Here is a 141,065-nt window from a genome sequence, read left to right as displayed (position 1 = left end):
TTGGCATGGGCAGGCTCTGGGAATTGAACCTGGGTCTCCGATATGGCAGGGGAGAATTCTGCCACTGAGCCACTGTTGCATTCCCCCCACCCCCTTATTTTTAAAGGACAGTTTTACTGGCTATAGAATTCTTGGTTGGCAGCTTTTCTCTTTCAGAATCTCAAATATATCATACCACCTGCCTTCTTTCCTCCATAGTTTCTGTTGAGAAATACACAAATAATCTTATCAAGCTTCTCTTGGATGTGATGGTTTGCTTTTCTCCTCCTGCTTTCAAGACTCTCTTTTTGTCTTTGACATTTGACAATCTGATTAGTAAGTGTCTTAGGTAGGTCTATTTTAATCTATTCTGTTTGGGGTATGTTCCACTTCTTGGATCTGTAGTTTTATGTCTTTCATAAGAGATGGGAAATTTTCAGTGATTATTCCCTCCATTTGTCTTTCTGCTCCTTTTCCCTTCTCTTCTCCTTCTGGGACACACAATACATTTATATTCATGCACTTCACGTTGGCAGTAAGTTCCCGGAGACCCTGCTCATATTTTTCCATTCTTTTTCCTAACCTTCTTTTGTGTGTCCAATTTCAGATGCCTTGCCCTCTAGTTTACTAATCCTTTCTTCTCTCTCTTCAAATCTACTCCTTTAGGCCTCCATTTTTTTTCATCTCTTCTGTTGTGCCTTTCATTCCCATAAGTTCTTTAATTTGTTTTTTCCAACTTTCAAGTTCTTCTTTATGTTTGCCTAATGTCTTCTTATATCCTCCCTCAACTCGTTGATTTTTGTTGAGATTTTGCATGTCTGTTCAAACATCCTGAATTAGTTGTTTAAACTCCTTTATCTCATTTGAAGCGTAGGCTTGTTCCTTTGACTGGGTCGTATCTTCAATTTTCCTAGTATGACATTATTTTGTTCTGGCCTCCAGGCATTTGATTTCCTTAATTGGTTTATTCTGAAGGTTGTTTTCAATTTTTTACCTAGGGTTGTCTTGTTGGATGGCTTTGTTCTCTATCTGTCTTTGGAATTAAGTTTAACTTATTCTGAACTCTAACATATGTTCTGTTTAACTAATCAGAATTTTTCAGTTCTTTTCTGTTTCTTCCCCTGCCTATATGGGTATGTTTTTTTTCTGAGAATGGTCAGATTTTCTCAGAGCAGACAGGCCCACATCTCAGGTGGAAAGAGTAACCAGAATCAATTTTCCTTCAGGGTGAAATCCAGAAGGTTGTCAGACTTTTCCTTTAGACTTTGTGCTTTTCCTATCCTGCCCAGCATGTGGCACTTGTCTGCCTACAGCTTCCTACCAGTGTTAAGTGATGCAGTGCCTTTAATTTTGGCAGTCTTTACCTGCCAGGGATACAGTTAAGACTGAAGCTGAGGTAGTAGGCAGACTTTGATTCTTTCTGTTTTCCAGCCCCTGAGGCTGGAATTCCCTAAAGAAGGGCCTCCACCTAAGCGTGTCTGGCCCCCTTTTCTCCTGGAATTCCCTAAAGAAGGGCCTCCACCTAAGCGTGTCTGGCCCCCTTTTCTCCTGGAGAATACATCCTTTATGCAATAGTCCACCTGACTATGTTTTTGTGTCTCAGACATGCCTCAATTACACCCTTGCCTGGGTGAGAGTGCTCTCAGTTCTATCTAATGAGCTGTTAAGAAGTTTTAAAAGATGGTAGCTCTAGGAAGATGGTGGAATAGAATAGATCAAGTTCAGCCCTGCTTCAAGGAACAGTTAGAGAGGGAATGTGAGGGCATCTGAGATGGTGATTCCAGGGTGTAAGTGACCTGGGAGAGTTTTCTGCACCACATAGGGTGATCCTATTTGCAAAAGCTGAAGAACAGAGATGCAGAGAACTGGAGACCATCTGGCTAGTGGAAACAGTCTAATGCAGAAGCCAGGAGCCCTCAGGAGTGCACAGATAGAGAGACAGGGACTAGGAAGTAAGACAAGCCATCTTCCCTGAATGCACTACCCTCACCAGCACAGCACCACAACCTGCAACTCACCCCCCACCCCACACACATGAACCTCTTCACCCACCCCTACTCCCCACACTCCAAGTGCCCCCACCCCATCAACCCCTCGTGTGCATACCCACCCCATATCTCCACCCTAACTGCAGCCCAGCCTACCTCTCCTGCACCTTTCCTGAGCACAACCTCTCCCTCCCTGCTCCTTGCAGGCTGTTGCTAATGCATAAAGTCTGTGGGTGCTTACCTCCATACCCAGCTATACCCACCTCCAGCCCATATAGTCGCAAAGCCCCACCCTGCTCCTCCTGAGCTCTGTGCATAGGTACACCAGTTTATGGCACTCCTAGACCTGCACATGCACGTGGCCCTCAGTCACACCCCTCAGGTCTGTGAAAGTGCTGACCTGCCCAGTCAGGTCACATCTGCCCCCAGCCCATTCAAGCATACCAACCACTGCCGTAGTTCTGTGCATGCACACAAGGGCCCCATGCCGTAGACCAATGCACACCAGGGCTATGACCCCAGACCCATCACCTGCACAGCCACATCCTCCCCTACAGCTGGGTGCCCCAACTGCACCTATACTTGCGCTGTAACATCACTGCAATGTTGTACCCTGCCCCATGCCCTGCATACTGCTACACATCCCATGCCACAAACAGAAGGAAAGTAGTCCTTAGACTACTGAAGGAAATCAACTTCCAAAGTAAAGTAGCAAAGATATTTACACGTGGTGAAAACAACAGAAGATCACTAAGTATATCACAATGAAGATAGATATAGCCCAGCTTAATGACCAAATTAAAACACTAGAGGAGACACAGACGTTGGAACAACTGATCAAAGATGTTCATATAACTCTACTAAATAAAATAAATGTGATGGCTAATGAGATAAAGATCAAGAAGACACTAGAAGAGCATAAAGAGAAATTTGAAAGAATAAATAGAAAAATAGCAGATATCACAGAAGTTAAAGATTCTGTAGATCAAATAAAAAACATACTAGAGACACTTGCTAAACCTCAACCAAAACAATTCCAGCTAATCTTAAAGAATACCTAGGGCAATATATAAGATTCTACAACGATTCCATACACTAGAGTAACTTTCCAGAAGCCTACAACATTCAGATGGGTCCCTGGACCAGCTTAATCTTGAATCCTAGAGGGCCCAGCCTCTCCAGAATATCAGCTAGTTCCATCTCCCTACCCCATTTTAATGACAGGCCCTTCCAATATGAAAAAGCTAGAATGGCCATAGCCCAAATACCCCTAAAGAGAGGGATAGATGGTGGCGTTATACAGAGAATATAGGATTTGACAAATGAATATGGTATCTATTTTAGTCTCCAGTATCTTAAACCAGCTAGAAGTAAAAACCTAAAATTGTGGAATTGTAACCCATGCCAAACTCTGAAATCTGTTATACAACTAATTGTGGTGCTATGCTTTGAAACTTATTGCTTTTTTGTATATACGTTACTTTTCACAACAAAGAAAAGAATCAATTGTGATGATAAAAAATATTTTTTCCTTCTAGCCGCCTATATTCTGGAGCAGCTAGATGGAAAAATCTGAGAGGATCATATGGCAGCCCATGACAAACTCTGGGATCTGTCCTGTAACTACTTGTGGAAGAATGCTTTGAAAACCATTGCTTTTTTCTTTCTTTGCCTTTTATATATATTATACTATTTTTAAAAAGTTTTTTGAAAAAGCATAGCCGTGGACATGTGATAAATTGTTCATGTTTACATCACAGAGCAAAGTGTACTGACACTATATTACAAAATGTCTTTAGCTGATCCCAAATACTACTTCTGTTTCATTTTTCATGCTCCTCTCCTGTCTTGGATATTCAAATGTTATTTCTGACATGACAGGGAAATGTTTAAATTCCATCTCCCTTAGCCCACCCTTATATTCTGATGCTCTATTATTGTTGCATTAACAGTGAACAGCAATATAGAAAAATATTTTGTGCATCTCACTTAACTATCCCTCAGAAACATGTCTTATTTTTACCTGAATTATTCAGTTTTTAACAAATACTTTTCCTATATATACATAAACAATGTAGAGAAAGGAATCAGCAGAATTTGATAAGATCAGACAATGCACACTAAACATCTATTTATGCCAGAATTGACCAAATGATTACTAAACCTCTGCTTCATAATCTGATCTTTGCTTAAGAATTATCCTGGGTGTTTTGCATGTACATGCCAATTACTACAAGGAGTTTCAAAGATGAACTATATATAAAATACATGTAAATCCTGTCTTATTTAATTTAATTAAAACATTCATAGTATATATATATATAAAAAGAAGTTGAGAATAAAACCCTTCCAGAGATGGACTCTCACTCCCAGGTTTGCCAATCAAGAGCTGGCATTGGTATGTGGCTCCATTTGTCCCAGGCTTTATCTGTCCACTTTTCTTATGGTCCAGCCCTTTTCCAGTATGTTTTTTTCTTGTATGCTGTATGGTGGGAGCCATATTTCATTCTTTTTCCATGGTATTATCCCATTATTTCAGCACCATTTGTTGAATTTTTGGGGGTGTGTGTGGGGGGATTGCACAGGCCAGGAGTTGATCCTGGGTCTCCCACATGGCAGGTGAGAATTTTACCACTGAACTACACTTGCACTCCCTCCTTTTCCAGTATTTTCTGTTGTCTAATCCAAAAAGCCACTTTTGTCTTTTTCCATCAGCCCCACCCCCTCTCTGCCGGGGAAAAAACTCCAGGTTTTTCTGTGCCTGGGCCTGTTTTCAATATTCATATTTGCTAATTAGTTCCACAATTGGAGCTTGATTTAGCTAACTCCTTGTTACCAGTAAATTCTGTTTTCTTTCCACTCAGGGAATCAGCCTGATGTGCCCATGGGGGAGGGGCGCTAGACTCTGCAGTTTGGTAGACTTACAGTTCTGTGTGGAATTTCAGCCATTTCACCAGTTCCAGGCTGGTGCATGATGTGTGGACAGCAGCTGTTCCATACAGTTCCTGTACATTACTAGCTTCTCTGGAGGATGAACTAAATTCCACATTCACTATGCAACCATCTTGCCCCTGCCCCTCCTACAACAGTACACTCTTTATGATATTCTAATTTAGTCTGGTCACCTGCTTCATTTGGATTCCACTCAGGATCCCTTATAGAAACTGCTAAGTTTGCTCCAGCATACACTGAGTTGCCAGGATTTTCTCCCTGTTTCCTATTGGCTTCCTGCTTTGCCTTTTCTATTACCATCCTCTGTCTTTCTTCCATTACCAGGGTATTTAACAAGGACTGAATATCCACCTGTGCTGGTTTGAAAGGATGTATGCCCCCTAGAAGAGCCATGTTTTAATCAAAATCCCATTTCATAAAAGAATAATCCCTGTTCAATACTGTATGTTTGAAACTGTAATCAGATCATCTCCCTGGATGAGGTGATTTAGTAAAGATTGGTTGTTAAACTGGATTAGGTGACGACATGTCTCCACCCATTTGGGTGAATCTTGATTGGTTTACTGGAGTCCTATAAAAAAGGAAACATTTTGGAGAATGAGACATTCAGAGAGAGCAGAGAATGCTGCAGCACCATGAAGCAGAGAGTCCACGAGCCAGTGACCTTTGGAGATGAAGAAGGAAAACACCTCTAGGGAGCTTCATGAAACCAGAAACCAGGAGAGAAAGCTATCAGATGACGCTATGTTTGCCGTGTGCCCTTTGAGCTGAGAGAAAAGCCCTGACTGTGTCCACCATGTGCCTTCTGACTTGAGAGAGAAACTCTGAACTTCATTGGTCTTCTTGAATCAAGGTATCTTTCCCTGGATGCCTTAGATTGGACATTTCTATAGACTTGTTTTAATTGGGATATTTTCTTGGCCTTAGAAGTATAAACTAGCAGCTCATTAAATTCCCCTTTTTAAAAGCCATTCCGTTTCTGGTATATTGCATTCTGGCAGCTAGCAAACTAGAACACCACCCAACTTGGGCTATAGTCTGCAAATATTGAAGCATTTAAGCTCTCCATTTTCTCTGGATCCTCTCTAGAGAGTAGGGTGTTATTTTTCCTGTTACATAAATCTGACATGGAGAATGGGGTATGCACATACATGAACCCTCTTTGGTTTCCCTGTTTGTCTACTCCTACAGGCACTCACTGGAGGGATAGAAGTTTTTCTGGTGTACCTTGTCAGATATGGGAGGGGGAGACCATTCCTATCCCAGGCTCTTTTCCCTATGATAAAAGGGAATTCTGAAACAGATGAGTAAGAGTTAGGAGATCTTCCTCTTTTCCTCATCTAATATATATCAACCTCTTTGTTATAGGGTGGAGGAGGAACAGATGGAGATAATAAAGATTCTATTGAATCCTCTGGATTTGAATCGGGGGGACATTTTTCTTTTCTCCACCTATATTTACAGGCAAAATGTCACATTTTCTCAACAACGTCGATTTCTGGGAGTTACAAATAAAGGATTGAACATACATCATCTCATCCCATTTCTGCTCCTTTTTGCAGAAGATCTCTAAGTGCAATATGATGCTCTAATCTATAAAGCCATTTAGGCCATCTCTCTCCTAATTTCTAAATTATATTGTGTTCAGAATGTGTTACAGAAATGAACTAAATTTGGTTTTTTCAGAGGCTCATTAACCAAAATTTCTCCAATTATTCAAGATTTGGCCCAGAGGCCTATATTCAGGAGTGCCATTAGAATTATAACGTCCCATTTTAAAGAACTTCTATAGTAAACAACCAGTTAAAACGCTTGGACAGTATAAATGTGGTAACACACCACCTTACTAATCTAAACAGACATGTAACATCTGCTATATTTATGTAACACACGCTGAACACATCAATTAACAAATTAGACATTAAACACTTAGCACACCGATTACCGATTAAACAATACCTAGGTAACACACTGGCTAGCACTTAAACAGGCCTACTTAATTTCATTAAGCACCAATTAATTGTAGGATTAAGTCAGGGCTTCAAACACCCTATAGTGCAGTACCCAAAAACAGAAAGTGTAGAGGTCGGAGTAAAGACATCATTCTGGAAGCAGACGCAGGGCCTAAAGTCGGGACCTGTGCTGCCCTATTAACAACCAGATCTACTTTTGCCCATCCAGTCAGATGTCCGGACATAGAACTCCAGTGGTTTCTCTCTTTGAAGCTTTCTAGTGTGCCAAAAGTCTCTGGAGGGCCAGCAGAACAGAAAACCCGAGTTGCTAAGCCTCTAGCCTAAATTAAGTCCAGTGGCTATAAAGGTTCGGTCACCTGGCTTACCTGCTCTGCTGGGGCTCCAGAGCCTCAGGCATCTGTCTCATCTGGGTCACCAAATTGTTAGGCTGTGGATTCCTTTCACCTGACACAACTCCTGAGACACCGGGGTTTCAAAGAGAGAGAGAGGTGCTTAGTAGGAAAGCAGACGGGCTAAGAGCTCAAAATGCAGTTTTATTAGAGAAAAAGATGAGCAGGGTTTAGGATAATAAGTAGTGGCCCGAGATGATGTAGTTAGAGGTGGTCTAATTATAGAGCATGCACAAATTGATTACATGCTTACTCACAGGTGAGAAAATGGCAGAGTATTATAATGAGGTATAGGTGACTTACAGGGTGTAGGTTAAAATCTGAGCTGCTGCACATGTCAGGCGGGCCCACTTTGGTTAGATCCAGCCTTGGGTATCAAAATAACTTTGGACTTGGGATGGGTTAGTTCTGGGCTGATCCAAAACCCTTCTTTAATAAACATTAGGGACTGTCTTTAATGATTACAAGACCCTAAAACTGAACAACTGGATAAATGTTACAAATGAAGGTTAGTCACAAGGTTTTTACAATCACAGGGCACAAGATAGAGGCTATATAATCATTGTCAGAAATCAAGGCAGCTGGATTTCAGGTATTTCCCTCTGTCTCTTCTAATACACTTAAAAAGTTAAAAGGAAATATTTGTATACTGATTTAAAAACCATAATCATTTGTTAATCCCTAACTTCACAGTTACAGGATTTTTAACCAGTAATTCAATTTATTTCATTTACTTGTTATGTGACCATTTATGTTTTGTATTTCTTCTTGAATCCATTTTGGTATATTTTCCTAAGAATTGGTCCATTGCATCTATATTCTCAAATATATTAGCAAAAATTGATCATAATATACTCTAATGATCATTTTAATATCTGTAATATCTGTACCATTTCCCTTTTTCATTTCTAAAACGGTTTATCCTATCTTTTCTTTTTTTCTTGATCAATCTTTCCAAGTTTTGTCACTTAATCTTTTCAAAGAAGCATCTTATGACTTTTCCAATCTCCTTTTTTTATCTTTGTTTTCTATTTCATTACTTTCTGTTTTATCTCTATTATTTTCTTTCTCATATATCCTTAGCATTTATTTTCCTATGCTTCTTTTTTTTATGTTTTAAATTTTTATTAACATTGTTAATAAATATATACTTATTTCATGGACAAATGATGATATTTTCTGAAAACAGTCAGATTAACTTTTGCATTTGTTCCTGAATTCACATAAACAACATTGTATTAAATGTGTCTGGAGAATTACATTTATTTAATCTTTAAATTAATCATATTGATTAAGGCAGATTTACCTATTTTTTTATTAATTAAAAAAAGAATTAACAAAACAATTAGAAATCATTCCATTCTACATGTACAATCAGTAATTCTTAATAACATCACATAGTTGCATATTCATCATTTCTTAGTACATTTACATCGATTTAGAAAAAGAAATAAAAAGACAACAGAATAAGAATTAAAACATTAATAGAAAGAAAAAAAAAAACCTATACCTCACATGCAGCTTCATTCAGTGTTTTAACATAATTGCATTACAACTGGGTAGTATTGTGCTGTCCATTTCTGAATTTTTATATCCAGTCCTGTTGTACAGTCTGTATCCCTTCAGCTCCAATTACTCCTTCTCTTTTTTTTTTTAATTAATGGAAAAAAAGAAATTAACCCAACATTTAGAAATCATACCATTCTACATATGCAATCAGTAATTCTTAACATCATCATATAGATGCATGATCATCATTTCTTAGTACATTTGCATCGGTTTAGAAAAACTAGCAACATAACCGAAAAAGATATAGAATGTTAATATAGAGAAAAAAATAAAAGTAATAATAGTAAAATCAAAACAAAACAAAACAAAAACCTATAGCTCAGATGCAGCTTCATTCAGTGTTTTAACAAGATTACTTTACAATTAGGTATTATTGTGTTGTCCATTTTTGAGTTTTTGTATCTAGTCCTGTTGCACAGTCTGTATCCCTTCAACTCCAATTGCCCATTATCTTACCCTGTTTCTACCTCCTGCTGGACTCTGTTACCAATGACATATTCCAAACTTATTCTTGAATGTCTGTTCACATCAGTGGAACCATACAGTATTTGTCCTTTAGTTTTTGGCTAGACTCACTCAGCATAATGTTCTCTAGGTCCATCCATGTTATTACATGCTTCATAAGTTTATCCTGTCTTAAAGCTGCATAGTATTCCATCATATGTACATACCACAGTTTGTTTAGCCACTCTTCTGTTGATGGAGATTTCGGCTGTTTCCATCTCTTTGCAATTGTAAATAACGCTGCTATAAACATTGGTGTGCAAATGTCCGTTTGTGTCTTTGCCTTTAAGTCCTTTGAGTATATTCCCAGCAATGGTATTGCTGGGTCGTATGGCAATTCTATATTCAGCTTTTTGAGGAACCACCAAACTGCCTTCCACAGTGGTTGCACCATTTGACATTCCCACCAACAGTGGATAAGTGTGCCTCTTTCTCCGCATCCTCTCCAGCACTTGTCATTTTCTGGTTTGTTGATAATGGCGATTCTGGTGGGTGTGAGATGATATCTCATTGTGGTTTTGATTTGCATTTCTCTAATGGCCAGGGACATTGAGCATCTCTTCATGTGCCTTTTGTCCATTTGTATTTCCTCTTCTGATAGGTGTCTGTTCAAGTCTTTTTCCCATTTTGTAATTGGGTTGCTGTCTTTTTGTTGTTGAGATGAACAATCTCTTTATAAATTCTGGATACTAGAACTTTATCTGATATATCATTTCCAAATATTGTCTCCCATTGTGAAGGCTGTCTTTCTACTTTCTTGATGAAGTTCTTTGATGCACAAAAGTGTTTAATTTTGAGGAGTTCCCATTTATTTATTTCCTTCTTCAGTGTTCTTGCTTTAGGTTTAAGGTCCATAAAACCGCCTCCAGTTGTAAGATCCATAAGATATCTCCCAACATTTTCCTCTAACTGTTTTATGGTCTTAGACCTAATGTTTAGATCTTTGATCCATTTTGAGTTAACTTTTGTATAGGGTGTGAGAGATGGGTCTTCTTTCATTCTTTTGCATATGGATATCCAGTTCTCTAGGCACCATTTATTGAAGAGACTGTTCTGTCCCAGGTGAGTTGGTTTGACTGCCTTATCAAAGATCAAATGTCCATAGATGAGAGGGTCTATATCTGAGCACTCTATTCGATTCCATTGGTCGATATATCTATCTTTATGTCAATACCATGCTGTTTTGACCACTGTGGCTTCATAATATGCCTTAAAGTCAGGCAGCGTGAGACCTCCAGCTTCGTTTTTTTTCCTCAAGATATTTTTAGCAATTCGGGGCACCCTGCCCTTCCAGATAAATTTGCTTATTGGTTTTTCTATTTCTGAAAAATAAGTTTTTGGGATTTTGATTGGTATTGCATTGAATCTGTAAATCAATTTAGGTAGGATTGACATCTTAACTATATTTAGTCTTCCAATCCATGAACACGGTATGCCCTTCCATCTATTTAGGTCTTCTGTGATTTCTTTTAACAGTTTTTTTGTAGTTTTCTTTGTATAGGTCTTTTGTCTCTTTAGTTAAATTTATTCCTAGGCATTTTATTCTTTTAGTTGCAATTGTAAATGGGATTCGTTTCTTGATTTCCCCCTCAGCTTGTTCATTACTAGTGTATAGAAATGCTACAGATTTTTGAATGTTGATCTTGTAACCTGCTACTTTGCTGTACTCATTTATTAGCTCTAGTAGTTTAGTTGTGGATTTTTCCGGGTTTTCGACGTATAGTATCATATCGTCTGCAAACAGTGATAGTTTTACTTCTTCCTTTCCAATTTTGATGCCTTGTATTTCTTTTTCTTGTCTAATTGCTCTGGCTAGAACCTCCAACACAATGTTGAATAATAGTGGTGATAGTGGACATCCTTGTCTTGTTCCTGATCTTAGGGGGAAAGTTTTCAATTTTTCCCCATTGAGGATGATATTAGCTGTGGGTTTTTCATATATTCCCTCTATCATTTTAAGGAAGTTCCCTTGTATTCCTATCTTTTGAAGTGTTTTCAACAGGAAAGGATGTTGAATCTTGTCGAATGCCTTCTCTGCATCAATTGAGATGATCATGTGATTTTTCTGCTTTGATTTGTTGATATGGTGTATTACATTAATTGATTTTCTTATGTTGAACCATCCTTGCATACCTGGGATGAATCCTACTTGGTCATGATGTATAATTCTTTTAATGTGTTGTTGGATACGATTTGCTAGAATTTTATTGAGGATTTTTGCATCTGTACTCATTAGAGAGATTGGTCTGTAGTTTTCTTTTTTTGTAATATCTTTGCCTGGTTTTGGTATGAGGGTGATGTTGGCTTCATAGAATGAATTAGGTAGTTTTCCCTCCACTTCGATTTTTTTGAAGAGTTTGAGGAGAATTGGTACTAATTCATTCTGGAGCGTTTGGTAGAATTCACATGTGAAGCCATCTGGTCCTGGACTTTTCTTTTTAGGAAGCTTTTGAATGACTAATTCAATTTCTTTACTTGTGATTGGTTTGTTGAGGTCATCTATGTCTTCTTGAGTCAAAGTTGGTTGTTCATGTCTTTCCAGGAACCCGTCCATTTCATCTAAATTGTTGTATTTATTAGCGTAGAGTTGTTCATAGTATCCTGTTATTACCTCCTTTATTTCTGTGAGGTCAGTAGTTATGTCTCCTCTTCCATTTATGATCTTATTTATTTGCATCCTCTCTCTTCTTCTTTTTGTCAATCTTGATAAGGGCCCATCAATCTTACTGATTTTCTCATAGAACCAACTTCTGGCCCTATTGATTTTCTCTATTGTTTTCATGTTTTCGATTTCATTTATTTCTGCTCTGATCTTTGTTATTTCTTTCCTTTTGCTTGCTTTGGGATTAGTTTGCTGTTCTTTCTCCAGTTCTTCCAAGTGAACAGTTAATTCCTGCATTTTTGCCTTTTCTTCTTTTCTGATGTAGGCATTTAGGGCAATAAATTTCCCTCTTAGCACTGCCTTTCCTGCATCCCATAAGTTTTGATATGTTGTGTTTTCATTTTCATTTGCCTCGAGGTATTTACTAATTTCTCTTGCAATTTCTTCTTTGACCCACTCGTTGTTTAAGAGTGTGTTGTTGAGCCTCCAGGTATTTGTGAATTTTCTGGCATTCCGCCTATTATTGATTTCCAACTTCATTCCTTTATGATCCGAGAAAGTGTTGTGTATGATTTCAATCTTTTTAAATTTGTTGAGACTTGCTTTGTGAACCAGCATATGGTCTATCTTTGAGAATGATCCATGAGCACTTGAGAAAAAGGTGTATCCTGCTGTTGTGGGATTTAATGTCCTATAAATGTCTGTTAAGTCTAGCTCCTTTATAGTAATATTCAGATTCTCTATTTCTTTATTGATCCTCTGTCTAGATGTTCTGTCCATTGATGAGAGTGGGGAATTGAAGTCTCCAGCTATTATGGTATTTGTGTCTATTTCCCTTTTCAGTGTTTGCAGTGTATTCCTCACGTATTTTGGGGCATTCTGGTTCGGTGTGTAAATATTTATGATTGTTATGTCTTCTTGTTTAATTGTTCCTTTTATTAGTATATAGTGTCCTTCTTTGTCTCTTTTAACTGTTTTACATTTGAAGTCTAACTTGTTGGATATTAGTATAGCTACTCCTGCTCTTTTCTGGTTGTTATTTGCATGAAATATCTTTTCCCAACCTTTCACTTTCAACCTATGTTTATCTTTGGGTCTAAGATGTGTTTCCTGTAGACAGCATATAGAAGGATCCTGTTTTTTAATCCATTCTGCCAATCTATGTCTTTTGATTGGGGAATTCAGTCCAGTGACATTTAGTGTTATTACTGTTTGGATAATATTTTCCTCTACCATTTTGCCTTTTGTATTATATATATCATATCTGATTTTCCTTCTTTCTACACTGTTCTCCATACCTCTCTCTTCTGTCTTTTTGTATCTGACTCTAGTGCTCCCTTTAGTATTTCTTGCAGAGCTGGTCTCTTGGTCACAAATTCTCTCAGTGACTTTTTGTCTATAAATGTTTTAATTTCTCCCTCATTTTTGAAGGAGAATTTTGCTGGATATAGGAGTCTTGGTTGGCAGTTTTTCTCTTTTAGTAATTTAAATATATCGTCCCACTGTCTACTAGCTTCCATGGTTTCTGCTGAGAAATCTACACGTAGTCTTATTGGGTTTCCCTTGTATGTGATGGATTGTTTTTCTCTTGCTGCTTTCAAGATCCTCTCTTTCTCTTTGACCTCTGACATTCTAACTAGTAAGTGTCTTGGAGAACGCCTATTTGGGTCTAATCTCTTTGGGGTACGCTACACTTCTTGGATCTGTAATTTTAGGTCTTTCATAAGAGTTGGGAAATTTTCAGTGAAAATTTCTTCCATTAGTTTTTCTCCTCCTTTTCCCTTCTCTTCTCCTTCTGGGACACCCACAACACGTATATTTTGCGGTTCATATTGTCCTTGAGTTCCCTGATACCCTGTTCAAATTTTTCCATTCTTTTCCCAATAGTTTCTGTTTCTTTTTGGAATTCAGATGTTCCATCCTCCAAATCACTAATTTTATCTTCTGTCTCTTTGAATCTATCATTGTAGGTATCCATTGTTTTTTCTATCTTTTCTACTTTGTCCTTCACTCCCATAAGTTCTGTGATTTGTTTTTTCAGTTTTTCTATTTCTTCTTTATGTTTGGCCCATGTCTTCTTCATGTCCTCCCTCAATTTATCGATTTCATTTTTGAAGAGGTTTTCCATTTCTGTGCGTATATTCAGCATTAGTTGTCTCAGCTCCTGTATCTCATTTGAACTATTGGTTTGTTCCTTTGACTGGGCCATATTTTCAATTATTTGAGCGTGATCCGTTATCTTCTGTTGGCGTCTGCGCATTTAGACAGATTTCCCTGGGTATTGGATCCAAAAGTTTGGAAGATTTTTCTGTGAAATCTCTGGGTTCTGTTTTTCTTTTCCTGCCCAGTAGGTGGCACTCGTGGCACACGTTTGTCTGCGGGTCCCACTAGTAAAAGGTTCTGTGGGACCTTTAACTTTGGAAAACACTCGCCGTCCGGGAGGTTCGCTAGCCGAAGCGGCTTGGAAGGGTTCGAGCCGGCCCGGGGTCCGAATGCGGGGAGGGTTGCTGGCCGCCGCAGCCCGGGAAAGCGCCCGTCCGAATTTCCTAGTCGCCCGGGCGACAAGCGTGGCGGGAGGGCGCCAGCGGCAGCGGCCCGCCCGGGAGAGTGCACGTTCCCAGGGAGTCACGGGTTTGGAAGGGGCCTCCCCCACCCGTCACCGTTCTCCGCGGCCTGGGGATTTCCAATCCAATTCTCTCAGTTGGTCCGGGGGGCTGCGCGTGGTGTGGGCGCCAGCCGCAGCGGTTTCAGGGGACCGCCTCTCCAATTCTCCCAGCCAGCTCGGGAAGGGGGAAGGGAGTGACTCCGGCCGCTTGCCGCCCCTCTGGGTGAAGCCCGTGTGCCTCGGCGATCTCACCCGAGCGGCTTCTCTCAGCCAGCCAGCCGTTCCAGGATGGGGTACGCTGTCTTTTTTATCTCTGTTGTGGCTTTGGGCACTGTTCTGTATCGTTTCTACTCCCCTAGTAGCTGTCCTGGAGAAGAAACTAAGATCCGCGCGTCTTACTAAGCTGCCATCTTCTCCAGAAGTCCCCAGATTTACTGATAATGCTTTCATCAAATTGCACACTCAGAGGTTCTTTATCAATCTAGAAAAGGTAACATTTTCATGGAGGACTCTCCTTTAATGCAGCTGAAAGTGTGATCAGTCTCAGTCTCAGGCATGAACAAGAAGCAATTTATCCCCATGCACGTGGCCCAAGTACTCCACGAACTATTCCCTATGCTACTTTACTTTTCTGATTTGGTGGCTTTCCTCATTAATTTTCACTCTTTTTTTCCCCTTAACATAAACATATAAGGCTACAATTTCCTCTTAAGTTTTTATATGTGGCATTTTAATTATTGTTAGTTCCATATATTTTCTAATATCTAGTACAGTTTCTTCTTTGACCCATGATTTATTTGGAAGTGATTCTTAATTTCCAAACATACACGTTTTTCTGGTAATCTTTTTTTATTGCTTGCTGACAGTTTTATTGTGACCAAAGAATGCATTTGTTTGCCATGAAAACCATTTAACAATTCATTGATACTTCCTTTGTTGTATTTTTGTTGCAAACAACAAGCATACAAACATACCTAACATACATTCTTATGGCTATTTTTTTTTCGCATAGGCAGGCACTGGGAATTGAACCCAGGTCGCAGGCATGGCAGGCCAGAACTCTGCCTGCTGAGCCACCATGGCCCACCCATTTCATTGATACTTTCTTAATGACCTAATCTGAGATCCATATGCTGTAAATATTCCGTATGTATTCCTTCCTTATTGAGGATGATTTTTTCATTAGTGCTCTCAAGCTGAGAACTGGTATATTTCCCTGGTGAATTGAAATTTTATATTGATATATCATGGTTGTCTCTATCTTTAATGTTTTTTGCTTTAACGTCTTTTTGGTCTGATATTATACCTGTACCACCTTTCTTTTAGTTAGTAGTTTCCTGACAAATGTTTTCCATCTTTTTACATTCAACCTTTCTTTATCCTTATACAGTTATTTGTTTTGTAAACAGCATGTAGCTAGATTTTTTTCTTCTGTAGTTTGACAATGTTTGTCTTTTAACATAACAGTGAGCCCATTTGTATATATTAGAATTGTTGATATAGTTCATATGTTTCAGCCATCTTATTTTGTGTACTTTCCCTTTATCCCATTTCCCGCATATTATCCATCTTACATTTTTTGCATTATTTTGGGTGAAGTGCTGTTGTTGTTGTTTTCCATTTTTCACCCTCCTCTAGTTTGGATGTTATATATTCTCCTTCTATTCTTTTAGATTCATGTTTAATGTATCAAACTTTATTATCAGAATCTTTATTCTCCTTAAACAATAATAAAGATTCTAGAACACTTTAATTCCAATCATCTATCTTGAGCTAAGGGTAATATTAATCATGCATTTTAGTTCTCTCTTGTTTTTTCTTTTTCCTGAATTTTTTCAGGAAAAAAAATTTTTTTATTTCTTTTTCTATTGTCTTTTTATTTCTTTTTCTGAATTAATGCAAATGTTTTAAGAAATGATGAATATGCAACTAAGTGATGATATTGTGAATTAGTGATTATGTATGCTGTTTTATTTTGTTTCTTATTTTTTTAATTAATAAATAAATTTAAAAAAAGAAAGAAGTCATTATTTTGTGCAATCACTGTCCATTTAGATTTATCCACAGATTTATCACATTTATTGCTTATCATCCCATCTTACAGCTCATAATTTCCTTACAATATCACTTTTCTTTCCCCTGAATGCATTCTTTTGAATTTCTTCTCACGAAGCTCTGTTGGTAGCAAAATCTTTCCCATTTTTATCTGTAAGTGTATTTATTTCATCTTCATCCTTGGAAGATTTTTGGGAATATGGTTCTAAGTTGATAATTGTTTTCTTCCAGCGTATTGGAAGTATCATTCCACTGTCTTCTTATTCCCATTATTGCTACTGAGAAGTCATCAATTAGTTTAATTTTGCTCCCTTGTTGGTAATATGTCTTTTATTTCCAGCTACTTTTAAAGATTATACAATTGTATTTGGTGTTCTGTGGTTTCTAGGTATGCTTTTCTTTTCATTTTATTCTTTGTATTTATTTACTTATTTTCTATTTTATTCTTTTTATTCGTTTATTTTATTTATTCTAGTTCTTTATTCTTTGGATTAGCTGGGCTTCATAGACCACCAGCATTTTTCAGTTGAGTACTCTACATCAGCAATTTTTTTTCTTTTTTCCTATTTCTTTTCACCTTCTAAATTTTGATATCTTTGATCCTGTGTGTAACCTTCCTTCTCCAACTTTTTAATGAAAATCCTCAAACATACAGAAGAGTAGAAAGAACTGTATGGTGAACACCTGTATACACACGCCTACATTCTGGCATTAACATTTCACTGTACTAGCTTCGTCTTCTTTATTCATTTTAAGTAAGTTGTGGACTCAGGACGCTCACTCTTAAATACATCAAGTATGCATTCTTTTCTAAATACCTCTGACCCATGAATGAAGTGAGCTCTTATGTGCCAACTAATCGTAGAGATTTGTAAGGGGAGACGGGGAGTGTTATTCCTGCTTAGCAGGAAATCTCCCTGGTTTCCAGTAATGTTCCTAATTCAGAGGGCTGAACCTATGTATGAGTTATTTAACTTTCCTCTGCTCAGCCAGCCAGTAGTGGTATCAGGAAAACCATTTAGGACACACCATCTCTCCCCAGCCTCCTCTTCTACCGGCAGCTTCCTGTCCCGACAAGTGTCTGTGGATTCTTTCTCCAGCACCACCTCCCTGGCCCCAGTTCCAAGAAAGTTGCAGCTCCCAGACTGTAGATCCCATTCTTTGTGTTCCAAACAAGTGACTACTGGTTTGCCCATGAGGATGAACCTCCTAATCTCTACAGGCTTAGAATGAGATCATCACCATAAGCACTGGCTTTTTCCAATATTCATTTGATAATCATTGTATTGGCAGCTCTTCCTCTTCCACAGTTATTTGGTCTTTCAAATATCCCTTTCTTCTCCTGCTGCCCCCAGTTATGTTCAGAAAGAGGGAGACTTCTATGTCTAAGTTCTTTTGTTACTTTGGTGAAATCTCTGAAAGAAAGAGTACAGCAGTAATTTTATTTGAAGAAAAAAAGATTAACATAAACATTGTAATATCTTAAGGATGGGGAAGTATAGGGAGAGACAAGAGGAATCTTTTAGGGGTGATAGATATATAGATTATCCTAATGTGGTGATGTTTCATGGATGTCTACATATGTCAATATCAGTTTATTTGCAGCAACTATGCTTCAATTGCAACTTGTTAAATTTTTATTCTCTTCGTTTTTAATTATTGCCATATAGCATACATACAGTAAAGTACACAAATCTCAACATGTATAAAATAATTTTTCATATGTATAGAACTGTGTCACCACCACTCAGATTAAAATACAGAATATTTCCCACACCACAGAAGGTCCCTTGTGCCCTTCCAGTCAGTACTCCTTGCAGGGAACCACTATTCTAACCTGTAGCACCATGAGTTAGTCTCTCCTGTTCTTGAACTCCATGTTAATCAAAATACATCCAAGAAGATGTTTGTGGCAATAGTTCATTCATTTTCATTACCTATAGTATTCCAGTCTATGAATATATCACAATCTACTTAATCATTCTATTGTTGATGGACACTTAAGTTGTTTCAAGATTTCAGCTATTATGAATAAAGCTCCTGTGATCATTTTGTAACCTGTCTTTTGTGGACATTTTCACTCTTTTTTCTTGAATGTTTTGGTGGGTTGAATGGTGGCCCCCCAAAAGAATGTCTGTGTTACAAGTGCCAGAATCTGTGAACGTGACTTTATTTGGAAAGTGTTTCTTTGCAGACATAATTAAGTGAAAAATCTAGAGATATGGTCATCCTGGATTATCTGGTAGGCCCTAAATCCAATGAAAAGTGTCTTTCTGTGAAAAATAAGCACCTGGAGCCACCAAAAGATGGAAGAGGCAAGGAAGGATTCTCCTCCTGGAAACTTCTGAGGGATAAGAAGCCCTGCTTACACCTTGATTTCAAACTTCTGGACTCCAGAACTCCGAGAGAATGCGTTTCTGTGGTTTTCAGTCACAAAGTTTGTGGGTATTTATTATGGCAGTCCTAGGAAATGAAGACAGGTGTCATGTAAAATGTAAATTTATCAGTACTCATTTAAATGTGTCTGTAATGTGCACAACACTTTAACTGAAATTGTAAAAAAGTGTTTTGAGTACAGACTTCCCCAAGCCAAACGTTTTCTTCTATGTCTGGGAACAGGTGATGTTCTGCTCAATGTATAAAGTGTTAAGAGACTCTCCGTTGTCACTGTGGGTCTGCAATCCTTGCTGGTCATCAGGAGGGCTGCTCTGAGAGCCATATTCCACAGAAGTGTCCACTCCTTCAGTTATCTGAGCCTCACTGCTGGTACGGCCATGTTCCCCTCCCTTCCTGTTTTCAGGCTTGCAGGGGCAAGTCCAGTTGTTTCCTATAAAAAATAGCCATTCTTATATTTTAGTATATAATATATCATTCTTATATTTTAAAATTGTTTTTTTTTTAAAAAAAAAAAAAGCAGACCCCATTATGCAAAACAGAAAAAAAATGTAGCCATACTAATACTGCCTGTCTTTGGAGGACTCGTCTCCTCACAGGCCTGACTGTGGAATGAAATGGAATCTTTCCAGTTCTCTGCGTCTTTGTTCTCATTGCAAATGAGCATGAATCACCTTTCCATTTTCATAGTTTTCCTAATAAGTGGTGCAGATAGCCTCTAGAACTAAAAAATAACCAACATAGGAAAGTGACAAGCATTCTAGAATGATTATATTTCTCCTAGCTTTATTTCCCCCAGCATCTTATATAGCATGGTTTATTGAAATCATGTGCCATAAATGATCATCCAAACACCCTCTAGGGATCATATTATAGCAGCTAACATAGTGATTGGGCACTCAATCTGTGCTTGAGCCCAGGCTTAATTTTCACTTATATCATCTCATTAGGCTTTCTCAAAACCCCTTGAGGGGTGTATTTTGGCTTGCTAAATCTTCCAGAATGCAATAAACCAGAAATGGAATGGCTATTTTTTTTTAAGATTTCTTTGCAGTTCTTTTTTTAATTTTTTTTAAACATAACAACATACAAACACAAACATTCTTACCACATGATCATGGAATGGTTTTTTAAAAAGGAACTTTATTAAGTTACAAGTTTATAGTTCTACGGCCATAAAAATGTCCAAACTAAGGAATCCAGGAAAAGATACCTTGACTCAAGAAAGGCCAGTGGGTCCAGGACACCTCTGTCATCTGAAAAGTGTGTGGCTGGCACCTGCTGGTCCTTTGGCTTCCAGTTTCCAGGAGTTCCCCCTGGGGCATTTTCTTTCTGCATCTCCAAATGTCTCTGTCTGTGTCTGCTCTGAGCTTTCTCCAAAATGGTTCCCCTTTTAAAGGACTCTAGTAAATTACTCAAGACCCACCTTGGATGGGAGGAATCACACCTCCATCTAATCAGAAGGCCACACCCACAATTGGATGTGTCATATCTCCACATCTCCATGGAAGAATCTAATCAAAAGGCCATGCACACAATTATGTGGATTAGTCTCCATGGAAAAATCTATTCAAAGGTTTCTACCCTATAATATTGAATCAGGATTAAAGAACATGGCTTTTTCTGGGACACACAACACTTTCAAACCAACACAGGATATAATAACATGCTTTACAGCCGAGGGTTGTAAGCTCATTGACGATAGGGACCTGTCTCTACACAGGTGAGGTCCCCTCTTCTAGAACAGCAGCTAACAATGTACATGTTGGTGGGAGAAGAGAGAGCCTAGAAAATCATTGCTTTTCATCAAAGGGTTCCCCACAACTACTGCTGAAAGGGAGACTCCATTCTCTTGGAGTTGATTTGATGAGCTTCCAGTCTGCATGAAATATGGAAGTTCCACCAGGCATTACAGATCCCACCAAAACAATTTATTTTCTGCAGAAAATATGGTACTTGGTCCTGACAACTTCTTGCAAGAATGAACCCAGATGGTCAGGAACATGCTTTTTATTTAAGATTTCAAAGCAGAACAGGCCATTTTTTCTTGGACTATGTCTTGGGCCCTCCATTAGAGTTTTCAGAGTGGGAATGAAATAAATGAGAAGGCAAAACATCAAAGTAGGTATTGAGAAAGAAGCTGGGAAGAAGGAAGAAATCTTTGGGAGGCAGTACCTATGATAATCTAGTGCTCAAAATTCAAAATAAAAAATCCACCTTCATCCCTCGTGCCCTGTTCTGGTGCTAATTCCTTGGACAACTTCATGTACCTCAAGCTTCCTCCTCAAATTATCCCCAAGTTTAAAGGCAGGAAACAGTCTTGGACCCAACTGATGTCTTTGCTCAGAGAGCAGCAGCAGCAGCAGCACTTCAATTTAAGATGCCATGGAGACAAAGTAGAAGTTTACAAGAAATAGAAGTCCTTCCTCACTTGTCTGGGAGGTTAGGGTAGATAGTGGCTGGGAGGCAACTGTCCAGCCTCCCCAAGGACACCTGGTTAGCACCTTTTTTTGTTGAAATGGAGCTCAGTATAGCTCAAAGGGAGAACTCTCTGACACAAACAAAGACTTGAAGGAGGATGACATCAAAGGATTTGGGATTTTCCAGAGTGGAGAGCCTGGAATGGTTTGGCCAAAGTTAGACACAATTGAGGAAGAAACCTTAAGTGTGTAGAGAATGGGTGAAATTGGTAAGAAGTCAAAACTTACCAGACCCAGGTGGGACACACTCGGGGAAGAGATCAGAAGTCACAGATAAGTGGAAACAGACAGATACAGCCAGCAAAGTCTTGATGTGGCTGCAGAGTGCAAATATCACATTGTTGCTTATTACTTGTCAGCTCTGTTAAAAGTCTGCATGGAAGCAGAAAACAGTACAGTCTGCATACCCCTATCTGTGCATCAACTTTCATGTGGAAAATGCTATAAAAACCTCACAAAATCTGGACATATCAACCCTCCATTCTGCTTATTAGGCAAGGAACTTTTTTTGCCCCACTGGTGTCCATGGGTTTTCAGGGTTCATTTAATTTTCATCTTTCCAGGTTTTTTTCTTGACATTTCTCCCTCTTTTCTTTTTGAAACTGAAGGGTATACTTAATTTTTTGGCATTTTAAGTAAAATATAATCATCGTAAAGCCTGTGTTTGTACAGTAAATTTCATAAACCAATTTAAAATTAAGGAAAAAATTTAAAGATATCAGCCTTTTAAAATTTCTAAACATTAAACATTAACTTAAATACCATTTGATTAGCTATCAGAATCATATACATTATCAAAACATCAAGTAGAAAGTTATCGGAAACATCAGCTTTGCTATAGTAATGGCCCATGTTACTAAACATTTTCAAGTTTTTGGTTTCAAGAAAATATAAAGATACAAATGAGTTTACAATTAACATATGAAAATCTTATCTCTTATGATACCATAACATTTAAAATCTATTTTACTTGATATTGCCATAGTTGTTTGTGCTTTTCTTGGTTACAGCTTGCATAAAACATCTATTTCCATCTTTTCACTTTCAACCTATTTGTACCCTTAGGTGTAAATTAAGTCTCTTATGAGCAGCATATAAATAGAGCATATTATTTAATCCATTCTGTTAATCTGTGTCTTTTAATTAGTGAGTTTAGTCCATTAATATTCAAATTTACTACTGTGAAAGCAGTTCTTGGGCCTAGCATCCTATCCTATAGTTTTTTGTTTTGTTTTGGGTGGGGAGGGTCATGGTCCAGGAATAGAACCAGAGTCTCCCTCATGAATGGGGGAAGAATTCTACCACTGAACCACCTGTGCACCCTTATCCCATAGTTTTTATTTGTAGATTTATATATTCTTTCCCCCTCTCACGTTTTATTCTTTAAGTTGCCCTTGCTAATACTCTATGATTCTGTACCCTCTTCCAGACCTCCCTCTCTGTTCTGTTATCTTCACTTGACAGAGCTCCCATTAATATTTATTGTAGGGCTGGTGTCTTGTTGGAAAATTCTTGCAGCCATTTTTTATCTGTGAAGATTTTAATCTCTCCCTCAATTTTGCAGGACAACTTGGCAGAATAAAGACCTCTTGGCTGGAAGTCTTTCTTGTTCAGAATCTTAAATATATGATATCACTGCCTTCTCACCTCCATGGTGCCTGCTAAGTAGTCTAAGCTCAGTCTTATATAGTTGCCCTTGTTTGTAATAAATGTCTTTTCTTTGCTGCTTTCATGATGTTTTGCTTCTCTTCAAGATTTGACATTCTGATGAGTGTATGTTTGGAGTAAGCCTATTTGGATTTATTCCATTTGGGATTTGTTGGGCTTTTTTCATTTGAGTATTCATGTTTTTCATAAGGGTTAGGAAATTTTCCCCTATTATATCTTCCTATATTATATCTTTCTCTAGCTTTCCTATCCCTATACTCTACTATTCTCCCTCTGGGACACCAATAATTCTTATGTTTGTATGTTTCATGTTGTTTATCAGTTCTCCGAAATCAAGTGGTGTTTTTTCCATCTTTTTTGCCACTTGTTCTTTTGAGCATTGAAGTCCGTTTGTCCTGTCTTCTAATTTACTTATCGTTTCTTCTGTCTCTTGAAATCTACTGTTATGAGTCTCTAATATGTTTTTAATTTAGTCTACAGTATCTTTCATCTCTGTGATATCTGATATTTTCTGTTTATTCTTTCGAATTGTTCTTAATGCTTCTCCAGTGACTCCTTGATATCTTTTATATCATTATGAACAACCTTAAATTGGTTGTTCTAAATTTTGAGTCCCCTCAGATTATTTAATTTGGTCATTTGGCTGAGCCATGTTTGCCTGGTCCTTCAAATGCTTTATAATCTTCTGTTGTGAATGGGGCATCTTAATGTTTTAATAATATTATTTTGCAGATTTATTTTCTTCCCATGTCTAAGATTTGAAATCAGGACTCCAGCCTGGGCTGCCGACCATGGCACACACTGAAATCTACCAAATCTGGGGCTGGGGGATGAGTGGCATGCACCCCAACAGAGACTTCTCCTGCGTGGCCGATAGATCTAGTGGCCCCCAGACCACCCCCTGGGATGACACCAGGCTGTACCACTAGGTATTTCAGCTTCACCTACCCACAACCAGTCCAGAAATGTTTGAAGGCCAGTCACAGTACTGAGCTCAGCCAGCTTCCTCAGCCTCACCTCTCTGTGCACACATTCCTGTGGTCTTCAGGCCCCTGCTGGAGGAGGGAAATGGCACCAGGACCCACACAGATCTCTTTCACTAGTTGGATGTTATGTTGGGCCAGCACACTCCATGTCTCCCTGTCCTCCCCAGGGAAGTCTCCCCCCACCACCAGTCCTTGCCAAAAAAATAAAAAGCAAAGCACCCACAGCAGCCCATCACAACATGGGCAGGGAGGGGCATTTACCTTGACTAAGTAGAGTCCATGCACAGGGGACGCAAGTCTGTTGTCTTTCAAGTTTAGCACAGGCACTTCCAGTTATGAAGCTGAAAGGAGGATCATTTCAGGCCAGCTACAGGGATAAGTGGATTTGTGACTGAGCACATTCACCCCATGTTCTCCATCCCAATTTCTCAGTTTTTTACCCAGGGCCTCCCTATGCAAGATAGAAGACCCTCCACGATCACTTACACCCTGAAACCACCGTCCCGGTCATTTTTCTATCATGTTTCGTTGCATGGAGCCAGGGCAACCTCAGTCTCTGCCATCTTACTGGAAGTCCTCAGGAAGGAATTTTGATGAGAAGTCTCCCCACCCTGTGACTCCACTGAATGTGGGAAGGCAGAGATAATGGAATAGGAAGCAGATGGTTTTCAATCCAGAGTTTTCAGGATGGTGAAACATGGGGCCTTCAAGAGATCTTCAATAGCGCTGCTCTGTTTGAGGTTTCATTTCCACCCACCATCCCTTTCCCATGTTTCCAATCACCTTTGCTTCTAATGAGTTTTTTTCTCTCCACAGCCCTAATGCTGCCATGAACTTTGCTCAGAAACCTGCCTGCAGAGAAGAGCTGAAGAAAGGTAATGAGAACACTAACCATAAGCCCAGTTCCCCAAAATAATTCAACCCCTAAGGAAAAAATCTTGAGTCAACCTCAATGCTTCCTAAAGACCATCATCCTGTGCAAGAAGAGAAGGGTGGATCCTGGGAAAAGATGTACCAGGTGAGGGGAAGGACATCCTGATATCAAAACATCTTGGAGGTGTTGGTCACCATCTACACGCTGAGGACTCCCAGGCCAGGCCTGACCTCTGTAGGACCAGCTGCCCACTTGACATCTCCATCTGGATGGATGACCCAAAGGCATAACCAGCATTTTTCCCTTGATGTTTTTCTGTAAAAAAAGGACTCTTGATGTTTTTCTGTAACATTTTCTTTCTCCAGTCTCCCACTGTCCCCTCAGTGTTAAACCACAGATCTGAGCCTTGGGCTTGTCTCTATTCTTAAATATGAACTGACAGCCAAAGATCATGCGTGTTTGATGAATGCCTTTAACATGAAAAGCCAAGAAGAAGAAGAGCAAGATGGGAAGACTTTCCATTCCAGCTATTACTACCAATTATAAAATTATATATAGAATTAGTATAGTGTGGTGTTTGCTCAGGGATAGACAAATAGACCAATGAAGCTCCAAACCATCCATGGACAGATGGGAAGATGAATAAATAGATAAAGAGACTGATTGAAAGACAGATAATTACTTGATGTGGTTTTTTCCATCATCCAAACCGGAACCCCACCCCCCCACACACACACACAATGTCTACCAGCACTAAATTGTTAACAAATGTATTTATCCACCATGTATTTCATCAGTGAAATATTACATAAAATTTCAGAAACATACGGTAGATGATTCACAAACAAAAGGTTAAATAAAGAAGCCAAATACAAAAGAACCCAGTGTCATTCTATGCATGTGAAATATAAAAGCAGGCAAAGATAAACCAGTTTGTTTAGACAAATGTCCTCAAGTAGTAAAACTCTTAGCAAGGAAGTGATTATTGTAGCAGTCGGGTAGCACCTGCCCTTAAAGGGGAGGTGGAGTTTGGATGGTGTGCTGGTCCGAAAGTATTATGTACCCCAAAAAATCCATGTGTTAATACTGATTTAATCTTGTGGAGGCAGCCTTTTCTTTAATCTTGATTCAATATTGTAGGTTGTAATCTTTTGATTAGATTGTCTCTACACAGATGTGACACACCCAATTGTGAGTGTGAATTTTTGATTAGATAGAGATGTGACTCCACCTATTCATATTGATCAGTTTACTGGAAACCTTTAAAAGAGGAAACATTTTGGAGAGAGTAAGAAACAACAGAAGCCTCAGAACTGACAGAAGTTCACAACAGAGCTGACATAGATGTGGACACGTGGAGAACAAAGACCCGGATGTTTGAAGATGCTTGGAGCCCAGCAGACATTGCCATGAGATGTTAAGCAAGCCAGAACCTGGAGAGAGCCAAGAGAAGCCAAGAGATGAAAGCTAGCCCTAGAGAAGCAAAGTGAGGTACCCTGACAGAAACAGAGGGTGAAAGCATCGGAACCTAGCAGCAAGGGACCAGCAGATGCAGCCACGTGACTACACAGCTGACAGAGGTGATCTTGACCCATCAGCCTTCTTTAAATTAAGGTGTATTTCCCTGGATGCCTTACTTTGGACATTTTTATAGGTTTAGAACTAGTAAAATTGTAACTTATTAAATCCCCCCTTTTAAAAGCCATTCCAGTTTTGGTATATTGCCTTCTAGCAACTTGCAAATTAACACAGCTGGAAAGGACACTTGTAGCTTCTGGAGGTGCTGAAAACATGAGTTTTCTTGACCTGTGTGGTGGATCCATGTGTGTTTCTGTATAATTACATGTTAAGTTGCACATTTATGCTCTATGTACTATCCATCACAAAAAGGTTTTTAAAAACATGAAGCTCCAAAAGAAAAAAAAAAATCAAACAAATGATATGTAAGAACTTTAGGAGAAAATTTGTTAAAATCAAACCAAACCTAAATACATGAAGAGTGACCCCATGTGGACATTTAGGAAAACTCAGTGTTGTAAAGATCAATTGCTGGTGGAAGCATAATAATCACATCCCCGTCACTGATTTTCCCCCTTGGAACTTGACAAACTGACTCCTGTGGAAGACAAACCATATGGGAAGACTTACTTTACCGCATATCAAGATTTACTGTAAAGCTAAAGTCATTGAGGCGCTGTCTCATAGACCCAGGTGGATAGTAGGTCAAAAGAACCAACTTGAGAACTCAGACTCTGACCCATGTAAATGAGGGGGAAGCCTGCAATCCGTTGAACTCATGAAGTTACCCAAGAGACTCATCCAGGAACATTCAGGGAAGTTCTGTTCATCATAGCAGAAAACCCAGGGATAACCCAAGTGTCCATGGATAGGAAAATGGATAAATAATTTATAGTATATTCCCACAACAGATTATTATGCTGCAGCAAAAATGGATGAAGTATAACCACCTGCAACCATAAGGATGAATCTTAGAAATAATGCTGAGAAAAACAAATTGCGAAACAGGACACACGGTGTGATTCCATTTTCTAAAGCTCAAAAGCAAACCAAACTAAAATGTATATTGTTTAGGGATGCATACCAATGTAGTAAGAACTACTAAAAATTTAGGGGAATGATAACCATCAAAAGAAGGGTGGTGGAGACTTCTGGAGAGGAGGCAGGGGTGACAGAGGGCCCTAAGGCCATCCTAGGGGTACTCATTGGTGATGTGCTGGTTTTCAAGCTGGGTGGGGGGTTCATGTTATTGTTATACTTTATAACTCCCATCTATGTCACAGACATCCTTTAGTATGTCAGTTATTGTATGATAAAAGTAGAATATAAGAGTGCCCAGACCTGAGCCCTGGGGAAAACCAGCTTTTACAGACCAGGTAGAGAAGGAGGAGTAGTGCACAAACAATAAAGATGGAGCATTCAGTGAGGAGAAAGGAGAGCCAGCCATCAGAGCATCACAGAGGCCAAGAGAGCCTACTGCAAGGAGGAGTCTTCCGGTTCAGCGTTGCTGAGTGCTGTGGGGAGATGAGGAACAGAAAATGTAATGTCCTGGATTTGGCCACCTGGGGGTGATCTCTGATCTTGGAGTAGCAGTTCTAGGGGAGCTACGTTGTGGCTGGCTGCAGGCCAGTGTGAATGACGGGCCAGTAGAGATGCAAGGTGAGGAGACCCTATTCCACAATTGAGGAGGCAAAGAAGGCAAGGGTGAGATGGCCCCACCATGGCCTCCTCCCTAGTGTGAGCACACCTCCCACCCCTACTCTGTCCTTTCTCCCCGGAACAGCTGGCTTTAGAGTAACATGACTCCAGCCGGACATGCTATTCCGGCTTGCAAGGTCATGGTTCTGCAACCCAGCCAGGACTCCCAGGGGGCAGCCTCAGCCTGCTCTTCTGTCCCTACTCTGAAACTCTGAACCTGTGAAGACAGAAGGAAGAGGAATCTGTAAGGTAGGAGCACTGGGGTGCCTGGGAAGGGTGCTGGATCCAGGTCTGAACTACAAGAGTCGGGGTCTATCCCAAACCAGGACAGACCCTCTTTGGGACCCAGAGGTCCTCTTTCCCTATTCCCTGGGCAGCGGGATGCCAAGAAGGCCTTGTTGTGTTCTGCTATATGAGCAGGCAGACTCTAGTCTGGGCTCCCCAGACCCAGGGGCCCCCAACACTAAAACTACAAACACAGGAACTAGCCTGGCTTCCTCCCAGGCCAAGAGGCCACAGCCAGCCACCCTCCCTTTGTTTGTCTTGGGAGGGGCAATTGCTGAGCAAACAGGGAAGGGAAATCCTGGATTCTGACTCTCATCCCCACTTGACTAGCCATTATCCAGGCTTGAAGCCTCTGGGGTCCACTCAGGGCTGGCCCCTTCCTGGCTCTGTGTGGGGAAGGAACATGGGGTGGGAGGTGGATGGAAGACCCAGGGAATGGCCTTGGTGACCACTAGGAAAAAATTAACCTCAGCCTAGGGCAAGAACAGATGTTTCCTGAGCACTTAAGTGAGTATTGACCCTGGGCTCTGCGTTCTGCATGTTGAAGCGACTGGGCACTGCCCCGCCGCCTTAGGAGGTCGTTATCTTCAGATATCTTAAGGAGCTCTTGTTTCCAGAAGAGGAAGCGGAGGCTCCGGTTGCAGAAGGAGGACGTTGGCAGAGGTGGGAATCCCACCCAGAGCTCTTTAATCCCCAAACTGTACTTTTGACACATGACATGGCATGTCCCTGTTCTTCTGGGGAGCAGGGGGGAGGTGATGAGGGGCAGTGTTTAGACAAGGACTCTCCCCTTCACCTCTCTTTTCTCGCTCCTAGAGACCACACCACTGCCCAAAGCTTCCCACCAGGTGGGCAGAGCTTTCCCCATGGCCGAGCTCCTGCCCCTGCTGCCTTGGGCACCGCCACTAGGTCACAGTGGTGCCCAGGGCTCGCCTGTCCCCCCAACCAAGCAGCAGAAGCAGCAGCTACAGGACGGCAGTGCCCAGGGCCTGGCCCCTGAGCCCTGGAGGCTCCTGGGAGTGCCCTCCATTTACATAACGCCATCCAGTGATGGGGAGTCACCCCCCTGCACCCCGGCTCCCAGGCGACTGCAGCAGCTAAGAACCCCAGACCTCAAGAGCGTGTCCCAGGACAGGTCAGTTCTGAGCAGTGGGATGGAAAAAAATCTCTCTTTCTGGGGAGGCATGCCCAAGGGTGGGTTCTCTGTGACTGTCATTATCTGGGTGGGGGTTGCAGGTGAATTACAGTTTGCCTGGATGTCATGAAATTGACGTACAAATAAAAACAGGCAATTGGGAGCGTGCATTTGGAAAGGACTGTGAGCTCATCAGAATATTGTCTACTAAGACTGGAGGTGGCCACCCACTTTGACTCACCCAGTGTTTTTCAAACTGGGGGTTGTGACCCATTTGTGGCCATGGAACCAACGTAGTAGATTTGCGATCAGCACTCTTCTTCAAAACTGAAATAGAATAGAACTGAACTGAACAGAGTATAGGAAGTGTGGTGAGGACAGTGTGGTTTCCTGCAAACTTTGTGGCATCATACCTATTTGTAAGTGTGCACTGGGGGCTGATGTAAAAGGTATTTCCTGTTTCAGCTAATGGTCCAAAAAAAAAAAAAAATGATGTTGAAACACAACTTGGGTAAAGAAATACTCCTTCCAGCTTAAAAAGACAGAAACTAGGAGGTCCAAGCCTACAGGGAGAAAGGAAAGAATTGCTCTGGCCCTGAATAGAAAAATCTAACATGATTTCTTCCAATAATGGGCATACACAGGAGTTAAGATTTATGAAGCAGAGCTCTGTGAATCCAAGCGGAGAAATCTCAGAAACAATGAGGATGAAAAAAGCAAGCTGCAAAATGATACAGTATGAGTCTTATTGTATATCTTTTTCAAAAGACACTGGACGATAGGATATATTGGGGGTGGGTACATCTTGATGTAGAGAACAGATAGAAACATGCACATATGAGCTTCAGGGCACTGAGTTCCCAGGGGGATGGGTGCAGAGAAAGGAGGGAGCTGGGGCTTTGATTGTTACTGTAATAGTTTATTTATTAAAAAAAAAATAATCTGAAACAAAAATGGCAAATTATCCATATCTACTATATATGGGTGGTGGGGATGTAGATGACCATTATATTTTTTGCCTGTTTGAAAGAAATATTCCCTAATTAAAAGAGAAATAGCATCTCACAAGAAGAAACAGTCTGAAAGAAATAGAGAGAAAGAAAGCAGAAATAGAGAAAAAGAGAGGGAGATCATGGAAGGAGGGTCTCTCTGAGTTCTGAAGTTGAGAGGCAGCCCAGGGAAGATCCAGGGAAGGGCACCACAGACAGGGGAATAGCAGGTGCAAAGGCCAGGAGGCAGGTCTGTGTCCAAGGAGTTAGAGGAACAGTAGGGAGGCTGGGGGGCTGGACAGCAGTGAAGGGGAGATGGAGGTCAAGGAGATGGTGGGGTCAGATTACCGGGCCTTGGTGCTGTGGTGAGGACTTTGACTCTTTCCTGGAGTGAGGGGCAGAGTTCAGGCAGGAGGTCCCTTATCTGACCCAGGTGTTCACAGGCTCCCTCTGGGGAGCAGGGAGCCCAGGGAGGAGGCTGCTACAATGGTCCAGGCAGGAGATGATGAGGCTGGACCAGAGTGAGGTAGTGGACAGGAGAGGAGAAGAGCTTCTGGATATGGGCCTGGCAGGTTTTGGCCCTGAGCAGCAGGAAAGACGGAGCTGCCATTGACCAAAATGGAGAAGTGGGCAGTTTGGTTTTTTGTTTTGTTTTTGGCATGGGATGGGGGGTGTGTGTGTGTGTGATGGGAACCTGCAGCAGGTGTGGGGATCAAGTCCCTGTGCTGGGGCCTGGGCTCTCCCTGCCTCTGCTGGCCCAGAAGCTGTGAGGTGGGACTCTGGTCTCAGGAGTGCAGGGAGCAGGCTGGGCTCTAGCTCGGTCTGGGGAGGAAGCACAAATCTACACAGCTCTCTTCTTGCCAGTAGGGTAGGTACCTCTCATCCCTTATCAATCCTCCACCCCCCATTCCGCAACACTTCTGTGTCCTCTTGTCCCATCATCTCCGTTGCAACCCCTAGTCAGGGGGATATTTGGTGCTGGGGACCCCTTTCCCGTTATCTGGTACTCCCAACTTGGGCCAAGGCAGTCGCCATCATGGTGAGTTTAGTTCTTGTTAGTATGTTTTTAAAATAAAATCGGCCCTTCCTTCTCTCTCTCCATCTCTTTCTTTCTCCCCTGCTCCTTTCTTTGTCTCTCCTTTGATTCTTTGTCTCTGTCTCTTTTTCCCTTCCTCTCCCTGCTCTCCCCGGCTTCTCCCTCCAGGCGCCCCTGCGCCTTCTCTCTGGCTCTCTCTTCAAACCCCCATCCACGACCCCCCCACCGTGTCCCTCTATCTGTCCCTTACACTTTGCCCGCTCCCTCTGGTCTCCCTTCTTCTCACTCTCTCTCCCCCCGCCCGCCCTTCTCGTTCCTCGCTCTCTCCTCTCTCCCTCTCTGTGTTTCTCCCCATTTAGGCCTCGACAGCGTCCCCAGCCGCCGTCCCCAGCCCCGGCGGGTCCCTCCCCCTCCTTCCCTCCCGGGCTGGGGGCGGCGCCGTGACGCCACGGGGCGGGGGCAGGAACGGGGTGTCTGACGCTGCGGCGGCCTGGGGAGGCTCCGGCCTTTTGTGCGGGCGGCGGGTCGGCTGGGGGCGGCGGCCGAGGCAGGCGAAGCCGGGGCCCTGCGGGGACGCCCTGCTCAGCCCAGCCCCGCGCAGCCGGACCCTGCCCTGCCCTCTGGCTGGGTGCGCCCGCCGCGCCGCATCCATGTTCGAGTAAGGACCGAAGCGGTCGGGGTGGCGAGGGCCGGCGAGACGGCCGGTCTGGGGGGTCCGCGGGCACCGGCGCCGGCCTCCGAGCCGAGCTCTGCGAGTTTGTGCGCATGGGGCCCGGCCGGGGGAAACAGTGGGATGGAGGCGGGAGTGATGGGGCGCGGGGGCTTAGGGGTTCTAGGGCTGCAGCTCGAAGGGCGAGCGCGGCCGGCGGAAGAGCCCCCGGGGCTGGCTCAGGGGCGCCATTGGCGTGGTTTGCGGGGATTCGGCTGGGGATCGGGAGCACATCTCTCCGGGAACGCGGCCTGCGGACCCTCCCAGGCCTGAGAGGCCCGCCTCTCCTGGGAGGCGAGGGGTGGGTGCGACACGGGCCCGGGTTTCTGGTCCGGAGATCGAAGTGGGGGCCGGCGGCTGCGCCGACACAAGCCCCGGCAGGTCCAGAGCCGATAGGCCGCGGAGACCTGTCCAGGCCCGAGAGCAGCCCCTCTGCGTCTATTCGTGTCTGTCGCGAGTCTCCGAGCTGCCGAGGGGGAGGAGGAAGGATGTCGTCTGCGTGCTTGAGACCCTCAGGAGTCGTGTGGGCGCGAAATTGACCTCCTCCCCGCCTACCGGTGTGCGCTGGTGTTTCTGATTATGAATACGTGTCTTTCAAGCGTGGGTACGTGTGTCTGGGGCTCCTGGTGTTCCGGCAGCTGTGATCCTCCTTCTCAGTGTTTGTGTGTGTGATCTTCCTCTAATTCCATCTGTGGCTCCGTGTGGCACTCCTAAGTGACCTGTATGTGTCCGGTTGTGATTGTGTGGTGTGCGTCTGGGGCCCTGCGTGTGTGGCTGTGATCCTTGGTGGTTGTGCTTGTAGTTTACCTCTTCCATCTGGATGTGAGTGTTAAGTTCCTGTTTCTTGTTGTTATTTGGTAGTATATACACACCTTCTGATATTGCACATTCATCTGTGGCTCCATGTGTAAATATAAATGACCTAATTGTGTCTGATTGTGACTTTTTTAGTGTATACCTGTGTAAGTCTGAGGCTCTGTTTGTATAGCTATGGAGCCTCTGTACCTGTGTGTGCCTGTAATTTGCCTCTGAATCTATTTGCTGTTGTGCCAATGGATCTGTGAGTCCATTATTAACATTGTTGTGTGTCTTGGGCTCTGCCTGTGTGGTTGTGATCCTCTGTGGTTGTGCCTGTAATTTACCTCTGATCCATCTACGTATGGGTGAAGTTCTTGTGTGTATCCATTATGACATTGTTGTACCTGCCTGGGGCTCCAAGTGTTCAGCTGTGTGTGTAAAGAGCATGAGAGAAGCCCCTGGTAGCTTTCTGTGGCCTGGGACCCTCTTTCCCGAGGCCCTGAGTGTTGCCCCACACTCTGGAAGCAATGATGGTAGCTGACCTTTATTTCCTTGGGACAGTTTACAAAACCTGCCTCATGCATTTGTGCCCATCCTGGCCACTGCGCTAGTGAAGTTTGTCCATGCCCCTGGAACTGTTATTCTCAAGTCCTTCATGGTTGTGTGGATGTCAAGTTTCTCTCTATCATAGTGACAACAGCTGGCATCTTCATCCTTTGCCCCTTTAAAGTAACTCCTTGCTTTGTCTGCCCCCTTCCTACTCACCCCCCCCCCCAACGGTGAACATCGTGAGGGCAGAGGGGCGTTCAACCAACACGTGTTGGCTGAATGCAGGATTTAACTCTGCTGGGATTGTGCATGTGTTAGTTGGGGACTTTGAAAATTATGTGGCTCTCCTTTACTGAGAATCTGTGTTCATGAAATATAGCTGGGACTTTCCGTGGTTCTCTATATGTTTCCGTGACCCACCTCAGTTCCGTGTGAATGTGTATATGTGTGTGTAGCTCTTCCGGGACTTTGGATGACTATAATGTATCTGTAGTGCTGTGGCTGTGTGTGTGTGTGTGTGTGTGTGTGTGTATAATTATTCTGGAATTTTCTCTGTGTGTCTGGCACTGTCATTAGATCTGTGTGTGACAGTTACATGTCTGTGACTCAGTTTGTGTGTGTGTGTGTGTGTGAGAGAGACTTCTTGCAACTGTAGGGGAATGCAGTTTGCTGCGACTATCTCCAAACTTCCCTCTTTTGTACCTTGTATGTACCCCTCTCTAGCCAGCAGTGGCCCTGGGCCTGTTTAGGCCCATGGAAGTCTGGGATAGAATGCTGTGGCAGGAACCCTGTTCTCTTCTGAGTCTCCGCCCCTACCCCAATAACGGTTCTCCTGCCCCTTTAGGCTCCTCCCTCCTCCTGCTGCAGACTGCCAGCCTGTGGGTACTTCCTCTTTGCCCTGTTAAGGAAGGAGAGCTCGTGGTGCAGCCGCTGCCCCCAGACCTGTGGCTGCAGGAGGATAGGGTGGAGGAAAGGTCTGCATTTAAGCCTAGAGAGGTGAGATGAGGCAGGGAGAGGTGTGGTCACCACTTCTTTAGAACCCTCCATAGCTCCCTAGTGCCCTCAGGGTGAAACCTAGACTACTGACCAAGGCCCATGAGGCCCACAAAATGGGCCTGGGCCCTCCTTCCCTCCCTCCCCAGCTCCACCCTTTGCCCAATCAGTTCTTTTTCCTTTGGGGTCCAGCCCAAGTGCTCCCTGCTCCAGGAGACCTTGGCTAACACTCCCACTAAAGAAGTCATCCCCATGCCCAGTTATCCCCTCCTTGGTTTGTGTGGTCCTCACATTGAGTGTACATGGGAATTTCCCAGGCCACACCCCCAATTTCTGATTCAGCAGGTCTGGGGCCGGTCCCGGAAACTGCATATCTAACAACCCTGTCCCAAGACCACGACAAGCAGCGCTGCTTCATTGCACTGACCAGTATCTGAAATCTTCCTGCTCATTTCTCTCTTCTCATTGATTGTCTGTTTGCCCCAGTAGGCAGGGAATTGCATCTGTTTTGCTCACTTCCATGTCCCCACTGCCTGGCACAGGGGATGCTCAGCTTGTACTTGTAGGGCTAATGCCTGGAAGCATGGGGGCAGTTAGTGGGGGTTGCCAAGGTCATGTCAAGGTGGTTTGCTGTACCTGTCAGAGTCAGCATAGCATCTCAGACAGGTGTCCTGGGATAGTGCCAGGATCATAGGCCCACTGGAAGTTTGACAGCAGAGGCCGCCGAAGGGAAAAACATCCTCAATAAAACAAACACGCCTTCTGTGTGCTGGATTTCCCATAGATGGCCAATAACCCTGCAAGGCAGTATATGGTGCTATTATAATTCCCATTACACACAAGAGGAACAGAGGCACAGACAGGTTAAGATACTTTCCCGAGGTCACATAGGGAGGAAGCAGCAGAGCTGAGATGGGAACACGCTGCCCTCTGGGACCTCCAAGCTGCTGCACTGTGGTCTGCAGCAGTTCCACCCACTGGGGGCCCACGGTGTACACGCCTGTGGGGAGGGCAATTGCTACTCAGCCCACCCCAGCAAGTGTTCACGGAGAGTCTGTAGTGTGCCAGGCCCATCCTAGGCTATGGGGCTGGGAGTACAGACAGACAAAAATGCCTGCAGCTGTGGTGCTCACAGCCCAGTGTGGGGAGAAGGATAATATATGGGGCACGGAGAGTATTTGGGACTCAGGAACAGTGACCAGGGTGGGAGACAGATGAGAGTGAGCCAGGAGGTGATGAGAGCAGAAAGGAACCATCCTTGAGTGAGGGGCAGTCAGGAGGGTTATGGTCTGACCTGGGTGTTCCCAGGCTCTCTCTGGCTATGTGCAGTAGCAGGGCAGGGACAGGAGCAGGGGACCAGGGAGGGGGCTGCCGCCATGGTCTCAGAAGAAATGGTATTGGCCTGGGGCACTGTCTTTTTCATTTATTAATTCATTTATTGTATTCCAAAAGTTCATTTTATAAGTATTATATGATTGCCTGCCCTAGGCCCTGTCCTGTATAATGCTGGGAACGGGGCAGTGACCAAGACCACACTAAGGCTTACCATCAGGAAGTTCATGGACCTGTGAGGAAGATGACCTGTCATTAGACAGTGACAGCCTGGAGGGATTGAGGCTGGGCTGGGGAAGCCCAGGCGGAGGGGTTGGGCCAGAATGGGGGACCCAGACAGAGTGGAAGCAGAGTGGAATGGGATCTGATGGGACCTTCCCAAGGATATCTTGGTACCCAAAGGGAGGTAATGTATGAGTCTGGAAGGATGGATTAGAATTTGCCAGGTAAAGAAGAGAACATGATGGTTTGGACAGGGAACAGCATGTGCAAAGCCTTGGAGGCAAGAGAGACCAGTTTGGGGAGCCCCAAGTGGTTGAGGTAATCCCACCCCCACCCTAGAATAGATTAAGACACCTGAGTTCAAATCCTGCCCCAAAACATACCCAGCCCCGCACCTTTGGGCAAGCAGCTTTACTTCCTCCAGCCTCCGGCTCCTCTTCTACCAAGTGGATAGATGTACCTCAAGCACACAGGGTTATTTGAGGATTAATGAAATTACTTGAATGGAGAGCTTGCCATAGTTTCAGCACAGAATCAACCATGCAACTAACTCCACGGCCCTGGTTGTAGTTTGTGTTCATACAGTCACTTGTGCGGCTTTGTTTAGTGTCTGCTCCCGACAAGATGGTTAATTTTCCGAAGGCAAGAACCACATCTGACGGTCTCTGCTCAACCCCGGCTCCAGCCAGCACCCAGATTATTAAATTAGTTACCAATGTGTACTGAACGCTCGCTGTGTGCTGGGAAGACAGTGGCCACCAAGACCTCTTGAAGCTCACGGTCTGGGACAGACAGTAAACAAACTGAATAAGTGAAAAGGATGAGTTTAGAGGGCGTGGGGGTGACCGGGGTGGAGCATTTGAGTCGAGTGATAGGACGGAGCTGGCTATGCTGGAGATTCAGAAGGGTCTACCAGGCAGAGGTAACAGCAAGTGCAGAAGCAAGTGCAAAAGCTGGTGAGCTAAAGAGACAGAAGGAGGCTAGGATGGCTGGAGAGGAGGGGGTAGGAAAAAGTCAAGGAGGTGGCAGGACCAGATCATTAGGGAGTTGTTGGTTGTGGTGAGGACCTTGACTCTTACCTGGAGTGAGGGGCAGCCAGGGGAGGGCTTAACCAGGAGGAACCTGATCTGACACAGGGGTTCCCAGGCTCCCTCTGGCTGACTGCAGGAGTAGACTATGGGGCGACAGGGACAGGAGCAGGGAGACCAGGGAGGAGGCTGTGTCCAGGTGGGAGAGGATGGAGGCTGGGCCTCCGTGGGAGAAATGGGTATGATGGAAACCGATTTTTAAGATGGTGTTGATGGGACTTGCTAATAGATTAGAAATGAGACATGAAGAAAATTTGAAAAAAAAATTAAGATGTCTAAGTTTTTGGCTCAAGCAACTGAATGGGTAGTAGCTGCTCAGTAAATCTTTTTTGTATGAATGAATTAAAAGAAACTGTGGGCATTATTGAGAGCTTGCTATGTGTCAGGTATGGTCAGAGGCACTTTATAGGGATTGATTCATTTAACCCTCAAAACAAGCAGGAAACAGCTACAGAAGACAGACTCATCCCTCAGCAACCCTTAAGATTAAGGGGCGAGAATTTTCTGAAGGGGAAGTTGAGGCAGGCTATAATAGGGAGAGAGAAAAAAAAATGAGAAGAAGCCCTTGAGCAAAGACCGTTAATCTAGGTCAAGAGGGCCTGTGTGCTGCATAGACACCCCGCCTGATAGCTACCCACTTACATGGAACACCCCCATATGACCCCACATGGCTGAGTCATCAATGGAGAAGTGTGGCGCCAACTTACCCACGCAAATGCACTATCTACCTTAGGCACAACCCTGGAGAAGGGAGGGTAAGAGAAAGAGCCGCAAGGAGGAAGGGGGAGGGGGAGTAAATAAAGCTAATCTTCAAAAGCATATGGCCCCACATTGCTGGGGCTCTCTCCCTATTCTAGCCTGCTTCAACTTCCCCCTCAGAAAATTCTCGCCCCTTAATCTTAAGCCTTTCTCACCTGTCTTTGCCTGCATGTCCTCTCATTTTCCTGCTTACTCTAAAAAAAACAACCAAGCAAACAAAAAATCCAACACAATGAGACTGTGTTTTATCATTCCTGGATTACAGATGAGATAACTGAGACAGAGAGATTAGGGAACCTGCTGGATGTTACACTGGTAAAGAGTAGGACAGGTGGATGGATGGAGAATGGATTGGTGTGCTTGTGGAGGGGTGGATGAGTGGGCGGATGGATGGACGGACGGATGGATGAGTTGTGGATAGGGATCAATTGGCTGCTAAGTGGTCTTCTTTGCCCCATTATGCTCTTCTTCCTCCTCCTCCACCCCCAGCACCACGCCCCACTCCGGCAGGAGCACACCCAGCAGCTCCCCATTCCTCCGTAAGCGGCTACAGCTCCTGCCCCCAAGCCGGCCCCCACCTGAGCCTGAACTGGGCACCATGGTGGAGAAGGGGTCAGACAGCTCCTCAGAGAAGGGTGGGGTTCCAGGGACGCCCAGCACCCAGAGCCTAGGCAGCCGGAACTTCATCCGCAACAGCAAGGTGGGTGTAAGCGCAGGTGGGGTGGGTGCAGGGGCAGGAGGGGGAATCGGGGCTCATTCTGACTCCTCTCCTTTCTCTTGCAGAAGATGCAGAGCTGGTACAGTGTAAGTGTCCAGACGAGGAGGCTGGGGGTGGGGGCACTGGGTGCTGGGCCAGGAGCCCCCAGGCTGCATCAGTCAAAGCGAGGTACTGGGGTCAGCACTTACATGTTATGTGACTTTGAGTTGCTTAGCCTCTCCGGACCTCTTTCCTCTCTCTGAGAAACAGTCCCTACCTTGCAAGGGTGAAGGGACCCTCCAGGGGGAGCTGCTGGTGCTGGAGGGTTCCTGGCTCAGGTTCTGGCTTAGATAAGAAAGCAGTAACTGGCAGCTGTCCTAACGGCCACCGTGGCTGCCGTTATTGTTGGTCTCAGGAACCAGAAACCCAGAGAGTCTGTTGGGGACTGAGGAGACTGGGGGGTTCTGGGGCAGAATTGGGGATCTGAGCCTCTATCCCAATCCTTACCTCCCCAACTTCTTCCAGATGCTGAGCCCCACCTACAAACAGCGCAACGAAGACTTCCGAAAACTGTTCAGCAAACTCCCTGAAGCTGAGCGCCTCATCGTGGGTGAGCCCTCCTGCCCCTTTCCCCTGGCCTGGCTTGGCCCAGGACAGCGGGTGACTCAGGTGTCTGCCTGCCTCTCCCCTCGGTGTTCTCAGATTACTCCTGTGCCCTGCAGCGTGAGATCCTCCTTCAAGGCCGCCTCTATCTCTCTGAGAACTGGATCTGCTTCTATAGCAATATCTTCCGCTGGGAGACAACGGTGAGCTGGAGCTTGGGGATGGGGAGCCCTGGACTGGGCAGGGTCCATGCCCCCTCTGACCCTCCTTTCGTCCCCAGATTTCCATCCAGCTGAAGGAGGTGACGTGTTTGAAGAAGGAAAAGACGGCCAAACTGATCCCCAATGCCATCCAGATCTGCACAGAAAGCGAGAAGGTAAGCTGGGGCACCTGACGGATGATGGGGGACCATGTGGTCTCTGATCTTCGCAACTCCTTCTTCCCCCCCAGAAGCCGGTCAGGGCAAAACCCTGTTTATTCTGTACCCCAAGCTTCTCAATTCTGTCACTTGCTGTTTATTCCCCCAGCCCCCGCCCAGCCCTGCCTGGCCCCCGTCATCTCTGACCTGGGTCCTCACACTAGACCCCGTCTCGATCCTTGCAATTCATTCCCTCACACAGCTGCCCGGGGACCATATTTTTAGGTGTTCTAGTTTGCTAGCTGCCGAAATGCAATATACCAGAAATGGAATGGCTTTTAAAAAGGGGAATTTAATAAGTTGCTAGTTTACAGTTCTAAGGCCGAGAAAATGTCCCAATTAAAACAAGTCCATAGAAATGTCCAATCAGAGGCATCCAGGGAAAGATACCTTGGTTCAAGAAGGCCGATGAAGTTCAGGGTTTCTCTCTCAAGTGGAAGGGCACATGGTGAACAGAGTCAGGGTTTGTCTCTCATCTGGAAGGGCATATGGCGGACACGGCATCATCTGCTACCTTCTTCTCCTGGCTTCCGGTTTTATGAAGCTCCCTGGGAGGCGTTTTCCTTCTTCATTTCCAAAGGTCGCTGGCTGGTAGACTCTGCTTCGTGGTGCTGCAGCATTCTATGCTCTCTCTGAATCTCCTTTCTCCAAAATGTTTCCTCTTTTATAGGACTCCAGAAAATTATCAAGATGGGTGGAGACATGTCGCTACCTAATCCAGCTTAACAACCACTTGTGATTAAATCACATCTCCAGGGAGATGATTTGATTACAGTTTCAAACATACAGTATTGAATAGGGATTATTCTGCCTTTATGAAATGGGATTTAGTTTAAAACATGGCTTTTCTAGTGGACATACATCCTTTCAAACCAGTGCAATAGGAAAATTGTTCCCTCTTACATATTCATCAACTCAGATAACCCCTCCCCATAGAAGCCTTCCCTGACTTCATTTGGTCCTCAGGATAATTGCCTCATGCTTACAAGATGGCTGCCTCACACCAGCGGCTCCCACAGGAAGGAGAAAGAGAGGGCAATGGTGGTGGGGATTCACAGCAGTCTTCCCTTTGTGTTTTTTGGCCAAAACTGGGCCAGCCGACCTCCCCTAGTGGCAAGGAGGCTGGAAAAGTGCCCCTGTCACAGCTCTAGACCCCCTCGGCCCTCTGTCTGGAAATGGTGAGCTCTGAGGACAGGGCCAAGGGCTGCTCCTTGCCACAGTGACCCCATCGTCACCCAGCACAGGGTTGGGCATGGGATCCACCTTCTGTGGAATGACTAAATGCATGAGCACATCAGGGTGGAGATCAGGGGACAGTATGGATGAGGGCAGAGATGCCCCTGCCTCTGTCTTTGTCTCTCCCTCCACCCCACTCACACCCCTCTCTGCCCCACAGCATTTCTTCACCTCCTTTGGGGCCCGTGACCGCTGTTTCCTCCTCATCTTCCGCCTCTGGCAGAATGCGCTCCTTGAAAAGGTGAGCCTGGGCTGGGAAGGGAGAGCCGGCCAGGGTGGGCCGTGGAGCCAGGACTGCCAAACTTGGGTTGCTGGTGGAACTCCAGCTCTTCATGTGGCCCAGAGTAGTTGCATTGGCTGCTTTCTCCTTAGACCCACCAGGGGGCAGCCAAGTGTTCCCCCTTATCCTCCTTGGGGTCCCCCAAAGCGGACAGGTTCAGTCAAGGGCCCCTTATTCACCACCAGCAAACCAAAGACACTTTGGAAACGAGGAGGCTCTTTTTGTATGTTTGGCAGAGAAATACCTAGTTATATATTGGATATTCTAATAGAGCATTTCCCACCTGCACTGTCCAGAACGGGAGCTGCTAGCCACATGGACCTGTTGGGCACTTGAAATGTAGCTGGTGTGGCTGAAGGTCTGAATTTTTCATTTCATTTTGATTCATTTTAATTTTAACAGCTACACATGGCTAGTGGCTACCTTCTTTACACAGACTGGTCTATTTGCTTCAATTAATGTGACTATTTAAATGTTTTACAGCCTAAAATACTAATGTGTATGAATGGGGTGCAAGTATATATACAATTGTAATTAAATAAAAAGTTATAGTATAATACCTAGTGTAGATTATACCAGTGATTCTCAAAACATTATTTCAGGAACCTTTTACACTCTTTAAAATTATTGTAGACACCAAATAACTTTTGCTTAAGTGGATTATAAATCTGTTGATATTTACTATATTAGCAACTGAAAGTGGGTAAGTGTTAAAGCACAAGAATACACAAGTACACAATGCATTAGCCATCGAGCAGTGACATCATCACATGTCATGTAGCTCTGGAAAACTCTATTCTCTATGCAGTCATGAGAGAATGGGAGTGAAAAAAACAAATAGCATCTTATAATAACCTCTCCCCAAAGGGTCTAAGAGTACCCCAGGAATCCTTAGGCCACACTTTGAAAACCTCTGGTGTACAGTATACTAGGTACTATAATAGTTATTATTGTAGATGCTAATTAAAACATACAGTATTAAACTTATAGGGACCACAATATCTTTCTTAAAGCTTATTGATTTGGAATTATATCCGGACCCAAAGGTTTTGAGTAAAGGGTTTTAGACTTTGTCCTGTTGCATTCTGACAGTCTGACAGTGTACCAGCCCTGAGCTGGTATTCCTCTTGGAATACCCACTGTGGTTGTGCATGAAATGCATTCAGCTGCAAATAACTGAACCCAACCAAACCATGGTTTAAGGAAACAGACACTCGTTTATTTGATAAGGTAATCATAATTACAAATACTTATGGTGCTCCTGTGTTCTGTTGCATGAATTAATTCATTTGATTTTCATAGCCATGCAAGGAAGCAGCCTGGTTATCTGTCTTTTACCAGTGAGGGCCAGAGAGGTAAACTTGCTCACAGTTGTATCAGTTCTTATGTGGCAGAGCTGGAGGTCTGGCCCAGGTGTCAGGTTCTGGACCACACTGTCATAAAACAAGAGGTCTGAAGGGGGATGACCCAGGGTAGACTTGGTGGCTCCCCTCTGTCATCAAGGATCCAATTTCTCATCCATGCTTCCACACTGTCACCCTCTACATGTTGGTGTGTGGTCCATGTTCTTGTCTCCTAGTGGTTGCAAGATGGTTGCTACAGCTCCAGGCATCATAGCTTAATAGAGGTGTCCCAAACATGAAAGAAGAAAGGGGTAGGTGGAAAGCTGCTGTCCTTTTATCAGAGAGGGAAAATAGCAAACTTCTATTTGCATTTCCTTGGCTAGAATTGAGTCTTATCACCACCCTCAGTTGCAAAGGAAGCTGAGTATCTGGCAAAAGGAAGACGAACTGGTATAGACCCATCAACATTCATTCCTGGAGCTGAAGAAGATTTTCACTCCCCCGACTTGAGTTGTGCTGGCAAGGAGGGAGGGAGGGTGGGTAGCTGTAGACATCATACAATGCCTGCTACTGGCAGCTGATAGTACTATAAAAGTCCCAAAGCAGCTCCTCCAGCTGTACAGAGTTCAATGTTCTGCCTTCTCAATGACTCTTTTCTCCCTGGAGCAGCTCCAGCAGTGTCCATCCTCAGAGACAAGAGTGTTGGACAAGAATGCTGAGGGAGGGACAGCGTAGAGCCAGAGTAGATGAAAGCAGAGTAAGGGCAGAGGAGGCTTCAAAACTCAAGCCCTGGAGCCGGACTGCTGGGGTTCAAATGGCATCCTGATTGCTGAGCTGCTCAGTGACCTGGGACAAGTCAAATGGGACCTGGTCAAATGGGAATGATGACTGTCTCTACTTTCACAACACCCAGGGCAGATCCCAGAATGAGTGCCCTGAGATGTCAGCCCATATGGGGTTGGGTCTTGCAGTGGATAATCCCAGGGCTCCTAAGATCATGTCCTAGCACTGTCACTTGCTAGTTGGATGACCTTAGCATTGTCATTACACTTCTGTGCCTCAGCACCATTTTCTTAAAATGATATTACCACCAACTTTAGAGTTGTTTTGAAGACTGAGTTAGCATAGGTGAGAAGAGTGCCTGGCACATAGTAACCACTCATCAAATATCAGCTGCTGCTACTATTATCATCATCATCATCATCATCATCACCGTCACCACCCTGTGGTGTCAACCCAGAAATAACAAATTAAGCTGCAAGTCAAGAAAGGCATCTATTTAGGATCTTAGAATTGCAATTCAGGGAGCACAGATTCAGGTAGCAACCCAAGTCATGTCCTGTTGTGGCATTTCCAGGCAGGAGTTTTAAAGGAAAAGAAGAAGACTAAACAAGTTGTGATTGGTGGATATTTGGGGTAATCCAGTTTTCCTTCAGATTAGATAGTTAGCCGAGTTCTTTATCCTGTGGCTTGTTCTATGGTCCAGATGTTGTTAGGGTTTTGAGAAACACTGTTGCTTGAGACTTTGCAGATTTATTTTATTTCTTTTAATGCTGGCTCTGGGTGGCTGAAATCCCAGGGCCTCCAAGGACACTTGGGAAAATAATCGCGGGGTAGGGGGAGTTCAGCATAGGGAGTCTGGCTGGGGTTGAGTCTAAGAGTTGCCTCTGGTCACCCGTGTGTGCCTGAACACCTGACTTCCACTTTCTGGTCCTCTGTGCTCTCTGAAAAATGGAAACGTTAACTAGCTAGATCTCATGGGAGTATGATGAGGGCTTGGAAGGTCTAGCACATGAGATGCTCAGAACTGGGCCAGGCATGTAGAGGGGCTGTAGCTGGGAGGTTCTGGTGGAGGGGTAAGGAGAGTAGTGGGCACCATATGGCCCCAGGCATCATGGCTGCCCCCTTGTGGGAACCAGGGGAACTGAGGGCAGGTGGGAAAGGTCACTGGCCCCCTGGGTGAAGGCCTGCCTGACGCCCTGCCCAGACGCTGAGTCCCCGCGAACTCTGGCACCTGGTGCATCAGTGCTACGGCTCCGAGTTGGGTCTCACCAGCGAGGATGAAGACTATGTCTGCCCCTTGCAGTTGAATGGTCTGGGGTGAGTCGGAGGTGGGGAGGGAAGAGGTGCCTGGGGGATTCCTGGGGTTGAGGGTGGGGCAGGAGGGGCTGTATGCAGAGTTCCTGGAGTCCAGGGTGGAGAGAGGTGGCTGTCCATGGGCTGGGAGAACCAGGAGGGGATGTGGGGTCTCAAGGATGTGGCGGTCCCACCTTCTCCCTTTCCCAGCAGGAGCCCCAAGGAGGTGGGAGATGTGATTGCCCTGAGCGACATCACCCCCTCGGGGGCAGCTGACCACAGCCAGGAGCCGAGCCCAGTGGGTTCTCGCCGCGGCCGCATCACCCCTAACCTTTCCCGGGCCAGCAGCGATGCAGACCCTGGGGTGAGGGGGCTGCTGACAGGGAGAGGCAGAGGAAGGCTGGGAGCTGGGTGGGGGAGAGGGACAGACCAACACATTGCCGGGGGGGGGGCAGGGCAGGAAAGGAACAGAGGGACAGGGATGGAGATGGATGGAAGGGTGAGGGAGGGGACAGATGGAGGGACAGAGAGGGGATGGATGGAGGGACAGGGTGGAGATGGAAAGATAGGCAGGGAAAATAGGGACAGACAAGGAAAGAGTAACAGGTAAAAGGGGGAACAAAACAGACAGAAAGGGTGAGAAAGGGGCAAGAGATGGACAGATGGGGCATGGGATGAATAGAGGACTAGTAAGAAAGCTCATGGCCCAAGAGACTGAGACAAACCTGGGTGGGGCTTACAGCTCAGCTATTAGCCCTCGTTACATACCAGCCTTGGTTATTCTGCTGAGGTCTAGATGGTCTCAAATCCATTGTGGCTGGTGTAGACACACGGAGGGTCTCCAGGCTGGGCTGGGGGTGGGGCGAGGCTAGATTAAGGCCTTGTCTGCAGGCAGAGGAGGACAAGGATGAGCAGACAGACAGGCAGCTGGATGCCTCCTCCAGTCAGACGGTGACCCCGGTGGCTGAACCTCCGAGCACAGAGCCCACCCAGCCTGATGGTCCCACCTCCCTGGGCCCCTTGGACCTGCTGCCCAGCGAGGAGCTGTTGACAGACACGAGTAACTCCTCTTCGTCCACAGGGGAGGAAGGTGAGACACGTGGGCCCCATGATTCATTCACATGAGCAACCTAACTCGAGATTTATTGGCTCATGGGACTGAAAACCTGGAGGGTAAGCGGGTATGGCCTGATCCAGACATTCAAATGGTACGGTGAGAAATATGTCCATCTCTTGACTTTGCTTCGAAGGTAGCATGGCAGGATGGATAACAGTACAGACTTTGATGCCAGATTGCCGGGTTTCAAATCCTGACTCTATCTCTTTCTAGCTGTGTCACTTGGGCAAATCATTTAACTTCTCAGAGCCTCCTTTTCCTCATCTGAAAAATGGGAGTGGTAATAACAGAACCCACCTCAAAGGGTTGTCGTTAAGAGAATTAAATGAGTTAATATGTGTAAAGCCCTTGAACCAGTCAATAAGTATTGGCCATTATTATTATCTTCACTGTTGTTGTTATTCCCATTTCTTCTGTGGCAGCTTCATTTCCAGGTTGGCTCTTCTCTCGGGGCCAAGATAGCCCCAGCCCTGTACCAGGCAATCCCAGCAGAGGGCAAGCATGTTTTTTCCAGTGGCTGCAGCAAAAGCCCTGAGGTTATTTTTTATTGGTCCAGCTTGGAGCATGGAGCCCACTCTTAAACCAGTCACTGTGACTGACTGGCCCAGCCTGGTGCACATGCCCAGCCCTATACCCCTGTACCTCTGTACCCCTGTACTATAATCAATGCAATTACAATTGGCCGACCCTAGGTGGGTGCTCCACCCTGAATTAATCAAGGTGGCTCTGATTGGCTGGGCCTGGGGCACGTGCCCACCTTGCACCAATCCCTATGGCCACAGGGATGGATTTACACTCTGCATCAGTGTCCACTCTGGTCGGGAAGATGGGTCTGCCCACATACACCACAAGTCCCGGGAGGAGCAGTCACCCAGGGGAAAACTGGGGGGGCTGCCTGAGGAGGGAAGTATGGATGCCGACATTGTCTGTCCCCCAGCTGACCTGGCCGCCCTGCTTCCTGACCTCTCTGGCCGTCTCCTCATCAACTCCGTCTTTCACATGGGCGCTGAGCGGCTCCAGCAGATGCTCTTCTCAGACTCGCCTTTTCTTCAGGGCTTCCTGCAGCAGTGCAAGTTCACAGGTCAGGAGGCGGGGCACCCCAGCAGCTCCCAGTTAGGTGGCTACTGTGAGGATTAGGGCTGGCAGGGCCAAGGGAGTTAAAAGCTGGGTGTTTGAGGACAGAGTGGTTCTGCTTCTTACTGGCCAAGTGACCGTAGGCAGGTTCTGGGCTTCTCTGTGCCTTAATTTCCTCTTCAGTCAAGTGGAGGTATGATAATAGCACTGCCTCGTTGGGCTCTCAAGAGAACTGAATGAGCTCATAGTAAAAAAGTGTCTCAGGCGGGCCACGGTGGCTCAGCAGGCAGAGTTCTCGCCTGCCATGCTGGAGACCCGGGTTCGATTCCCGGTGCCTACCCGTGCAAAAAAAAAAAAGTATCTTGAACACTAAGTGCTTAATAAATGCAGGCTAAAGACCATCCATTTAGTCCCAACTGTCTCAGAGCCATGTAAGGCTCAGAGGCCCAGGAGGGAAAGGGACAGATGAGTGCCTGCCCTCAGCACTGAGAATCCTGTGAAATGGCAGGTGGGATATGAGCTTAAAAAGCCTGAGGCTATGAATACAGAGGTTATCTGTGATCTTGGAGGGCTACAGGGAAGTCTGCTGGGAGGATGTGATCTAAACCCTGAGCTGAAGGAGGCACTGAGGTTGGCCAGGTAAAGGGGAGGGGGTGAGAGTAGAGTAATCCAGGGGCAGGGGCAACACCTGCAAAGGCTCTGAGGCCAGAGGCAGGTGCCGAGGGAAATCCCTTGAAGTTCAGCTCCTGAGACCAGGTGTGGGGAGAGAAGCCAGAACTCCTGGTGAGAGTGAAGGGTTGATGGTGGGACCAGCTGAGGACTTGGGAGGCTATAGGAGAGAGTCAGGTAGGAGAGGGGATGGTGAGGTGGCAGTTTTTCTTTGTCACATTTTTTCTATAGTGATGAAAATGAGCCATATAGAATCCTCTTCAGAGTCAGGAAGACCGTGCCTTGTGTTGGAAGGATACAAGTTCCCCAACACTCAAAATTATGCTTATATTCTGGAGCGACTGGCACATTCTTGGTTCACAACGGAGCCATGGAGTGTTCTAAGCAGGAAAGGAGCAGGGTCAGATTTCGCTTTAGGAAGATAACCCTGGACCAGATCGGGAGACTAAGGTCAGAAGCCTGGAGAGAGGCTGGGGAGGAGACCTGGCTGACAAGGGTGGACTCAACCAGGAGTGATGTCCATGAGGCTGAGTGAACAGTCAGTGGTGCTGACAGGCTAGGAGAGGTGGGTGCCCAGGGTGAGCCCCGGGCTCTGGTGGGAGACTAGAAGATGGTGGGGCTACCCCTGATGTGGGGACCTGAGGAGGGGCAGGCCTGTGGGAGATGCTGAGGCCACTGTGGGGAGCTCCAAGAATGTCCAGGAGGAGGTGTTTAGGAGTTTGCAGGACCCCCGGTCTGGAGCTCAGGGGAAAAGTCCAGGCCGGGAGAGAGGGAAAACCGAGGCTGCAGAAGTGAATGAGATGGTCTCCACAAGGGGTGAGAACTGTGGGGGGGAAAGGGGTCCAGCTCTGATCATCACCAGCATCTAAAGTTCTAGAATCCCAGAAGGAAGAGGGGCCAGACACTAAGGCAGAGACACAGAGAAGAAACTGGTTTGGGCAAGAGTATTAGAACGGGCCCAAAAGCCTGTGGGTAAAGGACTGGAAAAGGGTCTACTCGTTCCGCTTCTCCCTCCCTCCCCCAGATGTGACCTTGAGCCCCTGGAGTGGGGACAGCAAGTGCCACCAACGCCGAGTGCTGACCTACACCATTCCCATCAGCAACCCGCTGGGCCCCAAGAGCGCCTCCGTGGTGGAGACTCAGGTGGGTGGGTGGGGGCGGGGGGGGGGGGGGAGGGCGTGCGGTGGGGGGCTGGGGGCGGGGCCGTGCGGCCGCAGGGCGGAGCCTGACTTTCCTCCTCCGGTTTCATGCAGACGCTTTTCCGGCGCAGCCCTCAGGCAGGCGGGTGCGTGGTGGACTCGGAGGTGCTGACACAGGGCATCCCCTACCAGGACTACTTCTACACTGCCCATCGCTACTGCATCCTGGGCCTCGCCCGCAACAAGGCCCGACTCCGGTGAGCAGCCGCTCACTCCCGACCTGAGCCCTGCCAGTTCCAGGGGCCATCCCATCCACCTCACCCCAAGTCAGCAGCAGAACGGTGGTTCCCACCCTGGCAGAGGAGCAAAAAGGCTGGCTCTAGGGTGAAGGAAGTCCCTTTGGGTCCCTGAACCCTCACTAGTACTAGGAGGTCTAGGGAACTCCTGTGAAATGGGTCCTGTCTGCTGTGGATGTTTGAGCCATCAGGAGGGAGTGATCCATTGCCCAAGGGAACAACTCACTGCCCAGCTCTGCTGCAGGATCTGGGGAGACAGGAAGACTAAACAGAATCTCTCAGGGGACTCATATTCTAATGCAGAATCAGACAATAAATATGTAAATCTGCAGAATGTTGGCAGGCTGAGTGTGATGGCTGGTTCAGAGGTGGGTTCTCCTTTGAATAAGGAAGGACCCTATGAGAAGGGGATATTTCGCCAAGAACTTGTAGGAGATGGAGGAGCAATTCACATGGAAAAGCCAGTGCAAAGGCCCTGAGGCAGGAGTGTAGGAAGGAAACAAGAGTGGAGTGGAACAAGGAAGAATAGGAGGTGAATTTGAGGAGGTAGCAGAGCCAGATGGTGCTGGGTTTTGTGGGCCATGCTGAGAAGTGAGGGGCAGCCAGGGAGGGCTCTAAGCTGAGGATCCTAATCTGACCCAGGGCTTCCCAGGCTCCCTCTGTCTGCATATGGGGAGCAGGCTGTGGAGGGCAAGGATGGGAGAAGGGGACCAGTGAGGAAGCTGCTGCAATGGTCCTGGCGGGAGAGGATGGAAGCTACCAGGGTGGAGCAGTGGAAGGGTAGAGGAGTTTATGTCCTGGATGGAGTTTGTAGGTGGTGCCCACTGGGTGTGAATGTGAGGGAAAGAAAGGGGTCAAGGATGACATCAAGGTGTTTAGCCTGAGTCTCTGGAAGGACAGCGCTAACACTGATGGAGATGGGAAAGTGGGGGAGTAGGTTTGTGGAAAGATCAGGGTCTCGGTTTTTGACATATTGAGATGTTCCTTGGACCCCCACATAGAGTTGGGGTGCAACATCAGGATGGAAGAGGTTTAGGGATTAGGTCTGGGCCAAGACCTCAGTTTGTGAGGGGACAGTGCTAAGGCAGCAATTAAATCTATGTGGATAAAGGGACTGAGGGCTGAGGTGGCTGCATTTTGGAAGAGTGGGGTGATGAGTTGGGGGTGCAGTGCAGGATGGTAAGTGTGTCTGAGTGAATTAGGGAAAAGGAAGAACACACCTGGGCAGCAAGGGCTGGGGTCTGACCCTGATCCCCATCCTTTGTCCCCCAACCCCAGAGTGTCCTCTGAGATCCGTTACCGAAAGCAGCCATGGAGCCTGGTGAAGTCTCTGATTGAGAAGAACTCATGGAATGGCATTGAGGATTATTTCCACCACCTGGGTAAGGGGCAGGTGAGGGTTGGGGGTCTGAGCCAGGGTGGGGAGGTGGCCAGGGGCAGACCTCCAGAACCCTACCTCTTCTGCAGAGCGAGAGCTTGCCAAGGCCGAGAAGCTGTCTCTGGAGGAAAGCGGGAAGGATACCCGAGGCTTGCTGTCAGGCCTGCGGCGGCGGAAGCGGCCCCTAAGCTGGAGGGCTCACAGCGACGGGCCCCAGCACCCAGACCCCGACCCCTGCACCCGAGCTGGCATGCACACCTCAGGTGCAGGCCATCAGAGTCTGGGAGGGGCAGGCGGAGGAGTCTGAAACCTGGGTGGGGTGGCCTAGGACTTGCCTGTCTGACCTGAATTGCTTTCTCGCAGGCTCCCTCAGCTCCCGCTTCTCTGAACCATCAATGGACCAGGGCCCCGGGGTAGGCGTCCCCAGTGCCCTGGTTCTCATCAGCATTGTGTGAGTAAGACCCAGGTGGGGCCTAGGCCTGCTATCTAACCTGGGGCCAGTGCTTGGCCTCTCCAGGCTTCTGTTTAGGTGGGAGCATGGGTTAAAACGAGAGTACATTTAGGATGTGCTAGGCAGCGCTCCTTGCACAATTTAGGCGCTCAGTTTATTGTGAAGAAGTCTCCCCTGCTGGGAGAGCAGAAGCTCAGTGTCTGGGAATTCAGAGGGGCCTGGCATAGCCTCAGAGTCAAGGGAGGGCTTCGGGGGGATGGGGGGCAGGTACCCAAAGAATGAGAAATTCAGAGGTGAGTAGGGAGAAGCATACAGAGGAAGTAATGACATTTGTACATATTTTCTGTGATCACCCCTAAGCTAGGTGATGCTGGGATACAGTGGTGACCCATAGTCCTGGGGGGTGGGGGTGGGGGGGCAGCTGACACTAAACCAGAGTGATCAGGGCTGTGATGGGGTAGCACAGGAAGAGGGGCTCAGGCCTGGGAGGTGTTAAACTGTGGGAGCCAGTGAAGGCTTCCACCCAGGTGGGCAGCTGGAATAATCAGGAAAGGTTCCTGGGCAAGGAGATGACTCCTCACCTGAGACTCGGAGAGTGCATGGTCAGGTCAGCTGCACACCCAGCCTCTCTGGGCCTCAGTGTCCCAATACACAAGTCCAGAGAGACCTTGTGGCAGGCTCAGCTCAGAGTGGCCCAGGAGGGAGAAAGGACGGGGTAGTTAGGACAGGCTGGGAAGGTCTCATCTTTTTGTCCCCCCACTTGCTGCCTCCTCAGGATATGTGTGAGGTAGGGTTCTGCCTCCCACGCCTCCCCTCCCCTCCCCTCCCTTCCCCTTCCCTCCTCTCCCCTTCCATCTCTCCCCCATGTCTCCCTACCTGCTGCAGCTTCTTCTCCCCCCTTCATGTCCCTACCAGGTTTTCCCAGGGAGGTGGCTTGGCATGGCAGTAGAGGGCATGGGGATGGGGCAGGCCTGGGTTTGAGCCGTAGCTGCTGCTTACTGGCTGTGTGGACCTGGCACGTTGTCTCCCTCTGAGTCTCAGTTTCCTCCTCTGACAAGGCGGGTGATCGTGGGCGCCCCTCAGTGTGTGTGGTCGGGTGAGCGGTACACAGGTCAGGGCCCCAGTTGGGCATGTGCATATCCCAGGGCTCCTGACCTCTGCCGTCTGCCCCCAGCCTCATTGTCCTCATCGCCCTCAACGTCCTCCTCTTTTACCGTCTGTGGTCCCTGGAGAGGACGGCCCACACCTTTGAGTCCTGGCACAGTCTGGCCCTAGCCAAGGGGTGAGTGGGGAGCTGGGGGTGGGGGGGACGCAGTGGGGAGTTGGGAGGAAGATTGGGCAGGTCAAGAGAGGCCAAGGCCCCACTGAGGCCCTGTATCCCCTGCAGTAAGTTCCCCCAGACAGCTACAGAGTGGGCTGAGATCCTCGCCCTGCAGAAGCAGTTCCACAGCGTTGAGGTACACAGATGGAGGCAGATCCTGCGGGCTTCCGTGGAGCTCCTGGATGAGGTGAGTGTGCCACCTTGGCCAGGGCAGGGTGTGGGGAAGAGGCGTATGGTACTTTGGAGCTGTAGGATCCTGGGTTCAAATCCTGGGATGTAGCAGATGCCTTCTCCTCTCTGGGCCCTAGTTTCATTTTTGGCAAAATGGGGAAGCTATTCATAGTCCCTACCTCACAGGGTTACTGGAAAATCGATGGGCTGGAAGAAAGAGAAGTTATTGCCTCACATACTGCAAAAACATTTAGGGATGTTTCAGGCATGAGTGGATCCAGCCACTTAGTTTAGTAAGAATCCCATTCTTTACGCCATCTCTTGGTACCTAGGATTGGCTTTGTTTTAAGGGTTCCCTCTTCTCCAAAGTGATACCTGCAATGGAATGACCTACTGTCATTGGCCCTGCTGGGGGTGGGGTCACATGCCCATCCCTAACCTAATCGCTGTAGCCAAGGGTAGGCTAGATTGGTTCTTATACCCTTCCCTGTTTTGAAGAGGCTAAGGGGTCACATGGACCATGGGTGATGGAGGGGTTCCCCAAAGGGCATTGGGGTTGCCAGAAGGGGTTTGCTCTAGACACCCCCATAATTCAGGGGCAGCCAGATCCACATTCTGGTGTATGACCTCGTGCAAGTAACTTCATTCTGGCCTAAGTTCCCTCCTCTGCAAAGGAAGTAATGATCAATATGAGAATTAAATAGGTGAGTTCATGTTTTGAATAATTCCTGGCACATGAGGGACACTTTATATGTTGCTTGCTGTTATTAGCATGAGCCTAGTCCAGGCACACAGTAAGTGCTCTCAGTAAAAGTGGCATCACCACGTGACAATGCCCACAGGCCCCAGTAGGTTCCTGGCAGCAGCTGGGATAGCACTGAGATAGGCCCCTGTAGGCGCCCGATGGCAAAGATGGGTCACTGAGCTAGGTGCCTCAGGTGGGGATGGGAGGCGGGAAGCTGAAGCGTGTCTGGAATTGGTGGATTCCCTTGGGAATCAGAACCCAAGTTGGGGCTGATGGTGAAATCACTGCTGGTCCGGACCTTCCTTAACCACTGAATACCATTGTGAGCCTGTGTTCAGGGGCCCCATTGCACCCTAAAATCAGGCCAGGAGGGAGACACCATACTGTAAGCAGTGCTGGGCCAGACAGGATGGGAGGGGATGCAGACCAGGGCCCCCTCGCTCATAGAAAGAAAAGGCAGGACCTCCCATCCTGAGTTAAATTCTGATGAATTTCCTTTCTGTCAAATTGCCAAGGTCATAGCACTGACTTCATGAATTCTAACAGACATGAAGTGAGCACTTAGGTTGAGCACTAAGTGCTGCATGGGACTAACTTACTTGACCCCCACCCTCTGAGGACAGTGTTCTCCCTAACCTCATCTTGCACTAGGGACACTAAAGCCCATGGTGAGGAACTTGCCCAAGGTCAAACAGTAGATATTAACCATAACTAACATGCATCGAGCACTTACTGTCTGCCAGGCTCTAGGTGTTGACCTACCAGGTCCCCAAAATAATGCTTGTGAAGCAGGCATGTGTTACTGGCCCATTTTTCAGATGTGGGAACTGAAACCTGGGGCAGTTGAGGGCCTTGCCCTTAGATCACCCAGTAAGTAGCATCTGATTGGGTAAGTCTAGCGTAGGGCTGAGGGATTTTGCATTTCTGACGAGTTCCCCAGTGAGGCTGACAGTGCTTGTCTGGGGACCACCCTTTGGGGATGGCTGCCATAAGGATTCAGGGAGTCAAAAAAAGGTGGTTGATTTGAACCCAGGCCAGCTGGGTCCTGGACAAACATTAAGTCCCTTCTCTCTGCTGCCTCCGGGAAGTTAAAGTGGGCATAGCATGGCTCTGCTTTCTCACGGGGTGAGCTTGGTGGGAAGCGAGGTCTCTCTGGGCCTCCCGCAGGTGTCCCCCCTGAAGATGGGATTGGGGCAGCAGCATCCCCCACCAATGCTCACCCCACCCTGCCCACCTCCTCCACCAGATGAAATTCTCCCTGGAGAAGCTGCACCAAGGCATCGCCGTCTCAGATCCTCCCTTTGACTCCCAGCCACGGCCTGATGACAGCTTCTCCTGAGGATGTCCAGTACATGGCCATCCCCCCAAATGGACAGATGGACGCACAGAGCCTCGGCGACCACTGCTGGCACAGTGGGAGCACCAGGAGCCTCCTGCCCACTCCTCTCGGTGGCCTGACTAGGGACATGCAGATGTGGGGACCACAGATGTGAGATGCACTTTAGGCCAGTGTGTGCACGTCCAGCCACCACTACCTGCCCAGCCAGAGAGCTGGCCTGGCCCTCAGCAGGCCCACCACTAACTTATTTTGCCCAGAAGGGGTTGTGGGGGGTGCCTCCTGGGGTACATGATTCCCTCAGCTCTGAGTTTAATGTATTATATTTATTGGGGGCTGACAGAGCCCCAATAAAGTGTTGAAAATGGCTGTAGCTGTGCCTGCAGGGCCCTGGGAGGGGGAGGGGACTTTCTGTTGCACTGTGGCAAGGAAGGGACCATCTGCCTAGTTTGGGAGGGGGTCCATGTCGCAGACATGATCTGGAATTCCCCATTTACATAGGCTTTGCATCATCAGAGTCCAATGTGGAGGTTCCAAGTTCAGACTCATGCCAGGTGTCCCAGGTTCAAATCCTATCTCTGCTACTTGGCAGTCATGTCACCCAGAGCAGGTCATTCAACCTCTATGAGCTTCAGGTTCCTCCTCTATACAAACAGCATAATGATAGCATCTGCCTCACTGGGTTGTTATAAACAGGCAGTTCCTAAATCTTAGTTTATATTGGAGTCTCCTAGAGGGTTACCAGAAAGCAGACTGGGGTCCCACCATCCGAGTTTCTGATTCTCTAGGTCTGAGTCAAGGCAGAGAGTTTGTATTTCTAACAAGTCCTCACTGATGCTGATAATGTAGTTCAGGGACCCCACTTTGAGAACTGCTGTTGTAAGGACTTAGGGGGTTGATGTGACTACTTATGCACAAAATAAGTATCAATGAGTATTACTCTTATTGCAGAAAAATGAAGGGGAAAAAAAGAAGAACTCATGTAGCAAGTACCAAGTAGGTGCCAAGTTCAGCGCCAGGGCCTGAGGTTCATTTCATTCTCATAGTGACTCCATGAGAGGGGGCATTCTTTAATCCCACGTTACTAGGTGAGACGAATGGTTGCAGGCCTGAGGCCCTGGTCCCTGGTGTCTCCACACTTGAAGGCAAGGTCCTAACCTGTATGACCGCACAATGGCCCACCTAGGTTGGGGTTGTCTGATGAGAAAACTGGGGCTTTAGAATCAAGTCCCTGACCCCAGTAGAACCCAGATCTGTCTCACTCAAATCCTGTGCTGGTTCCAGAGTGAGCAAGAGGGAAAGAGAGGCTGAGATCATCTTAGCTGATGACTTGGGCAGGGGACTGGGGTTGTAGAGAGGCAGAAAGGACCACAGGTGATGAAGGGCAAAGCCAGCCTCTTATCCTCTTGTGTGATTGTGGCAAGCAAGTTACCCATTTGAGCCTCAATTTCCCTCATCTGTAAATTGGGCATAATAAGACCTACTGTGTAGGAAGAACTAAGTGGGTTGATATTAGTACAGAACAGCACTAGGCCCACAGAAGCACTTGACAAACATCGCTTGTAGGTCTGTTAGTAGGCGCCTCCTGCCTGATGGTCGTATCCTGTCCTCACCGTGCCTCAGCCTGCCACCCCACTGGAGGAGGGACCGGAAGAGTAAGAGGGTTATTTTCTGCATGGGAATTTCATAGTCCAGGAGGTGCTGGCACAGAGACCCAGACCACAGAGGTGTCCAGTGTCCCTGGCTCCCTGCCCCCTCTCCCTTGGTCCTGCTGCACATTCTGGTTCCTCTTGCCTGGCAGGACTGGGCATTCTAGAACTTGACCCTATCCCGAATTGGAGACCAGGATCTGGGCAGCAACCCCCTGCCAACAGACACACTCCCACCTTGGTCCTGACAGTCTGGAGCCCTTGCCTCATCCTCTGTACTTGGCAGAACCTATGGGTAGGATAGGCTGCCCACAATTGCCAGGCAAGATCCCAGATCCACCTCAGCCAGCTACCTGACCTTGGGCAAGGAGATGCTCCCAGCCTAAATGTCCTCATCTGTAAAATGGGGATAATAATAGAACTTGCTGCAAATGGGTTTAGGGAGGTTGAAGTGAGTTCAGTGAATAGGCTTAAGCATTAGCTCTCATTTATTTATTTAACAAATACTTATAAAGCACCTACGATGTGCCAGGCACAATTCTATGTGCTAGAAACAAGATAATGCCCTTATTCGGAGGGAGTGTATATTTCAGGGTGGGGTGACAGGCAGTGAACAGATCACCTCAAGTGAAGGAAGCATATAATGCCAAGTAGTGACAAATGCTAAGAAAAGTAAAGGAGGTCACATAAGGGGAGGGGGGGCGGGCAGTTTATCCTGTCTGGACACACAATCCCTCACAAAGGTGACACTGGAGCCAAGAGCTACAGGAAGTGCGGCAGCAGGCCAAGTGGACATCTGAGGGAAGAGCAAGGGCAAAGGCCCTGAGGCAGGAATGAGCTTGGTGCCTGGAAAACAGCAGAGGGGTCTGGATAGAGTACAGTAGTGGCAGTGGTGAGGGAGCAGTGGGGGAAGGAGATGCTGTCAGAGACATAAAGAGGTGGGGGTGGGACCAGGCAGGGCCGGCTCCTGAAACTTGGTTCCCCCAAACCCCCAGGGAAGCCTCTTTGGTTTGGACTCCAGAGTGGCCCTCCTGCTCGGGTGGGTACCGAGTGTTATCGGTGGCCCTAGCTTGAAAGATCCCCATATGCCCACTTTGAACTCTAAACGGTGACCTCAGACCCCAGATGCCAGGGCTGCCAGCGTGAACTCACCTGGAGGTCCCAGCGAACTGCCCCTTGATGACCTGTGAGACTGACCTCCAAAATCAGGAGTCGGCAATTCGACCGCTAAACTGCCATCTAAGCTCTCTTGTGACTCTAGGGTGACTTTTCCCAGGTTCTGAAGCTGAAGATCTTCGCGATCAGGAAGGGTCGGGGATACCCGGGCTTCCCAACCCAGGCCCAGAAGTCGTGGTCCCGGTGCCACCCTGGGAGCCGGGTGCCGCGGGCGCCTACCCGGCCGCTGCGGCAAAGGCTGGGCGGCCGCGCCCTCCCCCCGCGGTGATTCATCCCGCCCCCTCCTTCTCGCTCCCTCCTCCCTCCTCAGGCCGCCGCTGCCGCCGCTGCAGTGCGCAGGAGACCGCGGCCCGCGCCCGAGAGCGCGGGAGCCGGAGCCGGAGCCGGAGCCGGGTCGGGGTCTGTGCACCTGGCGGATGCGCCCGGCTGCGCGCGCTAGCGCAGCAGCCCGAGTAGCAGCCGCCGCCCGTGCGGCGGGGATGCCCGGACGCCGGGCCCCGGGGCTGGGCCCCCGGCGGTAACCGGAGCGGGGGGGGCCGCGCCCCCCCTCACCCCCTCCCCCGCCGTCCCAGAGCCGCAGCTGCTGCGCCCGCGCGCTCCCGGGGACACTCTAACCGCCGCCGGGTCCCGCCGCCTCGCGCCCGGCTATTAATACCGGCGGCCCGGGAGGGGGGCGCAGCGTGCGCAGCGCAGCCATGGGGACGCTGCTGGCCTTCGTGGTCGGCGCGGCGCTGGGTGAGTGCACGGGGGCCGCGCGAGGCCGCGGACACAGCGGGCCACTGGCTGGGCGGCAGGGTTTGCGTTCCCGCTCCCGAGCAGTGGCGCCCGGGCCCACCCCCCGACCTAGCTAAGTCCGCTTCAGAAGTTGTGCGCGCGAGGAGCCGGGCTAGGGAGGGCGGTGGGTTGCGGGTGGGCAAGAACGGGCGGAGGCCCGGCTGGCGGTGACCCGCGGCTGCGGCGCCCAGCCGGGAGCTAGGAAACGCGGAGTCAGCTGTTTCGGGAGCCCCGCAGGGTGCAATGTGACACCCACAGCCGCGGGAGGGGCTAGGGGAGGGCGGCGCCCGGAGACTGGGTCGAGGGAGACGGAGAGACCCGGAGAGATTGAGCTGGGGAGGGGTGGGGGACAGAGAAGGACTCAGAGCGCGCCTGAGTATGCCGCTGGGATCTTAAGGGGATGGGGGTAAAGGGAATCGGAGGACGACTCTGAGGCTGGAGAGGCACGGAGGACCGAGGTGGGAGAAAGAGAGTCAGAAGGAGAGAGATTGCGGACAGAGTTTGTGGTTGGGGGGAGGGGGGCGGGAGAAACTTGAGAAAGAGGAGAAGATGAGATGAAGGAGAGAGACAGAGACGTCAATAGACACAGGGAGAGAATCTGGTAAAGCATTTAAAAAGGGAGAGGCAGGAAGAAGGAGTCTGAGTTTGGACGGAGGAAACAAAGTGGTGGGACATTTCAGAGAGACCAGGATGAGAGAGAGAGATGAGAGTCGCCACAGAGAACGGGAAGAGATAAACAGCCACAGAGAGCCTAAAAGGGAGCAGAGGAGGGGGCACAGAGCTCTGAAGATGAAAATAGGAAGAGATTCAGAGACAGAGAAGACCCAGAGCTGGAGCTGGAGTGCATTAGTTAGAGTGTTGTGTGGAAGGCTGGAAGGTGGTGGAAAAGGTACCAAGTTTGGAGACCAAGGGAATGCAAAAGCCCTGAGGCAGGAAAGAGCTGGGTGAGTTTGAGGAAGTGGAGTGGGAGTCTGGAGGTGAGGGGACCTGGAGGAGGAGGGGTCAAGGGAGGAGAAGTTGGGGTGTGGGTCACACCCAGTCTGGTGGGTCAGGAAGCAGGACTGGAGGGTAGTACAGCTTTTGCAGAATAGTAATGGTGGTAATGGCTCTGCCGCTTTGAACTTCTAACACAGCTGGGATTCTAGGGTTCTGCCTATATGCTGTGATACCTTGGGCAGGTGACACTGTGAGAAAGACTTTGCTACTTGGGTAGCAAGTTATTGGCGGCCTTCCATGTGCCAAGCCCCATACCATGGCCTTACCTAACGGAGTCTGCTCAATAGCTGCTGAGAACAAAGATGACCAACTCCCTCACCTAAAAGAGAGGGAAACTGAGGCTCAGAGAGGAAGAATGGCTTGGCCACGGTCACTCAGTGAGGGGCAGGACCAGTTGGCACCCAGGTCTGCCCATTTGTTAGTCATCAGGAAAGGAAAACGGGTGGTTTCTCAGGTGCCCAAGAGCCCCCAGCCAGGGAGTCTGGCATTGCCCAGGGGAAAAGGTGCCTCTGCTTGCCCTGAGCCTGCTGTCCCCGCAGTGTCCTCAGCCTGGGGGGGCTGTGTGGAAGTGGACTCAGAGACCGAGGCTGTATACGGGATGACCTTCAAAATTCTGTGCATCTCCTGCAAGCGCCGCAGTGAGACCACCGCCGAGACCTTCACGGAGTGGACCTTCCGCCAGAAGGGCACAGAGGAGTTCGTCAAGGTGTGTAGGTGCCAGGCACGGACATGGGAGGGTGAGTGTCTCTGGAAGAGGGAGGGTTGGCGGGGCAGGATCCCAGAGGCTGGGTTTTTTGTTTTTCAATAATTTGCTATTGCTGATGACCTGGATTAAAATTCCAGCTCCACCATTGACCAACTGGTGATTTTGGGCTAATCACTGAGGCTCTGAGCCTCAGTTTCCTCCTTTGTGAGATGGGAATGACAGGTCTGTTACTCATAGTTTAGTGTGAGAATTGATTGAATTGATGCACTTGGCACATGGTTGGTACAGAGTGTCACTGGAATGATTTGGTACCAGCAAAAATGTCTCAGAAAGTCATCATGGATAAAAAGCAAAACTTTTTTGACCTTCGTTATACTGTTTGCATATTCTGAGTTATATAGTGTGTGAGGAGCACCATAAACTTTTTAGGGCCAGCCTGGGAATTAGGGTTCACAGCAGGTAGAATCAGGCTTCCCCAATCCCTGTCTGAACAGTATGTCTTGGGGGCTGGGGAAGGTGAGAGGAGGACAATTAGAGAGTGAGGACCAGAAAAGCCAAGCAGTTAGCTTGGAAGAGGGTGCAAGGGGCATTTCAGGGCTGGAGGCAAAATCAGTCTGGGATAGGCCCAAGCAAGATCCTACTCCCCTGCCCGCTCCTTGCTTGAGGTCAGGGTGCCTGAGCCCATGGGTGTATCCGTCTGTCTCTCTCTCTGTGTGTGTGTCAGGGTTGAGGACAGAATCGGGGCCTAGGCAGGGGGGTAGGGGGAGGCCCAGGCAGTGACCCCGGCCCCCCGGCCGCCCCCAGATCCTGCGCTATGAGAATGAGGTGCTACAGCTGGAAGAGGACGAGCGCTTTGAGGGCCGCGTGGTGTGGAACGGCAGTCGGGGTACCAGGGACCTCCAGGACCTGTCCATCTTCATCACCAATGTCACCTACAACCACTCGGGAGACTACGAGTGCCACGTCTACCGCCTGCTCTTCTTTGAGAACTACGCATACAACACCAGCGTCGTCAAAAAGATCCACCTTGAGGTGGTGGACAAAGGTAAGCCTGGCCCGCCCACCCCCTCACCCGTGCTGCCTGCCTGTGGCCAGATGGACAGGCAGATGGCAGGAGGGGGCCAGGTTGGCTCCATGCCTGGGGCAGCCATCCACCCTCGGCAGCAGGGGAAGCAACCCTTCCCGATTTCCCTCCAGCCCGCAGAGGGGCACAGTGAGTCTCTTCCCGGTGGAAGTTCTGGGTGCGAAACCCGGCTCTACCGCCTGTTCTGGGTCACCTCCAGCAGGGCATGCCCATCTTGAATAATACTAATATCTACCTCCTGGGATGTCGTTTGAGCCGTTCTTATGTCGCAGTGATGTTGTGCTCCGTAGCTGCCAGCCCACATGCCAGCTCCTGGCAGGGCTTCGCAATGTGGGGGCGATAGTGGTGGTCCTGACTGTGGAGTTGCTGCAGCCCTGCCTCCCTCTTCAGTGGGGGTGGGGGGGGAGAGAGATGAATGTGTCATCTCGAGTGGGGCTTCCTCAAACACCACAGTGCGCACAGCTCACAGGCAGTTGGGCTAACACGCTGCTTCTGACTCAGCAGCTCTGGGGTGGGCCTAGTATTCTTTTCTAACAAGCTCTCAAGTGAAGCCAAGTTACCGCTCTGGGGTCATGCTGTGAGCTACAAGAGTCAAAAGTGTTTGTGAACGGCTCATTGTTTTGGTTTTGACTGCTCTGGAGGGTGACAGAGTTCAACTTTTGGTCACAACCACCTTCTGATTGGCATAAACTGGAATTTTCCAGGGTCCCATGGCCCCTTGGCTTAGAGGGCCAGGAAGACAGCCCAGGCCTTGGACTAGCAAGAGTTTGTGGCAAGTGTCCAGTGGGACTCACGTCATCATGCGCAGCACACTCACCTTCCTTTCCACGGGCAGCCAGTGTCCTCAGTGCTTTACATGGAGTCCCTCATTGACTCTTCCCAGCCACCTCTGGGGCTGGGGCTTTTGTTATCCCCATTTCACAGATGAGGAAACTGAGGCTCAGGGAAGTCAGATTCTGTGGTCAAGGCCACACAGCTGGGACCTGGATTTGAATCCAGCCAAACCTGTGCAATTGCTACTTCTGTTCTGGGCATGATTCCCTGTACACTGTGGTTGGCCAGAGCCTGTAGGTTTCTTTCTGTAATTAGAATTTTGACATTTACTCTCAGGATGCTACATCTGAATTCAGTTCAGGGTAGGTCACTGTCCTAAGGTGGTGGTCAACCACAGACATAGGTGATGAGGCTGGCCTGCACGAGTGGGGCAAAGAGGAGTTGCTATAACAAAGACGCCCCCAATACTGGGGCTTAGTGAATCTGAGTTATTCCCAAATCAGGACCAAGGGGAGGGATCAAGAGGCAGAAAGAAGGAACATGATGTATTCAGCCACCCAGGTTCTTTCCATCTTGTTGCTCGATGCTTTCGTCCACATTGGTGGGTGGAGAGTAGAGCTAAGGGCCTGTGACCGAGTTGAGTCTTTTCTTTTTGAACTATCTACCATATTCTACTATCCCCCAGAATTTATGTTGTTAATGGTGTTTACCCTAATGTAGAGCTATTAACATCGTCTACCATTCCCTATTGCCAACCGGAACTTGTGTATTTAACATTTTTCACCCTACTCTAGCATTGTTTCTCCACCGTATTGCAATGTTGCCTTTTTAGCTTTACCTTTTGTATATAGTATTTTATTATGTGCCATATACTATACTATAGTATTTCATTATATACTATATACCATACTATATTTCAACCAACCTGCCAAAGTATTTACCAAACATACAACAGTATTTTTTATTATATTCCATCATTTTAGAGTATTTTTAAATGTTACTTGCCATGCTATCATATTTTTATCATTACTCACCATGCTATGGCATTTTAAAATATTACCCACCATATTGTGGTATTTTTACTATTACCTGCCGTGCTATAATATTTTCATTATTACCTACTACATTATAGTATTTTTAACATTAGTCATCACACTGCGGTATTTTTTTCATTATCCACGATACTGCTCTTTGTTAGCATTGGCCGCCATACCATAGTATTTTTTTAAATTGTCATCCACTCTCTTACCCCACTTCCAACATTGCCAAAACCTATATCACCTCCTGGTAATAATCCCAAAGGCATGAACCGAGCCATTTCCAAAGGAGGGGCAGATGGGTCTTGGTGAGAGCTTGCCTGGCCTGGGAGGGGTGTAAAAGGAGGTAGGAAGCAGCTGGGGATAGGGAGTACGGACGGGAAGACTAGGGTTAATTCTGTTTTGGAAATGCTCAGTATGAGGAGAAAACTCCTTGAGGTGAAGCAGTGTCTAAGGCTGGTGAGAAATCCCATGAGAGAGGCAGGCTGCGGCTTCATATCTGATGGCTGCCTGCCTGGACAGGGCCGGTGAAGCCCAGGGAAGGTGCCCAGAGAGGCTTCCCATCTGCCAGTGGTCCGCATCTGGACAGAGGATGTAATGACAGTCCCACCTCCTAATTTTCTCTGCAGGTTGATGGGGGTTGCACTCACCACACAGAAGCAATGACCAAGTCTTTCTGGGCTGTGGAAGGTTTATAGAGCAGATAAGAACACAGATAAGTCACACTTGGGGTTGAATCCTGGCTTGAATCCACCGGGTGTCCTTTGCCCAGCACCTTCTCCTCTCTGGGCCTCCTGTGCTCATCTGTAAAATGGGGTGCTGACCCACACCCATGCCTGTCAACACCCTGATCTGATTGGGAGAGTGGAAGTCAGAGGGCAAGGAGGGAGAGCCGGAGATGAACCTTTTGGGTGTGGAGTTCTGGGAGCAGGGGTGAAAATTGATGTGAGCTTTATCCAACATGTCTCCAACTTAGTGTGGTTCCTGAGGTCAGTTGACAAGGGACAATCTCGATCCCTTGGGGCTGATTTGAGGAGTCAGGAAGACACTCTGCATAGGGCCTCACGGCATGAGAAGCATTAAGAACATTTGATGGATGAATGAATGAGGTACAGAACCTTGTTCCCAGCTCCTCCTGCAGGGAAGCAGGGGAGAAGGACGCAGCCCTGCACCTCCCTCTGGCCCAGATAGCATCAGTACCATCTGCACAGGCTAGAAAGTGCCCCGCTGATGGGGAAGGAAGACCACGTGAAGACAGCAGAGAAGCCAGCTCCTGGCCACCCAGAAGGAGAGGGCCAGGGACTCAGGATGGAAGGACACCTGCGAGATCCAGCTGAGAATGCCAAGGTGGCCTTCGACTCTGGTTTCCTGGAGGAATGCATTCCCGTTACAGTTTAAATTTAGGCTCAATTGAAAGGAAGCTGGCAAGGATCAGTGCACTGAAAGAATGGAGGGTTTCCGGAAAGCATCAGGGAATGGCCAACACTTAGGTAGTGCCAACGGCACACATATCTAATTTCATTCCAGATGTTAACTCATTTCGTCTTTCTAGCAACCCAGGACATCTGAGTTTTATCCCCACCTCGCCTACCCCATCCCCCATTTTATAGAGGGGGAAACTGAGGCTCAGAGAGGTGGAGCAATTTGCCCAAAGTCACACAGCTAGTAAGTGGAAAAGTCAGGAATCAAACACTAGCAATCTGGCCCCAGAGCCCCTGTTCTTAACTACTATATTGTATTGTCCCAATAATGGTAATAATAGTAGAAAACAGTTGTTGAGTACTAATTCTATGTCAAGCACTGTTCTGAAGGATTCTTAAAGTTTATTTAATCCTTGCAACAATCCCATTAAGGAGGTATTATGATTATCAGAATTTTACACATAAGGAAACCGAGGCCCAGAGTGATCAAGTCACTTGCCCAAGGTCACATAGCTGGCAAGTGACAGAGCCAGGATTTAGCCTGGCCCTTCTGGTTGTAGAGCTGCCGCTTCTAAGCACTGTAACCTACAGCCGCCTGATGACACAACTGTTCCCAACCCCAGGTTACACGGGGAGACAGTTTGAGGGGGAAATCCCAAACCTGATTTTGAGGCTGGTTGTTAATAATCACAAGTAACCCGCCTGCCTCCCCTGCTGACCAAACACCTACCCTGTGCTGGACCCCAGAGCTACCCATCCCTTCTGCACCCTTTCCCAGCTCCCTCCCAGGCCTGAGAGGAAGGTAGCACTTACACGGCAGGTCCAGGGAGGTCAAGCCACTGGTCACAGCTCATAACGCCAGCCCATGGCACGCTCAGGCCATCGGACCTCCTGAGCCTGGACCCTGGCCGCCCCCTTAACCCTGCCCGGCCCTGCAGCCAACAGGGACATGGCGTCCATTGTGTCGGAGATCATGATGTACGTGCTTATCGTGGTGTTGACCATCTGGCTTGTGGCAGAGATGGTGTACTGCTATAAGAAGATCGCTGCCGCCACGGAAGCTGCTGCGCAGGAGAATGCGTGAGTGGGGGAAGAGGGAGAGGCACCCAGAGGCCAGCCAAGCTGGGGTGGGAGCGGGTGAGGTGTGGGGCAGACCCTGGGCGCTGTCAGGCCTCCCCAGTGGGGAATTTTCGTTGTCAGAGATGGGGTAAGGCTGTTGTCTGGCCCCTGCTGCCTCCTCCCTCCCTCGGACTCAGGAGTCCCCCCCCCCCCCCCCGCAGCCCCCTCCTCCCCCAGACCCTGGAGCCCTGAGTGCACCTGTGACAGGAGAACTCATCCCTCCTTGGTCCCCTGGGGGTTGGACCCAACTGATGGTGGGTCTCTGTACACCTGGTCTTTGCCCTCCAGCTCGGAATACCTGGCCATCACCTCAGAAAGCAAAGAGAACTGTACGGGCATCCAGGTGGCTGAATAGCCCTGGTAAGGTGGATGGGCCAACGAGGGGAGGGTTTTGGCCCAAACAACTCCCTAATTCCCTGGCTCCCTAATTCCCTTTCTCTGCCTGTCTTCAGGCCCCGGGCTCCACCTCAAGGAAGAGCCAGCCGTAAGGGGGAACATCCAGGTGCAGCCGGCCCCCAGTGGGGATCGTCCATTCCTGGGCCTCTCCATGCCTCAGAGTCCTGCCAATGGAGCCACCGGCGGGGGAGGGGCAGGGGGCCTGGCTCGCACCCCAGTCCCAGCCTTCGCCTCCGGCCCTCATCACCCACCCACCGCCATGCATGATGGGTAAAGCAATACTGCCGCTGCCCCCACCCCTGCTTCTGCTGCCTGTCTGGGGGGAGGGGCGGTGGTGAGGCGGGGGCAGCGGCCCCGTACCCCTCCTCCTTGCTGATTTGCACACATTGGCCGCTTCAGACGCGCACCACTGGGCCCAGCCACTCCCTGCCCTGTCCCTGCCCGGTGGGGGTCGCGACGGGCTGGCACAATCCCCCCTCCCGCTTCCTCCGGCTGGACCTGGGGTCCCCGCCCCCTGCGATGCACTCTTGCCCGGCCCGACCCCACCCTCTCTCACCAGCCTTGGATCGTGGCCACCTAGAAGGGCCCTTTCAGCCTCGTCTCTCTTTACAGAAGTAGTTTTGTTCATGAAATAAAGATTCTTGGACTTGATTCAGAGTCTTTCTCGTGAGCCCAGTTTCCCTGTCCCTACCACCCTAAATCCAAGAGCCTCAGTTTCCCCAGAGACCCTCCCTTCTTGCCACCAGCAGCCTCTACAGGACACAGAGAGATAAAACAGGGGCAGGGAGAGGGGAAGCAGCTCCTCAGGCCCAGCTCCTGCCTACTGTGGTGAGGCCACTTTGAACTCAGTTAATGTTGGGGCTGGGGGTGGGATACCTGGGGGGCTAAGGGTAGGGAGCCAGGACCAGAGCCAAGAGAGGCAGAAGCAGGGAGAGGCAAGGCTGCTGCTGGGTGCAGGGGTTTTGTGGGGTTTGCTGTGTTCCTAGCATCACCAGTCTCACTAGGAGATGGGAGTGGGGGAAAGAGAGGGCAACAGCGTGTCAGGGAAAGAAAGACTAAGAAAAAGGAGGTAGAGAGAGACAAAGAGAGAGGGAGGAAGATGGTTGGGGCTAACGCAGTGTGTCCATATGCAAGAGGCTGCCGGGATGCCCGAGGGGAGAGTCTATGGGCTGAGCACAAGGGGTGAGGGGTGGGTGGGCCAGATGCAGGGGGCATTGTGGTGTAGGCGCTGGATGCGGATGGGCGCAGATGGCCTATCTCGGGGAGCAGCTGTGGTCTGACTGTGTGCAGGCACGTGGCTGACCACGAGCAGTGTGTGGTGGTGACTCGTGTGTGTCCGGCTGTTTATTTGGCCCTGGTCTGACGTGAGTTACTCCTGTCTGCTGGCGGGACAGTGTGTATCTGACTCTGGACACTTCCGGCCACTTGGCCTAGGCCTCAGCACTCAGTGCTGCCTTTTCCAGGCCAAGCCCCCATCCCCCCTATGTAGGACTTTCCTGGCTCCAGAGGTCATTGCTGCAGGCAGCACAAAGGCTGCCAAAGCAAACCAGCCCCCGTGACTTGTAGGAAAGCAGCTGGGGTGAGGGGGGTGAGGGGATGAGCTGGGCAGTGTGGGCAGGCATTGGGCCTGGGGCTGGGCTGGGGGCATGGGAAGGGCAGGGACTGGGGCAAGAGCAGGGAAAGTGGCAGAGGCCGAAGTGGACTTAGGGCAGCCAGGGCCATCCCTCTGATTCACTCCAATCTGTTCCCCACATCCTTCAGTTCTTCTGAGCACACCTTCTGTCTCCCTAAACCCCAAGCCAGCCAAGCCTGTCCCTGGTCCCAGCTCCCCTCAGACTGGCACACCTGGGCCCCCAGGGGCCCAGAGGCGGGTGGCTGGGTCCACCCTGGTCCAACCCCTGCCAGCCCTGCCCCACCGACCAGGTGGCCTCCAGCACTGCCAATCCCATTGTCCGGCCCCTCCCCGCCCCTTCCCCCGCCTCTGGCCCAGCCCCCTCTTCCTCAGGTGAGGCAGCCAGGCCTAGCAGGCTCCACGCCGCCTCTGCCTCCCAGGCCGCCCGCTGCCGCCGGGCCACCATGCTTCTGCCCAGGCCAGGAGACTGACCCCACGCCAGCGCCAGCTCGTGGCTCCACCCCACCTACGGACCCCAGGGTAAGGACCAGGGCCCCAGATCTTCAGTTTCCTTCCTGAGGATGTAGGTCCCCTCAACCCCACCCAATGGATATATCCTCGGGGACTCCAAGGGTAGGCTCTCTGACTTCTCCCCCAGGACCCAGGTGTACTGTCCACTCCTCCTTCAGGCTCAGGAATTAGGGTCCCAGTGTTCTCTACTCTCAGATCCAGGAGGGAGTTCTGGCCCTCTGCTCCCTCTTCCCTTGTACCCAAGAGACCTGGCCCCAGCCCCCTCCTCCCTTAGGTCGAGGCAGGGGAACCCCAGCCCAGCAAATCCTGATCCCCCAGCTGCTAGTCAGACACTGACCCCATCCTTGAACCCAGTCAGTCTGCGTCCATGATCACGGCATGCTCTGGCCAGGGCCCAGTCCCCTTAGCCTCCCTGGATGGGCGCCTGGGACTGGGGGCGCTCTACTGGGCTGGGCCCCCCAGGCCCTGCCTCCCCGTCTATCTCCCCACAGGTCCCGCCCCGGCCCAAGAGGTCAGCCGGGGAATCATTAACAAGAGGCCGTGACATGGCGGAGAAGGAGGGTGAGTGCCCCTTTCCCCGTACCCCCACTTCAGCTCTGCTTGGCGCCCTCCTTCTGTGCCCTCTTCTCAACCCTATACCCCCTTAGAGACCCCACTCTCTGGGCACCCCTCCGGGCCCATCCCCACCCCCTTCTGAGGTCTCTTCTACCTGATTAACAATTAACCAAACTTTCCATGAAGCTATGCCACCACCTCCCTCCCTGCCACCCCATATGACCTTCCCGGCTCTGTGCCTCAGTTTCCCCTCTCCCCCCAGTCATTTCTCAGCCAATCTTGGAGCTGCCATCCGCTTGGGACTAAGTGGGGGGACTGCAGCTATCACGGTGGAGAGCATAGACTTTGAAGTCAAGCCACAGGCATCCATTTGAATTTACTTCTGCCACTTTTTTGCTGTGTAATCTTGGGCAAGTGACATCATGTCCGTGGGCTTCACACTTTCTTCCTGGGTCAAGTTTACATCCTGATACCACTTCCATGAAGTTGTTGGGAGCATGGAACCCACAAAAGGCACCAGCATGGAGCTCAACCCATAAGAGGCATGTGACAAACTGGTCCTGCCATGACAGAGCCCAGCAGACGCGGAGCCAGGGACCCAGAAGCTGCTTCCAGCTGTTCCTGCCGCCGCCTGGCTCTGCGGGCAAAAGAGCAGAGGGAGGACTTTGGACTCAGTCCAGATGGATGGAGAGGAGAAAGATGGCAGAGAAGATACCCGACGGAATGCCTGGCACAGGGGGGCTCCTGGTAGCCCCGGAAGTGGGCCCCAGCTGACCTGGCCCCCTCTCCACCTTGAGTACCTGCTGGAGAGGCCAGATGAAGTGTGGCCTGAAATTACAGATTGTTGGCCTCTTTGGGTCTCCACCGTTAGTGACTCAGATCCCAAACTGCATGGTTTTGTCCAGAGCAGACTTAGGCTCCCAGCTGCTCAAGAGAAGGACCTACACCCTGGCTGAGCAGATAGATACCAGAGATTCCCATCTTTGAAATAATCTCCCTCCTGAAGCTGACCGACCTGGGCCACCAGGGCTGGGGCCTGTGGGTGAAGGAACCAAGAAATGGAGAAAGCTCCCAGAGAGATGGAGATGAGTCTGGATGTAAGAAGGGCTCCAGTGCATTCCCAGATGACTCAGGCCTGAAGGGAGTCCTGTCAGGGCGTTGGCAATTGTCACACCTGGACACAAGTGCTGAAAGGTTCTGATGCTGCTCTTACCTGCCAGGTGATGTGGAGCAGATGTCAGGGTGTCTTTGAGCCTCCCTTCCTCATCTGTAATGAGGGGATGGTAAATAGTAGCCCCCCTCCCTGCCCTGTATGGTTATGAAGTTCAAGGAGACCACAGGACATGGCTGTGAGTTGACGTGTGATTCTGGGAGCCACTGTCGCTGCTGGTGGTGTTTGTGGTACTGTCACTACACCCAAGGGGAGGGTCTTGGTGCAACCTCAGGACTTGAAACTGGAGGAGATGATATCTGAGTTGGCACCCAAAGGATGAGTAAGGAGTAGGTAGGGTGTCGGGCAGAGGGAACAGTGTGACTAAAAGCTGCAGGATGACAAACTGCCAGATGTGCAGTGACACCTTGAGAATTCTGGTTGTTTCTGGAGGTAGAGTAGGAAATGGAGCTAGGAAGGAGCTGAGCTGTGCACACTGGACCAAGGTCTGTTAGGACTGTTTTTGAAAAGGGCGACCGACTGCCTGGCAGTGCTGAGTCTCTCCACAAGATGGTGCTGGTGGTGAGTCTTTGTTTCTCTTTTCTAGCTTGTATTTTCACAAGCTCTGTAGTTTTAGCTGCTTTTGGGGTGCCCTTTCATATGTCTGATAATGACCCATATGCCCAGGAATTTGGGAAAACATATGTTCAACCTGCAGCTTTCTAAACACCATGCCTGTATCCTAGAAGGGCTGGAAACTGAGCTGAGGGCCTTGGACGCAGTCCTAGGGCCACTTTGGAAGCACAGAGGGTTCTAGGCAGAGAAGGGACAGGGTTGGATTTGGGCTTTAGGAAGATGCCCCTGACTTCTCTGTGGAGGATAGGGCCAGAGGGGAAGATTGAGGCCAGTGGGAGGGTCAACACAGCTGAATGGTGGGGACTGAAAAACTGTCCTGTGAGACATCGCCAGGAAGCCAGGAGGTGCCTGCAGAAACCGGGAGCAGAGAGCCTTGGGAGAAGTGGGCAGGGGGATGCTGGCCTCCTGAGGAAAAAGGCCCTGTTGCTCCCAAGGAATGAGGATGCTTCCTGTGCCAGCGGAGATCTGCAATAAGAACACATCTCACCCCACGGGACCCAGGGGGAGGACACTTTCTGTCCCACCAGAAACACCTATTCTGGAGTTGGCCAAAGTTTCTCAATACTAGAGAGCATGGAAAGAGTGTCTTCCTCTCACCCTAAGAGATGCAGAGTGCAGTGCTGCCTGTCTCACAAAATGTATCAGAACCCCTGGCTAGGGCCTGGATAGCCCAAAGCCCTAGCAGGCATATCCGAGAACAAAGGAGCCGGGACTGGCCTGGTGGCCTCTGGGAGTAAAGACTGTCAGCCTGGGCCAGGAGGATGGTTGAGGGGGCAGAGTCAGTGGTGGGGGGAGGGGCGCAGGCCTGAGAGCCCCCCAAGGCAGGCAGGAGCCAACCAGCAGGGGCTGGACTGGCCCACTGGGTCCTCTTTGGCCTTCCCATGCTTTGGCAGGAGCCACTGAGTTCTTAAATTCTTTAAACATCAGACACTGGTGGTCCCAGAAAGTCCTGGACCACTCCCCTCTTACTTCTAGCCACATGACTGTGGACACAAATGGGAGAGCTGGGAGCTCCTGCAGGCCCAGTGAGCTCTCCAGAAACCAAAGTTTCTCTTTGGTCCTTCCAACGGTCTCCAGTGAAAGGGGCAGCTTTTAATCCCCAGGACATCCATTGCATTGAGAATAAAATCCCTCCTCCCCCTGAACCATGTACCTCCCTAGCTGGCCCCAGCCTTGGCTTCCCCTTTCTCAAGCTCCAGTCATTCTGGCTACCCAGTGACCTCTCTAACCCTCTAACATGTCTCAAGGCCTCTGCCTGTGCTGTTCACTCTGTCTGCAACACTCTTCACCTTTTGAGGTTCCAGTTCAAAAGTCATTTCTTCCAAGAGGCCCTCACTAATACCCCCACTGAAGCCCCACCTGTTGCCCTCTCACCTGCATTATTTTCTTCATAGGCTTTATCACACTCTGGAAATTATCAGGCTCATTTACTTATTTACTTGTTTATGCTCTGTGTCCCATCTCCTGCCCGTGCACCCGAGACGGTGAGCCCTGTGAGGGCCAGAATCTCATCTGTCTTGTTTGGAGTATGTCCCCAGAACCTGAAACGGTGCCAAGTGCATCAGGTGCTCAATAGGACAATGGATAAATAAAGCTCTATTTTACTGATGAGAAGACTTAGGCTCAGAGAGGTGAAGGGAATTGCCATACAGCTCTGATGATTTTTAAAACATTTGTTGAGCACTTACTATATATGCCAGACTCACAAGTCCCAGCACCAAATCCGCCCAGGGTTCAGGACTCAGCTCTGCCCCTTCCTGGCTGGGTCACCTTTGGTACATAACTGCACCTCTCTGAGCCTCAGTTTTCCCCATCAGAAAACTGGGAATCATAATGGGGGTTGAGATAAAGACTGACTGATTTAATACATTTGGAGTATTGCCTGACCCAAAATAAGAATCTGGTAAGAATTTGGCTATTATTATCATTTGACAGAAATTTTAAGTATTATTATCTTTAAATGTGAGTGCTAAAAGATTAAAAGATACCCATTTAACAAATAGGGAAGCTAAGGTTCAAAGAGATGAAGCTGCTTTCCCAAGGTCCCAGCTGGAAAAAGGTAAAGCCAGTATTTTAAACAAGACTGGCAAATTTCCAAACTTGGGTTCTCAACTTCCAGGGACAAATTTGATTTTGGAGCTGATCTCAACAAGGAGGCTGTACGGACAGAGGGTCTAAAACAGCAGAAAGAAACAAGGCAGTGGGCAAATGCCAAATAGCAGGGAAAAGAAGCCCTCCAGAGGGTAAAGGTCAAGGGTCACAACCCCCAGGAAGTTCCAAGAACCCCTGGGAAAATGAACAGAAATGACAGGTTCAAGAAAAGACAGCATGAAATGATAAAGGAGCGTGACACACACCAAAAAGCTCTGTGCCATTGGGGAGGAAAAGTTCCCAAAGTGCCAAGAGTGGGGGCAGGGGCAAGGAGGGTGGCAGCTGTCCCAACCATACCTTCTTCTTAGCTGGGCGACCCCTGGGGATCCAGGCACTTGGTTGTCTGCATGGTAGGAGAGGGACATCCCTGCCAACTGCTTGGCCCCAAGGAGCTGGGACCAGGGCATGGCAGGCTCAGGCATGAGTTTTCCCTGGGGGCGGGGTGGAGCTGGCCCAGGGCCCGTAGCCTGCAACGAGAAGACGGGCCTGGCAGTGGCCCCAGCATGGTGTCTGTTGCAGGTGGCCGGGCTGTGCCATGCTGCTCTGGACCCAAAGTGGCAGCTCTCTCTGTGGGGACCCTGCTGTTCCTGGCAGGCATCGGGGCAGCATCCTGGGCCATTGGTGAGAGTGGTCCCTGTGCCTGTCCCCTCCCCTGCCCACTGCAGCCCTCAGCCTGCCTGTTCTCACCTCTGCCTTCTCCACAGTGACTGTTCTATTAAGGAGTGATCAAAAACTGCTGTATCCAGGTGAGTAGAGCCATCTGGTGACTCCTGAATTTGGGGAGCACAGACCCTCATCTGGGTGGGGGTGGGGGGGTGACTGGGGAAATCAGTGCTGAGGAGTAGCTCAGTAAAACTGTTCATAGAATGAATGCAAGAATGCAGAAGTGTGAATAATAACTGCACATTCACTGAAAGCTTCTGTTCTAGTTTGCAAGCTGCTGGAATGTGATATATCAGAAATGGAACGGCTTTTAAAAAGGGGAATTTAAAAGTTGCAAGTTTATAGTCCTAAGGCCATGAAGATGTCCCAATTAAAGCAAGTCTATAATAATGTCCAAATTAAGGCACCAGCAAGAGGTTACCTTTGCTCAAGAAAGGCTGATGGAGTTCAGGGTTTCTCTCTCAACTGGAAAGGCACATGACGAACATGGTGACATCTGCTTGCTTTGTCTCCAGGCTTCTTGTTTCGTGAAGCTCCCCCAGGGGCATTTTCCTTCTTCATCTCCAAAGGTCTCTGGCTACGTAGGCTCTCGTGAGTCTCATGGCTCTGTTGCTCTCTCCAAAATGCTTCCTCTTTTAAAGGATTCCGGTAAACTAATCAAGACCCACATAGCATGGGTGGAGTCACATCTCCCTCTCATCGAAGGTTAATACCCACAATTGAGTGTGTCACATTTCCATGGAAATAATCTAATCAAGTTTCCAACCTATAGTGCTGAATAGGGATTAGAAGAAATAGCTGCCACAAGGTTGGATTACGATTGAAACATGGCTTCTCCAGGGTACATAAATCCTTTTATACTAGCATAGCCTCCTATGCTAAGTCACCCTCTGGGCACATCTCATGTCTTAACTTAGGGTTTTGTAACATCCAAACTGTTACCCATTAAGTGTATCTTGAAATAAAATTAGCAAGTTGCCAGCAACATTTTTAAAAGTATGAGATAGAAGAGATTAGAAAATATCAGAGGGCCGCTCTCTGCACTCTGAAGAAAAAGGGTCTGTTAATCTTTATGTTTTTGTTTTATGTGTTCATATATAAGCAATCTCACAGTGCCACCACAGGCCTATGAGGGTGTGTTATTTTCCCCCATTTAACAGGTGGGGAAACTGAGGCTCAAAGCAATGCCCCAGATGGCGAGCTTATTTGGGCTACATAATGGTGTTAAAATATATTTCTTATTCTGGAGTATGGTCAAAACATGATTTGAGAGGCCGTGTCTGAATTCAGTGAAACCTTCTAGCTCTTCTAGGAAGTGGGGCTATTATTGTCCTCATTTTACAGAAGTGGAAAGTGAGGCACAGAGAGGACACATGGCTGGTAGACATTGGAACCAGGAATGGCTCTGGGTTGCCTGGCATGGGTGTGCAGCATATGGGAATGAATAGCCGCTTGAATAAATAGATGCAGAAACAAATTATGGAATGAATGAGTGACTCTTCCCAAATGCTGGCCAGCCCAAGCTACCATTCTGTGGCCCAGGCCAACAGAAAGAAAGGGGAAATTGGGTGGTAGAATGTGTTATTCATGCCCATCTAATTCCATGAAGGATTTAACCCTCAGGAAGAGAAGAAATGAAAATTCGGACAGGAGAGCCAATGCCAGTGTTAGTTTTCACAGCCAGTGCTTAAAGCATGTTTGTGTATGTCGGGAACAGGCTCCAGGCTTCATAGGTATCAAATCATTAAATCCTTACAACAGCCCATTTTTATATGGGGAAACTGAAGCACAGAAAGGCCCAGTGATTTACCCCAGGTCCCAGAGCTGGTAAGTGGCAGGGCTGGGATTCAAATCCAGACCTGGCTATAGGCTTTACATAATAACCCTGTGAAGCTGGGTTATTGTAGGCCCAGTGAAATGTACTGGTGCCAGAGACCACACACTGATTAGTGGCAGAGCAGAGGGTTAGGACTCCTGCCGGAAGCCCCTTTGCCATCAGGAAAAATCCTGACTCCTCACCAAATCCCCAAGGCCCCTCGGTTGAGGACCTGTCTTTACCCTCCCCTCACACCTGGCTCCAGACCCCAGACCCCAGGCCGGCTCTCACTGCCCCTCCATCCCCCAATGCCCTGGACTTCCCGGTGACAAAACTCTTGCTCGCCTGCTTCTTTCCAGCTCCCACAAGGAGACAGGTTCACTCCTGCACTGTCACTTCTGAGCTATGGGGCCTCCCACCAGCCCTGACGCTCTCTGAGCCTCACTTTCCTCATCTGTAAGATGGGGGTGAGAATAATCAAGTGAGAGTTGGAGGTGATTGTTATCTGTGCAATGCTTGACTCTTCAACTCAAGAAATGTTGGCCCTTGTTGCTTGCACTCCAGACCTTAATCTTCCTGAGCAAGGCCTGCCTGGACCCCCTCCAGCCCCAGGCTCCCTCAGCCCCTAGTTGTCCTTGGTAAAGCGTCCTCTACCCACTTGCAGTTAATCCCTCCCTCCTAGTGAGTTCCTGCCCCAGGCGGTGCCTGGCACAAGAGTGGGTGCTCAGAATATCTTTGCTTAATGAACATGCCCAAGGACAAGTCCCGGAGCCGAGGGACAAGTCCCCGAGCTCACTGGTTTTGGGGTGTCCAGTTGAGAACCACTGGGCCGTGACTCAGGCCCAGCTCTGGCCAGTGCTGATGCCCTTCCTTTGAACTTGGGGTTTTCAGAAAAGTTTGAAAATTACAAAACAAACAAACAAAAGCAACTCCAAAACTATCCCCACCTCACTTTTCTGAGATTTTCACACCTCTAAATATATCAAGCAATCTGGTAAGCATACCGGGTGACCCAGAACATGATTTTTGTGTTGCTTAAAATAATCAAAGCAAGAATAAAGAATTTCAAAGTGAGAAAGAGTGGCATAGAATGTGGCCTTAAAAATCAGTGCAGTTTCCTGGACCATACACCCCGCCCCCCCAAAAAAAAAATCAGTGCAGGGGGCATTTGATGTGCTCCCCCTTCTCGCCCCCTCCCTCAACCCACTTTTTTCCCTGAAACCTCACACTTTCTATCAATCCGGTTTTTGGAGCTGTTAGACGTCACCTTTAAGAATCTCCCCTCCCCCACCGGTGGTGTTTCAAATCACCAGGTGTTGGATTGCAGTGAAGAAGTCGGTGGGTACCTGGCAGAGGAGCCAGGTGTCCCCTGCCCTATGCCTGGAGCAGGAGGCATGATTAAGATAAACTGGCTGAACGTCTCTTGGCCCTGGCAGAGAATGAATGCATTCAGGGTGGACCCAGGTAAAGGTCCCCGGAAGACCCCCCAGGAGAAGCAGGGATTATGCAGGTCAGTAGGCTTGGGTGTAAATCCTGGCTCTGCCAGTTCAGCCCTGTGACCCCTCCTCTCTCAGCCTCCGTTTCCCTGTCTGTAAGATGGGAATAGAAATGGTCTCTATCTCCCCGGGTGGTAGGATTCAAAGAACCACCGGATGTGACCCATGGCCTGGGGCCAGCCCCTGCCCTGGCCAGTCAATGCCGCCGGTGTTATTCCTGGGTGTTGCTTAACCCTCGGGAGGAAGTCGTTTGAGGGGCCGCTTAGGGCACTGGTAGAAGCTTGGTGTTTGGAGTCACTCAGACCTGAGACCAAATCCTTTCTCCACCTGTCTTGTTGAGTGGTGTTGGGCAGGTCACCCCACCTATCTGAGCTTTAGCTTTTCCATCTTGCATTTCTGGGGCAGGTGTTGGCTGATGGTGGGGCAGGGACCCAGTAGGTCCCCAGTGGAGCAGGGCTCTCCCCAGAAGTCCTGCCTCCCCTTGTCCAGACCTGTGGGTCTGTGGAAAGACTGCTCAGTTCGTGCGTGACCTGGTTGGATTCTTCCTAAGAGGATGCAAAAGAGAATTTGCACCAGATTCAGTTTCCCAGAATATGCTCCTGGGACAAAGAGGTCTGATCTTGCCCTGTACATGCTCTCTCCCCACTTTCTCCATTTCTGTCCGTGTCAGCTCCGTCCTTCCAGGGGCTCATGCCACACCTCCGGGTCATCGTCGACCCCTCTTTCTCTCACTCTCACACCCAGTCATCCAACAGACCCTGTGGGCTCCATCTACGAACTCCAGGCAGGACCTTAACTCCTCTCCCATCCAATACCCCCATACTGGCCCAGCCTCCATCCTCTCCCACCGGGACAGCAGCCTCCTCCCTGGTCCCCCCTCTCCCATCCCTGTCCCTCCATTCCTCCCCTCTGGTCTGCTCCCCACATGCAGCCAGAGGGAGCTTGAGAGGCCCTGGGTCAGCTCAGAGCCCTCCCCTGGCTGCCCCTTCTCACTCCAGTGGAAACCAGAGTCTACAAGTGATCCGTTGTGTCTCCCGCCCACCGGGTCTTGCCCTCGCTCACTCTGCCCCAGCCTCTGCTGTTCCCTCTGCTGGTTTGCTGTTCCCTCAGACATCTTCCTGCCTCTCTCACACACACCTCCTGCAGGTCTCTGTTCCTGTCTCGCTCTCTCTTTGGAGTTTGCCCTCCCATCTACTTCCCCTCATGCCGATGCACCCCTCCCCCTGTTGACAGCCCATTATGATCTTGGGAGGCAGAATGCCTGTCACTTATTTATCTTGTTCAGGATTCAGCTCACCTCCTGGGCTTTCAGCTCCGAGGGCAGGGGTTTTTGTCTGATTTGTTCGTTGCTGTGATGATTTGTTCATTGCCTAAAATAGGGCCAGGCAGTACTGTTTGGTGAGCGTAAATGAATAGACCTTAGGGCAGAGCGCTGACTTAACTGTTAATGGGATTCTGCTGACCGCAGGCAAGGTGAAGGTGGGAGCATCAGTTCTCAGCACACACTGTCCCCTCAGCAACCCCAGACTTGAGCACTCCTCAGAAACTCTGTCTAGCCTTATGGGGAACTCTCATCGCAGTTTGTAATGCTGCATTTGGTGAGCTGATTTTTTTTCTTTAAATCACTGTCTGTCTCTCCCCCACCAACTCTGGCTGGGTGAGGGCAGAGCCCAGGGCTGTCTCTGCCATTTATGGGTCCCCAGCATGGAGTGTGCATCCACTTACTGTTTGAGTGAATGAATGAGCGCTACATCCAGGCACTTTAGCATATTCAAAGTCCAGACAAGTCCTACAAGAAATACACAGTTGTTCTTTTCCTTTTTATTTTTAACAGTAGGGGGTGTGTAGTTAAACATGTTGGGAATCTAGAATATTCATCAAGGGTCTTCAGGCTGCAAGAGACAAAGGAAAAGAGAAATTGGCAGAACAAAGGGGGAAATTGTGAGCACATTTAATCAGTGATTCCAGGAGTGCTTCAGGTCCAGCTGCATCAAGGACCTTTGAAGATGTTCTCAGAAACTTGTCTCTCAGCTTGGCTCCATGTTGGCTTCTTTTTTCCCTTCATGGGGACAAAAGTGGCCCCCGACAGAGCCAGACTCCCACACCAGATTGTCTTGGAAAATCTGCTGGAAACAGTTTTCCTCTTCCCAAATGTCCAAAGTTCCAAATTGATGTCTCACCAGCTTAGGAATTTCAGTGGAAAGAGAGATGTTCCCCTACTCCCCAGGGCCAAAGTCCCAGGGCAGTCGGCCACCGGTCCGACTGAAGTCACGCGCCCTTCCAGAAGCAACCCTGAAAGGGGTTTAGGGTCGGGGTGGAGCACGCTGAGTGGCCCTGCAATCCACACGGCCAGAGAGCAGGTCAGGAGTGGGAGGCTGGGCGCGAGGCAGGGGCCAGACTGGCATGACCTCAGCCCCCCTGGCCTGTCGTCCTGCAGTGCAGGTCAGCCCGGCGGACGCACGGCTCACAGTGTTTGATGAGACGGAAGGGACATGGCGGCTGCTGTGCTCCTCACGCTCCAATGCCAGGGTGGCCGGGCTTGGCTGCGAGGAGATGGGTTTCCTCAGGTACTGGGACATCCCTGGGTGGGGCGGGAGCCAGGAGGACGGGAGGAGCTGGCATGACCCCTGCTCCACCCAGGGCCCTGGCCCACTCGGAGCTGGACGTGCGGATGGCGGGTGCCAACGGCACATCGGGCTTCTTCTGTGTGGACGAGGGACGGCTGCCCCATGCCCAGAGGCTGCTAGAGGTCATCTCTGTGTGGTGAGGAGGGCAGCGGGCAGGTGGGACACGCAGTCCCCAAGGCACCCCCCGCCCCGTGCTGCTCCTTGAGTTCCTTTCAGTTGCCTTAATGGGTCTCATTTCTTGTTCATCTGTGCCTTCATCCCCGTCTCTCTCACAGTGACTGTCCTAGGGGCCGTTTTCTGGCTACCATCTGCCAAGGTAAGACCCTGTGACTGTGGACCCTTCCCAAAAAAGGGGGGCCGGGCTCCTCAGAACCCCCAGGTCAGGGCCGGGTCCACTCAGAACCCCCAGGGCGAGGCCAGGTCCCTTCAGACCTCCCAGGTAAGGGCCGGGCTCCTCAGAACCCCCAGGACAGGGCCGGGTCCCCTCAGCACCCACCCCCCAGGGCAGGGCAGAGTCAGACTTGGGTCCCCAAGGCCTGGATTGCTAGCCCCTCTGCTGCCCCTGTGGCCCCTCTCCTGTAGACTGTGGCCGCAGGAAGCTGCCTGTTGATCGCATTGTGGGAGGCCAGGACACCAGTCTGGGCAGGTGGCCATGGCAAGTCAGTCTTCGCTATGATGGAGCACACCTCTGTGGGGGGTCCCTGCTCTCTGGAGACTGGGTATTGACGGCTGCCCACTGCTTCCCTGAGTAAGTGTCCTCCATGGTGCTGATATGGGGGTGAGGGATAGGGAGGGAAGCTGTGGGATGGGTGAGGCTGTGCCAAGCAGGCTACCACCCTTCCCTCCTGTTCCCTGGCAGGCGGAACCGGGTCCTGTCGCGATGGCGGGTGTTTGCTGGTGCTGTGGCCCAGACCTCACCCCACGGCCTGCAGCTCGGGGTGCAGGCGGTGGTCTACCATGGGGGCTACCTCCCCTTCCACGACCCCAACAGTGAGGAAAACAGCAACGACATTGCCTTGGTTCATCTCTCCAGCCCTCTGCCCCTGACAGGTAAGTTGGGGCTGAGCCTGGGCCTGGGGACTCCAGAGGCCAGGGAGGACAGAAGAGGGGCCCAGGGACATGGGGTCGTTCCCAAATCAGATTCAGGTGCCCTTGGTGATTGGTGGTTGATCTTGAGGGGGCACAAACTGGGCATTAAATTTGAATGATTGGTGCAGCCACTTTGGAAAATAGCCTGGCGGTTCCTCAAAAAAGTTAAGCATAGAGTTACCATTTGGCCCAGCCATTCCACTCCTGAGTATATACCCATGTTCACAACAAAACGTGCATGCCAATGTCATAGCAGCATTATTCATGATAACCAAAACACGGAGACAGCCCATGTGTCCATCGAGAGGTAAAACGGAAAACAAAACACAAGGTGTCTGTCCATATAATATGATGTTATTCAGCCATAAAAAGGAATGAAGTACTGATACGTGTTACAACATGGAAGAACCTTGAAAAGATTGTGCTAAATGAAAGAAGCCATGCACAAAAGACCACATATTCTATGATTCCATTTATTCAAAATGTCCAGAATAGACAAATCAGTAGAGACAGAAAATAGATTAGTGGTTTCCTAGGGCCTTGGGTGGGATAGGGAGGAAATAAGGGAAATGGAACGTACTTCAGTTTGCTAAAGCTGCCAGAATGCAATATACCAGAGATGGATTGCCTTTTTTTTTTTCACATGGGCAGGCACCAGGACTTGAACCCAGGTCTCTGGCATGGCAAGTGAGAATTCTGCCTACTGAGCCACCGTGGCCTGCCCTGGATTGGCCTTTTCAAAGGGGATTTATTAAGTTACAAATTTACAATCCTAAGGCCATGAAAATGTCCAGAGAAAGATACCTTGACTCTAAAGAAAGGCCAATGGCATCCAGGGTTTCTCTGACACATGGGAAGGCACATAGCAACATCTGCTGTCTTCTCCCACCTTCTAGGAACACACGGTGCTCTCAGCTCTTGTTTCCAGTGGCTTCCTTTCTAAGCCTTTGGGGTCCTCACTTAGCTTCTTCAGGGCAGGCTTGGTTTCATCTCTTAGCCTAGCATCCCCAAACATCTGTGTCTTGGTTTCATCTCTCTGTTCTCTGATCTTTATGTCAGATTTGAGCTCTGTCTCTCTATGTTGAGCTGCTTTAAGGACTCCAGTCAACTAATTAAAACTCACTTGAATGGGCAGGGTCACATCTCCATGGAAATAATCTATTCAACAGGTCCCACCCAATAATAAGACTGCACCCACAAGATTGGATTAAAAGAGCATGGCTTTTCTGGGGTACATGACAGTTTCAAGGAAGCACAGAGATATTGGGGAGGGCAGCTAATGGTTATGGAGCTTTTTTTTTGAGGGATGACTAAAGTGTTCTGAAATTGATTGTGGTGATGCTTTATGAGTTAATTGTACAGTAGTGAATTACATCTCAAGCTGTTACCAAATAAAATATAAATTTTTCATTTGATCTAAAAATTTTAAAAATATATGTGAATAAATAGATTAGAGGGAGAGTTTGGAGTATTTCCTTGGTCTCAGTGAGAAATACTCACTCGGTGTTAATGTGTCTTTAACACACCCCAAGGTTTGCTCAGCTCCATTTTGGATCGAGAGCAATCCCTGGGCTCCAGCTTTCAGCAGGCCACAGTGTAATCATAATAAGATAATGGAGTTGATGATGACGAACCTTCAGCAGGCAACACTATGATCCTACTAGTGTCATAAAACAACGAGAGGTGTAATAATAATGAAAACCAACACTCACGGGGCCTCCTGTGTGTGAGGCATTGTTCTAAGCATGTCCTGTATATGAACTAATTTAGATCGCCCTGTGAGGGTGAGTTCCCTTATGACCCTAAGGGAAATTGGAGGGCATTCTGACATGGAGACATGGAGAAATTGGAGGGCATTCACACAAGCCAGTGAAATACTACACACAGTTCTCATAGCAGGCAAGGGGCAAAGATTTGAGCCCAGGCTGACTGCCTTGAATCTATGCTTGTAGCCCCTTTGCTGTGCTGCCAGGGAATTCAGGACCATTTTGTGGTTTCTGTATTTATTTTTATGGTTGTTTTCTTTTTAATGATCCCTGATAGTGGTTTTCCAAAGAAGGGAGTGATACACATTTCTTTTAAAACAGAACAAAGCTCTTGCATTAGTGAAAAGAGTGAGGGGTTGAAAATATTAAAGTAAGGAAGCACCTCTGGGGGACACAGGTCGATGGGGTGGAAAGAGCTTGTCTTATGCCAGACACACAGCTGAGGGGATGAGAGCATGGGCTTTGGGGTCAGGCTCTGGTAGTTACCTGCTGTGTGACCTTGGGCACAAGGCTTCATTCACATCTCTATGCCTCAGTTTCCCTGATCTGTAAAATGACTTCTCAGGGTGACTGAGAGTATGTGAAGTGCAGGTACAGAGTGATCACTCCTTCAATGCTTACAGTTATTAGTATTTTTTTTTTGCTTTTTTTAAAATTTATTATTGTGAAAACTATATCATTATTCAATCATCCTCAAGAAACATGGCTACTGGAACACAGCTCTACATTTTCAGGCAGTTCCCTCCAGCCTCTCCATTACATCTTGAATAACAAGGTGATATCTACTTAATGCATAAGAATAACCTCCAGGATAACCTCTGTACTCTGTCTGGAATCTCTCAGCCATTGACACTTTGTCTCATTTCACTCTTCCCCCTTTTGGTCGAGAAGGTTTTCTCAATCCATTGATGCTGAGTCTCAGCTCATTCTAGGGTTTTTCTCAATCCTTTGATGCTGAGTCTCAGCTCATTCTAGGATTTCTGTCCCACGTTTCCAGGAAGGTCCACACTCCTGGGAGTCATGTCCCACGTAGACAGGGGGAGGGTGGTGAGATTGCTTGTTGTGTTGGCTGGAGAGAGAGGCCACATCTGAGCAACAAAAGAGGCTCTCTTGGGGTTGGCTCTTAGGCCTAAATTTTAAGTAGACTTGACCTATCCTTTGTGGGGTTAAGTTTCATATGAACGAACCCCAAGACTGGGGGCTCAGCCTACAGCTTTGGTTGTCCACACTGCTTGTGAAAAATATCAAGAATTCAACTTGGGGAAGTTGAATTTCTCCCTGTACTCACCATTCCCCAAAGGGGACTTTGCAAATACTTTTCCACTCACTAATCGAATCACTCTGGGATTTATTGGGGCATCACTCTGGACAAACCAACAAAATCTCATGTCCTACCTGAGATTCCAAGTATTTAAGGTGTTCAATCAAAGTATCTACATAAGTTATATTAGGAAATGCACTAGTCAAAATAAAAAATTTGTACCAAATAAACATTTTTTGCTTTAGTCTTACACTTAAGGTGAGATTTTACAATATTGATTACCATCTATTTTCAGCACCCTACAGTAATGACATTCCTTTGTTCTTCCTCATGCAAAAACACTTTAAAATTTTGTACATTTATCACTATTATTATACACTCTAGGCATTCCTAGATTATACCATCTCAATCTCTAACATCTATCTTTCTTTCTGATTTCATTTATGTCCCCAGCCCTCCCCCCTCTATCATTCTCACATGCAGCTTCATTCAGTGTTTTAGCATAATTGTGTTACAGTTAGGTAGTATTGTGCTGTCCATTTCTGAGTTTTTATATTCAGTCCTGCTGCACAATCTGTATCCCTTCAGCGCCAATTACCCAATATCTTACCCTATTTCTATCTCCTGGTGGTCTCTGATACCAACGAAATATTCCAAGTTTATTCACTAATGTCAGTTCATATCAGTGAGACCTTACAGTATTTGTCCTTTTGTTTTTGGCTAGTCTCACTCAGCGTTGTTATTAGTATTTTTATTTTTCATTACTAGTTTACTAGTGATGTGAGTCAGCTTGTTTGCTAGGTCACCCCCACTTCACCAACCCCTCACTGCAATCTCTGGGGAATATGATCATTACCACCATTTTACAGTTGAGAGCGCTAAGACTCCAGCTGGTGAAATCACTGGCAGGTGGCAGTCAGGGCTGCTGGGCCCACCTGTGTGGGTTTTGCATTGCACAAGGATGCCTAATCTCAAGGGCGCTGTTCTCATCGTGGATAGCATAGACCTGTGCATTTATTATCATGATTTTTCTGGTGCTAGAAGTCAAGTATCTCAAGATAGGGATGCCTTTTTCTACTTCTCCCTTAAGGCACCCTCTAGGCTGGTGGTGGGCCCAAGAGCTTAAGAGCACGAGCTGGACCAACCCAGGCTTCCAATTCTGGCTCTGTTAATTGTCAGACTTTGGGCAAGTGATTTGGCTTCATTTTCCCCTCCATAAAACAGGGTAATAGTGTAACCCCTGTCTCCCTAGGCTAATGGGAGACTAAAGCAACCAATGCCAGAAGGCACCTAGTATTTAATAGGTGGCAACTCCCTTTATGTCCCTTATTAAGAGAGCAGAGAAGAGGGCATCGGGAGGCACGTAGCGGCAGCTGGGTGGGTTTGCATCTGTTGGAGTGGGCCAGCAGGGGCTCTACCAGTGTGGTCTCTCGTGCAGAATTCATCCAACCTGTGTGCCTCCCGGCTGCTGGCCAGGCCCTGGTGGATGGTAAGATCTGTACTGTGACAGGCTGGGGCAACACGCAGTACTATGGTGAGTTCCCGCTCTGCCTGTGAACGCTTCCTAGGCTCTGAATTGGGCTGGGGAAGGGCAGGGTGGTCGCTGGGGTGACTCTTGGGCTCTGAGATGTGGGGACATGGAGAGGTCAGGGATAGGCACCAGGTGGTGTTGGGCGGGCTCCCCAACTCTGGCCAGCCTTGCCTGCACACCCTCAGGCCAACAGGCCGGGGTTCTCCAGGAGGCCCGGGTCCCCATAATCAGCAACAACGTCTGCAATGGCCCTGACTTCTACGGGAACCAGATCAAGCCAAAGATGTTCTGTGCCGGCTATCCGGAGGGCGGCATTGACGCCTGCCAGGTGAGAGACAGTGCAGGGGCAGCCCCTGGACCCTTCCACTCCAGGGGAGGGGGCAAAGAGCAGTGAGTGGTCAAGCCCCCCGTCTCTAGTCTACGGCCATCCAATGAGGCCTCCTGGCCAGGCATCTCAGCCTCCAGCCAGCCCCCCGCCCCCTCCAGGGTGACAGCGGTGGCCCGTTCGTGTGCGAGGACAGTATCTCTCGGACGCCACGTTGGCGGCTTTGTGGCATCGTGAGCTGGGGCACTGGCTGTGCCCTGGCCCAGAAGCCAGGCGTCTACACCAAAGTCAGTGACTTCCGGGAGTGGATCTTCCAGGCCATAAAGGTGAAAGTTGGGCCCACATGGAAGCCAGAGGGTAGAAATAACTTGGAACTCTAATGGGAGAAAGAGAGGCAGAGATTTCCAGAAAATCCATCCTCAGATGAAGAAATGGGCACTCCAGGGGACAGATGGATTTAAAAGGATTTTCGGGGCAGGGTGGGGGTAGCTGTGGACTTTGGGGGATGCCTCTCAGACCTCAGAAGCCCCCAGTTCTCTTTCCCCAGATTCACTCCGAAGCCAGCGGCATGGTGACCCAGCTCTGACCTATGTGTTCTCCTCGCTGCTCACACCTCCTGGGCCCGAGTTGACCCAGGTGGCTCCAACTGCACACAATGGGATCCACACTGGGCCTCACGTGGAATATTGTTCTTCTTGGGCCCAGCCCACAGGTCCAAGAATACCCTCCCTCCAGGGTCCTCTCTTCCACAGTGGCGGGCCACTCAGCCTTGGGACCACCTGAGCCTCACCCCCCAACCCCCATGTAAATATTGTTCTGCCTTCTGGGGACCCTGCTTAGGTGCCTCAGGATGCAGGATGCTCTTTAAATAATAAAGATGGTTTTGATTACTCTGGCCTCTCAGTTTGTACATGTAAGCAGCAATGAGGACTTTGGGATGGGGGCAGAAATAAGGGTCTGGCATGAATCGGGCAGGGAGATTGATTTCCCAATGCCTACTGACTTGAGGGAAAAGGTTTTTACACTTAACTGAATTACCCTGGAGCTTACTGACTTCAGGTACTGCCAGATCCAACTACTCGAATATTTTTCATCCTTTTTCAAATCTGCTTTACCCATTTCAGGTCATTTCCAAGCAGCCTTAACACAGCCAGAGACAGACATGGTCCCCGTCCCACTGACGCTCCAGAGGAATATACCACAGGGCAGCAGCCCCGCGTTTGGGTCTTTTCCAGGAGCTCGAGCGATAAAAAATCCCAGGCCTGGATCTCATTGGACAGATTTGAGTCATGTGCCCCTCCCTCAGCCAATCACTGTGTGCCTGACGCATGGGAGTGAAGGGCTCAGATCCTTAAGAGTCAAATGACCTGAGTGGGGGGGGGGGTGCTCCCAAAGGAAAAGGGGGTGTTGCTTCCTGAAAGATGACTATGGATGACCCTTTAGCAGAAAACATCCACTTTGAGATGACACAGGAAACAGGGCCCTGCAGGCTGGAGGTGGGGCACCAGGTCCTGTGAACACAGCCTGAAGCCTCCACCCCTTTTTCCATCTACACTGGGGGTTGGGTTCCAGCTTCCCCTGGGAAGGAAATACCCCCTTCCCCACTCTGTCCCTAGAGCATCTGCAGAGCGTCATGGCCTGGTGGCCGCCAGGGGCCGCTGCTGTTCCCCAAACTATGAGAAATTAAGGTGTTTCCTGCTTATTCTTGGCCCCGGGTGGCTGAAAAGCAGATGCTATGGAGGAAAACCCTCACAGGGTGCCAGTTTCCCTCAGTTTTAAATGATACAAGTTAGAATTCATCACCCAACAACCCCAGGCCTCCAAGTAATTCCTAAAACATAAACAGATGCAGAAAAATGATCCAAGTATCCCTCCCTGATCATCGAACTGTGAGCAAGGTTGACCCCCAACGTTGCTTTGTCTGTCAGGAACACCTCAGCCCCACATCCCATTGGTAGAGACTGCAGTTTTTTGTCTGTGTGTGAGTGCACAGTCCTACCCATTATATCTGAGATACCGTTTTTACTTTGCTCACACGTTGCTCTGTTAGACATGTTCTGAGTTGTGGGGATATGGCTATAAATATTCCTTTCTATTTTTGCAACTGAAAGATGTCATACTGAGAGACAGGTGTTTTATGAAGTTGGGGGGCTCTGAAAGAACATGGCCCACCCTGGGGCTTCTGAGCAGATGTGACCATGTCCTGGAGGGTTTGAGGGGACATGACCAGCTTTGGGGGAGCTAAGCAGTCATGCCCTGCTCTAGGGGTTTGAGGGGAAACAGCCCTTTTCTAGGGGAGTCTGGAGACAAGTTTGGGCATCAAGGCCAATAGGGTGGAAAACGGAGCCGCGGTGGACTCTGCCAGCATTATTGCTCTCTTGGAGGAAAGGGGGTGGGAAATTGTAATTCAGTCGATGATCATTCACCAGGTTCCTTTGTATGGCAGGGACAGTGAGCCTCAGATTATCTCCCTGTTCTATCAGATTTGCCCTCCAACCAAAGGAGCCCACAGATATTAAAAGGAAAAAATAAAAACAATTACAGGGGTACTTTGAAGGTCTGCTGGGATCTTGGTGTTCAGAAAGGCTGAATATTAAGATCTTAAGCTTACTTATAATTATGCCTAAGAGTCACCCCCAAGGAACATCTTTTATTGCTCAGATGTGTCCTCTCTCTCTAAGCCATCTTGGCAGGGAACTCACTGCCCTCCCCACTTCTGGGACATGACTCCCACGGGTGTGAATCTCCCTGGCAATGTGGGATAGCACTCCTGGAGATGGGACAGGACCTAGCATCGTGGAATTGAAAACGACTTCTTGACCAAAAGAGGGAAGAAAGAAATTAGACAAAATAAAGTTTCAGCGACTGAAAGATTTTAAATAGAGTCAAGAGATCATTCTGGACGTTATTTTTATGCATTATATAATAACTCTTTTTAGTTTTTGGTGTATTGGAATAACTAGAAAGAAATACCTGAAGTTGTTGAACTGTATTCTAGGAGCCTTGATTCTTAAAGATGATTGTATAACGATATAGCTTTTCTTTTTCTTTTCCATTGTTTTTTTCTTCTTCTTTTTTCTTTTTTTACTATATAGCTCTTATAATGTGACTGTGTGATTGTGAAAACCTTGTGTCTGATGCTTTTTTTATCAAAGGTCTGTATGGATGAGTAAAAAATACGGATAAAAATAAATAAATAAAAGGGGGATAAGAGGCCAAATAAATAGGGTAGATTAAATGAGTTTTTTTCTTTTTTCTTTTTGTTTCTTTTTCTGTAATGATGCAAATGTTTTAAAAATGATCGTGGTGATGAATACACAACTCTGTGATTATTTTGTGAGCCACTAATGGCACACCATGTACGGACTGTACGTGTGTGAAGATTTGTCAATAAAAATATTTTTTTAAAAAAAAGCCTGTTTGGGAGCTACTAACTGAGATGGCCTCTGTTTTCATTTCTTTTTTCTAAAGTTTTATACTTTCCTGTAGCTGTTTTGGTTGTGAGCGATGTCTTATTTGATGGAATGTGCTAATATTTAGGTTATTTGTGGTACTTGATGGATTTGATTTCAAGGTTTGGACACCAGAGGAGTTTGTTTCCTCCTCATATGAGAGCAAAGAATAGGGTTTGGGATTTGTGTGTAGACTACAGTGGAGTTTTTCATGGGAATAGATAGCGGAGATTAGCATAAAATTTTAATCTTTCACCTAAAAAAGAAATATCTTTGTTAAAATCCAGTATAAATAAATGATGTATCCAAATAATTATTGTTGATATGCTGTTGTTGTTTTAAAGAAATATGTACCATTGAAAAGCATACACATATTCTCACACAGATATCGTTTTTTAATTTTATGATGGAAATTTTCAAAGCCACAGAAAAGTTTAAATAATTTTACAGTGAACACCCACACACTCACCAGCAAGACTGTACAATTACTATTTTGTTATACTTCTATTAAGATATCTGTCCATTTATGGATTGCTATATCTAGCCATCAATTTATCCTTTATTTTTGTTTCTTTTTTGGGAGCATTTCAAGGTAAATTACTGTATCAGTCTACTAACTACGTCAGTTTTCATATCATTAACGAGGGTGATATATTTAATTACAGTGTTTTTTCCTTTCGAGGCAACTTTAACAAACTAAAATTTACAAATCTTTAGTACAGGATGTGACAAATATGTATATGTATGACAAATATTTGACAGATTCATACATCTGAATCAAATAATAGAACGTTACCATCACTCAAGAAAATTATCTCAATCCCTTTACCCAGTAATAAACAAAATTCTGAGTTTTTCCACGTGGATTTATTTCTGCTTGACCTAGAATGTCATATAAATGAAATCATACCTTAAGATATCTTTATTCAAGTCTGCTTTCCGTCAGCATAATGTCTTGTGATTCATCCGTGTTGATGCGTATAAGTAAGTAATGTGTTCCTTTTTATTGCTGTTAGCATGCTTTTATATGAATATAACACTTTTTAAAATTTGTTCTATTTATGGATATCTGAGATGTTTGATAAGTGGTAAAAAACATTGGGTAGATTGCAATCCTAGTGGTCAATTAGAGGGGGGGCAAGGAGTATGGAATATATGGGGGGTTTCTTTTTTCTTTTTATTTCTTTCTCCGGAGTAATTCAAATGTTCTAAAAATGATCACAGTGATGAAGACACAAATCTGTGATGATACTGTGAGCCATTGATTGTACACTTTGGATGGACTATGGTACGCGAATGTATCTCAATAAAAACACTTTTAAAAAATCTTATTTCCATGTCATCGTTGTATATGTCCAAGCCAGAAGTAATCACCCACCTTAGCTAATGAGTATAACCACATCAGGAACACAAGCAAGGTTTTGCATTCATTTTTAATGTTTATATCTGCATATTCACTTTCAAGCACAGTAAAGCCTTCTGGATGTAACTTAGAATGAACAGCTCTGTATGTGGTTTATAAGCGGGCATTTTCACAGTTGAGCTGAAGGGAAAATGTACAGTTATTATGCCACTATAATTATTCCACAAGGGAAGTGCTGCCACAAGCAACAACGATTGTGAAGGCTACTAATTTTATATTCAGAAATAATTATTGTGAACTTTCAAACAGTGGTGTAGATAGGGAAATGAATTGCTAGTTTCTGCAAAAAACGCTAATACTATTACAAACTGCAATTGTTAAGTGAGCAGCTGTTCCAGTTCTATTACTGCATAACAAACCACCCCAAACTTGGTGATGTACAGTAACTGACATTTTATTATGTTCGTGGATTCTGTGGGTCAGAAAGTTGAGCAAGGAATAACAGGGAGGGCTTGTCTCTGTTCTATCATGTCCAGATTCCCAGCTAGAAAGTGTCAAGACTGGAGGCAACTCTATTGCTGGAGCCTGAGCGAGACTGACCCCAAGGATGGACTACTGACATCTAGTGTCTACTCTCTATTTGTCCAGGTGGCTTGGGCTTCCTGCCTGCATGGCTGTCTCAGGACATTTGAACTTCTCACCTGAAAACTCAGGGCTCCAGAGTGAGCCTCCCAGCAGATCCTGCCTTTTGTATCCCATTACTTGTCTGCTTTGCTCTATCTCACTGAAGCAGACACAAATCTGCCCAGATTCAACAAGGAGGAGACAGAGACCCCTATCTCTCAGTGAGAGGCAGGTCAAAAAGCCCGGGCCCCTATTTCAAAACTGCCAAAGGAGCTTCTTGACTGTAGGAGCAAAGTGGCAGTTGACAAGATGGAGAAATTATCCCTTATTAAGGTGTTCAAACTGAAAGATTTGACCGCTAAAATTGTGGATGATATTGTGGCAGTAATAATTTTTTACAGCATTTTCAGATCTGCTCTTCGATCTCAGAGGTTCATTCTCAGATGTTGATCTTCAGCTTTGGACACATCTTGATTTTAACCCTTAGCCAGTGAGCATTTGATCAGAGTGCCTATTTGTTGCAACTGTAATAAGTATTTTTATAAGAACAAACACATTCACATTTTTGAGTGTTATTATGCACCAGCTGCTGTACTGAGAATTTACATACATTGCTTCAGCATTTCCCTAAATGGCCTACTAAATGTTTACTATTCGTTCATTCATCCAACTACTGTTTGTTGGGCTCTACTACAGGTCAGGCACTGTCCTAGGCACTGGAGACACAGCAGGGAACAAAGCAGATAAAAATCCCTGCCCTTAATGGAACTGCCCTTCAGATGGGGGAGAGAGACCACAGACAAATTCCACTGGCACCTCCCGTATCATGATGGTACTTCATCCTCTTTCCCCATGTTCTAGTTCGCTAGCTGCCAGAATGCAATATACCAGAAACAGAATGGCTTTTAACAGGGGGAATTTAATGAGTTGCTAGTTTACACCTCTAAGGCTGAGAAAATGTCCCAATTAAAACAAGTCTATAGAAATGTCCAATCTAAGGCATCCAGGGAGAGATACCTTGGTTCAAGAAGGCCAATGAAGTTCAGGGTCTCTCTCTCAAGTGGAAGTGCACTTGGCGAACAGAATTTCTCCCTCATCTGGAAAGGCACATGGCGAACACGGTCAGGGTTCTTCTCTCATCTGGAAGGGCACATGGCAAGCACTGCATCATCTGCTAGCTTCTCCTCCTGGCTTCCTGTTTCGCGAAGCTCCCCGGGAGGCATTTTCTTTCTTCATCTCCAAAGGTCACTGGCTGGTGGACTCTGCTTCTCGTGGCTATGTTGTTCTGCTCTGCTCTCTCTGAATCACCTCCATTCTCCAAAATGTTTCCTTTTTTATAGGACTCCAGACACTAGTCAAGACCCATCCAAATGGGTGGAGACATATCGTCACCTAAAGCAGCTTAACAATCACATCTTGATTAAACCACATCTCCAGGGAGATGGTATGATTACAGTTTCAAACATACAGTATTGAATAGGGATTATTCTGCCTTTATGAAATGGGATTTAGGTTAAAACATGGCTTTTCAGGGGTGCATACATCTTTTCAAACCAGCACACCCCACCTTCTGTTTTTTTTTCAATTTGTTTTGATTGTGAAAAATAACATATATACAAAAAAGCAATACATTTCCAAGTATATTTTAACAAGCAGTTATGCAACAGCTTTTGAAGTTTGGTATGGGTTATAGTTCCATGATTTTTCATGTTTTCTTCTATTTACTCCGAGACACTGGAGACCAAGAGAAATATCAATATATCGATTCAGCAGTTATATTCATTTTTTAAATCCTGTCTTTTCTATTACACTCTTTCTTCTCTTTTATTTCCTTTTTTGTGAAAAATAACATATATACAAAAAAGCAATAAATTTCAAAGTACATTGCAACAATTGGTTGTAAAACAGATTTCAGAGTTTGGTATGGATTACAGTTGCACAACTTCAGGTTTTTATTGCTAGCTGCTCTAAGCTACTGGAGACTAAAGAAATATCAATATACTGATTCAGCAATCATACTCATTCGTTAAACCGAATCTTCTCTGTACCTACCTTCCTTTTTGTCTTGCTCTTTCATTTTGACTTAGCCTTGACTTCAGCAATAATATTTATGAAGCTGTGAGTTTCATGGAGGGGGTGGTATATAGTGGTATTCCAAAATAGATAAGTGTATATATATATATATATAAATACTAAAATGATAACAAATGCTACTTTGTTGTTCTCCTTTACGTGCCTGGGGTTCTCGCTCTGGCTGCCCGTGTGCCCCGCTTTGGGAAATGTTTTAATCTTCATACAAGGCAGGAGGAGGGGGCTATGCCATCTTCCCAAGGTGGCATATCTGAGGGGCAAAGCCCAGGATGTGGCCCATGACCATAACCTCTTGGGAGAGGGTGCTGAGCCCCCATCCCCGTCCCTGTCTGCTGACCGAACTCGGACAATGGTCCCCTGGGGCTGGGGTCCCAAGGGTCCCCAGGAAAACCTGGAGGTGCCCTGGGGCTGAAGACCAGAGGCCTTAACTGAAAGGCTCCATGGGGGACGCGTGGGGTAGGAGGAAAAGGAGGGAGCCTGCAAATCAGGTCCCGGGCCCAGTGTCCCTCTGTCCCACCTGGTTTGGCACACGTGAAAGGCTGGCTTGGGTTTGGGGAACCAACAAGATATCCACTTTGGAGATGGAGACCTACTGCCTAACTCTGGGCCCCCTCTGCCATGCAGTCCCCAGTAACCATCACAGAACACTGTACTGAGGCCCCACTGCCTGGCTGCTCTTATGACCTCTCCCAGGGAACCTCTTCTGCTGGTGTGCTCCCCAATAATACTCCCAAACGTTCAACTCTGAGTTTCTACCGCAGCACACCCCACCATATGCTGCAGGTGCCCAGCTCTGGGTCTGCTGGCTGGACTGCTTTCCGTTAATCTCCCCAGGTAGACATCTTGGCCCTTTGCCAGGGCTTGCCCATCCATCACCCCATACATCCCACTCTGAGCACCCTTTTCCCTGAAGACCCTAGGAATACCCCCCAATCCCAGCAGGTGCACAGGAGTCCCTAACCCTTGTCCTGGCTTTGCCTCTCCTTTTCAAAGACAGGAGTGGGGACAGAGAGTGGTTGCCCCTATCCTCCCCACCCAGTGAACTCAGTTACCAGGAGGCTTGAATTAACCCTTAATCTGCTGGGGTGAGACTAGCAGGGTCCATGGAAAGAGGGGCACTCTGCACCACCAGCAGTTTCATGCAGCCAGCCCCTTCGCCAAGTGGTGCCTCAGGTTCTGCATCTGTGGACCACCTGACTCATGCCCAACCCTGCCAGTGAGGTGGGGAGCTCCTCCTGGGCCCACGGGAAAGCCCTGGAAGATCTCTATCTGCTCTTGCCTTCAGTGCCTCAGCTCCCACCCCCAGGCCTGGCCCAGCCTCAACCAGACAAGATGAGAACCAGAATCCCTGGGAGCTTTCCAGATCCCCTGGATCCACAAACAATGGGGTTGGTGGAGCTGGGTTACAGGTTCCCCCGGACCTCTACTGTGGACCCCTCTCTGCCCCCCACCCCTACCCCACGTATAAGTCCCTCTGGCCATCCAGTGCATGCGGCCTTCATGGTGGTTCTGTGGCTGCTGCTGGCGGAGGAGTGGGAGTTGGGGCTTGCCAGGGGGTCTGGCTGTAGGAAGCAGACCCAGCCTTTATCTGACCCCTCCTCCTCTCAGTCCTGCAGAGTCAAGTGACCTGGAATGTGGAGATCAGAAGTGAGGCTGGACAGGCTCCCTGACCTGGCAAGGTGACACTCATGGGGCAGCAGGGAAGGGCCTCAGGGGGCCGAGGGGACACAGCCCTGAAATGAGGGTTTGCAGAGACAAGGCCCTGCCCTGTGGGTCTGAGAAGGACGCAGGTGTGGCTGGGGAAGCTTAGTGACCTGGATGTCCCCAGCCCCGCTCCTGTATCCCTACGTGCTGGAGCACGGGGACCAGGCCCTCCCTGGAGAGGAAGACGGCTTCCCAGAGGAGCTGCAGTGGCTGGAGCCCTTCACACTCTTTGGGGTCACACACAGGACACCTATGTGAGTGTCCTGACCCTTGATCCTTGACCAAATGGTCTCTGGGTCCTGACCCCTCCTTTAACAGTGATCTGGTCATTTCCTGCCCAGGGCTCCTTCTTCCTTTGACCTTTAGCCTTTTGCCTTCTAGGTCATGGGCCCTGAGTCTCCTCCAACCCCTGATCTAATGCCCTCTCCTGCCCCACCTTTGTCCTCCCCATCCACCTCCCCAGGTCTGCACCAATGGGCTGGTGTCCTTCGGGGAGCCTGGGGCCCTGTCCACACCCGAGGCATTTCCCCGGAGGTAGGCCAGGCCTTCATGGCCCCATGCTGGGCGGACGGCTCCATGTCGAGCAGGGGCCACATGTGGTACCGGCAGAGCCACCAGCCACAGCTGCTGCAGTGGGCAGCCGATGATCTGGCAGCTGCCTTCCCCCACGCCCTTCCCAGCCCCCACACCCTGCTCGTGGCCACCTGGGACCACATTCCCTTCTTTGGGGCCCTCGGCCCCCAAATGAGGAAAGGGGTAGGGAGAAGGGCTCAGCTCGGGGTGAGGTTCCCTGGACTGGGCCCTGGGGAAGAGGGGCTCCAATTCCTGGGTAAGTGGGAGACACCAGCAGGGAGAGAGAGGAAGAAGGGAGGGTGAGACAGAGGGAAAGAGAGAGCAGTAAAATGGGGGGTGGGGGGTAGGAGACAAGCAGGGACAGAAAGAGAAGCAGAGATAGTGAATGAGAGAAAATGGATGAGAAGCACAGAGAAAAAGATACAGATGGGAGACAGAAGGAAAGACAGGGAGACAGCAAGCAACAGGGAGACAGAGAGAGAGGGAGAAGAGAGAATGAATCAGATGATCAGATGGAAAGAGAGGCAAAGAAAGAAAAAGAAAAGTAGAAAGCAATAAAGCCACAATAGAGACCTAGAGAGAGAAGGAGGTTGTGGGGGGCGAGGCAGATAAACAGAAATAAGAAAAGAGAGACAGAAACCAAGCAAGAGAGAGGCTGATAGTTGGGATGGAGGTCGACATGGACTGGGGAGCAGGGAGGCAGGAGGACTGAGGAGGCAGGTGGATGGGGCAGCCAGCTTTTGCTCTCACTGTCCCCTCCCGCACAGGTGCCAGGTGGTGCTGGTCATGGACACCAGCGTGTCCTGGACACTGTTTGTCTATGCTGACAACCAATGGACCACAGGTGTGGCCAGAGGCTGGAGGCACCACAATGGCCTGGGGGGCATCGTGGCCCAGGTGGAGGAGATGGGGGAGACGGCAGAAGAGGCTGCCGTAAGTCCTTGGGGAGGGACTAGGTGATGGCCCGGCTGATCCTGAATTGCACTCCAGGCAGTCTTCGACAGCGGTCAGCAGAAGGACTCCTTCAACATCCCTGGCTCTGGGACCCCTGACATCCTGCACAGGGTGGGCACCAGCAACGTGGGCGTCCTGGGGTGTTGGGTCTTCTGCACCCACGTCTTCGCATTCCCCAGTGACTGTGCATACAATGGTGAGGCACAGGGACCCCTGCTCCTCCCAGCCCATTCCATCCTCAGTGTACATCCTCCGGTGTAAGGACCCCCATCCCCTCCTCCCTCTGCACCCGAAGTCCAGGTCCTCTTCCTTCTTCACCAGCCCCAGGCACCCCACCCCAGCCCCACTCTCTTGGCAGCCCAGTTCCCGCCTCTTGGTGCCTCTCTCTGGAACAGCAGCGCCTGCAGCCACTGCTGTCACTGACGGCAGGAAGGCCCGGTGCAGTGCTGGCTGGAGGGCTGCCTGGTGGGCCAGCAGTGTGCACCTGCACACCCCGCCTCAGGGCCCCTCCTGTCACCTGGGCCCCTGCATACTCTCTCGGGATGGCAGCCGTGGCTCCAGCCTGGCCCTGCTTCCCCGCATCCATTTGGAGGTGGAGCTGAGCAGAGAAGTCCCGACGGCAGGGCCCCTCACGCGCTGGTGGTTCACGGGCAGGACATGGTGATGGGACCTGAAGGCCCCACAGGGCGTGTGCTGGTGAGTGAGGGCAGGATCAGGGCTCCGCCATCCCCCATTCCCTTCATTCGCCCCCTCTCCCTGATGACCAGTTCACACCCTTCTCCTCTCCCCTCACACCAAACCTCCTCCCCATCTCACTCTCTACCAGCATGACCTCACTCTCATGGGAGACCTCCACGTAGGCCCCCCTGAGCGCCCACCCTGTGCTCCTCCACGCCCACATCCGCACCTGTGCCCAAGCCCCTCTGCCTTCCAGGTTGCTGTGACACAAGATGGTCTGCTTTCCTGGCGAAGGCCACCCCTGCGTTTATTCTGGGATCTCACCCAGCTCTCCTTTCTGCTCTCTCTCCTCTACATCAGTGGTTTTCTCTGGACCAGCAGAATCAGCAGCAGCTTAGAACTTGTTGGAAATTCAAATTCTTGGGCTCCACCAAAACCCTGGGGTACAGCCAGCAGTCTGCGTTTTAACAAGGCCATCAGGGGATTATGATGCCCCATGAAGTTTGAACACCACTGCTCTGTACACCACCCACTGACTCTTTTCTACTGGGTCCTTCTCACCCACACTGCAACAAGTTGTGGTTTCCCCCTTGATCCCTCCTTAGCCCCTTTCAGTTGCTCATCTCTGAGATATTCTTTATAGCAAAATCCCACCAACAAGTTGTCTAGACTTGCTGCCTCCAGTTCCTCTCTTTTCACTCTCCTTTGGGGCCTCTCCTGCCAGGCTTCTGTCCCCCTTCAACTTCATGCCACCAAAACCACCTTTGACAAGGCACCCACTGGGATCCACTTTGCTAAACTCAGGGGTCAGTCATGAGACCACATCCTACCTACCTGACCATCACTGACTTTGTCACAGCTGACTCTCCTTCCTCTGTGAAACATTCTTTCCTGGCTACCTGGAACCCACACTCTCTTGGTTTCCTCACCTCTCCAGCTGTGCCTCCTCACCAGCCCCCCTCTAAATGTTTGAGGACCCAGGATTCAGCCCACCCTCCGGCCTTCTCCATCTTCACCTACCCCCTGGGGTAGCTCATCCAGGTTTTCTGCAGTAAATAACCCCATTTGCTTCCCTCTTTACCTCTCAAGTTTCATCCAGGACCTGGCTCTCACCTCCCCTTTCTTCTCATCACGTACATTCCTACCCTAAATGCCTCCCACAGGGAGTCCCCCGGGAAGTGAACCCGTGTTGAGGTCCCTTCACCCCAATGCGGTATCCTGTCCCCACAGGTGAATGGGCGTGTGCTTCCTCTGCCCCTCTCCATCCCCGAGGCTAGGCTTGCTGTCCACACACGGGGCACAGCCACTCGCCTGGCCATGGACACAGGCCCCAAACTGTGGATCCAGGAAGGGCATCTGGGACTCATGGTGCCAGAAGCTGAGATCACCATGGCCAGGGGTCTGTGTGGGCCCAAGGCCCTGACCCCTCTGGGAATTCCCCAGCTGGAGCCTGGGCCGTTCCAGGTGAGCTGGCAGGAGGCGGGCCGTGTGGCTCAGACTGACCAGGCTGTCCAGTCCACCTGAGGGCAGGTATTCAGGCCCCGAGGCCTGTGGGAGGCTCTCTGAGCTGGCAGGTCCCTTTGCAGCCTACACCGGGGCCTTTCCCATGGATCCATTCATGGACAGCTGTACCGAGGAGCTGTGGGCAGCCAACGGGAGCCTGCCTGTCCTCTGTCAGGCACTGGCTGCCTATGCCCAAGCCTGTCAAGCTATTGACCTTCTTTTGGGCACCGGCATGAGCCTGGCTTGTGTGGTGAGCTGGAGGGAGGTAGCAAGGAAGTGGGTAGGATTTGGGTCCAAGACTACCATTTACAGTTGCACAGGCTACGCACCAGACGAAAACTTTTGACCCTACCTTGGAGTCCAAGGGAACATAGCTATGCCCCAGACTTTAAGGGTGGGAGGGGGCACAGCCCTAGCCTGGGTGACATCAGGGGTGTGGGTATCTAAGGGTCACAGCCTGTAGTCCTGGAACTCTAAGACACCGTTGCCCTGATTACGACCTTGATTTGGGTGAAGTAGGTCTTGAGTCAAACGCTTGATGCTGATTTTTCTCCCTCTTCTGCTTGCTCCAGAACTGTCCTGCCCTGAAAACAGCCTCTCGGAGATGTGTGCTGACGTCTGCAGAGCCAGCTGTCCCCACAAGGAAGAGCCTACCCGTGCCGGGAGTGTTGTGTGTATGACGCCGGCTCCCTGTTCAGCAGCGGGACCTGCGTGCACCGGGCCCACTGTGGCTGCCCCTGGCAGGGCAATGTCCTGGCGCTGGGGGCACCGGAACTGAGTTCCAACTGCCTTGAGCTGTGTGTGTGCCGGGAAGCTGGGCAGCCCCTTCACTGCTGCCCCCAAGCCTGTGGAGACAGGGCAACATGCTTCCTGCGAGCCGGAGCCTGGCACTGTGGGGTCTGGAGAGGCAGCAGCTGGTTGACAGGTGACCCCCACTACCGCACCTTTGATGGCACAGGCTTCACAGCCCAGGGGGCCTGCCATTACATACAGAGCTGCACCTGTCGAGCTGGCCTAGGGGCACCCAACTTTAGAGAATGGGTAGACAATGAGTAGTTAAACCCCATGACTACACAGGGGCACCGCGGATTGAGGTGGATGTCCACGGAGTGAAGGTAATGATGGAAGCTCACATTCCTGGGAGGGTACAGGTACTCTGGGGCAGGGGCCAGCCCAGGCACCCCAGGAGGACAGGCTCAACCTAGAAGTCCAGGGAAACAGGGTCATGTCCTGGGAGGAGGGCTTGAGGGGACAAAGCCTGTATCAAAGTTTCCAAGGGAGTCATGGGCCCAGCTGGGGAATTCTGAGAGGGACACAGCCCCATCTATGTTTCCAGGCGAACGGGACCCAGGCCCAGCTGCCCCTATGCCTGGCTGGCAGCCGTGTGCATGGCTACGTCAGTGGCTCTGGAGCAGACCACCACTGGCCTCCTGGTCTCCTATGACTGGCACCACCACGTCTCTATCATGGTGCCGGAGACTTATGCTGGGGTCCTCTGTGGCCTGGGTGGAGACTTCAATGGGGACGCCCAGGATGACTTCCGTGACCCTGATGGCTCCCTAAGGCCTGATGCCGAGGCCTTCACACTCAGTTGGAAGGTCCTGGGCTCTGGGGTTCACGGCTTCATCATGGGCCCGGCTCCCTTGTGTCCCCTCGACAGGGAGAGTCGCTACCAGTCCCAGGCATTCTGTGGGCTGCTCAGTGCCTGCAACAGACCCTTTCAGGCCTGTGATGAGCCAGCCAAGGCCCAAGTCCACAGAAAGAACTGCGTGCATGACCTCTGTGCCACGGCGTGCTGTGCAGTGCTGGGGAGCTGCTCCCAGCAGTGTCAGCCACTTGGCCTCCCTGTGCAGCCTTGGAGACAATCTTGTGGCCTGTGGTGAGTGGAATCTGCACCCTTTATCATCTCCTGTGCACTGCCTTCCTTTCCTTGCCTGCCAGGATGCTCCTGCTTGCTAGTTACAGAAGACCAAACGGGCCTGTTCTGTGGGCTCCTGTGGTTATACATGCTAAGAGTAGGTGCCTTAGGGCCTGACTCAAACCATGAGGTGGAGCCCTGATTTTACTACTTCCGTCTCTCTGTGATGCTTCCCATACTTGGTCCATTTCCAGGCAAGGTCATCCTGAGAACAGTAGCTCCTGTCCTCCAACCACACAGGTTTCCATCTCTTCTGGGAAAAGAGACCCTTCAGCCCCAGCAGCCCCAGCTCAGTTCTAGTTGGACTAAAAATCAAGGTGTCGGCAGGGCTGGGTTCCTCCCTAAAGACTGGCGGGGAGAATCGTTTCTTGCTCTTTCAGGTGTTAATGATAAACAATCACAGCTTTTTCTTTTTTTTTTTTTTTTTTTTTGTCTCGTACTATGAGCATCACTAATTTATATTTGTGTCTCCATTTGGGGGACAGACAGCAACTTATTAAATGTCTTCTATGGAACTAATGTTATGCATTGTGGGAAAGGAAGAAATGCAAAAACAAGGAATTCAATCAGAGAGCCTCCATGCTATGTGACATCTGCAAAAATCAGCCTTGGACGGCCAAACAGTAGTGAATGTTGTGAATTTTTCAATTTCATGATTATAGATCCCAAGTGTGGCAGAAGTCAACATGGAAAAGTGTTTACTTCCTGCCTTTGCCAGACTTTAGGTTATTTTATTGTGCTGGTTTGAAACAATTATATACCCCAGAACAGCCATGTTTTCACCCTGATACAGTCTTGTGGGAGCAGCCATTTATTTTAATCCTAATTCAACACTGTTAGGTAGGAAACTTTGGATTAGATTATCTCTATGGAGATGTGACACACCCAATTGTGGGTGTAATCTTTTGAGTAGATGGAGATGTGACTCCACGCATTCCAGGTGGTCTTGATTAGCTTACCATAATCCTTTAAAAGAGGAAACATTCTGGAGAGAGTCAAAAACCACAGAGCCCACAGAGTTGACAAAGATGCCAACACTTGGAGAACAGAGACAAGGATGTTTGGAGATGCTTGGAGCCCAGCAGACATTGCCATGAGATGTTAAGCAAGCCAGAATCTGGAGAGAGCCCAGGGAAGCCAAGGGATGAAAGCCAGCCCTGGAGAAGCAAATGAGGAACCCCCACAGGAACAGAGGCTGAAAGAAGCAGCCCAGGAGCAAAGGACCTGCAGATGCCAGCCACGTGACTTCCCAGCTGACAGAGGTGTTCCTGACTCATCAGCCTTCCTTGAATTAAGGTATGTTTCCCTGGATGCCTTAGTTTGGACAATTTTATAGGCTTAGAACTATCACAGCTTTTTCTAATAGAAGGGCCAGTCACATCCAGTGCTTCAAAGGAGAAACCTGTCTCTCAGTGAGAAGGTGATCTATTCCACGTGCACTGACAAAGAACTAGAGGAATCTTCCCCAAACCAGTTTGCAGTGGGGATGTGAATTAGAGTTTTTATGAGTAAAGAAAAGGGGTTAGGGGTCAAAAATTAAGTAACGGCTACACGATAAATTCTTGTTCAGGTCAGTGATGCTGCTGGATCTTTGTCAGGAGGGCACAGGCAAATTTTTTAATCCTGTGTTGTCTCAAGTACGTCTTGTTCTAACTTCCTTGATTAGATTTAGATATCGATGTGCAAGCTCTTATACACAGGGTCTTCACGACTCTTCTCAAGCTTTGCCTTCTGAGGAGGAAGTCACTGTTCACTGGGCCACAGGGTGTTGGAGCTATTACTCTGTTATCTTAGTTCTGTAAGTAGAACTGAGAAGATCTGGTTAATGTCCTTCTGGGAACTAAGTACAAAGAGTAGACTGCTAAGCTCAGCTAGGGTAAGCATATTTTCCAGCTCTCATTAGCAGAATTCATATCCTTGCATTAGTAGCATGGAGGTCCCTGTTTCCTTGCTGGCTGTCAGATGAGGGCCACTTCCAGTTTCTTGAGGCTGTCCACATTTCTTGGTCCCTGCCCCCAATTCTCCATCTTCAAAGCCAAATGCAGTAGGTCAGGGCCCTTTCACATTAGGACTCTCTCCTACCTTTTTCTGACTAATTCTTCGGCCTCCCTCCTCCCTTTCAAGGGCCCGTATGATTAAACTGGGCCCATTTGGATAATCCAGGATGATCTCTTTCACCTCACAATTTGTAGTCTTAACCACATCTACAAAGGCCTTTCTGCCATGTAACATAACATATTCACAGTACCCAGAGGTAAAGGGATAGACATCTTTGGAAGGCCAGTATCCAGCCAGCCACACGTGAAGTAAAGCATCGCCAATAGGAAGTACACTCCGATATTTGCCATTCCAATTTTTGCTATTCTCTTTCATTTTTTTTTTGAAGTAGGTAGTATCCCACCTATGAGTATAGTACTGAGGTTGAGAAAACAAATCCCAGAGTTCAGTTGCTTTGGCTTAAATCCCAACACTACCACTCCCTGGCCGTGTAATCTCAGGGATGTTATTCACCCTCCTTGTGCCTCAGTTTCTCTTTACAAAAGGGATGATGATAACAGTACCTACCTTGTGAGAAGATGGATTAACAGTTCCTGACAATGCAGTGTGTGCTTTACCGGTATTAGCTGTCATTACTAAATTGATTTTTCAACCTTCACGTTAGTGGGAAACACTACACTAATGTCACTCTGCCCCCCAGATCAGAGCCTCAGGGCGCTGCACCCCAGAGCCCTGTGGATTTCAACCTTGGTTCACAGAACTGTTCCAAGAGCCCTGAGTCAGCAGGCAGCTGTTCCAATGAACAGAACCATTTCACAGATGAAGTGCAGGCACGGAAGGGTCTGGCTCAAGGGCACACAGCTTAGGAGCAGTCATGCTGGGGACAGAGGTGGGATAGAATGCCCCGGACTGTGTCCTCATGGAGTCTGCAGTCCAGTGGAGTAGATGGCCCTGTCCTTACGCAGTAACAGCCCAGAGTGGTGGGGCTGGTATGGGAGAAGCTTAGAGGTATGTGGGAGCCCCAGAGGAGGTATCTGGCCCAGCTGAGGAACTTAGGGAAAATGTCCTGGAGGAAAGGACATCTGAACTGAGGCCCAAATGACAAGTCAGAATTAGATTGGTAAATAAGAATACAAATGTTCTAGGAAGAAGGAACAAGGTTCTCAGAAGCCCAGAGGCAAGCAGCTCAAGGAAGCCAGAGAGTGAAGGGAAGTGTGGAGAGAAAATGAGGCAGCATGGAGAAAGAGGAGGCTGTGACTTGCACCAGGGCTGGGTCCATGGGGCCTTTAATAACCAGCCAGGGGTGAGGACTTTAGTCTCAGGGCTTAGGACCCTGAGTCCAGGCTCCAAGGCCAGAGGCTCGCCTCCACTCACCAGTCCCATTTCCTTCTTGGAATAGGAAGCAAGTTCAGTGTCCTTCACATAAAGCCTCTATTCGCAGGAAGCAGGTCACTGCTTAGAGAAGGAAATTGTGGAAGGTAGGCTGGGGGTTAGGCTGCCAGGCCCACCCCACACCACAAGACCAGAGATAAGCCCTGGGGCCATTAACTCTAGCAATGACTAGTGTTAACTGAATGCCTACTAAGCGTCTGGCACTATCCTGGACAGTGGAAACCTAGAACAGACAAAACACATAAACCCAGCCCTTGTGGAGTCAACATTCCATTGGAGAAACAGAACAGATAGAAATAAATAATGTGGATTGCACAGTGTGTCAGCAAGAGCTGGGGTACGGGTGGGGGGGATTAAACAGAGGGCTCAGGATGGCCAGGGGTCCGGGGGAGGAATGCCAGTGGAGGGAAAACCGAAAGGGGTGAGGGAAGGAGCTTCATGGACTAGGGGAGCATTCCAGGCAGAGGGAACCCACGAAAGTAACCCAGGAAGTGCACAGGGGCCTCTTACCAACACCAGCCCTGCCCTGGGATACTAAGCACTCAAACCAAAATAGCTTTGGGTGGGAAAACTCCCCTTGTCCCACCCCAGGACATCTCTCTGAGACTAGGAGAGCCCCTACCCACCCACCACTTCCTCAACAATCTCTCCTACAGTATTTCTCCCCCTATCAGTGACCCCCCCACACACACACACACATAGACACACAAAGACAGGGGTGGGGTCTGTCTTGGTCCCTATGGTGTCACCAGCACCTGGCCCTCCCTGGTTCCCCTTTGCTCTTGGAATGAACTTTGACCTTCATACCTCCTCCTAAGAGACACTCATGTGCTGCCTCCCAATCCCCCTTCCACAAGCCCTGGACTCCAGTCCCATAGTACTCCCTGCTGTTCCTGGAACATGCTAGACTTTACACAGGAAACAGTGAATGCAAAGACCCCAAGGCCTTTGCATTTGCTGATCCCTCTGTCTGAAATGCTCTCCTCCGGGTCAAGACATGGCTGTTCCCTCCATTGTTCAGGTCTCAGCTCAAATGTTCCTCCACGGAGAGGCATCCCTGGCCCCCAGACCCGAAGGAACCCATGGGCTTTGGCCACTCATTGTTACATAATGTGTCTCAGTCTGATTTTTTTTTATTATTTGTTTTTATTTGTTCATTTCCCCCTTAGAACAGGGTCAGCAAATTTTACTGTAAAAGGCTGGATAGCAAATATTCTAGGCTTTCCAGGCCACAAAGTCTTTGCTGCAGCTACTCCGCAATTTCGTTGTAGCACAAAAGCAGCCATCAATACACATCAATAAATGAGCATGGCTGGATTACAATAAAGTTTTATTTATGGATGCTGAAATTTGCATGTTATATAATTTTCACATCATGAAATATTCTTCTTTTGATTTTTCTTCCCTATCATTTAAATTGTGAAAACTGTTCTTTGTGACTTGTGCAAAGATTTGCACAGGGGGCAGATTTGGACGTATTTTGCCAATCCTTACTCAAAACAGTCTGCTCCACGAGGGCAGGTATTTCTGTCTGTCTGGATCATTGCTTTGTCCCCAGTCCCTAGAATGAAGTCTGGTGCTTAGCAGATGCTCAGTCAAAGAGGGCTTCAATATATTCATTCATTCAACAAATATCCCTCAAGGTTTGCCATGTGCTGGGCTCTGAGGAGACAGCAGGGAACAGAACTTGATCTTGAGGCAGTGAGTTGATGTCCTCAGATTACTGACTTGTGTTCCTCCAGAGCTGCCATGTCCTCCCCGCAGCTACTACGAGCTCTGTGGCTCTTCCTGCCCCAGCTCCTGCAACAAGACTACCTTGCCCGACAGCTGCCCAACACCATGCCAGGAGGGCAGCTGGTGCGACACAGGCTTCTTGCTCAGTGGCACTCACTGTGTGCCCCATACACAATGCAGCTGCTTCCTGGGGGAGCAGGTACCCCTGACCAGAGAGGCCTTATGGACCCGGGAGCATTGCAAGCAATTCTGCTGCTGTGAGCCCTCCACCCACATCCTGCATTGCTCCCCCTCCTCCTGTGGGTCAGGGCAGAGGTGCGGGACCCTGAGGGTGATTTCTGGTGCTGCCTGCTCACCCAGGGCACCTGCCAAACATCCGGACACTCGCATATCACCACTTTCCACGGGAGGACTGTCGAGTTCTCAGGCACCTGTGTATTCGTTTTTGCGGAATCCTGCGGCTCCTCCAGTTTACTGCCTTCTTCAGGGTGGAACTTGGGAAGGCGAACAGGTCCAGCAGCCTCATCACACTCATCTCGCAGGTATCTATCCAGATTAATGGAACCCAGGTACACCTGCAGCGGGACAGCCCAGGCCTGGCTCAGGTAAGGATGCTGTGTTGGGGACATGTGGATTCGAGAAATCCCAGCTTCTCACCAAAACCACTGGCCCAAGGGAAAAGCTTATTTTCCCTCCAACGTTTCCATATTTTTACCTCTCTTCTCTGATTATACCTTCTTTACTGTCTGTAACTATCAGAGTACAATCGGTTAAAACGAACAGAAACACCTCTCAAACCAGCTTAAGAAAAAAAAAGGAATTTATTGGTTCACATAACTTAAAAAAAATCTACAGGTCTCTCCTTCAAGCATAGCTGTATGTAAGGGCTCAAACAGTGTGTCAGAAATCTGTCTCCACGGTTGGGTTGGGTTTGTATCTTTGGTGGCTTCGTGTTCATCCCCCCACCCTCCATCACCACACACACACACACACACACACACACACACACACACACACTTCAATGACAAAGCAGACCGCTGGCTCAGCAAACTCTACTGCACAAAGAGTCACTCTTTCTGAAATGTCTCAGGGCTGCCCCTCATTGGCCCCACCTAAGTCATGTGACCACCTCTGACCCATTTGTTGTTGATAACCGATTGGCTGGGCCTGGGTCATGTGCTTGAGGATAGAGGAAGGGCTAGCGTCCTTTGAACTACCCGGATGGAGGTGGGGTGGGTTGTTTTCCAAGGAGACTCAGAGAAAACGGAGATCGTGCTGAGTAGGAAAAAGCAGGAGCTGGTGACAGTTACGGTGTTTGTCTTTGCTCCTTCATTAAAAAATATTTTTCCATGGATTTGAACAGCCACTATGTGCCAAGCAACACTGAACCAAACAAACATGATTCCGCGCTCTCCAGAAACTTCCTTCGTCCCTGTCCGCCGCTTAGGTGAATGGCGAGACAGTAGCCCTCCCTGTAAATTTAAACAGGGGGGGCCTTATCGTGTTCTGGAACGGCCTCTCCTGCGTGCTGCAGGCCTACCTTGGCCTCTGGCTCAACACGGACCTCACCTACAGCCTTACCCTCACCCTGCCCCACCCCTACGAGGATCACATCTGCGGGCACTGGGGCAACTTCAGCGGCCACCCCAGTGATGATGCTGAGGCCCACGCGACCTTGGAGACCAAGGGCAAGGCGAGCGGAGCTGCCTGTCCAGTGTGTGAGGATCAGGGGTAGATTGTGTGGGCCAGGGGGTGCTGCTGGCTCCTGCGGGATCCCCGGGGTCCCTTCACCCCCTGTCGCGGGGAGATCGACCCGGCTCCCTACGTATCCAGCTGTGTCAGCGATGTGTGTCTTGCTGGGGGCAGTGAGCGCATTGTCTGCTTGGCCCTGCAGACCTTGCTGCCGCCTGCCAGGGCAAGAATGTCACCATTGGGCCCTGGAGGATCCCATCCTTCTGTGGTGAGTCACCGGGGAGCCAGGCAGGAATTCAGCTGCACACTCCCCAAGGCCTGCCAGGTGTTAGACCGAAAGGGTTCTGCATTCCTGAGCCACTCCTCACATACTGCAGCCAAAGCGGGAGAAGGCTGTCATGGTGGGGGAGCTTCCAGACCCTTCTTCCAGGCTCTAGCTGGACACCTGCTGATTGGTTTGACACCCCTATCCCAGCAGTTGTTATATATTTTGAATACCACCCTGGGGCTGACCGTATGACTTATTGTACCCCTGCCTCCCTGTCAGGTGAACTGGAGGGCCTTTTCCTGCCACAGAGAGCCTGACCCAAGATGCCCACTGTTCTAATTCCCTGAGCTGCCTCCATGATAAAACCCCAACAATTACTAATACTCACTGAGCATCTACAGTGTCCCAGGTGTGGGTGTGGGGACTTTATTTGCTTCTCACCCCCTGAGAAACACACAGTGAATGAGGAAATGTGACTGTTATCCTCATTTTGTAGTTGGGGACACCGAAGCTCATAAAGGTAAAGCCGGTCGCCTGCAGCTACCATGGGACAGAATTTAGACTTGAGGCCAAAACTTTCTTTCTCCAGGGACGGGAGTGAGATGGAAGTTTTGTTAGAGCGTTATATATTCTTTCTTGTTTCTTATTTACTTCATTGACCTTAATTCTTTATTACTGAAATTTTCAAATAGAAATTAAAGCAAAGAGAATGGTATAATGATTGTCCCTGTACTCATCGGGCTACTTGAACAATGGCCATCCTGTGGTCAATCTTCTTTCATTCACTTCACCTTTCACTTTATTTACTTTTTGAGTGTGTGGAGGAAGTACTTCAAAGCAAATTCCAGACCTCTGGTAAATCTATAAATACTTAAGCCTGACTCCCCAAGAGATTAAGACTTAATAAATACCTAACGGTCACAATTTTTTTTCACAAACAAAATGAACAATAATTGTCTAATACCATGAAAAACCAGTCCATATTCCTATCTTCCTGCTATCTTCCGCTGCTCCACAGTTTTTGCTGGCTCCCTGTTGCTTGGTGATTTTAATGTTAGGTGTGCGGTAGGGAAAGGACATGTTCTCTGGGGAACACTACTCCCTTGCCCAACCAAGAGGGCACCCATGAACCCCACAGGGCCATTCTTGGGGTCAGAACACCCCTAAAACCATGCCCTGCCCCACTGATGTGAGTCCAAATGTGAGTCTCAAACACCCAGGCAATAGGGAGCCCTCCAAGACCTTGGAGTAGGGGAGGGATGTCAGACAGCCTTCCTGGAGTGAGGGAGATAGGCAGACTACCTGTTTCTAGAATAACGCTAGCTTTACACAGGACCCACGATGTACCAGGCACTGCCCCAACCTCTTAATTTATTTCACCTTGGTGAACCCTCAAAGCAAGTCTATATGAAGCGAGTACTAAAGAGCCCCATTTTAGAGCTGGGGCGGAGGTGGTGGTGGTGCTGAGCCAGAGAGGTTAAGCAGAGCCCAGATTCACAGCGCTTAGGCAGAACTGAGGCAGCGGGCACACTGCCTAGGCCCTCTTACCCGTATCTTGTCTCTCCCCGCCCTGGCCAGGCGCCAAGTACCCGCAGCACAGGCGCTACTAGCTTTGCCTGGAGCCCGGCGAGGCGGATCTCTGCACCCTACCCCCAGGTAGGATACTCCCACCCTTCAGCGCCGCTGCACGCTGGGCAGCCCCACCTGCGCGGAGGGCTGCGTCTGCGACAACGCGCACCTGTGGGACAGGGCCAGGTACGTGCGCCCCGAGCAGAGCGACTGCTTGCACGGCAGCCCCACGGTGGCCGTTCTTACCAGGTGAGCTGGGCACCAGTCCCGCTTCTGTGAGGGGGCGAGCCATTTGGGGGGGGTCAAAGCGTCAGGGAACCTCCACAATCTGCCTGGGATCAGCCCCCACCTCAGGAAACCCATATTCAACCGGTGTGACTGGTTGATTAGGGATTTAAGATGTGCTAGCCTCTTTATTATGGATGAGCCCTATGCTACTGCTGCTGTTTACTAAGCTCATTTCTATGTGCTCAGCACTAAATCCTTATTATTAATTTAAGATTTCATAATATGTTTATAATATATAATGCACTATATTATGTATATATAATATATATTAATATTTTTAAATTCCTACTGTTAGTTTTGTTTTTTTGTTAGGGATCTTTTATTGAGTACCTACAAAGTTCTAGTCCCCAAACTAAACAATTTTATAATAATGATAAGAATTAAAACAGTAATCACAACAGCTAATATTATTTAGCATTAATAGGTGCATTTTTATTGTATTATTTTGATGGCCAAACTTTTGAGTCCTGACCATATGTCAGGTCCAATTGTAGTAATAATAATAATAATGTGTTGGTTGTTTACTTTGTGTTTGTGCTTAGGCTAAGTGTTTCAACTCTGTGTTCCTCAGAGTGCAAGCATTAAAAATTATGGTAATGACAATAATGGCCAATATTTCCTGGACATTTGCTATGCCCCTGAGCTAAGCATTTCGAATAATAATAATAACAATGGCAGATACATTTGGGGCATTTCCTGCACGTGTAACACCACCATCCTACTAACAGGTGATGTTTTTGAGTGTTCGCTATGGGTTGCATGCTGGACTGGCCTCTCATTATTGGTAGTAGTAGTTCATGTGTGAGTGAGTCTGCAGAGCTCACTGTGGCTCAGCTGGGTGCTGAGTGCATCACACACAAGACTGCACCGACCTCTCACAGAGCTTTTTTTTTTTTTTAACATTTGTTTCCCCTATTATTTATTTTTATTCCATATGTTCTACTCGTCTGTTGACAAGGTAGGTAAAAGGAGCATCAGACACAAGGTTTTCACAATCACACAGTCACATTGTGAAAGCTATATCATTATTCTGTCATCATCAAGAAACATGGCTACTGGCACACAGCTCTGCATTTTCAGGCGGTTCCCTCCAGCCTGTCCATTACATCTTGAATAACAAAGTCTCACAGAGCCTTTTATATCTCCATTGTGCAGAGGAGGAAACTGTGAGATGCTCAGAACTCTCAATGCACAGAGCCAGGTCTGGACTCTAGGTCTTTCTGTGTTCTTGACTTTTGGTCTGTGCTTTCTGCCTTGGGAAACCAGTCTTATAAGCCTGCTGCCCTCCAGGAAGGTGATAGGACTGTCATGAAAGTCAGGCACCTCCCTGATGATTGACTCTGAACATCCCACTCAGGCCTGCCCTCATGCAGACCATGCCCCTCTACTTTTTCCAAGCAACCACTTCTGTATGCCCTGGGCGTCCACCACATCCTGCTCGAGTCGGTTTGGATTAGGCAGGGGGTGCTGAGCTGGTCTCTTTCCCCAGGTAGGAGACCTGTTCTGGCTGAACCAATGCACCCACCGCTGCAGCTGTGACAAATCTGGGCATTTCTGCTGCAGTCCAGCACACTGCCCTGCTTGGGAGATCTGTGGTCTGCAGAGTGGCCAGCTTGGCTTCAATGGTGCCCTGGGCACCTGTGTGGTCATAGGAGACCCTCACTACTTTACCTTTGATGGGCTGTGGCCCACTTCCATGGCACCTGCACCTACTGCCTAGCCCACTCCTGTGGGCCGGACCCCATCCCTGGGGAGCTGTCCTTCAGTGTGAAGGCCTCCAACAGGAATTTTCACAGTCACCATGTGTCCTTGTTGAACCACGTGGAGGTGGAGCTCAGCAGCCATGGACAGAAGGCCCATGTGGTCATGGAAAGAGGGCAGCAAGTCCAGGTGAGGGTGCAGAAGGCTAACTACCAACCTCTCAGCCCTGTCCAAGCCAATCTGTCATCCATTTAAGCCGATGTGCCATTCTTCCATCCTTCTATTCTTCTTTGTGATTGGATGGATGGATGGGTAGGTAAGTGAAAGATCCATCCATCATCCATCCATCCATTCATTCATCATTCACCCACCCATCCATTATCCATCCTCCATTCATCATTCATCCATCCATCCATCCATCCATCCATCCATCCATCCATCATCCATCCACCAACCCATTCATCCATCAACCATCCACTCATCCATCCACCATCCATCCACTCAAGCATCCATTCATCCATCCATCCTAACCACCCATTTATCCATCCATTCAACAAAAACCACTGAACTTTGTGTTAAGATCTGTTCTGGGAACGTACCAGACAACAAAACAGACAGGTCCCTCTCCTCTTAGAGCAAACATTGTAATAGTGGGAGATGGACAATAAAAATAAAAATATAATATATTAGATGTTGACAAGTCCTAGAAAAATAAAACAAGGGGGATTGGGAGTGCATGTGTGTATGCGGTGGGCATAATTTTTTAAAAAGGTGAGCAGGAAAGGCCTCACCAAGGAGGTGACTTTGGAGAAAAGGCCTGTTGGCAAGAAGGAGGAGCTTTATGCTTTGTAAGAGAAGAGCAGGTGCAAGGGCCATCTGTAGAAATGTTCTTTGCTCTTTTATGAAGGATCAGGGAAGCCAGCCGCCAGTGTAGCTGGAGGGGAATAGGAGAGGTGGTGGGGTCGGAACCTGTAGGGCCTTCTGGATCACTGAAATGAGCGAGGATTAAGGGAAGGGCTGTGAGCTGACAGGGTCGTGATCTGAAGGTATTAATAGGATACCTCTGGCTTTGTTGAGGGAAGTAGGGGTGTAGGAGACCAAGGAGAAAGGGGGGTACCGGGAATCAGGAAGGGAACATGGAGGAGGAAAATGTGAGTGGATTCTGAAATTCTTTTGAAAGCAGAGTCTTCAAAGGGTCAGATGTGGGGTGAGGTGGGGGAGGGCAGAGTCCTGGTGGGAGGTCCAGGTTTATGGCCTGAGCAGCCTGAAGGAGGGATCTCAGTCTGCCTGAAGGGTAAGGTGGGAAGGAGAAGGTTGGGATAAAATCAGGAGCTTAGATTTGGGCCTCTGGACTTTGAGATGCTTTATTCCCTCCACTCCCACCCCAGAGTTGGGGCACAGCCAAAGAATGTATGAGCCTTGGGTTCAGGGCCAAGGTCAGAGCTGGAGATTGACATTTGGGAACCATCGGTATACAGACAGAAGGAAGGAAGACGAAGGGGCTGAGATTGGGACATGCGTGGTTTGAGGTGCTTTTTAGAGATTCAAATAGCAAGGTGGAGCAGAGAGCTTGGCCTTGGAGACGCATTAACCTTCCCTGCTGTGGGGTCACAAAGGGGTGTGTGGGTCGCATTCAACAAAGGTGGGAGGTGGCAGAATGTGGCAGACCCCAAGTGGCACTTCCCCACCCAGGTGGACAGCCAGGTGGTGAGCCTCTCAGTGTATCTGGGCCCCAATGCACGTGTGTGGCAGGAACAAGACCTCATCCTACTGCAGGTGGGCACCCAGCTGCAGGTGCAGTTCAACAGCCGCAGGACGCTATTTGTGCAGGTGGCCTAAGCACCGGGGCCACTCTGCGGCCTTACGGCAACTTAAACGACAATCTTATCGATGACAAGATGCTTCCCAGTGGGTTGCCCACCCCAATAATGCTACCTTTGGCAATGCCTGGCAAACCCTGGACAGCTAGCTTGGGTGAACGCGGGGCAAGGGAGAGCCTGGGGTGGGGGAAATGCTGGGCTAGGGGCAAACAGCAGGTGAGTGGACAAGAAGGTCAGGCGAGCTGAAACACAGACCATGACTAGCAAACCTGTAGCAGTTGTATCAGGCATGATTATGCTTCATGGATGGATGGGAAAACTGAGGCTCAGAGGGGTTAAGTTTTTGCCCAGGTAGGAAGCAGTGGACCAGAGATTTTTTAATCCAGTAGCTTGGCTCCAGAGTCTTTGACCTTAACTACTTCATTCTGCCACCTCTCAACAAAATAGAGGCAGGAAATACTTTTTTCCTCCAGAGACTTTAGTTCCACCAGTTCCAGTGCAGTAGCCACTCACCCCATATGACTGTTTACATTTAGATGTAAATAAATTAAATAAAAGTAAACCTTTAGTTCCTTGGTCATGCTGGCCGCATTTGAAGTGCTCTACGTGACTAGCGGCCCCAGGACAGGGTGGTGCAGGTTGAGAAACTTATCTCCAGGGCAGAGCTGGGTTTGAAGTGAGCAAGGTGATTGACACCTACTCACTGCCCATTTTCAGGTAGAAATTGCTTGTTACTATGCCCTGGGGTTTTTAGAGCCTGTAAAGCTGCCCCAGGTGCTGCCAGCAGCTGGAGGGAAAACCTGACTGGGGCTGGAGGAGGAGGAGGCCTGGGAGGCACAGGTCAGATGGGGCAAGTGGCTGCGCTGAGTCCCTGTGAAAGCAGGATTCTGGAGGCTCCGAGCCCTGGCTAGACAGACATTGGGTACAGCAGCTCTGTGGGATTCTGGTGAACTGCTCCAGGTCCTTTGCTGAGTGCCACTGGCACAAGGAGACCATGCCCTACACACAGGCCTGTGCCTTCAACCTGTGCCAGTACGGCCTGTGCAGCCACATGCTGTGTGCCAAGACCTACGCTGAGCTCTGCACCCAGTGCGGTGTCCGCCTGCCCAAGTGGCAAGACAGCCTCGGATGCAGTAAGCGCCCCCTGGTTAGCTCGGATGGCACCTCCCCCAGCTACTTGGAACCCTCATGCCCCGGGAGACCCCAAACCCTGCCCCCTGGGATGGTAACCCAAGCCACAAGGGCTTCCCTGAGCACCTTCCTAACCCCTCCTCTCACCTCTCTGCGCTGGATCCAAATGGTCCTAATTGACAAGGCCACATTTTTTAAGTGGCCTTCAGACATGGCATTAAGTAGCAGACCACCTTAGTGGGAAAGCGTCAGTCTGGACAAAGGCCTTAGCCCAGTGGCTAAGTTATTAGTTATTAAAGTTATTGATATTATTAATGTTATTAATTATATTTTATTAATGTTGCTTGTTTCATAATTTCTGTTAAATTGACTTGGTACTTCGAATTTTTTAAATCCTTTGCAGAAGACACTATACTGTTGCCTTAAATGCAAAACCATTGGCTAGTCTCCTTAAATTGAAAATGATAGCAAAAATATATACATACCAAAAACAAACACAGCATTAGATTCTCACTGGCAATGGGAGTATGTACTCTCCATGTAAAGAGGATAGAAGGTTTCAAAACAGCATTAGGGATAGAGTAGCACCAATGCTGGAACTTTCTTGTTGATGTCTGTGGAAAGACTGAAAGAGGATCAGAAGGGGAATGTCTCCCTTCCTTCCTTCCTTCTTTCCTCCCTCCCTCCGGCAGTGACCAAACTTTTTGTCCTCCTGGGGTGATGTGGATAGGGTAAAGCAGACAATATAAAAGTTAGTCCAACATACGCAGTGGTGGGTGGTAACAAGTGCTAGGGGAAAAGTAAAGTACAAGTCAGATCCTCTCTCTCCTCAGATCTGATCTCCCCTCCCTCAGGGCAAGAACCAAAGTCCCCACCACGGGCTCCGGTGGTGTCCCATTGATGCCAGACAAGCCCCAGGAGTTCTTGGAGGAATTGGACCCTCAACCAAGGGCTGGTGTGGTAAGAATTCTTGACTCAGTCGCAGGAAAAAACTTGAAGGCTAGTCAGTGTGTCCAGCCCAAAACTTTAATGGGTAGTGAAAGTACACACTTGAAGGGGGTAAGCACACGCATTCTCCAAAGGAGGAGAAGCCCCTAGAGGTTGGGAGCCTTGCATTATAAGGACTTAGGGAGGTCCCCCCCCCAACCCCTTTCCCCTTTGGTTATGCTAATGAGGGATTGATGAGCTACACTTTTCTTTGGTTCTTTTCAGGCATCAACCTGAGTGAGGGCTAAGTGTGCGTGTGCCAAAAGGAACTTCTTGTTAAGGGTCTTAGGGTCACTTCCCCCACCCCTTTCCCTATCTAACCTGCCTGACCGTGATCTGTACACACCTTTCTCAGCAGCCCTCTGACATCATCTTCTGGTACAATCCCCTGGAGCTTTCTCTTCCAACATTGCTGCCTTCTCAGCAGCTCCCACAGATAAACATAGCAGGTGTGCTCCTGCCTCAGGGCCTTTGCACCTGCTGGTCCCTGGGCCTGGAAACTTTGACTCCGGAAATCCACAGGGCATCCTTTCTCATCTCCTTCAGATCCTGGCTCAAATTTTACTGCCTCAGTGAGGTCTTCCCTTTCTTTCTGAGGAAAATCTCCAAATCTCTATCCTCCCCCTTCACATTTCACACCCCTCTTCCCCCACTTTATTCTCAGCTCTTAATTCGAGCACCCTAGGGATTTAACTCATCTTTCTTATTCATTGTTGATTCCCCCACCGGGCTGTGAGTGTCCTGGGAATAGGGATTTCCATCTATGGTGTCCTCTGAGACACAGAAGACCCAACACCTTGAACAAGGACTGGCCCACAGTAGATGCACAGTAAATATTTATGAATGAATGAATGAATGAATGGATGAATGAATGAAAAGTTATTTCCTCTCCAATCTCTTTCAGTTCCCTTTCACTCCTTTCTGCATGCCCTGGAAGAGAAAGATTCCAAGAGAAAGATTCCAGTTCTGTGCTAATAAGTCTTAAAAGCCTTTCTAACACCCACTTATTTCCCTTTGCAACCTGAAGGGCAGGCCCCAACTGGCCCCAACTTCCAGCTGGAATTTAGTACCCTCATTTTGTTTTCGTGTTTTCTGTTGTTTTTTTTTTTTCACCATTGCCTTCTCTTTATAGTGAAGTGGGTTATTTTGCATTTAATGTGATGGTATAAGGTTTCATTTTCAAATATTCTATTCTTAAGCTTTAAAAAGTGATTGACAATGCAGATAACTTTACACAGTACAGATATAAACTTCCTGTTTTTAATTTTTTTAGTTAAAAGAAGAGTCATTTTAACGACTTTGCATTTAAATATATAAATATATAAAATGGATGTACAGATTCCTTTTAAAATGATATTGTATTAAACATGAGTTCATTTCAAAGGAAATTTGAATAAAAAATAGTAATCACTGACATTTATTGAATGCTTACAGCATGTCAGGTATTGTTAAAGAATTAATGCATTCATTCTGAAAACAACCTTGCTGCCCCACTTTACAGAAGAGGAAACTGAGGCCCAGAGAGGCTCAGAAACTTTGCCCCAGGCCTCAGACTGAGGAACTGGTAAGGCTGATATTCGAACCCTGCAACCAACTCCAGATCCTTCCTGTGTAAACATGGCCCTCCCCTTCTCATCATAGAGCAGCAAGTCCACAGGGGTGGCTACAAATTATGAGAAGCTTCAAAATCAGTGGCAGTTTGGGAAATGCCTGTGACTCACTCCTACTCCATCCCCTAGGCCTGCACTTCACCCCAGTTTTTTCTCCTTCTGAGGAACTGAGGGTTTCAGGGGGTTGGCCCCTGGGCATCTGTCCAGCTCTGCAGGTGTGGCATGTCCAACCAACAGCTACTATGACTTCTGTGGGCCACCCTGCCCAGCCACATGTGGCAGCCTGAACTTTTCAGCTGTCCCCACCAGTGCATGGTGGGCTGCTTCTGTCACGAGGGCTTTGCCTTGGAGGCAGGTATCTGTGTGCTCCATATCCACTGTGGCTGCCACCCACAGGGCTGCTATGTCCCTCTGGGTGCCGAGGTGCTGCCACAGCCACCTGTGACCAGAAGTGCGTGTGCCATGGGCCCAGACACCACTCGAGTGCCACCCTCATGCTTGCAGGCCTTGGGAGCTGTGCCACCTACGCAGAGGTGTTTGGGGCTGCCACCCCGTGTGCTACGGGACACGGTGGCTCTACGGAGACCCCCACCTGCACACTTTCAATGGGACGCACCACCAGCTTCGAGGACCTGGCCGGGACGTGTTGGCCTGAGCATGCTGGCCACACCACACCCCCTTCACCGTCTGGCTGGAGGTCGACAGCCAGGAGCCTAGAGGTGCCGCATGGGCCCAGAGGGTAGACGTGGATGTGGCAGGATGGTGTCTGTCCCTGCTTGCTGGACAGTTTGCAGTGGTCCAGGTAACCTCCGCTACTCCAGCTCCAAGACCCAGGTGACCAATGAAGGATTTGGGGCTTCAAAAATGGCAAAAGACCAAAGAAATAGTACCCCAAGATTGTTCCCTTTGGAGAGGGAGAGTCCGGGAGCTCTGTTACCCTTAGAACTGGGCAGAGGGCTCCTGATCTGAGCTCTGTGCTTCAGAGCTTCTGGCCTTCTCTACCCACAGGCTGTGGAGCCTCCCGGAAGTGCCCTGCAGAGCCTGTGTTTTCCCCATCCCCAATTCTGGACCGTGTTTCGAGAACCAGGGCCCTCATTAGTTTCATCCCCAGTTCCCTGCTCCTGAAAGTGGACCATCCACTGATGTGCACCCCTCTAGGTCCCCGTGCAGGGGCGGGGCAGGGCTTGGCCTTGGCCAAATGCAGCCAAAGTTGTACATGTGGGAGTATGCAAGACCCCTGGCAGTGTGGGCCAAAGACAAACTGGGAAAAGAAGGCAAGGTCATGGGGCAACCTCTCCTCAGATGTTATATGGTGGACTCCTGGCCTCCAAGACTCCCGGGAGTGGAAAATTCCAAATTCATACCTGGCCTCCAGGTTGTAGGGAAGGTCTGTGTGTCAAGGCAGAAAGATAAAACATATTTAGCAGCCCAGCAGCTGGATCTGTAACTTTTTTATTGTATAGTATAACATATATACAAAACAAAGAAATAAAAAAGCAATAGTTTTCAAAGCACTCTTCAACAAATAGTTACAGGACAGATCCCAGAGTTTTGTCATGGACTACCATGTGATCCTCTCAAATTTTTCCTTCTAGCTGCTTCAGAATATAGAAGGCTAGAAGGGATGAATATTTTTTTATCATCATTTCCTTCTGTTTTTGTGAAAAATAACATATACAAAAAAGCAATAAATTTCAAAGTGCAGCACCACAGTTAGTTGTAGGACATATTTCAAAGTTTGACGTGAGTTACAATTCTATAATTTTAGGTTTTTACTTCTAGCTGCTCTAAGATACAGGAGACTAAAAGAGATATAAATTTAATGATTCAGCATTCATATTCATTTGTTAATCCTGTCTTCTCTATATAACTCTACCATCACTTTTGATCTTTCCATCCCTCTCTTTAAGAATGTTTGGGCTTTGGTCATTCTAACTTTTTCATATTGGAAGGATCTGTCACTAATAGGGGTTAAGGAATGTTCTGGAGAGGCTGGGCCCTCTATGTTTCAAGACCTATCTGGTCCAGGGATCCTTTTGGAGGTTGTAGGTTTCTGGAAAGTTACTCTTCTAGTGCACAGAACCCTTGTGGAACCTTATATATCGCCCTAGGTGTTCTTTAGGATTGGCTGTAATGGTCCTGGTTAGGGTTTGGCAGGTTATAATAGGTAGCAAGATCTAACTGAGGCTTGTTTAAGAGCAACCTCCAGAGTAGCCTCTCGACTCTATTTGAACTCTTTCTGCCACCGATACTTTATTGTTTACACTTCTTTTCCCCCTTTTGGTCAGGATGGAATTGTTTATCCCATGGTACCAGGGCCAGATTCATCCCTGAGAGTCATCTCCCACGTTGCCAGGGAAACTTTCACCCCTGGATGTCACGTCCCACGTAGGAGGGAGGGCACTGATTTCACTGGCAGAGTTGGGCTTAGAGAGAGTGAGGTCACATCTGAGCAACAAAAGAGGTCCTCCAGAAGTAACTCTTTTATTTATACATCCAAAATCACTGATTTCTCATTGTATTTTGTGTATTTGCCTTTTAGAGCCTATAGGAAATAAAAAATGGAGTTATAAACCAAGAAAAAAACAGCAGTACCAGCATTTATATTTACCTTTGTCGTTACCCTTACTGAAGATCTTTCTTTCTTTATGCAGTTTCTGTCTGTTGTTCTTTCCTTTCAATGTGCAGAACTCTCTTTAACATTTCGTATAGGACTGGTCTAGTGGTGACAAGCTCCTTCAGCTTTTGTTTATCTGGAAATGTCTTAATCCCTCCCTCATTTCTGAAAGACAGTTTTGTTTGATATAGAATTCTTGTTTGGTATGTTTTTAAAATTTTTCAATTTTTTGCTTTCAACACTTTAAATGTATCATCCTACTACCTCTTATCTCATGGTTTCTAATGAGAAATTGACACTTAATCCTATTGAAGTTCCCTTGTATGTGACCTGTTGCTTCTCTCTTGCAGCTTCCAAAATTCTTTCTTCATCTTTGACATTTGATAGTTTATTACACGTCACGGTATGGGTCTGTTTGGGTATATCCTGTTTGGGATTTGTGTCTTAGAGGTGTATATTTATGTTTTTTGTTAAATTTGGGAAATGTCCAGCCGTTATTTCTTTGAATGTTCTCTCTGCCCCTTTCTCTCTTTCTTCTCCTGCTGGTATTCCCAAAGTGGAATTCTTTTCCTTGAATAATGTACCGCAGGTTCCTTAAGTTCTGCTCACATTTCCTCATTCTTTTCTCTTTATGTGCCTCAGACTGGATTATTTTAATTTTCTCATCTTCGAAGCCAGTGACTGTTTCTTCTTCCAGTTCTAATCTGCTCTTGAACCCCTCTAGGAAATTTTAAATTTCTGTTTCTGTGGTTTTCAGCTCTGTGTGGTTCCTTTTCATAATTTCCATCTATTGATATTTTGTTTGTGTTCATCTGTCATTCTCCTGCTTTCCTTTAGTCCTTTGTCCATGTTTTTTCTTTAGTTCTTTGAGCACATTTTGGACCATTTTTAAAAAGTCTTTGTCTGGACATCTAAGTCCCAGAAATGAAGCGCTGCAGCTCTGAAAGTTTACATAGCTATATATATGATAACAGTTAAGGTAACCGAAAAAGAGATCAGGCCTCAAATAGAGTTTAAAATAAAGCCAATCTGGCTGGGACCAAGGTATGTTAGAATACAGGGTAAAAGATGATAGTGTATATACTTTAGACCTTCATCTACTGTATGAGACTAAAGGCAGAGAGATTTACTATGTCCAGAACCTAACTTTTCTATAACACATAATTTAAATCAATCTGTTTGGATAGCTCATTTAAATCACCCAAACTCCTAAACCCCAGAACGGGAAAGAGGCCTTGTAATTCTGTGTAATGTAATACCAGGATACATCTCAAACTGTGATGGGCTGATAATTTAAAAGTATTCGTAGAGTCCCTTGAGGTTCTTAAGGTGAGGGGAATATATTTGAAACTATTAAATTTTCCTATCTGGGAAAACCTAGGTACCCTCTCAACCATTGGGAAGTTCCCCCATAATAGGCCAAGCCCTAGATTTTGAGGCTTGCCCTTACATAACTTATTTCTGTAAGGGAGAAGCTAAGACTACCCATCATGCCTAAAAGTTGCTTCCAGGAAGCTTCTTTGTTGCTCAGATGTGGCCACTCTCTCTAAGTCCAATTATGCAAGGAAAGTCATTATCCTCCCCCTTACTTGGGACATGATATGCAGAGGTGAAAATCTCCCTGACAACGTGGGGCGTGACACCCGGGTTTGAGTCTGGCCCTGGGACCATGGGATTGGCAACACCTTCCAGTCCAAAAAAGGGCAAAAGAAGTATAATAAAATAAGGCATCAGTGGCCAAGAGAGATCAAATGGAGTCAAGAGGTTATTCTGGAAGCTACTCGTACGCAAGCTTCAGTTAGATAGTGCTAATTGCCATGGTTTGCTGAATATCAATATCACTCCTGTGGGCTCTTCAGAATACCTAGGGCTCAAACTAAGACTCTATAAATACTTCTGCACTAGGTTTGCTTTCCTGGAACCTATAATTCCTGGAGAGTTCCAAAACCCAGAGGGACTGGCTTTTCCAAGATTATCAGTTAATTACATCTCCCTATCCTTTAGTATTGACACTCTGCTCAACATGAAAAACTCAGAACGGGAATTGCCCAAAAATCCCTATAGATTGGGAAAAGGATCAAGGGAAACAGAGGAGGTATATAGAGAAAAATAGGATTTAACAAATGAGTATGACTCCTGAATCACTATGTTAATATTCCTTCTAGTTTCCAGTGTTTTGGAGCACCTAGAAGGAAACATCTGAGATGGTGACAAACTCTGGGATCTGTTCTGTAACTACTTGTTGAAGTGTGCTTTGAAAATTATTTCTTTTTTCTTTCTTTGCTTTGTATATATGTTATTTTTACATAAAACATATGTAAAGGCTTTGTCTGAAATGTTCCAGTCTGATCTTCTGCACTGATGGTTTCTAATGTTTTAATCCTCTCTTTTTCCTGGGCCATCACTTCCTGTTTCTTCATTTCATAACCTTTTGTTGAAATCTGGACGTTTTTATATTTTACTGTGTTATTGCTGGAATTTAGACTCTGAGGTGTCTGCTCTGTAAGCCTGTGTCCAGCTAGGGTTAGGATAGAAATTTCCATAATGCCAGGAGCTAACAAAAAAGAAGGAGGTGGGGGAACAGAAGGGGAAGTGGGGGGGAGAAGAAAATACCTTTTCCAGTCTTTGCAGACTGACCTGTGCAAATGATCCCCTTCAGAGCTTATCCATATAATTATTTAGAGATAGCTTGAGGCCAGAATCAGGTCACACAGGGCATGGTGAGGAGTTTGGATTTTTCCTGAGTGTACTAGGGAACCATGGAAGAGTTTTGAGAAGAAGGACAGGCTCTTATTTGATGTTAAAGGACTTACTGGATGCCACATGAGCAGTGGATCACAGAAGCAGGAGCAGGGACCCAGGAGGGGTTGGTTCTGGGCAGCCAGCTAACATATTTTGGGTATCTGTATTCCAGGTAAACAGGTCCCGGGCCTACCTCACTGAAGGTACACTCCGAGCCTTCTCCACATCCTCAGGCATCACAGTCCAGGTGACCTCTGGCCTCTCTGTGGTCTCCATAAACCCCATGCCCTCTGGGTAATGGTGCCTGAGACCTATGCTAGCACCCTGTGTGGCCTGGGTGGGGACTTCAGTGTGGACTCTCATGGTGACTTCAGTGGCTCTGACAGCACATGGCTCCCCAATGCCCACAGCTCAATCGTGGGCCTCATCCCTCTTGTGCCCATCAGACAAGGTGACCCTATACTGGGCCTTCTGCAGAATCCTAGGTGCCCCTGATGGACCCTAGTGAGGATCCACTGCAACCAGGCCTGCAGTGAGGACATGGAGGCTCAAGTCCACATGGAGAACTGCATCCATGATCTCTGTGCCACAGGGGGCTCACAGGAGACTTTGTGTGCCATGCTGGGGAGCTACACACAGGAATGCCAGTGACAAGGCCTCCCAGTGCAGCCTTGGAAACATCTCATGGCCTGTGATGAGTATTTCTAGAGAAGCCTGATCTTGCCCAATACCGCCTCCAGGATGTCCGCCAAAGTCAGTGCCACCCAAGTTGAGCCACCGAGGCCACTGCTGACTAACTCTTCCCCTGAAGACCCCACCTGCTTAAAACTCTTCCACAGTAATGATAAATGACATTGACAAAGTATGGTAGACTCAGTCAGGAGAGTCTGGGCTGTGCTGCAGTAACAAGCTATCCCAAATTCTCCATATCCCCATATGATTGGGGGTTACTTCTCTGCAGAATCTACAAGTTCTGCAGTATTCTCCAGGACATTACTCAAGGCCACATCCATCCAGTGATGCCATTAAGGCAGCCTGTACACCCCACTCTTCAGCTCTTTACCCTGGAAGTAACACATGTCATTTCTGCTCGTAAGCTCTTGGGCTATAACCAGTCATGGTCACACCTATCTGCAAAAGCGGCTGGGCAATAGGGGGAGCAGATGGGCATTTAGTGACCTGCAAGTGACTCTGCCATTGGTATTAGCTAATTCAATCCTCATAACAACCTGCCAAGGTAAGTGTTATTAGCTCCATTTTGCAGGTGAAGACACAGAGGTGCAGGGAAGTTAAGTTACTTATCTAAGATCAGCAGGTTACTTAATGCTGTGGCTTCCCTCTGCCCTTGGGATGGAGTGCAAACTCTTTAGCTCAGCACTGGAGCCTTCATGCGGATAGACTTGCCTGCTTTTCCAACCCCCCTGCTATCCTTCACCTCTTAATGCTTTGAGATTTTGAAGTGCATATAATTTCCATGCCCTACCAAACCATTTTTTTTGCCTCTGTTCCAGGGTTTAGAAACCCAAATCCCAGTGGTTCCAGAAAAGTGTGTGGGTGAAGTGGGCTGGTAGAGGCCATGCAGATGTGAGAGTGTGCCCACCTATAGGGGTTAGGCCTGCTCCCCCAAGATGATTCCTGACAAGTGGGAATGTAGGCTCAGTGGAGCCCAGGGTTCTTGTTTCCAATCCCAGCTCCATCACTCAGTGGTTATGTGACCTCAGGAAGATCACTTCATCTCTCTGGACCTCAGTTTCCTCATCTGTTAAAGCAAAGGGGGTAATAAAAGCCCCTGTCTTATGGGATTGTTTTGAGATATAATTCTAAATGGTGTGTGAAAAAGCAAGCTCCTGGTCACTGTGCAATTGTAGTTAGTGCCTTTCATTGATAAGATGATAATGGCCTTTCATAATTTCAGATTATCTCAGTTTTCTTCAGTAAGTTCAGGAAGAAAATATCAAGAATTATAACAGATAATATACAAAAGAAGTATAGAGAGGACCTGACACATAGTCAGTGCTCAGGAAATGTTATCTCAGAACATCATCATCATCACCACATCATGTCCTTCATCTCCATCATCACTATCCCCATCTCCATCATCATCACCACCATCCTCATCAACTCCCTCGTCACCATTAAAGTGATAGTCATCAACACCATCACTGCTACCATCATCATCATCACTCTACCCCCTGATAATACTTTCATTTTCTCCCCTTTGCCCTTATGATCTGCCGTTGGCCCTTGTGCCCTGCCCCTGCTCCACTGGTCCTCTTCTGATTGGGAATGATCTGGACTAGCAATGCTTGGCTAGTTATTAACCCCCATCTGTCTTCTTCCAGAGCTGGCCTGTCCTCCCCACAGCCACTACGAGCTCTGCAGCTCCTCCTGTCCCAGCTCTTGTGCTGAGCCTGCCTTGCCCGACAGCTGCCCAACACCATGCCAGGAGGGCTGCCAGTGCGACGCAGGCTTTGTGCTCAGGGGCACTGACTGTGTGCTCCCCGCCCAGTGTAGCTGCTTCTTGGGGATAGACACCACCTAGCCAGAGAGGTCTCCTGTGCCGGGGAACACTGTGAGCCATTCTCCCGCTGCAAGGCCTCCACCCATACCATGCCCTGCTCCCCCTCCTCCTGTGGACCTGGGCAGAGGTGTGGGACCCTGAGGGGCATCTTTGGGTGCCACCCATTCACCCAGGGTGCCTGCCAGGTATCCAGGCACTCTCATGTCACCACTTTTGGTACAAGGACTGTTGAGTTCTCAGGCACCTGTGTATCTGTCTTTGCTGCATCCTGTGGCTCCTCTGGCTTACTGCCCTTCTTCAGGGTAGAACTTGGAAAGGAGAACAGGTCCAGCAACCCCACGATGGCCAGCTCAAAGATATCTATCCAGATTCATGGAACCCAGGCTTGTCTGCAGACGGAGAGCCCTGTCCTGACAAAGGTAAACATTCTGGCCTGTAGAGACTTCTGAACTGATTTAAACTAAAAGAAAATACATTGGTTTCAACTGAGTAAAAGTCATGTGAAACTTCTTAGGGAAAGTGCAGTGATTCTGGGTCCATAGGATTCCTCTGTGTGCCAATTTGATTGTTTTGGATTATAAGTAATAGAATACTTCATTAAAACTGACTCAGTATTAGTCAATTTTTTAGATTACATAATGGAAAATTCCAGAGGGGATCAGGCATGGTTTGATCAGGACACCCTCTTTGTTTCTCAGCATTTCTCTTCATCTGTGATCCATTATAATGTTAGCTTTGTGCTCAACCTGACTTTTCTTGTAGTGGAAAATGACCACAGATCTTCCAAGCCTCAAATGTGCACAATCCTTTGTCCAAAGCAAGACCCAAATCTCTTACCTCAACTACTGAACAAAATTCTGTGCTTCACTCTAATTGGACCCCACAGAATTAATCACTTTGGCCAGAGATTGTCTTCTGCCCATCAGGTCCTGCTCCAGGGGCTGGAGGTGAGAGCCTCACCCCACCCCTTCCAGTTGCTCCTTAAAGGGGAGAAGATAGAATGGGAGCCCAAGGCAATGCCCTCAGATTCTTCAAACCAGTATTTCCTGTTACGAGGACCTTCAAATAATGTAAATGAAAACTTCTTCTCTGAGACCTGGGACTTTTGTCTGGAGTCCACAAGGGTGGATGTGTTTTCCATGCCTGAGGGCCCCTGCCTACAAGAGTTCCATTGTTGGATGCTGGAAAACACACAGATATGCCCTTCCCACCCTATCCCCTTCCAGGAAGGGACCAGCTTGCAGAATTAGTCACGCTGTCAGCATCCCACACAACAACCCCATTGACTCCAAAGGACAGCCCAGCAAAGCGAACGCTGTTCTTATCCCCATTGTACAGATGGGGAAACCGAGGTCCAGCCAAAGAGACTTGTTTACCTGAGATCACATATTGAGAAAGCAGTGGCGTTAAAATTTGAATGCAGGCTATCTAGCTCTGAGTTGCTTTCCACCTGTAGGCCTACTGTTTGCCCCCAAAGCTGCAACTGACTTAAGGGGAGTGGGGTGCCTGATGCATCAACAATGGGGCCTGGGAAATGGCAACCCTCAAGAATGGCTTTCATTCATTCCTTCAGCAAATATTTGCTGAGCACCCACCATGTGCCAGATGCTGTGCTAGGTGCTGGGGAAAGCACAGGGAATGGGACAGCCAAGGATCCTCCCTCATGGGGCTGACATTTCAAAGGAGAGAGAGACAAGAAACATTGCCAGTAAGTGGATAATTCCACAGTCTGTCTGGAGGCAGTTGGTACTACAGTAAGAAACTTAAGAGAGGATGAGAAGGGGGTCCAGGTGGAAGATGAGGTTTAAATACAGTGGCCAAGGAAAGCCTCATTGAGATGGTGATGTTTGAGCAAAGACCTGCAGAAAGAAGGTGAGGGAAAGACACCCATGCACATCCAAGGGAGAGAGAATCAGACACACGGAATGGCAAAACAGAACTCTGCAAGCTGGGGTCATACCTGGGGTGTTGGAGGACCAGCAGGGAGGACAATGACAGCCAGTAAGTGAGGAGTTGAGGTGGATAGATGCTGAGGTCAGAGATGGGCCAGGTGGAGGGGGCACTTACGCACTATGGTGAGGGATTTGGCTTTTACCCGGGGTGCGGGGCAACCAGGGGAGGGCTCAACCAGGGAACCCTGATCTGATCCAGGGGTTCCCAGGCTCCCTCTGGGTGTGTCTGGGGAGCAGACTATGGGAGCAGAGACAGGAGCAGGGGGGACCAGAGAAAGGCTGCTGTGATGATGCAGGAGGGGAAGCTGGAGGCTGAACCAGACTGGGGCCGTGGAGGGGGAGAAGTGGTCAGGTTCTGAAAATATGTTCTAGAATGCTCTAGAAGGGGATACCCTCTTCTAACTCTGATGTGTGTTCTTGGGACCCTCAAAGATCCCAGAGTTCTATGGGATCCTGTCATCCTTTTGTCACTGGTTTGTTTTCCCAGCTACTAAAATAGATGCCATACAATGGGTTGGCTTAACAGCAGGAATTTGTTGCTCACAGGATCAGAGGCTATAGGGCTTTCTTCTCCTGGGGTCAGTTTCCTATGGCTGGCTGGGAGTCTTTGGGGTTCCTTGGCTTTTCCACCTCATGACAATGCACGTGGCAGCATCTTCTCTCTCTTATTGATCCTGCCGATTTCCAGTTTCTAGCTGTTCCCTACAGCTTCTCTATTTCTATGTCTGAATTTCCTTCTGCTTATAAGGGTCTCCACTAATCTGGATTAAAATCCAATGTGATTCCGTTGGGCCATACCCTCACTGAAGTGGCATCATCAAGAGATCCTATTACAATGCGTCTGCACTCACAGGACCTGAACATGCTTTTTCTGTGGGACACCCTGCCCCACATGGACTGTAGAGCCAGACGACCTGGGATAGAATCCCACCTCTGCCTGACCCTTCATTAATTTTGCAACTTGTTGCTGCATGACATAGCTACTCTCTGCCCCCAGGTCCTCCACGGGAGAATAATGACTACCTGGCAGGCAGTAAGTCCTGTGGCCGCATCTACCAATATTATCAGTTGAAAATGGAGAGAGACAGTCAGCAGTAGTACGTGGATGACTCGAGGATGTGCAAAAGGAACACAGCTGGCGGTGGCTGGGTGCTGCATCATCTTCTTGGATGCTAAGTTGCTGGGGGAAGGGGCGACACTGAACTGCTAGGTCACTACCACTCCTTGGCCATGGTCGCCAGCCAGGCTCTTATAACTGCAGAATCATCTCTGCACCTCTGCAGCCAGGCAGGAGCCTGCCAGCCCTGGCACCAACCTCAGAGCCTTGGGCATCCCACCAGCCTGTGGCCAGAGAACATGGAAATAAGTTGCTCACAGCCTGGAAGGCACAGGGCTGGGCACAGGGCCCTCAGAGGCCATGGACTGACCCAGGAGAAAGAAAAAGGAAGATCTCTTGGGAGCAAAAGTGAACTCAGGCTTTTATCTAAAAGGAAAACATAAATATATAATATTGAATTTATAATATATATATAAATATATTTAATTTCCTTAAATTCTGTATATCTAACTTTTAGGTTACCCAATTCTAAAATTATTTACCCTCCCTATTCTCTTTGCTGTTGGTTTTCATTTTGTGATTTATTATTTTGTGTTAGCTTTCATTTTAAATTTTAACAACCGAAAAGTTAAACAGTGCAATGAGTTCACATATCCTTTATGGAGAGTCCCCTCTTCTTAATATTTTGCCTCATTTGCTTCATCTCTCTCTCTCTCTATAGGTCTCTATATATGTTTTTCTCAGTGTCTAGCATCTTTTCCTGCTGCACTTTCGCCAGGAGTTTTCAGAAAACTTCGTCTTCACAGTTGTGGTCAGTTGACAGGTAAAGCCTTTTTGGGAAGGAGATCACATAATATGACCTTGCTCTTCCTGCATCCTGCTGTTTCCACTTCCCTGCTGGCCGCTGCTCCCTCTCTTATTGGGTTCCAGAAGATGACACTGGGGATCCTTCCTGCATAAACCACACCCTAGGGAGACGTAGGCAGACTGGGTCAGAGGGCAGGCCCAGGTAGCACGGCCAGGACACCTGACTCTGGCGACCACATGCCATCCCAGAGTCCACGCGTGACCCCGTCACAGGACTAGGGGGTCAAGCTGGTCCACTCCTCAGGTTCTTCCAGCCTGGCAGAGGATACCTGGCGTGAGCAAGGAGACAAATAGGTGCATGAGATCATTTCCGATTTTGCGGGGGACTCTGCAGGAAATCCATCCACTCACTTTGCCAAGTGGTCACAGGAGGGCCTTCCAGAGAGGTAGCACTGGAACAGACCCAAAGGGTGAGAAGGAATCTTGGAATCAGCTTGGGGTGTCTGAGGAAGAATGAAGAAGCTTGTGTTGGGGGAGCAAGGAGGAGTGCGGGGCAGGTGAGACGGAAAAGGTCTGCTGTGGCCGTGTCATTCTCAGAAGGCAGTTAAGGGAGAGGTTCCTCCTGCTACCCTGTACAGTCCTGAGCTCTTGGAAAAACACCCCTGAGCCCCCAACTAGCGCGGACAGCAGGCCGAAGCCCCCTCCACCATCTTCTCTCCCCACACCTCTCTGCACAGGTCCACTCCCTGGAGCCAGGCATCTGTCCAAGGTTGAGGCTGTAACAGGGTCAGGTAGATAGAAGGTCACTTGAGATGGGAGATGACAGGAGCAAGGCTGGAGCCTGAGGAATTTGGGAGTCTCCCTCTCCCTCATCCCCTGCAATGAAAGCCTCAAGCTGGGAGAAAATGGGACCTGGGTCACCCACGGGAGAGAGAGGTGCCAAGTGGGTCTGTGGGCCCGATGAGGCCAGATCTTCAAGAGAAAATGGGAATGCAGCTTTCTGTTGAAGTATCCTGATGTTTAAATGTTGGCAGCTATTAAATTTCGTAACACTTTATGAGCCACTTTATGTGCAATGGTGGAATTCAGCCCTGGAGTCACCAATCTGAGATTCTTGTCTTAGGGATGGAGGCAGATAAGAAGAGTCTGCAGGGTCACACACACACACAAACACATACCTTGGGCTCCCACTCCCCATCCTAGAGTCCTTTCTGCTTCCGTGTAATTTCTGCCATCACCATCCCCACCCCAAACTCCTGGAAGGCCTGCGCATTGGTCGTGCGTGGCTCCTGGAAACCAGGCAGATAGCAATGTGCTGCAACCCGCCTGCTCCAAGATGGCAAGACAGGGCCACCTGCCAGCTCCTGCTCTCCTCCTCGCAGGTGCTGAATCCTGGTGCTCCTGGCAGCAGCTCCGCAGAGACCCAGGAGGCCACACTTGCCTGCCCCGTGGTCTCTCTGTCTTTAGTTTGCTTTGGAAGGGGAGCTAGGAGGCCGGCTGTGACCACACTTCTCTGGCCTGCCAGCCTGCCCTCTCAACCTCTACCTGGGAAGGCAGGGTCCCAGCCAGGCCAGAACCCCCTTCGTGTGGGGGTTGCCGCTGGCTCCAGCACCCCTTATGAATGAGCTGGGGGTGTTCAGAAACACTGACAGCCTTTTAAAATGGAAGAACAATGAAACTATTAATCCTCTCCCCAAATCAAAAACAAATGGCAAAACCCAAATCAATAAACGTTCAAATCAGTGACTACAAAGCACTCTATGACCTTAATTGTGTTTTAATTTGGGATTCCTGAAAACTTTGCCCTGTTTGGAAGTTCACTGTAGGTTTGAGTTTTCTCCTCTTGCAAGAATTCACACAATGCTGAGAAATCACAGCCAATGGTAACTTCCACAGGTTCTTCAGAGCCAAATTATTTCAAAAGCAAACTGAGGGGAAAATATGTTAAATTATTTTTTATGACAAGTGTATCTGTATCTGCATCCATATCTATATTTATGCTATAAAATCATATCTATGCCATAAAATATAATCATTTATATACCATAAAATTCATATATATACATATAGGCCATAAAAATAAAAACATAAAAAAACAGAACAATAGTGTTCCTGCTTGCTCAGTTGCCACCATGTTTCACACCTGTCCTGCGTCACGCATTGACAACTCCCCCCTGGCCCTGTTGGCCTCTGAGTTTGCAGACAGGTACAGGGAGAAGGACAGACAACGTACCCCCACCCCCCACCCCCTATCCCCACTCCTTCCCCTTTGCACACCCCTTTGAGTTCTCTGATTGCCGCAGTTCCTGGAATTCCCAGCAGAGGGCAACACCATCCTACTCTCAAGACCACCAAGGGGGTCTTCCCCAGGACAACGAAGGGTCTGGGCGAGAGATCCAATCTGCCTTCACACAAAGACCCCCTTAGCTGGCCTGGGATCCTCCCCCACCCCCAGCCTCTCCTTTCTCTGTTTCTACATCTTCCTGTGCCTTCCCTTTTCCCCTTCTGACCCCGCCCAACCCTGAGGGCCAACTCCCCTCTCAGTAGAAACTGGCCCCCACTCAGTGGAGATGTGGGGGTAGAGCGGCAGCCTTGTCCTGGTCCCAGGCTGGGGATTGAGAAATCGCCTGAAGGAACCACATACAGAAAGCTTGTGGCTGGTTGAGCCTTCCCAGCCCCACCCCTCCCTGCTGAGAAGTGTGTGTGTTTGTGTGTGGGGGGGGGTTCCCTTCTCTTTGCCCCTTGCAGACCAGTTCCTAATGGAGCCTTGACCCCAGATCCCTCTCTCCCATTCCTGAGAAGACCCTCTTCCTGGCCTAGCTCGTGTACTCCTCCTCCCTACCCCCACAAAATGTTGGGGGTCGCCTGGAGTCCAGCCGGTGGCCAGCACAGAGCCACCCCTTTCTTGGCCCTGCCCCTCCCCGTGACCCCAATCCTCCGCCAACCACTCAAAGGCGCCTTGTTCTCCATCCAGTCCCCAGACAAAAGTCCTTCTGTCTAAGAAGGCGGAATTAGGGGGGAGGGGGCACCCCAACAGGGCCACAGGAGGGCCCGCACAGATCCCAGCCGGAAGGAATGCCTTGAGGAGAGGGGGTGGGGGGTCAGGGAAGGAGCCTTACACGGTACAGCGGAGTGGGAGGCAGCTCCCTGCCTCACCACCCACTCTGTGGAGCCCACTCCCAGCACCCCTGGGAAAAACCTGGGCTGGGAAGTGCTGTCCTAGGGCTTGGGAGCCAGTCCTCAATCTCCCCGGAGCTGGGTGAGGGCTACAGCCGGGCCAAAGGTTCAACAGCCTCCCTGCTAACCCTTCCTTCTGTTGCAGAACCTTCTCCACGTCCACCCACCCCGTTTCCTCTCAGTCTTGGTCTTACCAGCATCTTCTGCAGACCCTCAAACTGTGTCAACAAAAGATGTGACTTGGAAGACTACTTTATATCCCTCACAATCCCCACCAATACTCCCCCATCCCAAGCAAAACACACAATCCAAGTGGAAAAGTTACGTTGTTACTCCAATGCAATGCCTCCTCCACCTCCCACCCCCTACCCCGTTCCACTGCCATATAGAAACTTCCCCTTCAAGCTCCTTTTTGGGGGTGCAAAAGATTGGATAACCTCTCGTCAATGTGGGGGGCCAAGTTCCTGTCCATCCTATTTCCCCTGCACCTGTCCTGAGGTTGCAGCATCCTTGAGGACCCCAGGGAAGCTCCCAGCTGCTCCTGGCTGGGATGGGGTAGAGCTGGAACTGTCTCTTTAAGAGCAGGAATGGGGTGGGGGAGCCCCAAGCCTCAAGGAGTCTGACTTGTTCCCTACCTGCCTGGGTTTGCTCAGGGCGTGGCAGCTGCAAATAAAGGCAGGTCTCCAGCTTAGCAGCCCCAGCTTTCTCCTGGAAACCTCCTCTGCTCAGCCTGGGGAGCCACACAGGTGAGTGGCTGGAGCCCCCTCCCTTCAACCTCCACCTGGTTCTGTCCCCTGAACTGTCCCCGTTCCCTCCCCCACCATATTCCCCTTGGGGCTAGGAAAGCAGCTGGGATGAGGGGAGGACCACAAAGGTCATTGGGGAATCTGGAAAGTCTGGGGGTGTCTGGGTGGGTGGGCGTGTAAGTGTCCCAGAGGTTTCTGGATTGGGAGTTTCTGAGTGGACAAACGTGGGAAGAAGAGTGTATCTGGCTGAGTGGGGGTATCCAGGTGGATGAGAGTATTCGGTGGATGGGGTATCTGAGTGGATGGGAATATCTGGGTGGATGGGGGAATGACTGGGTGCACCCAGGACGCCTAAGTGTACTGTGAGCGTGTGGGTCCTGTAGGCCTCTAGGAGAAGGGAGTGGTGGCTCCCCCGCGAGGTTGTGAAATGAGGGGTCACTTAGGAGACTCTGGGGACATGGGAACTCATTCTGCACACGCCTGAGTGGACTGGCCACCATCATGGAGGATGCAGAAGCAGCCCTCGGCAGAAACCAAAATGGTTCCAGGAAGGATCGGAGTGGGTGGGAGAGGCCACAGTGCTGCCTTCCTCGCCGAATCTTCGCTCCAACTGCAGTCGGTTCTGGAGAGACCCAAGGATTGGGCCTGGGTGCGCCTGTTCCACCCTTTGTCTCCGCTGTGCTGGGGGTGCTGGAAGATGTCAGGAATGGGGAGCTGTGGGGCTTTTCCGGACTAGAGTTGGCTTGTAGGATCCTCTTCCTGTAGGAAGAGGCTGAGGAGCTGAGCCTCAACAGTGACAGGGTGACGGAGGACAGGGAATTAACCTGGAGTCACAGGTTTCTGCGGGATAGTGATGGTGCCAGTTCATGCAGCCTGAGGATTATGCGGGCAAAAGTGAGAAGAGCAGAGCGCATGCCGGCCATTAGCTGTCCTTACTCGTATTTGGATCATGACAGGGTAACAGAAGCTTTTCAGAGGCAGCTCTAGAAACAGGTAACCCAACCACAGACCTGCACCATGACTACCGAGCCATCCTGCCCACATCCCATCCCTGTGCTCCCCACAGCGCAGCAAACCCTCTTCCAGCAAAGGATGGAGGGTCCCGCAGATATGGTGAGTTCACGGGAAAGATAAGAGGAAGCAGGGATTCCCAGGACCTGGGTGAGCACAGGAAGATGGAGGAATGATGCTACCCACAGGAAAAAGAGAAACTCAGGGGTCAGGGGCTTAATGGAGGGTAGGAAGAGAGAGATAGGGCACTCCCTGCAGCTGTGGGCAGGGGGTTTTGCAGGGACCCAGAAGCAAGTGTTTGTTTGTTTAAGTTTTATTGTGAAATATAACATATATACACAAATACAATAAATTTCAAAGAACATTGTAACCAGTAGTTATAGAACAGATTTCAGAGTTTGGTTTGGGTTACCGTTCCACGATTTTAGGTTTTTCTTTTTAGGTGCGCCAAGATGCTGGAGACTAAATAAGATATCAGTATATGATTTAGTAGTCATACCCATTTGTTAAATCCTATTTTCTCTGTTATAGGATTCTCCTTTGATGCTCCTCAGACACTTTAGGGGTATTTGGGCTATGCCCATTCTAACATTTTTATGTTGAAAAAGGGTGTCAATAATATGGGATAGGGGGATGGAATTAGCTGACGTTCTTAGAGAGGCTGGCTCCTCTGGATTTTTAGGAATTATCTGGCCTAGGAACTCATCTGTAGATTTCTGGAAAGTAATCTTAGTACGTGAAACTTTTGTAGAATCTCAGCTACAGCCCTAGATGTTCTTTAGGGTTAACAGGAATGATTTTGGTTGGGGTTTGACAAAATATGGTAGTTGGCAATATCTAGTTGAAGCTTGCATAAAAGTAGCCTCCAGAATAGCCTCTTGACTCTATTTTAACTCTCTTAGCCACTGATACTTTATTGTGTTACATTTCTTTTCCCCCTTCTGGTCAGGAAGGCATTGTCAATCCCAAGGTGTCAGGGCCAGGCTCTTCCTTGGTAGTCATGTCCTACGTAGAAGGGAGGGTAATAATTTTCCTTGAAGAGCTGGGCTTAGAAGAGAGAAGCCACATCTGAGCAACAAAAGAGGTTTCCTGGAAGTAACTCTTAGGCATAACTGTAGATGGGCTTAGTTTCTCGGCTGTAGAAATATGCTTCACAAAAGCAAACCTCAGGATCAAAGCTTGGCTTGAAGTCCCCAATATCTGAGACAGCACCAGGGATTTCCCTGGTGGTAAAGCTTAATAGTTCCATACTTTTTCTCCTGTTCCTCAAGAGACTTTGCCTAAGCTATACAGAACGACAAGCCTTTATTCCAATTCTAGACTCCATGTGTTTGGGTTGTTTAAATGCACTATCTAGCAGGCTAAGTTAGATTACGTGCTACAGAAAATTTAGGTTTTGGACAAAATACACTTCTCTTCCTTTGGTCTCATACAGCAAGTGAAGTTCTAATATACAGACAATGTCATCTTTACTCCTGTATTCTGATTCATCTTAGTCCCGCCCTGATCAGCTTCATTCTTATCTCTAATTGAAGGCTAATCTCTTTTTTGGTTTGACAGTTTCTATATGTAACAATGCTGACTTTCAGACGTGCAGAATTCCAGCTTAGGTATCACACAGGTAGCCAAAGTTCCTGGGAAATACCAGGTTATACATATTAGCTAGAAATAACATTAGTAGTTCTGGACTAAATGTTACTGCTATAAGAGCTTACAATCGAGGCCCCAATTTTTCCAATACCTATTTTCTAAAAGAGACCTTACAATATTTATTTTTTTGTTTCTGGTTTATTTTATACCACATAACATTCCCAAGTTTCATTTCCCCTCATTGCCTGCCTCACAACTTGGTTCCTTTCTATAGCCGCACAATAGTCCATCTTATGTATACACCACAGTTCACCATTCTACTTCTCAGTCACTGTAGCTTTCAACCACTTCCGCAAGTGTTTGAAGCTGGATCTGCGACCTCCTGGGTTTAGGGAGGGTCTGGGAACCCCTAAAACCATCCGCAGAATTAGGAGTGTTTGAGCGATCATGGTGGAGCTTTCTGTTTGTTTTCCCTGAAGGAGGCCTGGAGCTTCAGTCAGGGAGCCAGAGGGGCCTATGACCCAAAGGAGGTTCTGGAAGGGCCAGGTGGGGAATTGTCAGGATGTTTGCCCAGAGCTGCTTGGGGAGCCACCCTGGCACGACCACTCCTGACCCTCTCAAGGCATGTGTCTTGCCATCAGTGAAGTAGGGGACAGATGCCCTCAGGGTGGTTGGGGGATTAAATGCCTGAAACCATAGCAAGGTGATTGGCAGCGTCAAGCACAGGGGGAGTTGGTTAGCTATTGTTATCATGATTATGATGATGACAGTGTATGCATGTGGTAGTTGGGCAGGGGCAGGGAAGGGATGGGCACACAGAGGCCTGGGGACTTATCGCAGGCACACAGATTGGCCTGACGACAGGGCTGGTGCCAGGCCAGGAGGAAGGAAAAGCGTTCTTTCTGCTGGGCAGGCCTACCTGGAGAAGGAGGAAGAGTTTGCTTCCAGAAGGATCTGGGCAAGGGTGGGATGGGATAGGGGCAGGAACTAGGCTGGGGCAGGGGTGGGGGCTCGAGTTGGGGGCAAACACTAGACTAGGGTTGGGGAGGGGGTTGGCAGGGCTTGACTTGGGGAGGGGCTGGGGCAGGCTGAGGCAAGGGCAGGAGCTAGCTCCAAAGCATGTGTCCCTACTGAGGCTGGAGCAGAGCCTGAAGAAAAGGCAGGGGCAGAGGCAGGAATGGGCAGAGGCTGGGCTGGGACAGAAGATGGGGCTGGTGGAGGAGCAGGGCCCGTCTTCTCCCAGGTCTGGCCTCCTGGCAGCCTTGAACTGTCTCTTCCCTATACCCTGCCCTGAGCAGCCTAAGTGCCAGCTCAGCCCCCAGTCCTGACCCTACCCAAGGTCTGCAAAGTCTGGGCACGACCGGGCAAGCTCCAAATTGTCTGTGGGAAGAACTTCCGGAAACCTGGGCTTCCCGCCACCTGGCTCCCAATACCACATTCCCCTGAAGATCTGAGGCCCGGGTAGTGCCTGTGTTAGGAACAGTGGCTGTGGAGCCTACTTCCTGGCTAGGTGACCCTGGACACCTGCTTTCCCTTCTCAGAGTCTCAGCTTTTCATCTGCAAAGTGGAGTAACAGCAGGCAGCAACCTCATTTGTCTGCCAGAGCAATTGACTGAGACCTAAATTTGAGTACAGCCGGCATTATTGCTGCTTCCCCCTTATTTCAACCAGAACCCTCCTCCCCACCCCCGCCGCATTCCAGCTCCTTCTCTCTCAGCCCAGCAAGTGTCCAAGCTGGCCTTCCTGCCCCGGGGTGAGCTATGGACCCTGGGCGGAAAACGGGTCAGGAGGGTAGCAGATACCAGAGGCATGGGTGGCACCCTGGTGGCTCTGTCAAAGTTGGACCCTCACCTGACTCCCCACCCCAGGTCAGAGCTTCATCATGCAAGAGGAGGCCCTGAGCCTACTTGTCCTCCTGGCAGGTGAGTGCCTGCCCCTGGAACTGCCTTCCCCCTGAACCACTCCCTCAGTTGGGCAGCCGCCAAGCTCCAGATGTCTCTCTCTTTTATTTTTCTGCCTCCCTTGTCGAGCTGGCAAATATTAGGACAATGTCTCCCTGAGGATAAGGAGCCTGGCACTGGCGATTTAAAGGGACACATGAAGACAGGATTTAACAGCAGCGATTCATGTGGCTAGGAAGTGGCCTTCTCATTCTCTCCTAAATTTTCTGATGGTATCAAGGAGAAGACTAGGCCAGTGCTCCTGTGTCTTTCATGCTTCCCTAACTGGGAACTGAGTGATTATGTACCACTTTCAGCAAGTTCCTGAAAGACTTCATGCCTCAGTTTCCCTATTTGTAAAACTGAGGATAATAACAGGACCTACTCATAGAGTCCTTGCAAGAATTCAACAAGCTAATATTTGAAAAGCACGTAGAAGAATGCCTGGTACAGAGCTAAGTAGGGTGTGTTTGTTTAAATGTAATTAAAAAATATTACTTTCTCTTTAGCAAAGAAAGAATGGAGCTTAAAATCTGAATTTAGGCAAGCAATGGCTTCTAGCCAGAATTTAATCCTAGTCCATTGCTTTCTGTCTTTTATATAGGGCAAAACTGGTATTCCATTCAAGGTAGTGTGATATCAAGCTGCTTTTTAAAATAAAGTGCATTTAAGTTTTTCACAAGGAATGGGGAGCAGCCCCGAACCAGGTGTGGTGTGCCTGAGACAGAATCACAAAGATGGGAAGTGAGAATGACTGGATTTGGGGAAATAGGACCCTAGGAAACAAAACCATCTGTCATCTTGACAAGAAAAGTCCCTGTGCTTCTGCAGAAGGCATAGGTCTCTGGAAATAGGGGACCAAGCAATAGTCCAAAGTCATGATTAGAACCTATTTCAGGAGGCCAAATCCTGCTGTGTTCAAGAGTGGGCTGAGGGGGGAGGCAAAGGATCCATGCTGGCTGCACAGAGGTGTCTGGTCTGGGGCTGAATGAATGGGCTTGCCTCACCCCCACACCCTTGGAAGGTGAGAAGAGTCCCTTGAGGGATGCTGCCCTGAGGTCCTTGGAGCCCCTCTGTCCCTGCCTGCTGGCTTTCTTGAGGCCACATCACCATCTTCCTTCCTTCCCACTTCTCCCCTGCCAGGCCTGCCCGCCCTGTATGCCAACGACCCTGAAGGTGAGTCAGGGAGTCCAGCTGGATTGCTGGGCACACAACCCCCCTCCTCGCCAAATTCTCCCCTCCCCCCCGCCAAATTCTCCCCGGAGCCCTATATCTCACCTGATGTCTGGATCTCATGTTCTTGTTTCTTTCCTTGCAGATAAAAATAGTCCTTTCTATTACGGTGAGTTTGTACCCCGGCCCCCAGCCCCTGTCCCTACACACACACACACACACACACACATACACACACACACATGCACACACACACACTATCTTGTGCAGAGGGTCCCACAAGGTGTTGGGTGAAAGCGTGTTGTGGGCCAGGACAGGAAGGAGTGAGGAGGCGGCACTGAATAGTGAACACGTGGTTGGATTAAAGGAGTGAGACGCCAGCCTGGTCCTTGGGGAAGCTCTTCCTCCACCAAGGTAGTGAGAACCCCAGGAAGTGAGGAGTCCACAAGAAGCCGTTGTTAGGATTCAGATCAAGTGCTGGGAGAAGGGTGGACTTGAGAAGACTTCCTGGAGGAGGTGAGCTATTGGGCCCACATCCTCACCTGGCCTCCAGCTTCAGCACAACTGGCAACCCCCCACCCCCTTACCTCCTCCCCTCCTCCCACTGCCCTCTCTCGCTCTGCTCCAGCCATGCTGGCTTCCTTGCTGCTCCGCAGACTAACTTCCAGCCTCTGGAACTTTGCACCTGCTGTTACTTCTGCCTAGGAAACTTGCCTCCTTGTATCTATCTGCAGGACTCCCTCCCTCACTTCCTCACATCTCTGCTCCTATGTGGCCTCCTCCAAGAAGCCCACTATAACCAGTCTCTCTAAAAACTGCCCCCTGGCTTCCTATCCCTTCACCCTGCAGCTTTTTCTTCAGAGCACTTACCTCGTCCCCCTCCCCATCCCCGACCCACTTTACATATTGCATTGTTTGCTGGCATGTAAACCAGAATGAAAGTGCCGGGCAGACCAGGGTTTTTGCACTTCCTGCCCACCACTGGGTCCCCAGAGCCCATGGGGAATGTTCCACACATATTTGTCATGTGGATGAGGGGACAACAGGGAGGATGGGGGCTGGAACTGAGGTCTCCCCTCCACTTTTATCTTAGACTGGCATCGCCTCCGGGTCGGCGGGCTCATCTGTGCAGCGGTTCTGTGTGCCATCGGCATCATTGTGCTTATGAGTGAGTGTCCTTGCTGACGGGGCAGCTGGGCAGGGCTGTAGGTCCCCTTCCCTGACCACCCACTTCTCCCCCAACAGGTGGCAAATGCAAATGCAAGTTCAGGCAGAAGCCCAGGTAAGACAGGGGTCCCAACATGCCTACCTCTGCTAGACAGACACTTTTCAGGGGTGAAAGAACTAGATCTTGCAGAAAAAGAACAGGCTCTCAGGTCTTGCTCTGGAGAATCCCTGGGTAGTAAGATTTCCCAGGTTTAGTATTCGTGGCTGATAATCCCTAGAGGGGCCTGGATCCTTTAATGCTTTGGCACCTGGGATTATAGCATCCCACAGTGGGAAAAGAGCCAGGAGGCACATGTAGGCAAGCTCGGAATCCTTTAGCTCTGAGGTAGAGGACAAATAGGGGTGGTTCCACACCTCACTATTTTTATCTCCCTAGTCACCGTCCAGGGGAAAGTCCACCCCTCATCACTCCAGGTAAGGAATGGGACAGAAGGAGGCTGAGGGGAGCAGATGTGGTGTGTGTGTGTGTGTGTGTGCACACGCGCGTGTGTGTGTATGTGCATGTGCATGCGTGCTTCGGGAAAAGAATGTGGTTCCTTCTCACAAACTGACCTCCTCATCTCTCCCAGGCTCTGCCCAGACCAGCTGAGGATGGATCAGCCAAGAGGGCATGGAGGGTCTTTCTCTTTCCCAAAGTTCTGCCCTTGCAAGGTCCCCTGGCTTATTTGTGGTCTTGACCCACAGGATGGGATTCTCCCTCTTCTCCTCAAACTACCCTGCCAGGACCTCATCTTACCTCTCATTGGAGGGGTCTCTGTTCCATTTTTAATCTAAAATGATTTTGCCTCATGCTCAAATGGCTTGAGATTGTATGTGTGCTTTAGGATGAAGTATGGGGCTGGGGGGGGGTGGGTAGGGGGCCGGGAGAAGGGGAATGCACTGCAAGGAAGCTGGGCAGCTAAATCTCTTTGTTAGGAAAATCCTATAGACCTGTGCCCTCATGGCTTGGAAGATGGCATGGGCTCTGCCCTCTGTCTCCATGCCCGTGGGAGCCATATATGCAATTTAACATTTTCTAGTAGCCAAGTGGGGGACACTTTTCAGAGTGAAAGGGGACTCTGCGATGTAATGATAGAGCACTCAGGGTCACTGGGGCCATCCCAGGAAAACTAAGATGAACGATCACCCTACCAAGATGCAAGGATCCAGATGACTTCTAAAGGTAAGATGACTTTGACCCTCCCACTCACCCCTGAAATCCCACTCATTACACAAGACCTTTCCAAATATCCACATTCCTTTGAGAACTTTACCCTCATCATGATACTCCCATTAATATATAACGACCACAAAGCATGAATCCTTCAATGAACCTCAGACTCCCTTGAGACCACTGACACCCAGTAAGACATCCAAAATGTGCCTGAGATACCCCACAAAATGCCCAAAACCCTTCAAAACACCCCCCAAATATCTCCTACTATGCCTGAGGCATGACCTCAAAAAGAGACCCACAATGCGACCTGTCCCGTAATAATGTCTTCATAACCCCCAACATTCCATACCCCTCATAATCAGAGCCCATACCCCTTAAAGACCGTGCAAAAGCTCACCCTGAGCAGCCAAAACACTATCTTGGGACCTTCCCCCTTCCACAATCCCTCTCCCGGGAACCCCACCCCCACCCCATGCCGCTTGAGACATCCTCTCCCAGTGATCCCACAACCACAGGCGGGACAGGTGCGCAGTGCATTTATTGAGCTCATACACTTTCTGTCCTCGCCCCAGTCCCCAGTCAGGGAGGGGTTCCCGGGGCTCCCCGCGGCTCCCCGCGGCACCTCGAGCTCAGGGACCTTCTCCCCGCTCACTCGCAAGAGGGACAGAACGCGGGGCACGTGCCTCCCGCAGTAAGCATGCGCACAGGCAGCAGAGGGAGTTAGCAAGCCCGCCAGGGAAAATTGCGCAGCGACTAATGACGTCACAGAGGCAGGCGCTCAAAGTGTTTGGCCTGATTGAGTTTAGAGGAGAAGGGGAATTTATCTACTCCTTAGTCTGTCCTTGGGAGCACAAGAGACATGGCACGGGAGGCATGGGGGTGCACGGGAGACTCGGGGAGCTTCCAGTCCTCGTGGAGCTCTGCATATTCCCCCAGCCATGACTTCTGTTTTCCCACTCTGTGCAGTGCCCCCAAATCGCCTTTGGTGGGGGCAGTGACCCCCAGTCCACATGTTGCTTCAGACAGGAAGGACAGCCCTGAGGATCCGGGAGGCTGGGACCTTCCATTTTCCCCGATGGGCCCAGATCCTACAAGAAGTGGGTCAAGACCCAGACCTGCATCATCATATCACAGGACAGCCATCTCCCCAAGTGGGGCCAGGAGGCCAGTCAAGGGGTCATCCAGACGCTTAGGACCAGGATACCCCATCCACCCCAGTCCCCCGGCCCCAGCCAGAACCCCATCTGTCTCAGGCACTGAGGTCTAACTCGTGATGCTGGTAGATCTGCGTGGGACCCTTGAAGCAGGCAGCAAAAAGGAAGCGCTTGCTGGCCACAGTGATATAGGCAAAGGCACGGGGGGCCACCAAGGCCGGGGGCCCCAGCTCCTGCAGCGGCTCCAGGAGTCCCTTATCAGACTCCAAGCGGAAGACCTGACTGAAGGTGAAGTCGCTGCCCAGGATAGCCAGCTGGTCCCTGG

General features: G+C 48.7%; 5 protein-coding genes across 21 annotated transcripts in view; 4 read left to right on the top strand and 1 right to left on the bottom strand.

The window, feature by feature from the left end:
- The first annotated feature begins 28,182 nt into the window (after nt 1-28,182).
- GRAMD1A (GRAM domain containing 1A) lies at nt 28,183-54,846 on the top strand. Of its 14 annotated transcripts, none has more exons than XM_077132167.1 (21): nt 28,183-28,483; nt 29,137-29,182; nt 29,336-29,654; nt 38,619-38,829; nt 38,913-38,933; nt 39,352-39,436; nt 39,529-39,632; nt 39,710-39,805; nt 41,244-41,324; nt 44,694-44,806; nt 44,993-45,146; nt 45,674-45,872; nt 46,837-46,980; nt 48,667-48,785; nt 48,896-49,038; nt 50,356-50,459; nt 50,545-50,718; nt 50,819-50,906; nt 52,081-52,188; nt 52,294-52,414; nt 54,390-54,846. In XM_077132167.1, the coding sequence occupies exons 3-21, from the start codon at nt 29,386-29,388 to the stop codon at nt 54,480-54,482; spliced, it is 2,427 nt and encodes an 808-aa protein (XP_076988282.1). In that variant the 5' UTR covers nt 28,183-28,483; nt 29,137-29,182; nt 29,336-29,385; the 3' UTR covers nt 54,483-54,846. The 14 variants fall into 14 exon arrangements, with proteins under 14 accessions (XP_076988282.1, XP_076988285.1, XP_076988284.1 ...); XM_077132170.1 differs by having other exon boundaries at nt 29,111-29,182; XM_077132168.1 differs by lacking the exon at nt 28,183-28,483 and adding an exon at nt 28,830-29,026.
- A 3,050-nt stretch (nt 54,847-57,896) lies between these two features.
- SCN1B (sodium voltage-gated channel beta subunit 1) lies at nt 57,897-66,262 on the top strand. 3 transcript variants are annotated; one of them, XM_077132157.1, is made up of 6 exons: nt 57,897-58,039; nt 59,614-59,780; nt 60,585-60,825; nt 65,035-65,176; nt 65,504-65,575; nt 65,668-66,262. In XM_077132157.1, the coding sequence occupies exons 1-5, from the start codon at nt 58,000-58,002 to the stop codon at nt 65,568-65,570; spliced, it is 657 nt and encodes a 218-aa protein (XP_076988272.1). In that variant the 5' UTR covers nt 57,897-57,999; the 3' UTR covers nt 65,571-65,575; nt 65,668-66,262. The 3 variants fall into 3 exon arrangements, with proteins under 3 accessions (XP_076988272.1, XP_076988274.1, XP_076988273.1); XM_077132159.1 differs by lacking the exon at nt 57,897-58,039 and adding an exon at nt 58,399-58,536; XM_077132158.1 differs by lacking the exon at nt 57,897-58,039 and adding an exon at nt 58,564-59,022.
- Nucleotides 66,263-67,602: 1,340 nt separating this feature from the next.
- HPN (hepsin) lies at nt 67,603-85,710 on the top strand. The gene is made up of 13 exons (XM_077132156.1): nt 67,603-67,763; nt 68,246-68,315; nt 72,766-72,867; nt 72,951-72,992; nt 78,659-78,788; nt 78,862-78,984; nt 79,124-79,164; nt 79,431-79,596; nt 79,708-79,898; nt 84,403-84,498; nt 84,681-84,823; nt 84,982-85,146; nt 85,368-85,710. Exons 2-13 carry the CDS (start codon nt 68,300-68,302, stop codon nt 85,404-85,406), a joined length of 1,254 nt encoding a protein of 417 aa, XP_076988271.1. The 5' UTR covers nt 67,603-67,763; nt 68,246-68,299; the 3' UTR covers nt 85,407-85,710.
- Nucleotides 85,711-131,375: 45,665 nt separating this feature from the next.
- FXYD3 (FXYD domain containing ion transport regulator 3) lies at nt 131,376-139,227 on the top strand. The gene is made up of 8 exons (XM_077132155.1): nt 131,376-131,489; nt 135,959-136,012; nt 137,174-137,206; nt 137,349-137,372; nt 138,297-138,371; nt 138,449-138,485; nt 138,807-138,844; nt 139,000-139,227. Exons 2-8 carry the CDS (start codon nt 135,973-135,975, stop codon nt 139,017-139,019), a joined length of 267 nt encoding a protein of 88 aa, XP_076988270.1. The 5' UTR covers nt 131,376-131,489; nt 135,959-135,972; the 3' UTR covers nt 139,020-139,227.
- Nucleotides 139,228-140,107: 880 nt separating this feature from the next.
- The window catches only part of LGI4 (leucine rich repeat LGI family member 4), a 9,224-nt gene continuing 8,266 nt past the window's right edge, over nt 140,108-141,065 (bottom strand). For both annotated transcript variants that reach the window (XM_077132148.1, XM_077132149.1), the window contains one exon: nt 140,108-141,065. This exon is cut by the window's right edge and continues 85 nt beyond it. In XM_077132148.1, the coding sequence (XP_076988263.1) occupies nt 140,836-141,065 (230 nt within the window). In that variant the 3' untranslated portion in view covers nt 140,108-140,835.

The sequence above is a fragment of the Tamandua tetradactyla genome, chromosome 16 (assembly GCF_023851605.1).
Source record: "Tamandua tetradactyla isolate mTamTet1 chromosome 16, mTamTet1.pri, whole genome shotgun sequence".
In the NCBI taxonomy this organism is placed as follows: domain Eukaryota; kingdom Metazoa; phylum Chordata; class Mammalia; order Pilosa; family Myrmecophagidae; genus Tamandua; species Tamandua tetradactyla.
The sequence above is the reverse complement of the archived record's forward strand: the minus strand, read 5'-3'. Positions and strand labels throughout refer to the sequence as shown.

Bases quoted from the DNA above. Each gene is read 5' to 3' on its own strand.
- GRAMD1A (XM_077132160.1), top strand. The intron at 38,934-39,351 runs GTAAGTGTCCAG...AACTTCTTCCAG, and splicing joins AGATGCAGAGCTGGTACAGT to ATGCTGAGCCCCACCTACAA. The intron at 48,786-48,895 runs GTGGGTGGGTGG...GGTTTCATGCAG, and splicing joins CCTCCGTGGTGGAGACTCAG to ACGCTTTTCCGGCGCAGCCC.
- SCN1B (XM_077132157.1), top strand. From the start codon at position 58,000: ATGGGGACGCTGCTGGCCTTCGTGGTCGGCGCGGCGCTGG. The intron at 58,040-59,613 runs GTGAGTGCACGG...CTGTCCCCGCAG, and splicing joins CGTGGTCGGCGCGGCGCTGG to TGTCCTCAGCCTGGGGGGGC. The intron at 65,177-65,503 runs GTGAGTGGGGGA...TTTGCCCTCCAG, and splicing joins GCTGCTGCGCAGGAGAATGC to CTCGGAATACCTGGCCATCA.
- HPN (XM_077132156.1), top strand. The intron at 72,993-78,658 runs GTGAGTAGAGCC...GTCGTCCTGCAG, and splicing joins TCAAAAACTGCTGTATCCAG to TGCAGGTCAGCCCGGCGGAC. The intron at 84,824-84,981 runs GTGAGAGACAGT...CGCCCCCTCCAG, and splicing joins GCGGCATTGACGCCTGCCAG to GGTGACAGCGGTGGCCCGTT.
- FXYD3 (XM_077132155.1), top strand. From the start codon at position 135,973: ATGCAAGAGGAGGCCCTGAGCCTACTTGTCCTCCTGGCAG. The intron at 136,013-137,173 runs GTGAGTGCCTGC...CTCCCCTGCCAG, and splicing joins CCTACTTGTCCTCCTGGCAG to GCCTGCCCGCCCTGTATGCC. The intron at 137,373-138,296 runs GTGAGTTTGTAC...CTTTTATCTTAG, and splicing joins AAATAGTCCTTTCTATTACG to ACTGGCATCGCCTCCGGGTC.